At 33.3% G+C, this 111,301-nt stretch overlaps 2 protein-coding genes across 4 annotated transcripts; one reads left to right on the forward strand and one right to left on the reverse strand.

Annotated features, from left to right (window-relative positions):
• Positions 1–20,893: 20,893 nt before the first annotated feature.
• LOC124361833 (UPF0047 protein YjbQ) lies at positions 20,894–63,218 on the reverse strand. 3 transcript variants are annotated; one of them, XM_046815831.1, is made up of 7 exons: positions 63,149–63,218; positions 56,283–56,478; positions 40,383–40,437; positions 34,966–35,005; positions 31,466–31,507; positions 30,159–30,287; positions 20,894–21,985 (listed from the first exon to the last, which is right to left on the reverse strand). In XM_046815831.1, exons 2-7 carry the CDS (start codon positions 56,440–56,442, stop codon positions 21,899–21,901), a joined length of 513 nt encoding a protein of 170 aa, XP_046671787.1. In that variant the 5' UTR covers positions 56,443–56,478; positions 63,149–63,218; the 3' UTR covers positions 20,894–21,898. The 3 variants fall into 3 exon arrangements, with proteins under 3 accessions (XP_046671787.1, XP_046671786.1, XP_046671788.1); XM_046815830.1 differs by lacking the exon at positions 63,149–63,218 and having other exon boundaries at positions 56,283–56,677; XM_046815832.1 differs by lacking the exons at positions 20,894–21,985; positions 63,149–63,218 and adding an exon at positions 22,002–22,127 and having other exon boundaries at positions 56,283–56,686.
• LOC124361832 (probable ubiquitin carboxyl-terminal hydrolase MINDY-4) lies at positions 58,111–105,761 on the forward strand. The gene is made up of 7 exons (XM_046815829.1): positions 58,111–58,273; positions 86,138–87,159; positions 88,262–88,452; positions 93,486–93,686; positions 96,194–96,404; positions 98,753–98,933; positions 101,126–105,761. Exons 1-7 carry the CDS (start codon positions 58,207–58,209, stop codon positions 101,242–101,244), a joined length of 1,992 nt encoding a protein of 663 aa, XP_046671785.1. The 5' UTR covers positions 58,111–58,206; the 3' UTR covers positions 101,245–105,761.
• Positions 105,762–111,301: the final 5,540 nt, after the last annotated feature.

Here is a 111,301-nt window from a genome sequence, read left to right on the forward strand (position 1 = left end):
TGAAATTAAAAGACAGAAAAAATTATTCAATGAGAAATATATTACCAATTCAAAAAATAAATGTAAAGCTGCTTGGAAAATAATTAATACAGAAAAAAAGGTTGAAGAAAAAAATCATGAAACTTTTATTGGTTCTAGGACTTTTAATAACTTCTTTACACTTTCACCTTCTAATATAATTAATACTTCTGACCAGCAGAATGATAATAACCTTGCTCTTGAATATTTAGAAAAGTACATAAGAAATAAGGGTGTATTAAAAAATGATTTTAAATGGAAAAATATTGAAAGAAATGATGTTTTATATTGTACATCTAGGTTGAGTACCTCAAAAAGTGAAGATTATTATGGTTTTTCCAATGCAATTATGAAAGACATCATTGACATAATATTAGAGCCAGTTACTTATTTATTTAACAAGATGCTAGACCAAGCAACATTTCCTCAAGCATTAAAAGTAACAAAAGTAGTGCCAATTTTTAAAAAAGGAGATAGGACTGACCCCTCTAGCTATCGACCAATCTCATTAGTTCCTATTCTTAGTAAAATATTTGAGTTTTGTATCAAAGAACAATTGTATAACTTTTTTGTTGTAAATAATCTTTTTTGTCCGGACCAATTTGGTTTTCTCCCAAGTTTAAACAGAGTAAAAGCTTTTGAAACTGTAACAGAACAGATTATTCTGAATTTTGAAAACAAAATGATGATATCTACTACCTTAATTTTAAGTAAAGCTTTTGATTGTATTCCTCATGACCTGCTTGTAAAAAAGCTACATTTTTATGGCATAAAAAATAATGAATTAAGTTTATTTTCATCATATTTACAAAATAGAAGGCAGATGGTTTAACAAAATAAAGATGTATCTGGTTTCCAAAATGTTTTACAAGGAGTACCACAAGGCTCAGTACTTGGTCCTTTTCTGTTTATAGTAACAATAAATGATTTTTCATTTAATATGCCTTGTAGGTCTGTTCTATATGCAGATGATACAACTATTTTAAATAGCAATAAACATCTGGAAACTTTAATTTTAGAACAGGAGCAGGCAATGACTGAAGCTATTAAGTGGTTTAAAGCCAACCTTCTGGTGGTAAATAATAGTAAAACAGAAAATTTAGTTTTTACTCTTGATGGAAACTGTGTCCTTGATGGTAAGTACACAGAACCTATTAGGCTATTAGGAATATACATGGATAATCGGTTGAATTGGGATGCACATGTAAGTTTTCTTTGTAAAAAATTAGCTAGGGTTACATACCTTATCAGGAAACTAAAGTATAGTATCAGTAGTGAAATGTTAATCACAGCATATTATGCCTTTTTCCATTCCCAGCTCAGATATGTGTAACACTTTGGGGGAATAGTACTAGTGCTAAAACTGCTTTCATTTGGCAAAAGAAAGTAATTAGAATTATTGCAAATGTTGGCAATAGAGTTTCTTGTGTCCCAATTTTTAAAAAATTTAGAATTATGACCCTCCCATCCCTGTATATTTATTGTACTTTACTTAGTATCAAAGAACAATTAGACAGTTTTATTAGTAGACAAGAAATATACTCCTACTGTACAAGAAAAAAATATATGCTTGAACAGATGAATGTTCGATTGGAGAAAACCAAAGGCACTTTTATCTATATGAAGATTAAAATTTTTAATAAACTTCCTGAAAAACATGGAATGTGTCCATTAGTAGATTTAAAAGTGTTGTGAGTAATTGGCTTGTTGATAATACATTTTATTCTTTAAATGACTACTTAACCTGTGATATTGGTACTTTAATTTTTTAATAGTTATGTTTTTGTTAATAGTTATATCTATTGTTATTTATTTATTGTTGTTAAACCTATTTTATTGTAAATTTCTATTTGTTGCATTTTTATCTATTTATTGTTACTTTTTATTTGTTTTATTGTTATATATTTATTGTTTTTATTTACTATTTAATTTATTGTATATATAATGTTTTAGATATGTTTTATATTTAACGAGATGCTGCTAAAACCATTTTTACTTTTATTTTCTTTTTAATGACCAAATTGTGGCGTTATTCACATCTACCATGTACATATAACATTTACTTTGATTTACTGTCTAATCATTACACTTGTATTATGGGATTTTAAAGGTGTGATAGGAGTAGGCCTTTTAGATATAAGAAAAAGTGACGTTGTCCATTGCATTGTCAAGTGCTTAAAGACAATAAAGATTTCTCGATTCTTGATTGGTTCTTACATAAACATTTTCAGGGGATGTGTTGCCAATTCTCCACCTATCTCTCTCCCTTAACACAATTATCTAAACAAATTCCTCTACTTATCTTAATACTTTCCACATGTTCATTACCAGCAGTTGAACAATTCCAAATTCAAAATAGGCAAACCACACTTAATGGCAACCAAGAGTGATAATGGAATATTAGTTTGTTTCAGATGTGGTGAATGCAAGACTAATAAGTGTGGTTAACGAATGGAAAGAATAGGAGGAAGAGAAATATTCACAGATTTTGCTAATGAAGGAAAGAAAACATTCCTTAGAGCATGATCTCATCAAAACAGGAGTGAATAACAATTCCTAGATTATAGCCAAGTTTTTCATCTATGATACTAGTAAACAATGCAAGACTGTAGCAAAGTTAACTTACAATGTATTTCAGTTAGAATTAGAAAGCTTCCACAGAATTATTTTGGAAAACATGTATACCTATTTATAAGGATATTATTCCTTTTTATTAGAGACAAATGAAGCAATTGGCATAATTGCCCTTCTATGATTCAAAAAGAAGCTCACTAAACAGATTTTAAAAGAAAAAGTGAGAATAGAATTATGTTATCAGTATAAATATAAATTTAGCTGAAAAAAATAGTATTGAATGAATTATTGTTGTAGCTTTCTTACCTTAGAATATGACAAAACACATTTTTTGTTAGGGCTCTACATACATACAAGTTTTTTGACCCATCAAGGATAGATATGAAAGGACTAGTCAGAAATGTATTGGACTAGCTTCAACAGTCTGTGTATTTGGGCCATACAGAATCAATATACAATTATCTAATTTTCCAGTCACTTAGATGAATGAATATAAATGGACAAAAGAATGGAAACTGCAAAGAACTAATTTGTGAATTTTCTATTCGTCCATCTTCCTCACAGTGGGATGGACGAATTGTCACCTTACACATGCAGCTGAAGCAGTTATTGGTCATCTTACTCCAATAGTTAGTGAAATTCATCCAGTTGCCTTGAAGAACCTTAGTTGTGATTTTTTCTTCAGTAGTGTGAGAACAACTAATCAAAACTTTGATTACCACATTCTGCACTGAGTAGGTTTACTGTGCAAGATAAAAAGATGCTGTGATATTTCTTCAAATTTGAAAACCTTGGTCTATTCCCAAAAGGAGACCATCAAACTTTTTTTATGCGACCTAGTACAGTAGTTCAAAAGGAGAAAGGTTTTAAAGATTTTTATTAAATGTGAGAACTTTTCTATCATCTAAAACTAGCTATGGAAATGATGAAAGAAGTTCAAACTTGGTACAAAAATAGATCTTTTAAATACTTTCAATAAATTTGGTATGCTAATTATTTCCATTATTGTTGTGATTTAAACTATTTAAAAAATTCAAAACTCTATTTATGAATCTAGAAAAAAAAAACTGTTCTGGAATGCTTATAATTTTCTATGTTGTATGATATAAACATTTTCTTGTACATCAAACAGTTTTTGTGATATTGCATAAATTGAGAATATATGAGAATATATTAATAATATTTCAGCTATAAATCTACCTACTTCTTTAGACTGAGTCAAAAAGATTATTTAGGTTTGAAAACAGCTCAATTTCATCTTTAGAATTGTCAGTCCCAGAACAGAATATTTCATAAAGGTAATAGTGCCTCCGCAAACGTTTTTACACTATTATTCTGGGTTACTTGATACTTGGTAGCTCCGTTGATGACCAGCAAAACCGGATTGACTGCGTCATTTTACAAAAACTATATACAAATTAAATTCACAAAACTATATACAAATCACAATGGCGGTGGATGCAGAAAAAAACCCACTGTCTAATTCTTTTAGGGAATAGATTGGCCTCTCCACCAGACAGCCCCTCAGATGTTTCTTGAACTTCCCAAGCTCAAGATTTCCGCACGTACTCCGGCAGGGTGTTACAGGTAAAGAGCTGAAGTAGGGAAGCTCCTCTGAGTCACAGCGAGCCTACATCAAGGCACATCCAGTTGGCAGGCTCCACGAGTGCGGTGATCATGGACCTGGCTCCTTCTGTCAAATTAATCTATGTTGTCCCGTATGTAAAGGAGGGAGTCAAGGACATACTGGCCATGCACTGTGAGAATTCCCAGATGCTTAAAGATGGGCCTACAGTGATCCAGGCGGCCAGCACTGGCTATCACCCTAACAGCCTTTTTTGAAGCAGCAGGATGTCGCCGCTAGCAGAAGAATGCCCCCAAAGGAGGAGTCCATAGATTATAAGACTGTGGAAAAGGGAGTGGTATGCCATAAGTAAAAACTCCTCAGTCACATTGTATCTCAGTTTGCGGATCAGGCAGACCACTCTAGACAGTCTTGAGCATACCTTGGAGACATGAGCATTCCAACTTAGTCTAGAATCTAGCCAGAACCCCAGCAGCTTTACAGCCCCCCCTCCCGTCTGCCCAACAGCTCCGCGCTTCAGGCTGCAAAGAAGGGTTTGAGTTTTATCTTCGTTTAATTTTAACTTAATGTCTGCAATCCAAGTCTTGGCAGTATGTAGCAATTCGTCAGCCTCCCTAAGTACCACCTTAGGGTCACTAGCTCTTGAGATCAGGGTAGTATCATCTGCAAATATAAATATACATCCGTTTAAATACAGGTAATTTACCAGGATTAGGAACAATAAGGGCCCCAGAACGGAACCCTGTGGTGCCCCGTGCTTCAATTCCCTTGCCACCGAGCAAGCACCAACAAGAGAGCCGATCTGGGATCTGTTTGTGAGGTAGCTGGTAATAGTACTCAAAACTAAATCTTGGACCCCAAGTGAGTTTAACTTCGCAAAGAGGATATCATGAGGCACAATGTTGAACGCCTTGCTGAAGTCACAATGGGGGGATGTAGTTTCGTTGGCCTCGAAAGCATCTGAAATTCTTTCCACAAGAGAGAGTAGGGCAGTTGTTTGGAGCGGCCTCTATGGAAACCATGCTGGGCATCTAGAAGAAGGTTATTTGCTTCCAAAAAGGAGGTGAGCTGATATTTCATTACAGTCTCAATTACCTTAGACATTGTTGGAAGAATCGAGATTGGTCGATAGTTGCACATCTGAGCCGCACAGCCTTTCTTGTAGATTGCCACTGTTCTAGACACCTTCAGTTTATCCGGAAACATTCCGTGCTTAAGACAACCGTTTATTACCTGTGAAAGTGGCCTAGCATTAATGTCAATGACTCCCTTTAGAATTCAGCAGGATACGTCATAAACATCTTGGATCCTAGAATTCTTGAATCTTGAGACAATTTTAAACAATCTGACAGGGGCTTACCACATTCCAGTCGACAAGTCTTGGGCTGTCTGGATGATGATGCACTGTGACGACCACTGAGTTGGAAGGAACCACTGGAAGATTTGAAATTATTTTCCTCCACTGAGTCAACAAGAAAAGTTATTAAAATCATCTGGCCCATATTCAGGTAAATCTACAGGTTTCTTGGTACGATGTATATTGATGTCCCAAGCGGCTTTACAAATGTTAGGGGATGACTTTATCAACTTGACATCGTGCTTCTTTTTAGCCTCACTCACCCTTTTTCTATACAGCCCATTAACTCTTATGTAAGTTCTACAATACTTGTCAGCCTCGTTAGGTACCTTGGCAGATTTATAGAGGTCATATAGAAGTACTACATAGGACTTTAGCCTATGGAGCTCATCATCATACCAAGACCTGTCTCTAAAAACATTTGTATTCCCCACTTTGGACATTTTTGGCCTATTTGTAGTTGAGAGAGGATAAACCAAATCAAACTTAAAAACAAAGGATTCTATTAGAGAATCAAAAACAGCCACTGGTGTGTTACCTGCAATCACTTCGTCCCAATCCACAGATTCTAGCTCCCTACGAAAAAGTGGCAGAAGTTCATCTTTGACTACTCTTTTACTGAAACTGTACTTGACATGCCAAGAAGGTGAAGGTGGTGTACTTACCAGGCAATTTTCAATTTTCATTGCGACAGCTTCATGATCTGCGACCATGGGATTGACCACTCCAACAGTATAATTCCACAAATCCAGATCCATTACAATGGTGTCCAGACAAGCAGATCCTCTCGTAGACAGTCTGTTTGTTACAAATAACCCGAAGCTCCGGAAGAAATTGGTAAAACTTTCTTCTTCCTTGGAAGAACGTTAAAGTCTCCACAAAAAATCAACCTTAAGTTCGGTCTAGGCCGAATGAGGTAGCCCAGGCAACCCTCAAGCTGATCAAAGAAATCATTCAGGTCGCCATCAGAAGGGCAGTACACAGACACAACAACCAAGGACTAATCCGTCAACTCAATGGTCGAGAGTTCAATCAAAAACCCAAAAGTTGTACGATGATGGAACATGTCTCATTTTAAAGATTAATAGGCAACCAAATACTTGGTTTTTCTTGTAAAATTTAAAACGCATTTAAACAATGAAATCAAACAAATAAAAAAAAATTATTCTCAACAACTGATAAAAATATTCAAAATACTAAAAAGCATTTAGATGCATATTGATTGAATCTTAAAAATATGATATCTTTCATAATTCTACAACTGAAATTAAGGTTGTCAAAGCATTATAGGTTTAATGTTGTTCTTGTAGAGCTAAAATCAAGATGGCCATCAGTACAGCCAGCTCTTAAGATTGACATATTTGCCGTTTACTCGTTAATAATCTCTAGGAAACTACTTGCTACAATTTTTTCATGATCCTCTAAAGATTTACTACCAATTGTAATGTAAATAATAAAATTTGATGACTGCAAGAATAAAGTATTAACAGGCTAACTGCTCTGTTCTTGAAGTTAAGTGATACTTTATAAAAAATTTTGGAGGGAGGAGGGATTTATGAAAAACACGTTACTTGCGTTCCTCATTTACAACAAAAGTCTATCAACAATTACAAGACGAACCCCTGAAGAATCAATGTCAAAGAAAATATGACTGAAAGAAATGTTCAATACAGAACAGAAGTAACTAGAAAAGTAATGAGCACTGCTGCTACAGGAGTGTTAGGCTGCTGTGGTACTAATCCATGGGAGAGGAAAATTCTTCCTTCAAAAATAATGGTAGCACATTGTTTATATTTTTCAGCCAACACACATGCAAATTTGCTGGTGTTTCTTAAGCAACATTTGTCCTTCTTCAAAGATCTACTGACTTGTAAGTGTACTTGCCACTAAATACCTTTCTCATCTGTATCTGGGCTTGGTGGAGGTACTCTTACAGTGGAATAGACTTCACCATTTGTTATAGTCTTTTTTATTCAAAACTGTACTTTCCTCCTGTAACTACACTAATAACCTGTTGGTTTTTTTTTTTTGTTCACTAAGGACAAGAAGCTTACAAATTGCACCTAGTCCTATAAAGGCCTTTGCGCTGCTTCCAGAGTGACAGGATATTTTGGATGGGTAAGGTTGTGGGTAGGGACCGCCATCAATCAAGATCCATGAGGAAGAATTAGGGCACTAATCTCAAATCATGTCCCCTCGGAAGAAGGGAAAGCCAGCACTGAACCAACCTCTCCAGTCAAAGCAGGCAGGGGTGGGCACACCCTTATGTTGAGGCTGACAAGAACCTTATGTTGAGGTTAGGGAATGAACCCCACCAACTCCAACAGTCATTTCCTGTAGTAGACTAAACCTATCCAATTGCCCTTACATCCCAAAATCTCGACGTTTGCGGTTAATGATGTGCCCCTCCTGGATATCCATAAGGTTGCCCAGATTTAAGTGACACATCGGTTTTTTATGTACCCAGTAGTAGATTCAACTGGAAGAAATAAACCCGCCAGAAGTGATACCTGCTGGGTTCAATCTGTTGGTTAGTAGGACTATTGTTATTGCTAAAAAGTCTAATTCTTTTCAGTCTGAAGCATTTCCCCATCTACATCACTTCCGTGACAGTGAAGCATTGCATAATTTTTTTCATTCTTTGGGAAGCAAACGTAATTAATTTGCACCAGTATTCTTGTAATGGTGGTTGTGCTAAGGATGTTACTGTTCTAACTGGTTTTTCATCAGAAGTATGTTCTAAATTACTTCAGCTCTCATTGGAACCATGAGCCACTTCGCCATTACTGTCGTCTCGGCACATTTTCAAGAGCCAAACAGCTTCTTCGAACACTATTTTCTGTACTATTAATCTCACCGCACATATTTTAAACTGAAATAACTCACCACTAAAAATTAAAACTGGTACATGTTTTAAGTACTGTTTTAATTACGAGCACAAATCTTTAGCAGATGGATTTGTTTTCTATAACTCAATCTCCTTATAAAAGCTTTTGTCTGAGTCATTTAATGATATCACTTCAAACAATAACTCAGTATATTTGACTGATATCACTCTTGTGCACCGAACGTTTTCAATGAAAAAGAGGGGACAAAATCAAAAACACTTTGTAATAAAAAAGTATTTATAGCAACAAAATATTTATAATAAAATCACAAAAAAGACTATAATAATTAATTATAAATGTTAATTAATTGATGATGACAATAAAAAATGTGTTGCCTAGAACGAGCTTATTGTGCCATGTGTTATTTATTCTACACTTTAACAATCTACAGGCCCTGGCTCCCTGCAGTGGCTATGACAATCCCGTACAACATTTCAACATCGTAACAACAATTTACATCAGATAAGTAATTAAACAGTAACTGTACAAAATGTACAAGAGTTGAGAGTGGTGGCTCGGTATCAAGGCAATATGGGAACAGAACTCGACACTACAAGCAACCCCCCACCCGACTCACTAGTACACAATTTTGATTTCATATAGCAAGCGACATGAAAATTGTTATAAACTATGCTAGTTCATTTATACAGAGATCGTCGATACAGCTTCGTGTACTAGACTAGTGTTTGACTAATCGAATTAAAATCATTAGGCACACACTACATTTCACGAGATTAATCTAGCGCCGAAAGGTGAAATGATCTAAGTGCGTTGCGATGTGGTGCAACGCGATCGGTAGAAAATCAATTGACATAATCGTGACATGTAATTAACGAGAACAAATTTTCATAGTTTTAACTTTATAAACATTTGAAACAACTTTTCAATCATTATATTCGAGTAAATAAAAATTATTCACAGGGCAGAGATGAACAGAAATCAGCTTTGGAGCCTAACAACATTTGCTTCACAATACGAACACTATGTTTTAACACAGCATTTCAAAGAGTTCTTAAATCAAATTTCTACGAATGATCTCGCAGTTTCGTTCATAGTGTGTTGCGATAGTCATGGTATAAGATAAAATAGACACCACTGACCACAATAGCATGACCATTACAAAGCGGTTTAGAATTAGCCAATCCAACAGTTGTAGTTAATACTAGTACTACAACTAACAAACTTGAGAAAAGCGGGCCACCTTAAATAAATCCCCCTAATCACTTAAGTTGTAACATAACTCTTTACACTTCTACTTAATTTATGCATTAATACAATACATTATGTTAAAGTTAAAAAATGATAATGGACTTATTGACCTTATTTTAAAATTATAATTAACAGAACTCAATACGATCCAAGATAAAAAGTTTAAATGAAATTGTTATATGACACAAATTAAATATGTAAATATCCAATTACCACTAACATGTATTAAAAACAAATTGTTGGTAATAATCTGATAAAACCGACATACATTTTCAAGTTATAATGCTGCATTACCTCTTTAATTGTTACAAATAAAGCAAAAAAACTGTATAAAAACATATCCAAAAGAATAATCTCACATTGCCAATCACACAACTATTTCATTTATTTAGACTAATTCATATTCTCTCATTTATACAGTCAATTACTATTCCATTTGTTCAAGGAATTTGTAATCCTTCAAATGAGAATTACTTGGGAATGTATTACATATTCCAAATTGACTGGTAACAAAAATATTTAAACATAACAAAAAAATTGACAGTCTTAAATAATAATGTTGGTACTGGATTGGAATCTGTTTATTTCTAAATACAGTAAGTTTCATTAAACCGTATGAGATCATCAAAATTATAAATGTTATTTAAAACTAGTGTTCACAGTAAGGTATAAGCGATGGCATAAAATGAACTATAGTATGAGACATATCAATGCAAGCCTGGGTTGTGGCACGGTGTTTCCAGCTGCAACGGAAGATTAACTAGTGATGGGATAATAATCGACTGATCTTTAGATTTTTTCAAAATCGCTTGTATCACTTGTTTGGCTTTGACTGTTCCCATCACTAAGAATAATGAAAGAACATGCGTTAAATTAATACATGTTCATACTACAACAAAGAACGTGAGCAAAAAACAATAATAAAATAAAAACATGAAGAATAATCGAATGTAAACAACCAGAACAAAAATCAGCTGATAAGACAATGCAGCAATGCCTCACGATGAGGGGGGAAGTGGGGTGTAGTAACTGCCTACGACCAGGTTTGCAATGTCTCGTACTATAATAAGGTATGTACCACACTTCAAAAACACAAAGAAACCTATCCAAATGTATGATGTAAAATTATTAATTTAGCAAAATATATTGTTGGGACCTAACATGTTAAATTGAATAGAAAGGATGAGTGCATGTTAGTTACTCATTTTCATATATGAATGTTTTCAAATACAACTATTAAACTTGAAGTCACCATTATTTTTGTTCATCTTGGTAGGTTTGTTAATTTACTGAAAATGTTATAAATGTTTTATAGATGACCTCTGAACAACCATGTCTTGCAAGTAGAGCGAGTGTTAGAAGTGGTTCAGAATCCACCATCTAGCACTTGGCTTCTCAGACCTAACTTCACCTGAGAATATTGCTTCAAGAGATTTAAAGAAAAATTGGAATATTCTAAACCGTATTGTTTGGAACTCATTCGACGAGTCCAAATTTTACTCAAAGAACGGAAATAAGCAAATAAAAATGATAGCTTAGATGAGTGTTGTAAAGCTCTTTCTCGTTCTATTATATTTGTTGTGAATGTAGAGTTTAACTCTATGTCAGGTTCCGCTAAGTGCAGCTAACATCTGATACTATTACAGACCTGACTCCTGGAGTCCATGTCTGTAAGATTTAGCAAGACCAAAACAGGAATATTGGAATTGCTACTTAGTACTCATCATGATTTTAGTACATTCTCTCGCACTCAGTATCCTTGAACGCACCAACATAACCAGCGTACTAATCAATCAACAACATAAACGTTCAAAACGTAATCTCAGCATCACAATGAATTCTAAGTTGTTTACGACTGCATTGTTTCAACATCAGAGACACCTAGCCTACAAAACATATCTGTCTGTTCTTTGTTTAAAGTCTGTTATTGACGATGGAAAGTTTGGAAGGATAACAGGATTTCGGACATTTGCCATCGTTACAGGTTATAAAAGGTTATATCTGTCTGGTTTACCCAGTAGCCATCCAGTACAATAGGTTATCCCCCTTCTCGGTGCCCTGGTGATGTTGTTTGAGTTAAAGGATACTGAAATCATGCCAGGTACTTTACTGTATTGGTCTTGCTGGATATCTTCAGACAAATATGGACTCCACATTCCAGGAGTCAGGTCTGCAATAGTTTCAAATTTCAGTTGCTGCACCAAGAGGAAGGTGAAATGAAGCTAAACTAATCATTCACATTGAATCAACCCTTCCCACTATAGCTGAGTTATGTGCTATTATGTTTGTTCTTTCTCTCATAGATTAAATAACAACAATAAGTACTATTATGGTCATTATTATGTATCTTAGTTTACAAACTTAAAATTATGTTATACAAGAGACAGATGCTAGACTAGAGAGTGCAAACTGTTAATATGTTTTCTCATCTTCTACAACTGTTTACTCTCAATAATGTTTTTGAGCAATTTGTTTAAAACCTCACCAAGACCAACCAATGCAAGACTTATTAATGGGGACAGGATTAATGGAACATACTGTATCAGAGAACTCGTACATAGTATAACAGACAATATACACAAAATGAGGTTATTGGACAAAAACACATGCAATAACAACTTATCATAACTTTAAATTATGATGCTCAAAGAATTTTGCAAAACATCAATAAACTTTGTACACAAATACATGAAAAATTTGTATCTAAGTACACACCGTTCAACGCTGTCAAAAGCATTAAAAATATGTCAATAATGTACGTAATAAAGTTTTCAAAAAATGCTTAATTTGCTCCCACAATACTAGAGATTTACTGTATATTCTAAATCAGAGGAACTAAGTGGCCCAATTCCACATACGTGCATGAATCATCAAATACAAAAGCTTAGGTTGGTAGTGTAACCTCCAAGCTAGACAATACTGGGTCAGAAATTTCACGCTTTCTCCAACGGGCTTGTTCCCTTGGAAAGTAAGATGGAATGTTGAATGTCTCTTGCACCCTTTCAATAAACTATATCGGCAAAATTTATTTACAACAGAACAAGGTCACCTTGCAAATGTTCTCACAACGAAGTCATATCTATAAGGAAGAAAAAATAAAGTACATAACACAATTGTTTTATATTCAGAAAAGGTTAGGATTCCTGCATTATATAATCCTAGAATACTATAACCTCACCAATAGCCAACAGAGTATTTTCTACCTAACCCTTAAGTTAGTGTATCGACTATATTTTATAAATACTTGAAATCATAAATTTGTTTTTTTTTAATATTTATTTACAACTAATAGCCATATTATAAATAGTTCTTCCTTCTTTTGTGAATAGTAAAAAATGACCTGACTAACAAATTTGTAATGAATTGTTCATTTCAACTGATGTTTAGATCAGTCAAATTAAGACTTTTTAATCAGCAGATTAGATGCACTCAAGCTCCATTATACAAATTGATCAGCATCTGAGATTTAATCTACCCTATATGTTACTAAAAGTAGAACAATTTCAACATATTGCTGCCATTGTCTCAATCATGCTTTTTCTTTCTCAGCAATGGGCTTGGGTACTACACTTGGTACTTACTTTTTATTGCCTAACAATGCATACTTTTTATTTCAAGTATTCATTATTTCTTTATGAGCTGATAAATAAATTAATAGGATTATGTTCTTTAGAGTTCTTCTTATGAAACTCTTATTAATAGATTTAGTCATGTGTTTTATGTCACACAACTGTTTTCCTCAGTCCACTTATCTAATCCAATGCCCTTAGTGTAATGGTAATGAATGAAATTGCATTCAGACATTTGACTATTATCTGTGGCAACATTATTTTTAACAGTTAGCAGAATTATTAGTTTTTTATAGAACCTATTGTTATTGAATTTTGCGCTATGTAGTAGATGCCGGTAATCAAGAACAGCTGTTTCTGATTAGCTACAAAGGTAAGAGAGGGTGAGTGGTCATCAAGTTTCGGCACAGACTTGTCTATACTTCCACTCTAATTGGAGAACCGATGGTTTAGCAGACTAAAATGTTAGACTTTGGGCCTGATTTTACAGTTTGTGCATGTTCCAGCCTGTGAGCGATGCACTTTTTACCTGCACCGACTTATTCTTTTTGATAAGATCACACAGTCCAGTGGTCCATGAACAAAAAAAGGCTACAATAGGGATAGGCCTCTCATTAAAAAATGTTGAATGCATCACCTTCATGGTCCCAAATGATGTGAGAGCTATCTGTAAAATTTCAAGAAGTTAGAAAGATTATCTGATATCAGTTTTGGTACTTGAAATGATATAAAACTCTCTGGTTTTCAGACGGCATTTATTCTACTGAGAGAGAGGCAAATAGGATCCATATATCCTTACCTAGCATTTAACCTATTACAAGTGCCTCAAAGTTTCAGCGAAATGAATACTCCCAATATTTGCTATTTGATCCCACAGGAGGGAGGAACGAGGCATTTGCTATGGTCTTACTGACAAATTGTGAATTCAGCGAGGTTTTCTTGAACTTTTCCAACTATTTTGATACGCTCTCCTAATCCCAGTTCTGTATTGTTGTAAGAGATGTTTAAAGGTATCAGTCTTGTTGGCACGTTTTGTGTGTGTTGATAATCAAATTTGTAAACAATCTATAAAGCGATGACCAAATTTAGTTTCAGTCCAATGTTCCATAAATAGCAGCCTAGTGTACAGGGAGTTAACATAGTCTCTTATACCTTGTAAGGCAGTTAATATATTAATCTCTGGATACCAGATGGTAATGATTGTGCTCTTTAGAGGCTATAGCTTCTCACATTACAACCTAGCATTCAGAGGGTGAAGGTGGCATCCTGTAGTTTGTAAGGAGTTACCATTTTTTTCTCTGGATACGACTAGTCTAGATGTTCCACAAATTATAGTCTAGCATTTAGAGAGTTAACATGACTCTTATAGCTTGTATGGTATTGACTTGTCAACCTTTGGATACCAAACGGAAATGATTCTGCTCTTGAGGGACTAGTCTAGAGGTTCCACAAATTACAACCTAGCATTCAAAGGGTGGAAATTATAATTGTAATTACTTGTTAAGGACACGTCAGCACCTTATTAAAATTGTGCCTTTGTCTCAGTCCATGTGATAGCTCTTAACAGAAACGTCCTAGAGACTTGAACATTGGTACATTAGTTCCTCTTAGTCCAAAGAACTGTAACAATTTTGGGGTCAAAAGGTCAAAATTAAAGGTAGGTCTTATGGATAACCATGATAGCAGAATAAACGAACTTTTAAATAAATTGAGTACAATTACACGAGATTTTATTATATGACATAATAACACATATGATGACGTTCTTTGTTGGAATGGTAAGACTTTGTATAATATTTAGTTTTATATACATATCCAATTAGCTGCATTTACTGGTTGTACATAGATAGCTGATTGCAAAAATTGGATGCCTGTCCTCATGTTTCTGATTGGTTAGAAGTCACGCTATGTCTTGAGCGCATTAGCCAGGGCTTTTCTAGGTAAAAGTGTGTAATGTCGCTTCTCTTCAGTCGAGCACATTGTTCTTTGCTGTTGGAGTTTTTCGTAAGACTGGTATCTTATGAGGTGTGTGGTTTTTGTGCCCCTCGCACTGCCACAGTTCACATCTGCTTATAACTTTCATACCGCGAAACCGTCTTTTGGGTACCAAAACCCTCCACTTTAACCCCCCTCTAAACTGCCAAGTGACTCTGTGGTGTCTACTGTGACTGTTCTCCGTCTAATCTCAAGTGCCCAGGCATTGTAAAGACCCTATGACAATCCTTTCGTTGGGAGGAGGAAACTCCAGTGTTGTAATGTGAAACAGATAAAGACAATTCCAGTGAATTTGGCAGTCTCATAATATGTGAATCTTTATCCTCCTGATTTTGTATACCTTATCGCTTCTACCCACAAATTGTCTTTAATCTAGACTTGTTTATATTATTATGTCCAGGGCAGCTCGAAGTCTAGTCTGTCAGTTAACCATATCTTAATTTACCTCTTACTGTTAATTTGGCCCTTTACCTGATTTAACTCTGCACCTTTATTGATTTCACTTATGTAACCATTCATCCGACATGGAGAACCAACTTTCGTTACATTCTTTCGAGTCCTTCAAATCACCGTTGTATCAGTTTGTTATTATTTATTCTATTACGGTAATAATTTTTATGCACTCATAAATTAAATATTTTCCAAGTCATTTTAACTATAAAATTTATCCTTTTTCAGAAAAAAATAAATATACAGAACAGTTTAAAATTCTTACAAAACACTAAATTTTCTTGGAAAAAATGTCATGGTACGATTTTGAAATTATTTTTGAACGTTAAAAGAATCTCATCTCATTGTAAGAAATTAAATTGAATATTTCATTGTTACTTCATTTAAACAAATAGTAATATCCATAATAAAGCAGGAAATCTACAAAAGTTTAAATAGAATTTTACAGCTGTTTTAGGAGTGACATGAAATAAGCTTCTGAAAAAATACCTTTCAATCTAAAATTGCAAATAAAAAAGAAAACTACAACAAAAATACTCCATTATTATCGAAGAGGTGCAAGAAACATGACAACATTGCTAGCCTACCACTTGGTATAAAGCTAATCCCTCAGTAGAGGTACTTTATTTTATTAGTACTGTACTATACATTGTCATTACTCTTAATCATTACAATATTATTAATATTCTTAATATATATAACCATATCTTAGATATAATACATACTATAATATATTTTATACTTGAGATGAACCGTTTGTCACAAACAAACAAACACTGTATGTACATGTACATAGTAGTTGTGCAGTGGCAGTGGTGGGGGCACAGACGCCCCTCAGCCCCCGACTTCGATACACAAACACCTGATTGTCTCTCCTAGTGGAAATAATAATGTGTATAACAAACTAAAACTGGTTAGTTTCAGTTTTGATCGTACTATTTTGAATTTTGATTCATTACCATTGTCATTATTGTCAGTGTATTTGTTAGAATTATCGAATGTGATCTACTATGAGTGAATTTGGAAAATGGATTCTTCAAGAATGTAAAAAGAATTCGTTCAATTATTTTACACACTATGGAATACTGCAAACCCGGTGAATTGAATATGTGTTGAAATTTACTAAAATAGTAGTGAACAGACTTTGTTATTCTATTCCTAAGACATCCGTACTCTTATTTAATCTGTTTTATAAACCTGATACCTAAAAGTATTTATTACTGCTGTGTTCAGTCAGTGCATAGAACACTTGGAGATATATTGCTCAACTAAAGTTTGTACTTTGCTTTGTAAGGCTTACAAAATATGATTGTAAATATAACTGTGTGTCTTAGGACAGAAAAATGATAGAGGTTGTCGCATGGTGTCGTGATTTGCAGTTTTCCATCGTGTTACTGAAATACTGAAGAACCTAAATACGGAGCTGGTCAACAAAAACTAATATGTGAATCGAAATCGGGCTGGACTCATAGCAAATATTTTTACACATTTTAAGACAAGAAAGTGTTAAATAAAAATTCTAGTTGCGTTTTCATTGTCAAAGTCGACAACTACTGTGCGGCATATTTCACACTATAACGACATCACGATTGGCCGGATTTCTACCTTTGTCGTTCCCATTTCAATCTAAGACAATCTACAGTTATGTATAAAGATATTAATAGAAAAGAATTTCATATTATAATCAACTGTAAGCTCGCATTTCGGACAAAATCGAAGTTTCCTGGTAACCAAAGTGATGAGGAAGTGGTGAGAAGTGGGGCACTGTACACAATCATCGGGGCAAGCGTACAAGCGAAACTTCTTACTGTACAGGCTAGAACTGGCTCAGTTAGTCGCGACACGCCTTTCTCGGGAATCAAACTTGGCAGTGAAGCAGACCTACTAGAACCACATAAAACTGTGGGACCTTGCGTCTTTACACCAGCTCACTACAACATTTACTGATTCCATAAGGAAGACAAAATACCCAACAATTATTGATTACTTATTAGTGTTGAATATTTTTTATTACTTATTAGACTCATTTAGTGGAAATTTAAATGGATAACAAGTTTTCATTTGATCAGTTTTCTAGTGTAATCACTGAATTTCAAACATGCACATTGCTTCTGAATTTATTTATGCATATAATGTCTTTTAAGAGTGAACAAAGTTATAAAAACTACACAAAAATGCAAGAAATATTAAAATTAGTACTGAAGAGAAAATACTTAATTTTTAAAACCGTTTGATGCCAAAATGATACAATTTGAATCAATAATCTTATTAATTTTTTTTTTTTAATTACCTAGGAACACTTAATTAAACAAGAATTACAATGTACTGTTATGGATCTTTGAAAATATAACAATAACACAGGATTTTAAACACTTTCCAACTGATATTTGTTTTTTATATAACATCTAAAAAAATAAACAAATTCGCTGATCTCAAATTTAGTATTTCTTAACAACATTAAAACAGATTCAAGATCTGTCAAGGAAGAAAGGGTAGAGTGGTTCTACAAAAGATTATAATTTGCAAAATATACTGCATTTATATTATTCTCCCAGCTTAGCCACCTTGGTCTAAATTGTTTAAAAGTAATGACAAAAATTGTTAGTGGATATTGGAAGTTTCAGATTTAAATTAAAGCAACAAATTTAATTATAATTCAATTAATATGATGAAGTATGTTAGAATGAAATTAGGTATTATTTAAATACCTAAATAATAATCCGCATGGTCCACAAAACTATTCGTATTGATAGTGGCTTATAATAATATTATTTGTATAAATTTAATGAAAGATAATCTATATCCGATGAAATCCACATAGTCATGTTATGTTGAAACTTGACCGTTCTTTGTTTATTCTCATGTAGTTCTTATCAAATTGGTTGTTTCTTTTTGTGATGTGGTAATGATTTTATAGTAATTAATATAAACACAATGCAACAACCTAAAAATGATTTACGTCTGAGATAACATAAATTGTTATAAAACAATTATACAAATTACAAAACAATTATACTAATTTTTCTCTTTCTGTCTTACTCACAGAATCATCAAAAACAGTTTATTTTTCTATTTTAGGTTGAATACTATTTTTTTAAATAAAGAAACTACAGCGCTCTGGGCCAGTATAACTGAAAACCAATGTTTTATAACCACCTGAAAGAACTAGAAACGTGTTTTCAAAAAATATTGTTTTTTGAGAGTATTCCATCTATATCGACATCCTCATGACATTTTCTCTCCATTTAGATTATAATCCACCCAGTGCTTTAAGAGGGGAGGGGAACACTTTTCCTTTCCTTGAGGCCTTAATATCTTGGGATATCTGTTAAATGGAAAAAAATTGCTAATCAAATAGAAAATATGAGAGAGTTGTTAATTATAAGTTAAGAGTTTTATTAGATAGATAAGAATGTGATACGGTATACTAAATATTGAATCAGTATTTTCAGTCTGTGAATAATTTAAAAAGGCCACAGATAGCATGGACATTGAAAAGTATTATGTCAATCAATTTTGCGCAAAATTAAATTTGAACATTTAGATAAAAAATATATTTAACGAAAAGAAATTATTATTTAATTTAATGTCCCCATTTTTACTTACAAAACAGTTATTGATTGAATTACAGGTCTATTTTAAAATAACTATCAGCTCAATCTATTGTTTTGCCAGTTTTTAACTTACGTACTACCACCAACTTTACAATGTAGTACTTTATTGATAGATCTGATTATATAAAAAATCAATGTACCTTAATACTGAAGTTTCTTTCAGTTAAGAAGTCATATTTTCCCTTCTACTTATTTTTAATATCTCGAAACATATAAATATATTTTAAACAGTAATTTTAATTGTTAACTACAAGTAGCAATTAAAAACGATTTTATTAGTTTTGTTTAAGCAATTAAAATGTGTAATTTTAATTACATATTTTATTGGCAGGCTCCCATTTTTATACTTTTAATTGAATTGAAGACAAAAAATAAAAATTTTTTAAACAAAACTATCAGAAAAATACAATATAAATAAAAACTAAAATCTATTAAATCTATTGATCACAAAAGAATATAATCAATTATTAAAAATGAGGTTAAGAATAAGAATAGACGTTACAAATACAAAAATATATAAAGTTAAACTGGTAACTACCAAAATATATGCATTACAAAACCATTTTGATCAAAAATACAAGAAATCTTGGAACATTTTTTAACAATAAAACCGACATACATATTTGCGTACCAATATCTAAACGGTCTGACCTCATCAATATCATTACTCAACACAACAGTAGACATGTGAAATATTATCGAATGGGAAATGGCTGATGGATGGTAGTGAACAATGCATTTCGGCTTAAGTAAAAATAACAGGCAAATCTTTGTCAAATACAAAACAATCAATAACAAAATACATGGCAAGCTAAAATCTTTCTCACGTTTACAATGTAGAGGAAAAAAGTGTTATGTAACTTTCCACCAATTCCAGTTGTGTATTATTTAATCAAATCTCATTTACTTGGTTTGAATACACTTCATAGTAAAATTATGAGTAAGGTGGAATTTGTTCCAAGTGATACGTAAGTGTTACATAGCTTGATCAAGCCAATTTTTTTTTTCATTATTTAATTTCTTTGAGCGAGCTAACCCTATTAGGTGCTATTATTAACTCTAATAGTACCTATTATTCATGGATCACATGACATTTTAAATTTGAGTTCTTCTTTTCAGAAAACAAAAAACTCGTGACGATTTCAAAGATAAAAAGCGCAGTGAGACTGTGACTGGATCAGCATTATTGTAATGAGAGATTTTGCCAGTTCTTGTCCAGTTCTAATCGGGTGAGTCATCATTAATATCATCTTGTGAAAAAACGCTTTGTTCCTACCAAGTTTACTGCTCAAGAGTAAAGTCAATAGCACAAACCAACAAACACTATGATAAATGAGTTAAACAGCAACATTTTACAGCTTTGCTAACAGAATGTTCATGACATAGATGATACATTACAATGAGACTTGTTTACTATGATAATGGATTACTTGGATTGACAGTCTTGTCTGTAAAAAACATCATGTTCGAAATATTTTAATTATGTGTTTTGTAAACATCAATGTCAGTTTAATGTTCCTTCCACATGCAACAGAGGCTTGTTTGTCTTTTTACAAATCTTGTTCAAGTACAGATTTTGAATTGGCTTCTGGATGTCTCAAGAGAAATATCAGTATAAAAGTACAATATCCTCAGAAGTTTGGTAACAACTTTATTGACAGCCTTAGAATATAATTCCATCGATTTAACATGCTCAAGATCATTACTAAAAATTGCAAAAATTTAATTTTTGTCGCTTAAGTTCAAACATTTTCTTATACAAAATGATACACTATATATTTTCATACAACGTATTAGTGAGAAAGTAAAATTATTAATATTTAGCTATATGCCAAAACTAATATTTTTGGCCCACAGTTTAGGAAATATTAACACTTTTATACGACTACCAGGGCTGTAGAAAAGAACTATATTGGCTTAATACAGCAACTGTTGTGAAAGCAAACTGTTATAAATCAACAGTACAGAACTAAATAAAATAATAACATGTTACATACCTATTTACAATTTACAAACCAATCAATCATACATACATTATTTTACAAGTAGTTACAAAAAATATAATTATTGTCAGCAATCCACTACATTTGTCAGAGAACACAGGAATGTAAATAGTTAAAATGAGGTTTAAAATAAGAATATAAAAGGAAAATAATCAATATCAATGTTTCAGGTAACTACAATTTGTTGTAAGCACAGTAATAAAAAGAATATCAGTCTATAGAAATAATGCACTATTGGAATCCAAAAGCCATTTACCATATTCGCTTGATATACAAAGGCAACAAGTAATAAATACAATTTACAAATGATACAATTTAAAACAACTATAACAATTAATCGTCTTGGTACTCACTGAGGGACTTTCATTCAGAGTTTGTGCGATACTTTCCATATACTCACAGCTGAACATTTTTACACTCAGGTAATAGATGAACAGGGTAAAGCCAAAGCGCAAAGCTGTTATTTCATAAAATATAATTTGTTATTTCCATCGCTATAAAATACTTATATTATCCAAAAGTGAGTACGCCCTTATCGGCAATGATCCTATTATCTAACCTTATATTAAAAACTTGATTCAAACCGAGCTGTCTGTATGTACAGTGAGGGATGTGACGGTGACGGTAGGATGGACATTAACTGCTGGTCGAGGCCATGGGCGACACGGGACTCAGAGGTGACCGCGACGAGTCCCGCAGACACCCGTTGATTGTTACTACCACCTGAAATCACAACAGATATTCAGTGAGGGGTGTGACAGTGACAGTACGATGGACATTAACTGCTGGTCAATGCCATGGGCGACACGGGACTCAGAGGTGACCGCGACGAGTCCCACAGACACCCGTTGATTGTTACTACCACCTGAAATCAGAACAGATATACAATGAGGGATGTGACGGTGACGGTAGGATGGACATTAACTGCTGGTCGAGGCCATGGGTGACACGGGACTCAGAGGTGACCACAAGTCCCGCAGACACCCGTTGATTGTTATTACCATTTGAAATCACAACAGATATACAGTGAGGGGTGTGACAGTGACGGTACGATGGACATTAACTGCTGGTCAAGGCCATGGGCGACACGGGACTCAGAGGTGACCGCAACAAGTCCCGCAGACACCCGTTGATTGTTATTACCATTTGAAATCACAACAGACATACAGTGAGGGGTGTGACAGTGACGGTAGGATGGACAAGGCCTGGGCGAAGCAGGACTTAGAAATAGCTGCGATAAGTCTTGCAGAAACCCATTGATTGTTACCAACATTTGAAATTACACCTATTTTTATGAATGAAATTGTTATACAATATTGTACTATTAAAGCATAGGTAGGCTACATATATTGAGGAGACTTTGGAAAACTGTATTACTCAGGTAATCAAGATCATCGATGATTAATTTTAATACATATAATACCAAGCAATACACCTAGTACAGTGCATCTGATTATCAATGCTTCATGCTACATAAAACTTACAGCTTGTATTTTTAAACAGAATACTCCATCATTTGATTAGTAATTGACAATTATCAGTTGAACACTGAGATGATTGTCATTAATAACAAGCTATGTTTCTTGCCTGTACAGTCTTATGCACCATTGCTTTCAACACACATGTGATTATGAGTTTATTAATTATCTTTAGGATGCAACTGTTATTATAGATGTTACTGTATGGACTGGTAGTTTAGTGCATGGTTGTACATTGTTTGTACTGTAATTAATGAATGTTATAAGTGTTTCACCATGATTGATTTACCCGGAATGATGACATTACCATATAATGTTTAATGTGTGGTAAGTATCACACTATTATTACATTATGAAAAAATATTAGCAAAATACGACATGAAATATTTTGGGTGAAATCAGCAGAAATAAAACCACGTCACATGTGAGAAAAACAAACGGCTAATCATATACTGATGAATCTCCTTTTCTGCTGAATCAGATTATGGGAGAAAAAAATAGAAATAGTTGCTAGCTGATAAGAGCGATAAAATGTATCCCAAACGCATTGCGGACAGAGGGGATATATTTAAATCAGAACTTATATTTTAAATCAAGCTCTTCCAAAAATAGCGGAAATTTGCAAGGTAAAAAATAAAAATATAATAATTTTTCATCCGCCATGTGGTCCAATGTATGCATTTTTCAACATGATAGTGCAAAAGGGAAAGAACTATAAAACTGATGAAACTAATAACAACATCTAACATGTTGAGACATTGTAATAAGTTGATGGTTTTTTATACCTTGACATAGTTTGTTTTTTTATACCTTTTATGTCTCATATATAAACTTCATGCAAATAAAATTTATTTTAATATCTATAATAAACAAAAAAAACTAGTAATAATTACGGACATAATTAAAGTGGTGAAATGTGTCTGATACTTGTTATTTTAATTATTATATAATACCAATTATGCCCAGTAACAAATGACAGGATAGGTTATTGACGGACTACTGTTTAATTTATGAATTAATGACTTCCTTATCGATCCGAGGTGGAATATAAAATGATTCTTCTTCCAGATTGCAGCAAGCACATTCCCGTAAATGAAATATTGTAATTAAGGGGCGAATCTCTTCTACCTTTAGTCCTCAAAGTTTTTGGGACTAAAAAAGGGAGATTTCTTTTCCTGTGATCCAAATGGAAGCAAATTTTTACTAAGCATGAGCTTGTCTACACCTCTTAGTTGTTCAGGACTGATTGAGTTTAACCCTCTAACTTAGAAACTGTTATATTACGGCAGTAAGGCCACTCATGTTCTAGCCCTGCCGTATTTGCGTTCTGAAGCAGACGTTTCAGAAATCTGTTATTATTTGTGTATTTTCGATGTTTCTGTTTAAAACCGAATATCAATCGATGGTAGATCGAGCTATCGATTGAGGTATATTATTACTCAATAAATCAAACTTTATTCCTCTTTGTATGATTAGAAGAAACGTCTTGTGCGAGCAACTGTTTTGACTGAGACGCAGCCGACTGTCTTATTAATTATGTCTGCTGTCGTTGTGTTTTGGTATCTGTCTAATTGATTTATTTTTATTTTATGTTTTGTTTCGGTTATTAATAATATGGCTGATGAAGTCACACTTAATTTTAAGAACAAATTAAGGGGTTTGAAAAAACTATAAGCTGAATTGGAACCGGCATTCTTATCAGGCTTGTTCAAGGTTAATTTTTTTAATACAAACAATAATAAGCAAGTATTATATAGTTTTCCTGAAAACAATGATATATAATAAGTCATATATTGATTGAATTTCAGTGTTGTAAAGCAATTGTACAAAAATTCTGAAAATACAATATTAGTGGATTTTGCGCTAAAGTTAAAAAATTTAAAATAAGCCACTAAAACTATATATGTTTTTGCTAAAGATAAAATCGTGTTTCTTTTGTATGTTTTGGATCTCCTAAGGCTCTCTTTCATCAGCTGGCCCTGTAATAGAGAAAGGTAATAATGATTGGAGGTGCCCCCACAGAGGATTCGGATACTTCCCCTGAATTCACCCACACCTGATCCCGTTTCATGTCTTAGCACCTCTGGATAGATACGGATATCTGAACATTCACAACAAAGATCATCCCGATGTTAATTGAAGAGTCCAAACAGACAAGGTGAATGAAGAGATTTGTGCTTAAGAAAGCCTAAAATAACTATGAATTCTATAAGAGTTCAGATTTATGGCAAAGGAAGAAGCGATGGCACATAGAAAAGCACTTGTCTTTAAATTTACTATGTTAATGAGATTTTTCCTGATCATTCTGTTAATGTAATCAGAAATAACCGTTGCAAAATTTTTTTTATTCCTAAAAAAGTTTCATTTGGTCCTGACAGTCATCCATCTGTATTATTTTACTGGTAGTCGAGGATCTCCGTAAGTTTTTGTATCAGCACCTCCAGGAAGTGAATGTAATCTATTTGTTAGTGGTTGATGACTTGTTAGCTCTGTTGAAAACGTCCCACTTCTAATATTGTTTTCTTGTCAACGTTGTGTTGGATTCATGTTATATTTCTATGTGTGGCATAGTAATATGAAAATGTGTGTCAGTTTTCACTGATTATACTTGGTAGTTAAGAATAACTAAATGGGTTTCATAACTACTAAGCCATGAGCATAGTTGGATGGTGTTTGAAATGGCAAATGAGAGTTGTAACTTACTCTAACAATGCAATTGAACTTATTGTGACCACATTAGATTTCTTGATGTGTATATGACATGATACAACTGTATGACTTGTATATTGCATTGTATACAATAAGTACAGTTGCTCAGTTTGTATAAGAGAAGTGAATTGGTCTGTAGAGGTAAGGACCTGTGTGGCAATGAAACTCAGGTAATACCTATAAACTATTGAGTGGTATCCATTCCGCAAAGGTAGCTAAATAATGAGATAACATTTCCTTACATATGATAGTGTTTCTTTATGTAAAATACTGAGATCAGCAAATTGTATTCTCTTTGTGTAAGATTACTCTGATCTGATGTGGTTACCTCAGAGAGCAGAATTTTCTGTGAGTTTGGTCCTTACAGCTCAAGGAGCTTGAGAGCATCATAGGTTCTCCAAAGCAGCAATACTGACTTCAACAAGTGGAACAAGGACCATTTGTGAGGGTATGATAAGGGCTGAGCGGGACCAGATAGTATAATCACCCATCCCATGTGTGAGAATTGAGTGACAGAGGGTAAAAAGTGTCCTTTTAAGGTTATATTGCAATGAGATTTTACTTAACATCCACTTGTAACTAAATTAACTATAGAAAAGAATTGGTAGAAAAGAACCATTCATCTCTATAGCCATACAATACTAGAATTAAGACTGTTTAACATTTTATCACACTACTGAGTAAAATAATGTTCAGTGTAATCAGTTAATTGTAAGTATTTTGACTTGTTTAATGAGTCACATTATGAATTTGTCAATTTTTATCTAAATAATACAACAATAAAATATTTGAATTTGAATATCAGAATCAAAACATTCAGGATGTCTCTATACATGAAAGGAACAAACTAGATTCAAAGATTCACTGATGGGGCAGATTTCATTATTCAGTGCCATGAACTGAACTTGAACTGTTATCATAGAGGGAAAGAATAAAGGAACTACTTTGGATCAAAAATACATTTCTTAACATTTTAGTTTAGATACCGCTATGGGTGGAATGTAAATTGTGACAATTGTAGGCTTTGCAGACATATATGGGACTTTTCATTCATTTATGGAATTTTGTATAGAACTATCTTTTGGATAGGGCAGTGTTTACAGTAGTTAGTAGATAATATAACTGGGAAAGAATCAAAAGTATTGATGTATAAATCTTATTTCCAACCAATTTTATTATATGGAGCAGAGACGTGGACGTGGACTAAAAATGATTTAAGCAGATTGCAAGCTGCAGAAATGAGATTTTTAAGAGGGATAGAGAAGACTACAAGAAGAGATAGAATAAGGAACGAAATAACCAGAGAAAGATTGAAGGTAGTTTCACTGCAAGAGACAATGGAAGGAAGAAGAATACAGTGGATGGGGCATGTGAAGAGGATGGGAGATAATAGAATGCCTAGAATAGCACTGGAGAAGGAGGAAGGAGGAAGAAGACCAAGAGGAAGACCGAGAGGAAGATGGGAGGACCAAGTGTGGAAAGACATAGAGAGAAGGGGACTACAGAAAATACAGGTGGAGGAAGAGGAGACCTGGAATGATAGACAAAAGTGGAGGAGGCTGTGTACGACGACCCGTGATAACGGAAACGTCTGATGATGATGATGATGATGAGTAGATAATATTGCTGGAGTCGTAGCAAGGTATCTAGTATTCTAGAGAGGTGATAGACCAAGAAAGCAAAAGCTAGATTTTGAATGGTAGAAGTTTTGGAGAAGTCAAGGCAAAGATTTGTTCTCTGATGTATTGAAGGATTTGTTAATGTCAAGTAACTTGAGATAGACCAAAATTCTGAGAAGGTTTATGAGTTTAGAAAGATAATGTCAGTAAGGTTTATAGGAATATTTTTTTATATTAAGGAGGTGATGAAATTAAAACCTTCTTTTAGAATATGGTTGAGGCTAGATAGGACAGTGATGTAGATGGTTACGAGTTACGGTGGATATGTTCTCAGTTATTACTGTTTGATGATTTGCACCGGACTGGCATAGGTTTTGTTTCTGACAATATTTTTTTCTGACAGTTTTGTTTCTGACTCAGTCGTAGGTGGTTGGTGGACAAATGCAGACATATTGTGACCTGTATTCTGTAGTTCAGTTTTAATGATTAGTGTTGTGTATAGTTTTTTTTATTAAGTGCATGTTTTAGAGTTAGTGAAGTTGACACACAACATGGTGGTTGTGATTCCTGACTTAGGCGTGCCACAACGCTTTGGTATGATTTGTTTATTTTAACCTAGTTTGTAATTATGTATTAGTTTAGTTATTTACCTGAAGAAGAGATCAGATTGCAGATCTCGAAACGTAGTGTTACTGATTTTCTGTTTCACTGAACAATGGCAAATGTCCGGAAAAATCCTGTTTCCTTTTCACAATCCTTCCATCGTCAAAAATAAATTTCAAACAAAGAATTGGTGGTTTAACACCTTTACTCCTGGTCTATACTTAGTGAAAATAAGTATTCTCATAAGACAACAAATGCACTAGGGTGTCTATCACAATCATTTACTAGTTGATCAGTATGAGAAATGGGGATGTCCTAGATCTGAAAGTAGCTTTAACGAGAGTGATTTGATGTCAGTGACTTTTTGAACTAACACATTTTTTTATAAATACAAATTTTATTTTTTAATATAATCAATCACCTTTTAGCTTGATACATTTTTAGTCCAGCATTTTTATAATTTTTGTATTCTCTCCAAATAATAGGTTTTCTCAAGGCTCTCAAAATAGGAGTTTGTTTCAGTAACAACTTCTACATTTAATCCAAATCTCCTACCGCCCCGCCATTTTTTTAGGTTTGGTAACAGGAAATAGTCGCAGAGGACTGGATCTAGAGAATATGCTCGATGGGGTAGCAGTTCGTAGCCCAATTCATGGAGTTTTGCCATTGTGACTAGACAAGTGTGCAATGTCTTGATGGAACATCACTTTCTTCTTATCCATATGCAGCCATTTTTGCTTCAAATCAATGTTGAATCTGTCCTAAAGCTATGAATAATATTTGCCAGTAATCATTTTACTCTTCTCAACGTAATCAATGCGAATGACACTCCGTGCATCCTAAAAACCTGTGGCTATGACCTTGTTGACTGACATACTCACCCTGGCCTTTTTGTGGTTCACATTCACCCCAAGCAACCCACTGTGTCTCTGACAAGTTGTGATGGATCCATGTTTCGTTCACAATTATAAAACGGCACCAAAACTCGTCCGGTTTACGGGCTGAACATCGCTAAACACTCTTTTGAAGTGGTCACACGGTTACGCTTATGGTCGAGTGTGAGCAATCGCGACACCCTTCATGCAGAGTTTTTTCATGTCCAAATATTCATGTAAAATGTTATGTACCTATTCAGTTGTGATACCTTCAGCATGAGCCAACTCACGCACTTTCGTTCTACAATCGTCCAATATCCCTCCATGGATTTTACTGGTGATTTCTGGAGTGATCACTTATTTTGGGCAACCTGAAACGTTCGGCATCACTAGTGCTGGTACGACTACAACGGAACTCTGTAAACCACTTCTTAACCATTGAAATCAATGGTGCCGGAGTTCCCGTAGTATTTATGAAGTCTTTCCTTGGTCTCAGTGATGGACTTTTTACGTATAAAGTAATGCTTATTCAGCACACGAAATTCGCTTTTTCCATTTTCATGAAAATTTTAAGAGGTTGCCTGTTTTGAACGGCTATCAAACAGCAACTGCACGATGCAGCTTACTCAAAATTAGAAAGTTGGCCACTGCTGGATTACAGCTGACTGCAGTACTGTTGCATTTAAAGTTATGGGAAATTGAAAAAGTCACTGACATCAAACCGCCCTATTACTAGAACTTAATAAAGCTTTCCTTCAACAATGAATTACACATAATAGGCAAGCAAGGAATTGGTAAATTTGGAATTGGCAGTCTGCTGATAATCAAGAAAGTGTTAAATGGCTACCAAACTTCGGGTGTCAGTTATACTCATGGTAACCAAAAGGAATTAAGGAAGAGTAGAGACTGAGGAAATTGCCATGGTCCAGGGATGGCAGCTATTTCATTAAGGGTTGGAGTTTTTCAACTACTAAATGAGAAAAATGTTCAGTTACACTTCTTACTAGACACTATGGTCCAAGGGAGGAGAGGTTCCTTCATTGACTTTTTAAAATTGTAAAACAGGAGAAGTAAGGATTTAAGTGAATTAAAATTGAAGTGGTTAGATGGCGATGGTTATTGGTGGAAATTGTTTCAAAAGGCTATGCATTTATCTGTTCGATCAGTAGTAAAGTGTTTTGTAAGTGGATAAATCTGTAAGTTGCCACAAGGACCTCGCTAACATAATAAAACCAGACTTTGACAATGGTTGTGGAACCTTGTCAGTGGTAACGTTTTTTTTTTTTTTTTTTTTTTTAGGATTGGTAGAGGACATATTGAGAGTTAAAAGTTTGGAGCTAGTTAGAAGAAGAATATAATAATCATAAATCAACAAGACCTTTTAATAATGAATAAAGCAACACCAGGACCAGGAATCCACAATAACACCTTTACTACAGAATCCAAAATACCTCAATTGCTCTTGAAATCCAGTGGCTAAACTGCATAGTCAGAAATACCTGAATTTTACAAATACATTCGAAAGTTAACCTACATCTCACTCACACGAAAAACAATCTGTCTACGTCAGGATTGTATTAGATGCTACAGTTAATTATAATGTGCTGCATACCTTACGTGAACCTGCCTGGTCCCGATGTTCACACAGCCAGATTCCTTGCCATGTTCCTAGGTTGAGCTTTCCGTCTGTTATAGGAATGGTCAACGATGACCCTAAGAAACATGCCTTCACATGTGCAGGCTGGAAACATTCGTTATATAAATACCACAGTCATATCTCATAAATACCATAGTCATATCTCTGTTCAAATACATAACTTACAACATCAATCATAATAATAAAGGGAGCTTGATTATCGAGCTAGTATTTTTGTGATTACTACATTATTCTGGCAGCACAACCTGATTTATCTTCTTTACACATAATTTTCAGTGCTGCTAACCTATAACATTGCCCAAAAAGAATGTCCCACATTTAAAAACTTTTACAACATCATTCCAATAAAAACTATAGCATTTAGAAGACTATTCAATTCAAGATAAGATACATTTCAAAATCGTTGATATTATGTACTATGCTTGCTGCCATCTTGATTGTTGCTCCACAAGAACGATGTTAAACTTTTATACAACATTTTTAGTATAATTATGAGAAATGTCTCATTTTAAATATATGATTAATACATACAAAAACACTTTTTAGTTATTTCTATATTTTTATTGGTTAAGAAAAATATCTCAAATTATTTTTATTTCACTATATAAATACTAAAAAAATATACTACTTAACAAAAGAACTAAAAACCATTTGGAAATATTAACTATATCTTCAAAATGAGACATTTCTCATAACAATATGATGAAAAATAAGAGCGTAAAATTGCATGTTAACATTGTTCTTATGGGGGAAAAGTAAGACAGTTATATTATAGCCAACTATTAAGTGATCAGATATAAATTTAAAGTATTTGGATATGACTTAAAGTACAAATACCAGACATTTAATTTCTTGGATGAATATTTCCGCTGAATTTCGGATTACAATTCATTGACCGTCACAACTGCTCATTAGAAACTGAGATAAAGGAATGTAGAATAAATTTCGTGTTTAGACTCTATCTTAATGAAATAAGAGTATTTAAAGATATTAACCTAATATGTAAAATGTAGCAGTTTTGCAGACAAAGGCTTAGATAAGGATATAAAACTATCATTGTGATCAATAAAGATTGTAAAGCAACAGTTTTAGTCTTAGTTGTGCAGTCCGTATCTCAAATCTATGTGGATTGTTGGCATTAAAAAATAACCATTGTGGTGAATCTTCACAAAGCCATGAAGTCACAGTTTTTCTGTAAACTTTAAACCTTAAATGCCACAAGTGCTTGCATTAAGATCAATAGGAAAATGTATTTTACTCACCATATCATCAGGACCTTCACATGAATGTCTATAATTTAAACCCTGAAAAAAAGAAAAAGTATAGTAATTATAGCAGTTTATAGGCCACACAAAGAAAGATAAGTTTACAAAAACTGTATACATCTAAGTATGCTATAAATCACCTATTTAAACCTATTTTCGTATATTTACATAATCAAATGAATATCAAAGTCAGACAGTTTAAACATTGACCACAATTAATCCTTTAGGGTCAGTCAGCATATGTTGACTGTGTCATTTTTCTGAGGACATTCACTTACTGAGAAGACAATGACAATAACTATTATTTTATGATTTAATAGTACTTAACTACGTATTTAATTCTATTGCTGTCATATGTATGGAAAATAAATAAAACAAATAAATACATGTGGTTAAAAAATGGCTGCACTATTGTTAACAACGGATCGCAGTGAATGGCATAGCCTGTTTCATGAACATCACCATGTTACGACCACTTAATTTTCAGAAGTTTTTGCTAACATTCAGAAATGTTTCCCCAACATTCAGAAATATTTTTCCCAAATTTCATGTGGTTCAGTTCAGGAAATTGTTGAGCAGAAGCTTAGTTACAAAAATGTTGTAAGAGGTCGGTTCTAAAATTCCTTACAGAAGACCACAAAGAACAAAGGCTTGCTGAATAGAAAATCTTTTTTGAAGATTACAATAAACATGGTAATGAACTTCTAAATTGTGTTACTACTGGTGATGAAACATGTTAATTGTGAGACAAAAAGGCATCTATGGAATGGAAAAACATGTATTCTCCCAAAAAAACTAATAAAATGTCTCCAAACTCTGTCAGCCCAGGAGATTATAGCAACTGTTTTCTGGGACAATGAGGACACGATTCTGGTTGATTTCCTTCAAAGAGGTTAGAAAAATAAAGCAAAAAGGTACTGTGAAACACTGCAGAAACTACAGTGGGCAATACAAAACAAGCATCCAGGAAAACTGTTATTTTTTCCACAACAATGAACGTTCGCACACAGCCGCTATAAGGCTAGTTGTGTTTCTGAGTCTCTACTTGGGTGATTCCATAACCATGTAAGTCACTCTGACTTGGATTTTAAAACAACAGTATCTGAACTGTGACCCTTCAAATATTAGAATCTACATGCACTCATTGAATACTTACAATGTTTACTACATTTTCTTGTTACATATTTCGGATTGGTTATCCCTTTCTTTCCCTTCTTTCTAAGAGTAGTATGTGATTTGTAATTTAAGCAATAGTTTTGCTACATAAATGTAAGTTTTAAAATATTTTTATTTGTAAAAAAGCCATTTATTTTTAAAGGTTGTTTGCTGTAAATTTTAATATGTTATAATAACGTTAACCCAGGAACTGGTTTGTATTTTAGCCTAACTGGCACAGCTTTATAACCCATTGCTCAGAGTTAAACAAAACATTAACCGCAAAATCAATTACTACTCAAAACATAAGGTGTTGTATATCATTTTATTCAAAAGAAAATACAGATTATTATATCAAAACATAAGGTGTTGTATATCATTTTATTAAAAAAAAATACAGATTATCATAAAGGAAATAATAACTGGGTTTATTTTTACATTCATGGAAGTATCATTCTCCGAAATTGAAACTTTTATTCTCTTCCGCCCATAGAAATCACTAATCACCTTCAATTACAAAATCAAAAAATACTAAATATTTGGGTTGTTAAGCTGATCGAGAAAGTGTCTATTCATAATACAGAATGAAAACAATGAAAAACAAGACACACCATAATCTAGTTGACTTGAACAGCAACAGCTGTCAAAAATGCAAAGCACGTCAGACATCTTTAGCTTTTAGTGGCCAATAAAATATATAAATAAATGTTATATGTATTAAAGTGGGTATATTACAATAAAGCACAGACTCAAAGTTAAAATGATATGGTTTTTATTATGATTTAAATGAAGATTGTTTGAAAGATAACGTAATTAGCAGACAATGTCTAATGCACTGCAAATTCGAATCTGCCCGTTCTTGACGGGAAAAAATGCCTTGCCAATTATGACTTTGCCAGTTCTAGGGTTAGATTTTTATATCGTAATTTTTTAAAATTTGTTTTTACTATTATCTCCCCCAAACAAAGATAGAGCTATTTTGTTATGGTCCGTATTTGTGCCTTAATACAAGTCACCCTAAAAGCGGTCCTGTTAAATGCACTATTATATCAATAGAAATTACAGTATGAACTTCAACAGTAACAATGACACTTGGATAGTTAAACAACTAATAACAATGCTTACTCTGGTATGCACTGCAAATAGCAAAATAACTATCATTTAGTTCCCTGTCTGGTTGAGAGGACCAAGTTTGCTCTTTCCAGGAACCCTTGGGAAAGTGTATACAAATATAATGAATTTTGAAACTATGCAATACAGTGAGCAGACAAATGGTAAATGGCCAACCAAGGTGACACACAAGATGTTACGATAATCCTCTGTTCTGTCATAGATAACTGCCATAGCCAATCCTGGTGGTACCATCAACGTAGCACACAATCATATATGTGACTAATCAAATGCTAACACCTACAGAGAAATGACAAACTTGTTCCAATCATTCTGTTTCTAAATTGTTTCCACTTAAATTGTTTTATCTTAAATACCTCAAAAATCGTACATTCTCATAAAGCAAATACCAAAAAGCATAATTTTACATTATTTTCTATCATCAGATGTACCTCAAAATTATGCAAATTGCACTCTAAGCAATCAATAAAATGTACAATTTTTATTGGCATTTCTTTTTGTTTGACAGTTGTCCATAAGCCAGTGACGTAGTTGTTGGACTTGAACTCTAACTTGAACTGAACTTGAATTTTGACCACAGGTGTCAAGCACTAGAACTCACCCCTAGAGTAAATACTTATTTCACACATTACTCCCACAACAGAAATCCAATTTGTATTTAAATCACTATTTTTGATTATATCAAAAAAGGTTTAAAAGTTAGTATTATATACAACTACGAAAGAGAGTAGGCTATACCATTATTAGGTCACAGTAACTTTAGTAGGGTTTCATTTCAATGTGCGATGAATGAAACATAGATTATATTTAAACTAATTACACAAGTTTCAAAAACTAGTCGCAGAACCATTTTATAAAATGTTGAATGTACCCTTGTATTGATAAAATATACAATATATTAATTAAACCATTATGGCTATTGGCATAATGAATTATTTTACTCTTAAGAGAAAATTATAAGATGAAGATTCTTTTATGCTTATTTCCATATAACAAAATTATTGTGTCTTTGTCTAATCTGTGTATAGTGGCACATGTTATATGTACACAAAGAGCCCTTAACATGAGGCTGATATTAGTATGCCCCTTGATCATTTCATTACTGTAATGAGTCATGTCACCCTTTTGGAGCATTAAGGCAACAACAATATCACAATAACCTTAGCCTATGCGTACAGTATACAATATACAACTAAACGTGCAATACGTACCTCAGGCACTATTTTATTTAACATCATCTCCATATCATCCCTGAAAAATTAAAAGCATTTTAAAAATTAAACAAGGCCCAACATAATTTAGTAAAAACTTATATTGTACATGATATTTCAATAAATGTAATCACAGCCATCACCGAAAGCCTTGAGCTATCTATCTCTGAGAGACATAAACTATGACTTTATTGCATGCAATAGCATGGTATTTGCAATAGTTTAGCTTAGGGCAATTTGTGCTGTCTATAAAGATATTTTTAATCTCCCCGGAAAACATATTCCTGCCCATTACAATAACACTGTAACAAGAACATTTCAAAACTACTGAAATATGTATCCAATTTAATATGAAAACTGGACCTTTTATCAAAATTTTGGCCAAAATGTTGTCTAAGTAAACGCCATGGAGAACAACGGAAATCATACATTATGCCTACATCTACATTTATTAACCCTAGGACCAAATTAGTTAAACAGATAATCAGGACCCACTCCTGTCAGTTTCAATGTCTTCAAGTTGGTAAATAACTGATCATTTCATGTAAGAAAATTCTATTAAACATTAGCATGTCCCTTAAGCTTAATCATTCAGAGATGTACTAAAATCTGTTTTGAGAATGTTATATTCACTTTTCAAATGTGATGTTCTTAAACGTGAACATTTCAATCTTTTTACTTCATATATTTGCTTCTCACAGAAATATGTAATAAAAGAGCTTTATAAACATTATTTCCACTCTTTCTCAACTACTAGCAAGTCTTAAGTAACTCAAACGAATATCTGATGTATGAAATAAAAATTAAGATGCTTAAAAATAAGTTTTTATTTGGTTTTTATAAAGATTTTATGTGCACTTAAAAGCACTTTCTCTAAAATAATACAATTCCAAGATTAAATAAAATAAGAATAAATCACCTTTAGAAGACTTTTACAGTTTTTTATTTGTACTATGTACATTTAAAATTCAAAGAATGCATCTTCAGGCACTACTGTACATGGAGGTAAATAAAATGAAAGTAAACAAATAATTGAAACCAAGTTGTTACTACCTTGGTGGCTAAATGTACTTAGATTATATGTGATTGATTTATGTTGTTTAAAAGTTTATCAAATGAAAATTTTTTTGTTAAAACATCTTTGTCATTACATATATTAGGATTAATTTTGGCATTTTTGTACATTTCAAATTACTCTAAAGTAAACTAAAAAGTTATTTATTTTCCTTACTTGTACTAAAACTTTTTGAGACTACACTACTAATATGAAATTAAATGTCGCATAGTAGTTATTATCATGCTGTAAAAGAACAATACGAAACGGGCCTAAAACTTTCGGCTGTTATGTAGTTTAAATTTTACGTTTATAACACAGTAGAGTGCTGATAGTCCAAATCAACGGAGACTGGCAGCCATCCAAATAATCAAATGCACTCTCAAGGTAACCTTTTAATCCGCGTTGGATTACAAGCATCACTCGTGTGGCCGTGTGAGGACTAAAATTCGACTAACAAGACCTACTTGTGCTACAGCTTCACAGCTCTGTTAATCCACATAATTTTGAAATATAAGATTGTTCAAACTTTCACTCTTTGTATATTTATGCATACAGGTGATAAGTTGCAACACTTTGGCTTTATTTTTGTAGGTATAATAATAAAAAGTTTCCTTCATACATTTTTCACATCCTGATAAAATATAATCGCCCATATTATACAACAGACTATAACAGTTTTTTGTAAATTCTATTATAACTATGATCCACTTAAGTTGGAATATTTTGTTTATACGGATTGGCAATAAATACTTTGCCGCTAAAAATTCACCTTTGTCGTTGCGTGAAATGAAAATTTATTTTCATTCGACAAATACATAACATATATGTTTTATATAGATAGTTTTCTACCAAACATTGTGGTAAAAGAACAATTTTTTTGTCTAAGAAACGTTTTCATTTTAAATAGCAATTTAACTAATTACTGACAAATTCACTTATTAGTTTCTGTGGCCAACCCCTTTATTCCTTCCCTCTATAGACATTAATGTAGCGTTAAATTATACAGTGAAACATCTACAACTTATATAAAATTGATGAATGAAACCGTATATTCGACAAAATACAATGAACAATCAAGTCACCAGCATTACAGATTGAATTGAACGTCCTTGTCTACAAATAGTAATAGCATGCTGTCCAGTCGGCTGTCTAGTATGTAAGGGAGAGTTTTTTATGTCCTCTCCTCCCCCCCACCCACCCATTGTTCTCACCCATTGAACATATCTCACCTAGCACGATGAGATAGTTTTTATAAAATCTATTTGTTCCATTCTTCCTACACGATCAATTTTGGATGATACTCTTAAAACCATTCATGGTTCAATCACTTTCTTTCATGTTCTTTTGTCAGTTTCATTATTAAATGGAATAAAACACCCAACAGAAATAGTAATTTTACTGTAAGTAATTCTGAGTCAACTCACTGTTGATTTTGACGGGAAAGTGATATTATCTAATTAATGGTATCCATTAACGATTGTAAAGAAAACCTGAGCTTTTGCTTAATTTCAATGTTTGCAAATCAAGTAATAAATTTGATTAATAATTATTTTTTAAGTCAAGAAAACCATTTTTTATTTAAACTCAATTAATTTTCATGCTAATGCTTTTACCAGGGGTGAATTTAAAGATTTATTCAAGAACTTCAAAAATATGTAATATGAGGTTTTTTAGAAAAACTTTTAATTTTTCCACTAAATGACATTGATTGTTTTGATTTTAGCAATCTTGAAAATCAACTTCAACTACAAAGAGTTATAACTCAGGTTATATTCCACCTATAAAAATTAAAAAAGGGATATCTTTGTCATTTAATTATTTTTATTTTTGCTTCCTACAATTTTTTAATAAAACTTGTACTTTTTTATATATGTGCGCAAAAAATTGCTAAAAACATGCATTTTTGGGCTAAAACCAACCACTTTTTTGAAGTGCCAATATCTAAGACAGTATTGACTGCACAAACAATTTGTTGCTTATCAAACTGGTTGTTTAACACGCTTTTTAAATCTCACATATTTAACTTTGAAATTTGTCTGATCGCAATCCGGGTTATTGACTCTTAAATAATTGACATCAGGACAACCAATGCTGAAAATAAAAATTGCCATATTTTACATTTTCTTCACTTTTTGCATATTTTCCTAGCCTTACAAGAGACTGTAATAGAAAAGCACTTTAATATTAACTTATAACATTTTCGTAAGTATTGCGTTTCATTAAGACGCATGTTATGTTTGCTACGAAATGGTTTAAAAATCTTTTAACCTAAGTGCAAAAATCTACAAGAACTTGTAATACTTTTGTTAGGATATCACAAAATCATAACATTAAAAAATCAATATTAGGATCCTGCATTAAACCTATAAGTACTCTTATGACGATAGTTTTAACCTTTGTTCATCACCATTTGCGAGAAACTAAGATTGCAATAACATATTATGAAATCTTAGGTAAACACTGCATGTTGAAGCTTGAAATATATTTATGGTGTAAGTATAGTGTAGAGTTTCATTTATAGATAAGAATTTTATACTATACCTGAGTATACTAAATATTGAATCAGTATTTTCAAAGTCGGTCAATAATTTAAAAAGGCCATAGACAGCATGGACATTCAAAATGACTACGTAGATAAATTTTGCAAAAAATAATATATTAACAATTTAGATACATACACTTTTTTACATACTTAAATTATTAATCATCTTAATGTCTCCATTTTTACTTACAAGACAGTTATTGATTAAATTAAAGGTCTCTTAAGAAATAAGTATTAGATCAATCTATTTTTTTTGCTAGTTTTTAAATTAGCACAAATTACTGGTACTAAGGCAAAAGTTACCTATAACTTCATATGAAATTTTACCTACTAATGCAAAGCACACTTTTTTGGCAGATGAAGGAATATACCAATAACGTGTAGTCTGTTTCTTAGCTTTAATGTTGTAACTGAAATTAACCCTTTTAGTGCCAGACAAAAAATCAAGTTGCTCTGAGAAATGCCAGTGATTTTTCACATAATACTACTGAAGGATGCCAGGCCTATTTCAGCCGTTTTGCAGTGTTTTACTAAAAAAATTTAAAAAATTACAAATATTGAGATATTTTCCTAATATTTTCATTGTTTTGCAGTAAAATAAATTCCCTTATAAAAAACTATAAAGCAAATTATATTTCTAAATGTAATTAACTTAAAAAATTTAAAAAAGTAGACATTTTATTTACAGTTTTTATATTTTTCCAGTTTCACATGAAAAATAGTACTTTAAAAAAATTATTTCACTATAACACATACTATCACTTGAAAGAGGAATTAAAACTAAATACGCACATAAAAAGTTTTGATTAATATTTCAAAAACCAAAAAAATCATGTTAATTTTTTTAGAAAGTTACATTTTCACTTTTTTGTGTTGTTTACACTATTTAGCTTCTTTATAAAGCTTATAATATTTTCCACTATGAAACCATTAAAAACTGTCTGAAACTACTTTCTACTTAAAAATAATGTACACTTTGTAAAAAAAAAAAAAAATATATATATATATCATCAAAAATATCATCAACTGAGCTTTCAGCAGACTCGTCACTCAAAGCACCATCACTCAAATCATCTGATTCTAATACGGCAAGAACTGTATTCTCGCTAAGTGGAGATCGCGAGCGTTTCATTTTATTGAAGTTTACTCTTTATGTTAGTAAAACATTGTTAGTAAACTATTTATCAACAAACAAACACTGTGGAAGCAGCAACACAAACAACCAAACACAGAGGTTAGACGTGAACTATCAGCTGACAAAACTTTGTCTGACGCAACAAACACGGCCATTTCTATAATGGCTAAACACCTGACTAACCTTACGATATTACTATTATTATTTTTTTAATGTAGATTGGTTCATTCTGATTGTTTGTATACCAACAAATTTATAAACAAGTTAAAAAATGATTGCGGTATGACTTTTACTACTCCGAACGTCCGTATATACAGACGTCGGCATTCTTCGGTAGTTATTCAAACGTTCGTATATACGGACGTTGGCACTAAAAGGGTTAAGCTTCAACAAAACAACATGCTTGAAGGAATATTAATTTCATGAGGAATCCCAATATTACTTCTTGACTTACTATGTTTTTAAAATGAGAACGTATTAAGTAAATGTTCCTTCTTTGTTTTCAGTTTTGATAATTCTGGGTCATTATAAATAAGGAACATTAGGAATTCGCCACCACCATGTCAATGACGGCAAATCTCCGTTTCTTCTTTTTAGTCATAAATTTGTTCCTAAATCAGCTGATATAGTTTGACCTAACTTACTCACAGAGTTATAAAATATTAACTATTATGTTTACTCACCTAACATCTGGGTCCCAACTTTCATTTAGTGCTAAACTTGCTGAGGTGTGAAGTACTGAAACATACATGAAACAAAATAAATACTTCAAAACCAAACACAATATTACATCAGACACAGTACTTAAACAATTATTGTTACAAGACTAAAACTTTACTTCATTTCCTGAACTATTTATAAAGATACTAAAGATTGTACGCTTTTCATAAGCTTTGCCTGTGTATGAGCACAAGTGGTTCAAGTGAATTATATTTCCAATGCTCATGTAGAGTTTGCCTTGTTGCCACGATCATGAAAATCTCTCAAAAGTGTATGTTTAAAGCCATTGTACACGTACATGTACTTTATTAGAAAGTGGTCTAACACCCAAGCTTTAAGTTCAACCAGAAATTAATTTTAAAGATAAATATACATCATAACTTAGCACCTTCAAATAGTGTTTGGCTATTTAATATACATAACTGTCTCGTTTTTAATGTGCAGGCACTTTGAAAACTTCTATCTTGTGCAGCGTCGCCTGGTGGCAAGTTATGTCAATGGGCATAGCATATATGGGCATAGCATATAAACCTTCTCCATGAAAAAATATATATACATTCAAATTTTCATCATGGTCGGTAAAATAGTTTCTGCGTCTATCATGTCATATATATAAACATCCCAAACATTATTTTTAATATATGTGTTATAGATTCAAATACGCAGATTAGGTACTTACCAAAAATCAAAGTGAAAATGTCTAACAATATTCAATGCATATTCAACACACAAGAGATCATGCTTTAACCAAACTTCATTGAACCAAAACCACTGATCTGACATTAGACTCAGCTGTTCTGGTGGTCCTCTTGATTGCAGTGCCACAAGAACAATTTTAAACCTCGGAATGTATGTTTACAAATTTCTTTATAGTACTAAAATTATGGAAGATATGTCATAAAAAAGAAATCACTAATATACATCAAGTGCATTTTTAGTTTTTCTCAATATTTTAATGGTTATTCAGAAAAAAAAAACACAAAATTTGTTGTACTTCATCATTTAAATATTACACAAGTATAAAGTTTAAAAGAAAAACTAGGAGTTTGGGTATACAGGGTGATTCAAAAACTAAACGGCAATCTCTCGAGAGCTTATTCTATAGCTAAAAAACAAGTAAAAAAGTTCATATAACCAATATGCCCAGAAACGCTTCGTTAGCGAGTTACGCCTAGCGAAAGATTTCGCCCGGATTTCAGAAACCCTTGGTGAAGTCAGGCCGTATAAAAATGGTTAAAGGTAGTTACCAAAGATACAAAATACGATTGTTTTTTATGTTTTTATATCTGACAAATTTATTAAAATTCGTCCCCCCAGAGCTGTAAATGCAATACTTTCAGAGATATCTTACGTAAAACACAAGAATTGGTGCAAAGAAATAACACATTTTTGTGTTTAACGTAGCTTTATTTAAAAATAAAACAGGCGCAAAAAAATGCATATTCTTATCTGCATAAAATTATTAACTAATGTTTAGGTTGTGAGTAACAGCTGATCATTTATTCAACACTTTTTATCGTCATATTTTCTTTGCAAAGGTTGGCAATATCAGCTGATCAACAATTAAGTTCATGAAGTTAATATTTGAATAACCTTTATGGAGGTTTTTGTATTGTGGCGTGTGAAGATTGTATTTTGTGAGATCCTATGATTATTTGGAAATATTTTATAACAGTGTATAAAATATTTTATTAAATATTTATTTTTAAAATATTTTATTAAATATTTTTATAAAAGTGTATGTAATTATCTTAGTAAATAATGGCAGATAATGTAAATGGTATGTATTCGTTTGAAGAGTATACGGACATGATACTGATTTACGGCAAAGTTAACAAGAATGGTTTTAGCTGCAGTTCAGGAATATCGTGATACTTTTCCACATCGAAGAACACCTGATCGCAAAACATTTGAAAGCTGTGGAGAGACGACTTAGAGAAAACTGGTTAGCTTTAAACCGAAGCGAATAGATACTGGTCGTCAACGTAGCGCAAGGAACTATAATAATGAACAAGCAATAATAAATGCTGTAGAATTATCACCAACCACAAGCAACAGACGATTATCACGTCAGTTAAATATTTGCCAGTCAAGCGTTATGGCGGACACTTCATGAAGCACAGTTGTACCCATTCCATATAACACGTGTTCAAGACTTATTACCGCAAGATCTTAATAAACGGAAGATGTTCTGCTGCCGCTGGTTAAGAAGAAATTGTTTACGACATCAGTATTTTTCTTCGGCGTTTATTCTCGTTACTGATGAATCCTGTTTTACTAGAAATGGAATTGTAAATTTTCGTAATAACCCATAATTTGGGCGTACGATCAACCACATGAAACTGCGAGACGAGGCATTTTCAACATACATTTTCAGTCAATGTAATGGCTTGGTGTTCTGGGTGATAATTTGATTGGTCCATTTTTCCTCCCTAATCGTCTTAATGGAGTAGCGTACTTAAATTTTTTTAAGAACAAACCTGCCTACCCTCTTGGGAAGATATTCCTGTTCAAAACAGAATAAATGCATGGTTTATTGCACGACGGAGCACCTCCACCATTTTTCTAATGATGTGAAAAACTTTTTTTAAATGATACATACGGTAGACATGGATTGGTCGAAATGGACCAGTAAAATGGCCACCACGTTCTCCTGACCTACACGCCAGCAGACTTTTTCTTATGGGGTTGGATGAAGTCAATTGTTTATTCAAAACGGATTAACACCATAGAGGAGTTTACGTAATCGCATTACAGAGGCGGCAGAAAAGAAGAAGAAAGGAGAAACTATCAAGAATGCTCCAAACGTTATGAAACGCGCTAGAAAAGAGTGGATTCGTCGTGCGAAAACGTGCATTGCTAACAAACGGAGGACACTTTGAGCAAACTATTATAGGTGATTATTACAGTTTTTATAAAGGTAAATACATTTTTATGTTAATGTTCAGTCTAGAATAAATGATCAGCTGTTACTCACAACCTAAACATTAGTTAATATTTTATGCAGATAAGAATATGCATTTTTGTGCGTCTGTTTTATTTTTAAATAAAGCTAAAATTTCAATACTATTATTAATTTTTTCCCTAAGTAATTCACATGAATCTTTTCAGAATTAAATGTTCTACAAATCTGTCATGAAAAAAAAATGACCTTTATTTAACATTTATGGAAGGTAATCTTACGTTAAACACAAAAATGTGTTATTTCTTTGCACCAATTCTTGTGTTTTACGTAAGATATCTCTGAAAGTATTGCATTTACAGCTCTGGGACGAATTTTAATAAATTTGTCAGATATAAAAACATAAAAAAACAATCGTATTTGTATCTTTGTAACTACCTTTACCATTTTTTATACGGGGGGGGGCCTGACTTCACCAAGGGTTCTGAAATCCGGCGCGAAATCTTTCGTAGGCGTAACTCGCCTAACGAAGCGTTTCCGGGCATATGGTTATATGAACTTTTTTACTTGTTTTTAGCTATAGAATAAGCTCCCGAGAGATTTGCCGTTTTTAGTTTTGAATCACCCTGTATATTAATACATTTTTTAAATCAGACACCTTCCAAAACGCTATGATCAAAAATAAAGGTGTACAAGTGCATGAGGTTTAACATTGATCTTATGGGTAAAAACTCAAGACCATTCCACTACAGCCGGGTTTTAAGTTAGGTTCAAAAAGCAGCTATAAAGCTCTCAATTACATATACTAAATTAATGTTATTCCAGTTAAAACAGAAATTAGGATATCTAGGATCAGTTTAATGTGATATTCAAAGTACATACCTGTAGGTACTTGCCGGTTTGAGAATGACATTAACAATCAACTGTCACATTAGCTGTGGCCTAAACAATGTCTACGCTTACATTAAAAACATAAAACCAATATTTAAAACGTTTATTGTTTTGTGAGCGAGGTTATCTTCTTCAGACACATCACAAAAGTAAATACAAAAAGTAAATTTTAATTTTTACTAATAGTTAAACATATGTGATTTAATATTAATTTGTCCTGTGTGGCGTAGTGTGTAAATACAATTAAATTATTACTGGTATTATACTATATAAATTTTGAATGTTATTTTTGTAATCTTCGTTTAAGTAACATTGAATTTTGTATTGGTCCATCTTCTTGATTTAATAAATCTTCTGTGTTTGATTGATTAATGTAATATGACTCCCATGCATTTAAATATATTGGAGTGTTAACATGTTTTGATAGTTTTAGGTTTTTCTGTGATATTGTGTGTCCATTACAGTATTGATACAGTGGTGTGCGACGGCCAATTTTTCTTTTCTGTTGAATTTAATGTGGGAGCAATGTTCTTTATATCGTGTATGAATTTTTCTTCTTGTTTGTCCAATGTATTATTTGTTGCAGTCATCACATTTAATTTGGTATATACCTGATTTATTAATAATTTCTTCGTCATCTTTTGGATTTTTTCAATTTATTCTTCAAGTGACTTGTTGTTTTATATCTGACGTTTTTATTTGTATGTTTTTTTAATGACTTTTGTACATCTTTTGATATATTTGTCCATGTAGTGCTAATCCAATTTGTGTTTGTGTCTTTAATAGGTAAAAGTGTTGTCTTTGACTTTTTGTCATGTTTCTTTTTAGCTTTTTTAAATATATGTTCAACTAAATCTGTTTTATATCCATTAAAAACGGCAACATCTTTTATATACTGAAGTTCTTTTTTTAAATTTTTCTTGTGATAGAGGAGTGTTTAATAATCTATATATCAATGGAAGTCTTAGATATTGGTTTTATGTTTTTAATGTAAGTTAACAGTAACCAATATAAGCTCCATCTACAGCAATGTCTACGCTGTCAATATATACTCTATATAAAACTTTCTTGTAGTATTCATATTATCTGGCAGATCTTACCCATAGCTTCAATCTATACATAGAGTATAAAAAGTTGGTAAGGGAAATTTTTTTAATCTGTCTCTTTTGGCTCGTTGCAATTTATATTTTTGGACTGAGTACGATTAGTTTTGTTTGCAGCTAACTAAAAAGTGCAGTTCCTAATAAAAAATAGAATTGACCCATGAACACTTTCAAGCAATTGGAAGTTTGATATAACTTTCAACGTGGATTATCACAAGAGTGCAATGAACTTAATACATTATATATAGCAATGAAACCCCATCATACATTACTGTAAAACAGTTCACACATGGCCGATGAAGGGTGAAATCCGTGAAGGCTGTACAAAATCTGTTATGCCTGGAAAACATCAATGCTGTGCTTGAACTCATTAAACAAGATTGTGATGTGATAAAATGTGAGATTGAGGCATCTTTGAGCATTAGTATGACTAGAATCAACAAGATACTACATAGTCATATTTCCATAAAAATATCTGTTCCCGTGGGATCCCACATATGAGTAACCTGACCAAAGCTCGAAAGAAGACTCACGTCACTGGTTCATTGAAATATTGAAAATATTTGCTAGAGGTGCATCAAAAGCTGTGTATAAAATCTGCAGGTAATGAATCATGGATTTAAGGATATGAGACCAAATCAAAACATCAATCGTTCAACTGTGTGGGTCTTTAAAGACGAGCCAAATCCATCAAAAGTTGTTCATACATTGAACAAAGTGGTTGCCTGTTTTTTCGGCATTACTGGTCATGTGGCAACAGTGGCATTAGAGCAACGTAAGATGTTCAACTCTGAATGGTACACAACAATTTTTTTGCCAGAAGTCATTGGAGAAAATTGGAAAACTTCAAAAAACAGATGAATTATTTTTTTCATCATGACAATACAAGCTCTCACATTGCTGTTAAAACAATTGAATTTTTAACTAGCCAGAGAATCGAGTTGATGGACCATCCGCCATACAGCCATGATTTGGCACCAAATGACTACTTTTTGTTCCCGCACATCAAAAACAAAATGCATGGTTAACGATTTTCAACACCAGAAGAAGAAGTACTTTTTGCGTTTAAAATGCATATTTTGGAGCTGTCTCAGTCAGAGTGGAAAAAAGTACTTTGAAAATTGGTTCAAACACATGGAAAAGTATATAAATTTTAATGAAGAATATTTTGAAAAACAATAAAACTAGATTCGATCATATATACTTGTTTGTTTCATTGTTGGGCCAGAAATGTAAGTATCAACCCTTGTACATGGTATATAAAGAATACTGTCACTTCAATGAAAAAAAAAATATTAATATTAATTCAATACTTTTTTTTTTACAGCGAAGTATACTTAAAATTTAGTAATTTTCAAGGTACCATTGCCATATTTTAGCAGTCCATGTTTGTATTAGCAGTGGAGCAATTCATACATACACATTTCACATCAAGGTTTGTCATTCGTGCGTAATTCAAAAAACATAATTAAAAGCATTTTCAACTTTTAGATTTTTATCGCTTTAGGATACTCAAAATCAGATTCCACATTTAGTTTTTATACTAAGATGATTAGTTTTACTATATAATACTTATTTTTATTTAAAATTAAAACCTTTCTTCGTGTTGTTATATTGCTAAAACATACAACGCTCCAGACAAATTTAGTCAATATTCTTGAGCTCAGTGAACATTAAGCTACTTAGATATAAGTCTGCACTAATTCAATAGTTTAGGTACATGAACACTTATAGAGTGCTACTTTTAGTATTTAAATTTCATAGTATCAGATAGAAAAAATTAAAATGTTGACAAAAATAAAAAATGAATTGTATGACGAAACACCCACAGCCCAGAAGAGCCTTCCAAGGCCCCAGTATATGGCCAGTACACTACTCACATGGTCCAGTTCACAGATTATTACAACAATCTTAAATATAAATATGATTTATTTCCCTGTATTAAATACATATGTTTTAAATATTAATTTTTTTTCATTATTCACTTGAATGGCTACCAACTATAATGTAGGCTCTACCTGCGTGTTTTGAAATAATTAAACAGTAAAAAACAGGCACAGTTAATAATTCATGGAAGTGTTGCTGGTCAATTATCATAAATCATAAAAGTTTATGCATAGTTGTTACTTACCACCAGTGATAAGTTAAAAACTTAGAATTTGTTATACATTTTCTCAAATTTAAAACATTTTTATAGGTAAATTTATAGATTTTTAAATTTTACTTATAAATCTTACAGTATAGTTACAATACAAGGTAATTGCTTATATTGCTTAGAATTACCCAATACAAATATTAATTAGTTACCCAGGAAAACACACGTAATAATAGTTTTATTATAATAAATGTTGAGGTAAAAATATGTAACACTATCTTTGGTGGCCACTATTCAAAGCCTTGTTTTTGGTCAGTTTGCAGTTATTCTATTATAAATATATTTTATAGTTCTAATTTATTATTTCTTTTAGAAATGTAAATAAAAATTTTACATTCCATACAATGTCTCACAACTTCTCACTTATAAGTTTTCTAAGGAACCAGAGACCTTGTTTCAGCTTTTCAACCATTTTTTTTATTTTATGCAAAGTAAAAAACATATGTATTTAACAAATATGCCTTTGAATAAAAACAACATGCCTCAAAGCTTGAAGTTTAAAGAAACCTCGGTAAATCAATCAAAATATGCCTGGCAGCAAGGAAAAGCTGCATGCCCTGTTCTACATACCAAATATACAATTTATTTTCCATTTATTCTAAACTGATAATTTTGCCATTAAATACGTAATAATTTTGTAAATTCTTCAAATTTCAGTATATTTTTCGGTACTTCTTTATCTAAGAAAATATTTCATCTCTGAAGTGAGCCAAATGGGTAAAAATAATTAATTACTACAATATAACTAATTTATATTAATATAACTCCAGTCAAATGTTACATTCCTGAGTTTATATTCTTTACACTGAGAGTCAAGTGTGTGAACTTATACAACAATAATATTTGGCTTCCAATATCTACCCATTTGGTTACTATAAACTAAATGAAACAGCAGAACAAACACAGGGCATTTAAGGACTTAAAACAGGTAGTTGATATTTTTACTCTACCAGAAACATAGACCAAAACAATTTGCAAAAAGGAAACAAACAGGAATAGAAAGCAATGAGTAGAAGGGTGTTAGTACCAAAAAACTGAATCGTTTAAACTTAAACACTTCTCATAATTATGTGGGAGGGAAGAGCAAACTACTTGATCCTGTGCAGAACTTATATCCGTACAGAATTGCTGAACAGCCTAATGGGTTAGTACACAGTGATATCCATCCATCCTCTGGTTGAAACAGCTTGTATGGATAATGGTATCACTCATGATTATGTGAGATGGATGACAATCTACTTGATCCTGCACATAACTCATATCCGTACAAAATTGCTAAACAGCCTATCTAGTGGGAGAGTACAAACTGATATCCGTCCATCCTCTGGTTGAAACAGCTGGTATGGATAATGGTATCACATAATTATGTGTGATGAATGACAAACTACTTGATCCTGAACATAACTCATATCTGTACAGAATTGCTAAACAGTTTATCTAATGAGAGGGTACAATCTGATATCCGTCCATCTTCTGGTTGAAACAGCTGATATGGATAATGGTATCACTCATAGTTATGTGTGATGGATGACAAACTACTTGATCCTGAACATAACTCATATCTGTACAGAATTGCTAAACAGTTTATCTAATGAGAGGGTACAATCTGATATCCGTCCATCTTCTGGTTGAAACAGCTGATATGGATAATGGTATCACTCATAGTTATGTGTGATGGATGACAAACTACTTGATCCTGAACATAACTCATATCTGTACAGAATTGCTAAACAGTTTATCTAATGAGAGGGTACAATCTGATATCCGTCCATCTTCTGATTGAAACAGCTGATATGGATAATGGTATCACTCATAGTTATGTGTGATGGATGACAAACTACTTGATCCTGAACATAACTCATATCTGTACAGAATTGCTAAACAGTTTATCTAATGAGAGGGTACAATCTGATATCCGTCCATCTTCTGGTTGAAACAGCTGATATGGATAATGGTATCACTCATAGTTATGTGTGATGGATGACAAACTACTTGATCCTGCAAATGACTCATATCCGTGCAGAAATGCTAAGCAGCCTATCTAATGGGAGAGTACAAACTGATATCCGTCCATCCTCTGGTTGATACAGCTTGTGTGGATAATGGTATCACTCATAACTATGGTCAGGATGGACAAACTACTTGATCCTGCACTGAACCTATATCCGAAAAGTACTGTTGAACAGCGTATCTAATAGGAGATTACATATTAATATCCATTCATCCTCTAATTAAAACAACATGTAATGGTTTAATATGAATGTGCAGTATCTCTTCCTGAATAACTAAGAACCAGTAGCACAATTGGTTGTGCACTGGACGCCTCCTTCTTTGTTGTGCTGTTTATTATCTTTTTTTGTGAGGATTAGATTTTTAAATGCATAAAATGATCATAGTGTAAAGTTTAGCCTATGATATTAAAAAGACTGTATTTCCACATTGTTCGAAACTGATACAAATACAATCAATGTTTAAAAGCTGATTCTTACATCTGTAAAACAATTAACTAAAACTTCAGTTTTGGTAATCAGGACTAGATTTGCATCTGGGCTAGTTAAGAGATATCCCAGGGTGGTAGATTTTGGGGGGTGGAGGCAACAAACTGTGGGGAAGAACCATCAAAATTGTACACAAACTGAAAATAACGCTCAAAGAAAGTGAACCTTTATAACATACTGGAATAGACTTAGATACTCAAAAACAGATTCTACTACAATCATTGCTGAGGTACGATAATATTAAACAATATTAGCAGCCTACTACCTCTACAATTCACTACACATTATGCAATTGTCACAGATTTTAGAATTTTGTCAAATGTTACAATGGTTTCATTGTACGCAGTGTCCTTAATGCCTTCATTTCAACTATGCTAGAATTCTGGTTATTTTATATGTAATTATGTGTTTCATACATATAAACCATAATAGAACATAATACAAATAGTATTGTTTGTTTAACTGGGTTGATTGTAATAATTGGATTTTTCACCCTGTGCATTCCAATGTTGTTTAATTTTTATGTAACGTTTAACTAAATAAAAATGTATTTATTTTCAATAAGCAGTAGTTCATCACTGAATTAAGTTTATTCTTCGCATTACTTGTATAATAATGGAAAATTTTACACTTTTCATCGTTTTTATCGATTTGTATTGTTTTTACGCTGATTATTCAGCTGGTACAACTGCTCAGATGAGCGTAATGATTGTGTGTTGCCGCGTTTCGACACCTAGAAGCATCGGTCCACTAGGACGTATACATAAGTCTTACATAAGTTATTTTATGTAATAATTGCTGGATATATTTTACATTTGGAACATAATATATGAACTGTTCACGTTCAACAGTACATTGCATCTCATGTAGCTTCAGAGAAGAAATCAGTGGTAACTTTTTTAAAAAAGATTAGACAGAACATTCTTATAGAGATTGTGCAGCTGAAAACCTATGAGGTAATAACAATCCTACTTGATAATTAGTAGACAGAGCTACCATCCTAAATCCTATACTAATATTGTAATCCATTTGAATCTTAAAAATTCAAGGAATGAGATTAATTTGAAATTTGAATAAATTAAAAATGGTACCAAAGTGTTGACAATGTCAAATTTAAGTATTTACTACCTGATGATAGGCTAATTAGTATTGCTTGGATATCAATATCTGATGAAATGTAGGAAAATATTTAAGTAGCACTAGTGACTTGTATTTGTATAACTGTGTTTAAAACCAGTGAGATGGATCAAAATTCATTAAGATGTTTCCTGCCCACATAAAATAATTATTTTAAATCAATGATTTGACAAAAGACTCAAAAATTGAGACTTCTCCAGTAATTCTATGACTAAAATTAAGCTTGGAAAAGGTTTAAAGCTTAACACTTATAAAGCCAAAATAAAGATGACCACTAGAATAAATGCTCTCAATTCATTATCAGATTATACATGCCAACATTGGAGGGACCAAAATGGATACTAAAGATAGGTATTAAAGACTTTTTTGACATGTAAAATTTATAAAAAAACCTAATAAAAAATAATTATGTGGACAGTTTTGTGGATTGTATTCATGTTTTCAAAAGGTATAAAAGTTCAGTTTCGATGATTTTCCACCTCGAGCAAGTTTTTGGCTCTTAGTCTCCAATATATTAATAAATAGGTTTTAAAACTCCTCTTAGACATGTAACTCTTTTTTCCAATAAAAACACTGACTTCTATATAAAAAAAGTCCAACTCTGCCAAATGGGATTTGGAGGGGGGAGGGGGAGCGGCTCAAAATGTTTAATGGTAAAAAATGTGTATGCAAAAACTTGTTGAATTTAGTGAAATATATTCAAAAACCAGTGCTAGTAGTGATTGTTCCTTACCATAAAGATGAATTATATTATAATGCCTCTACTTCATAAACAAAAAGTAGAAAGTTTACTTAGAAATAATAGAGGGCACTACACTGGTCATGTGCTATATGGGTAACCTTTGGAGCCTTAAGTGTGTACCAATCTTGCCTGGGGGCATCACCTCATTAAGAAGTTTCAGGTCTCCATGTTGGAGGTTGCCAAGAAAAAGCCAAATCGAAAATAATACATCCTTTTAGACTATTTTTGTATGTGACTTTGATTCGGGGATAGATCCTTCCAATGCTGTGTACCTCCAAAACAAAATACCCTACAAAACTACAACATGCTTTATTGGCTGAATATTCACCGAAGCCTCTCCTGCAAGTTACTGATAAACGAAGTCTGATTTTTGTTGACTATGCACATGATAAATGTTGAATGTGTTAACCTAGAGGTTTCAAATTTCGAGTAAACTCTAACTCAAGTACCTCTCTCTACATCACTATTGAAAATGGTAAACATCGATTATAATTGGGAGTCCAGATTTCTGTTAGTCAAAATATGACCCTTGCTTACACTAATCACATGACATTTTTCAGTAACTTAACTTATAAACACATGTGGTGAAGTTAGCCTACTTTGTTGGATTAGTTGGTGTTACACAAAGCTTGAACTTCTTAGCTTAACCTGCAATCTGAATGGAACTGGTTATCTGTTGATAGTAGAAGGTTAAAAATCTTGAAGCCCTTCACCTGATTGGATTCTGATCGGTTAATACCATATTTTACTAATTAATGTAATTTATTCCTAAATCAATTTTACATCTATTAGTGTTTGACAGTATAAGAGTCTCAAACGCACTTACCTATCAATAAAGTGGTACAGTTAACATTATTAAAGTATCTACGAAAAATAGTGTATCTAGAAAGTAATGTAAATAAGTAGTGTAATGTAAGTAACCTTAATGTTACGTCTATTAGTAATAATAATAGCTTCAGTCCTGAGAGGACTTTTTTACTGTGGGCATTAATAGTACACAATATCTCGCTAGGTCATGTGATTTAACCCTTCGGTACTCTTCTTGGCTGTTACTAGTTATAGGCTTCAGGGTCTCACTTGACAGAATCATGGATGTTGGTACAGTAGAGATTAATTACATGTATCTCGCTAGAATATGATTTTAACCCTTATTACTATACCTGTTTCTAGAAACTCAAACCTCACAAGGATGTGGTAGGTTTACAGTAAGGGTTAATAGGCAATAGTATACAATATATCACTAGGTATTGACATTTAACCTTTTAGTGGACCTGTTAAGTAATAACGGTTTTTAAACCCTAGCCTGACAGGATGTCAGTACTGTAAATGTTAATATAGTACGTATACAGTATCTCACTGTGATGTAATTTAGTTCCCTTTTACTGTGTCTGTTACTTACTAGTAATAATAGTGTTTAAGCTCTAATCTGACAGGATATTGGTACTTTTCAGGGTTAATATAGTATACAGTATCTCACTAACAGATGTTAATTGGTTCCGTTTTAGTGCACCAGTTACGAGTAATAACAGTATTTAAGCCCTAGCCTGACGGGATGTTGGTATACTGTAAGTGTTAATATAGTATACAGTTGTAAGTGTTAATATAGTATACAGTATCTCAATACGTGATGTTAATTAGGTAGTTCCCTTTTAGTACACCTTTTACTAATAATAATAGCTTTTAAGCTCTCATCTGACAGGATGTTGGTACTTTTAAGGGTTAATATATTATACATATCTCACTAGGTATCTCATTTTTAAACCCATTTAGTACACATGTTACTAGTAATAAGTTAGTTTTTAAGCTCCCACCTGATATGTTGTTGGTAACATTATAAATGTATTGGTGACAGTCTGTCAATCTTATATACTATCATTTTTTTATCATATTACCTAAGCAAACTCAAAATGTGAAAATATGTTTGATCTTCAAAACTAAGTTATAAAAACTACTAGCAACATTACTTATCAATCCTTTGACTATTCTACTTAATTAAGTAGGTACTCACAAATGGGAGTTTTCCCTGAATAATGCTTATTTTCCTAATACGATACTAAATCTTTGGAAAAGGGAACGGTAATATGCTCAAATGCTATCGGCCCATAGCTATGTGCCCATCCTTAGAGAAATTATAGAATCGTGCTTAATACAGTACAAGTAAGTTAAGTACTTTTGTGCTAATCACTTACTGTACAACTATCAATATGGGTTTCGTCCCAAATACACTGTTAGATATTGAAGGCATTGTAAATTATATAATTAATACTTTTGAAAATAGACATACATAATTGTAGCTCAAATTTGAATAACCTGCCAAAGGCATTTGAATGTATAATATCCTTTGATATGTTGCATGATAGACTATGATGTCCTTTTATGGTGTTAGAAATAAGGAGTTGAACTTAATCAAATCTTATTTGTCTGGCCGGAAACAAAGTCAGTACTTACGTATTAACGCCACCGCATCAAAAATTTAATACCAAAAAACTATTAAAAAGATAATGGCCTCCAGATAATACCAAAGAACCATTATTAAATTTCTACATTTACAAACATAGCTGAACTATAAAAACTATAACTTCAAATACTGTACTGACGTTAATCGGTTTGACATTTTGATTTGTATTATTCAATAATTTATATAATGTATTAACGCCACTGTGCTGCAGCACAAATTCTGCCAATGCCAATCTAGGAGGACAGCTAGATATCATTTGGAATCTTATTTATCAGAATTCATATGGCAACAGCATCAGTTGAAAGTAAAATAAAGACAGTGTTGAATCATCTTGAATTCTTTATCGGTCCATTTTCCATCTAAATCCTAATAAATACTTCACTTTTAAATAATTTTTATTATTGGATTTCTAGTGTTTCAATGTTAAAAGTAAAAGTAATTTTAAATTTTGTTACTAAAAATTAAGGTTTTGATTGTCTGCATTTGATAATCATTTAATTTTTGCTTCTCTGGCGTTAATACATAAGCACCACGGAGTCTTTTAAATAACAGTAGTTCTACCAAGTAGTTCTTGGTTATGTACCACAAGGCTCTGTCAATGGATTCTTTCTGTAATTGGTCTATGTTAATAATATGTATTGGAATGTTCAATGTTTTTAATAAGCAGCCACCAACGCAATCAAATCATCGATATTCATCATTACCTCAGCTACTGAAACCAAAATGTCAAACCAAATTACGTTATAGGTATTTCAAATGACAGTAAAGTTCAGCTGTTTTAAAATCTAAAATTATAATAATTTATTAATGAATACAACAAACTATCAAGGCTATGTGTACTTATAAAATGTAACAAACAAAATAGAATAGCAGTTAGTTGCTTTTTACCACTTTGAAGGATAAACCTGACTGACAGCTTGTGACAAATAACACATATAACCATTGTAGGCTACTTGTGGCCATCACTCAAATACCATACAAGTTATTTAACTAAATGCTTCAATAAATTTAGAACAATTTTACTATCCTTCAATACAGTAAAAAGAACTGGCAATAATTCATGGTAAGTAATTATAATTATAAAACTTTTGTATTCAATGGTTTGGGCATTTCTAATAGCTAACTTGGTGCCATTATTAGTTACCAATTATAGTAAAATTGAATTATTTTACTCTTAGTGATATTCCTGTTACCTGTAATACAAGTGCAATGAAGTAAGAAGAGTTTACATTAGATAAATGCTTAAATGCTAATAACTCCATGTCTTAAATGTATGTAAGAAACTTTTCTGTATTGTAATTCTATTTAGAAAGCTTAATTTATTGATAGTTCAACAAGCTCAGATAATTGTGTGTTATGGTCTTTTCCATTCCCTGATTAGCTATGCAATACATGTTTTTGAATATGGAATATGCCTTTTATTACACTGCAGCCTCTGTAAGATATAAATTAGATAACCACTTCATAGAAATGTTATTTAAAAATTAACCACCGGTAATAATCTAACTTTTATCAATTAAATTTGGTAAATAAAACCTTAACTGGTATAATCAACAACAAAAGTCTAATCCAGGCTCATGGCACATGATAATAGCCTTAACTCAAAAATAGGAATAGCCTAGTGTAGCCTAAATAACACATAATGTTTACTAGTGTTATAATGCACTAAATAACTTGGTTCTATAGTTTAAAATTTGTTTTTGTTTACCAAATAGACCTACATCATTATAATCTGAATAGTCTAGTTTAAAGATTAAAATTTCTGGCAGCCTATCATTGACCCTGAAGAAATGTATAAGTTTACTTGAGATTATAGAATACCTTAAGATTTTTTTTGACTTGTAGTGTGTAAATATATATCATATGTAATTAACTAGAGGTACTTCATGCTCAAAACAATAAAACTAGATTTTTGTTACTATTTCTAACCAAACCCATCTGATAACCTAGGCTTGGTACTGAGCCTAGTTTACTTACTCTGTACATGAAACAGTCCGACAGAAAATTGACATATTTCTGGCATTTGCCTAAGAATTTCTTCAGTAACTAAATGCACTCCTCTATGTTGTGGTCTCAGATTCATTTTGCGTTGAAACCATGCTGAACCTATTTGGATTCCCCTGTTCGACGAAGCCATGATGTTCACACTGCACAATCGGGGCCGTGTTACAGACTACAAACACACCCACCACAAAAAATGCTATAAGTATATCACTTTATAGAAACCCATGTTTCTAGTTACCATATCTATTATCGTTAGTAACACCACACAAAAGGGAGGAAAAATATACAATTTTAATGACTACTGACTTTTCACCACTGACCACACCGTGGAAATAGCACCAACTTCCGATGAGATCCGCCAGTCAGCAGTGATATCGTTGCCATCAATAAAACAGATGACTGGCGGGATTCGGGCCAAAATTTGAATAATTTAAAGTTCTAAGGTCAATTGAACTTAATTAAGTAGTTAATATAATTTTAATGCCTTCATAAATTTTTGTATATATTTTTAGATAGTATCCTTAAACTAGGACGTCTGATTAAATTAATTCATTGTCTATTCCAGCATACTTTTAAATTGATCAATAAAGTGAAAGGAAAACCACTCCGTACCTAGTACACAACTTACCAGCAATGGTGGACCTACTCCAAACTGTACTTGTGCAGAACTTGGGATCTTCGTTAGTTAGAGAATATCTATTTAGAACTGTAAGTACAATCATTCAAAATAGTTTTTTCGCCTTTTGCGCTGTTTTAATTTAAACAGAAAAATACAAATAGTAGTAATAAAATACGAGGAACATTAGCTTGCATTATATTACTATGACCTTGTTTAGGGATTGAAATGCACGCTGAAATGTATGGATGATGAACTTCCACGATCTCCAGAAAGCTTCAACAACAGAATTTTACTAGCACGTGAATTAAATATCGAACACCTTCTACAGGAATACAAACAAATTAATTGTCCAGCGAAATCTGTGCTAGAAATAATGTTGTGCGTATTTTTAAAGAAAAGAGAAGTTTTCGTGCCTGAAATAGCCAAGAAGCACATGCCTTACAATTCGTTAGACAATTGGTCCAAGATCTGTCAAGCTGTGAGTCGATCATCGAGAACGTCTGTACAGAGAAGTCAAATGGTCAACATCGATCGCATGCAGTGGTTTTACAGACAACTGTCTGATAGAGGTGTCAAAATTGACTTTCAGACGCTTGTGCTCATCTATTGTGATTGTTTTGGAAACGAACTGCATTCCTATTCAGATGAAGACACCACCGAAGGGCAGGACTGTCAATTTTCTCGAAAGTCTACAGGTAAATTAAAACGTCATTTCCTAATAGATTAACAACTTTGTAGCAATAATAATATAACATAATTCATTATTATAGTTTTAATTATTCGTCTCAAATCAAATTTAAAGTTGATGCATTAAATTAACATGCATACCAAAAGTTTTAAATGCTAGAGATGATCAAATTTAGTTTTTGTGTTTTACATCAAGGAAACAATATTTCTGTCGTTAGTTAAACTATGATATTTTATCTGATAGTAGAATTGTAAAAATATGATATAAAAGCCAAAGGCAGCAGCATTGAAGGAGAAGTTAATTGCATCAGAGTTTATTATTGCCAATTTATCGTCGGTGGGATATTGGAGTGGCAGTGGCGGGGCGTGAAGTGGGGAGTGGAATGATAAGACGGGGTGGATCGGCGCGGCGTGGTGTGGCGCGGATGTGAATGGGGTTATCTGCAATCCCCCGCCCCCGCCCCCCGCCAACACCCCCTGTCCCACCGTACTCGGCAGGAATCGATCAAGGAGCGAGCGCACACCAGGGCACCGCACTCCTGTTGTCCTCTGTGTTTTATCAGTTCAAGTGCCGTAGCCACTTTATCTGTGATGCATCCTTTCCATCGGAAGCACACGAACGGGGGGACCATTCAAGGACACAGGACTCACAATCAAGGTATGCCAAGGTCATGTTTTTCTGGATACGACTTTGCTTGCATAATACACTATGTTTCATCTCTATATATTTTCGTTCAGTTATACATATAGAGTCAAGTCAAAATATTTATAAAACATATATAAACAAAAGCTGACTTGTAACTTATGCGTAATCAGGACTGATGTTTGTATTAAAACAGCAGCAACAGTCTCGTAGTTAAACAAGCATATGCTTGTTATGCAAAGTAATCTGGAGCGGAATATGAAATAATAATATGCATACCAGTAATGATTTGTGCATATTTTCATGAATATAATATTGATTTCGTACCGTACTATTTAATGTAGTTGGAAAGCTAACGTTTTTATAAATATTCGTAGTTATTGAAATTCCGTTGTTTTTATGAATCAACTTTAAAAACGAATAATACATTTAATTTATTATTAATTACACTATTCTCCTGAATAACGAAATAAATAAAATTTCACATAATCGCATGCTTAGGGCAGTTAAAATACATTCGTTAAATTAAAATATTGTGTAATTTTTATCGTATAACTCCTCCAAGTCCTTATGAGGAGAGAGTGAGCTATCTGCAACTCAGAAACACATACTGAAAAATATCTTGCAAAAAATTATATAAATGAAAATGTATAATAAAGCTAGAAAGCAAATCTGCTCATTTCATTCACCAACCGAATCAAAGGGGCCTACGGGATAGATTTCCTAGTAATGGAAATTTTTCCTGATTTTGTAAAACATCACATGTTATATATATCCACGGTAATTAAAAACATAAGTTTGTATAACATAGTGGTCAAATATTGGTATGGTATGGGTTGCAAATTATTTTTTAATAGCCTGATAAATCCTAATAAAACATATTTCCCTTATGAAAGGAGTTACTAAGACTAAGGCAACTTTAATGCACGTCCAAATATATTGATATGCATTGTATTATTTATAGAGTGGGAATAAATTATTCCTCCAGCTTTTAATCGAAATAACATTAAAGGGCAGCTCAAAGTTTTCGTATAGCAACCCCAACCTTATAATCTCTTACACCAGTGAAAAAAAACCTCAAAGTTCAATGCTGCTACAAGATGTGTATCTTGATCTTCTAAACAATAATAAATTAAGTAGTATTAAAATTTGAATGTTATACTATCAGAAATAATCGCTACGCATTGGTATGCAAAATTGCTCAAAAGAATTTGCCTACACATTATTAATAAATTATCCTCCATGGATGAAACTTATTATTTAAATCTAGCGTTAAGAACAAGCATAATCTTATTGTTACGATGACTGAGTAAATTACGTACTTTGAGGTAGCGGTGGATCTCGGCTTCTATCCTTTAATCTCTAGGGCAAAAGGAGTTATCTAAACCTAAAATGGTGTTATGTTTGGCTTCTGAAGTGACAGGATATTCGTGGTGGCGAGAAAAACTGGGAGCGGAACTGCTTCCTGGTGAGATCTCGTATAGTATCATAAAGGGGGAGGAAAACTGGGAGCGGAACTGCCTCCTAGTGAGATCTCGTATAGTATCATGAATTGGGGGAACTCTGGGAGCGGAACTGCCTCCTAGTGAGATCTCGTATAGTATCATTAAGGGGAGGAACTCTGGGAGCAGAACTGCCTCCTAGTGAGATCTCGTATAGTATCATGAATTGGAGGAACTCTGGGAGCGGAACTGCCTCCTAGTGATATCTCGTATAGTATCATGAAGGGGAGGAAAACTGGGAGCGGAACTGCCTCCTAGTGATATTTCGTATAGTATCATGATGGGGGGGGGAACTGGGAGCGGAACTGCCTCCTAGTGAGATCTCGTATAGTATCATGAATGGGAGGAAAACTGGGAGCGGAACTGCCTCCTGGTGAGATTTCGTATAGTATCATGAAGGGGAGGAAAACTGGGAGCGGAACTGCCTCCTAGTGAGATCTCGTATAGTATCATGAATTGGAGGAACTCTGGGAGCGGAACTGCCTCCTAGTGAGATCTCGTGTAGTATCATGAAGGGGAGGAAAACTGGGAGCGGAACTGCCTCCTAGTGAGATCTCGTATAGTATCATGAGGGAGGAAAACTGGGAGCGGAAATGCCTCCTAGTGAGATCTCGTACATTATAATGAAGGGGAGGAAAACTGGGAGCGGAACTGCTTCCGAGTAAGATCTCGTATAGTATCATGAAGGGGAGGAATAACGCTCTCGATTGTATCATCTTGGAAGAAGGGAAAGATATCTATGTTCCAGGCTATACTGGTCAAAGTGGGCAGGGAAAGAGTCTCCTTTACGTTTAGGCTTCCTAAAGCCTTCAGCACTAAAGAACCCCGCCCTCTACAATCATCATCTTCCCCAGAAAGTTACGCCTATCCATCAAGTAATCCCTTAAAATGTCAACAGTTTGATTCGCTAATAAAGATTACACCGTAGGAAGATGCCTTGTGCTGCAAAGATTTCAACTTGACACTCTAAATTTTAAATCTGACAGTATTTAATGATTTGATTTAGTTAACTGTAGATTATGATTCAACTAACATTGTGTATAATTCGTATAAGAGATTTCAACCAGGGTTTCGATCTGATGAAAATCTTTAAACATTGTATACATGGGAGGTCACAAAAATTCAATGTTAACATTTTCATATCTGTACACACAACTACCCACCCAAGTTACAATTATGGTATAGGACTTGTTACCGTAAGTATATATTGCAACTTAATAACTTCAAGTTATATTGTTTCGAGTGTTTGAAGGGAATTTGGTATATTTATCTTTTCCTAAAGTTAAGGTGATGGTGTAGGGAACTTATGAAAAAAGCTAAACAGTATTTGGATACGTGTTAATCGTATCTTTGAAATATAAAACCTTCTGAGTATAAAGTTTCCATCGTTTATAAGGGTTCAAAATTTAGATTGCCCCCGGTTCGTAGGGTTTGCTTATAGAAGGGAGGCAATATTTAAAGGTGTTGTATTTTCTGATTTCAGAATATTATTTCGTTACACTATTCCAATTCGATGTAGAATGTGAGAGTTGATTTTTGTACTTTTACCAAAGTATACGAAAGTTAGTGCATTTGGTATCATCATCCGATTTGGTCCTGTAAACAGTGAAGCAGGGGCAGGAACAGGATAATTAGATTTTTAAGTCTTTACTATAACAATTTTTAGTCTATACACTTAAATCTTGCAAATCCTAAGAGGTGTGCTTGGCCTGCGATAGAGTTATCCAATTCAAACACGGATTGAAATATATATCAGGTGTATACGATTGTTTTATATTTTAAAAGCTGGCGGCCTCATGCTCTTTTACGATCTTATTTTTGTCGTAGATTTATGAGATCTCTCATTTTAAAGATTGAACTAACGCGCATCCAAACGTTTTTTTATAGTTTTATTTTTCAAATTATTTTTGAACGTTATTTAGAAAAATATTGTACTTAGTTTACTTCATCGTTCTAATATTCACAAACTATACACTTTACAAAACTAAAAAAGCGTTTCGATGTGTATTAGTTATACCTTTAGAATGAGACCTTCCATAACCGTACGATCAAAATTAAGGGTGTTTAAGAACTTAGCCAGGAAACAAAATGGGGGGGGGGGGTACAGACAACTGATATTTTCCCATAGTGGACAAAGAGTAAGGCCCTACTTTGTTCCTTAAAAAGTTCTTGACCCATTTCTTTGTTGAGAACCATCTTTGAGCAGTACATGTCAGTAATACTGAATTATTTAAATAATAATAACCGTTTACTAAAAAAGTATTTGGCAAAATTGAAAATTTGGGGGGGGACGGACCTCTTGGATCCTCTCGTTGGCTCCGCCCTTGAGGGTGTTGAAGTTTTTGATCATTTTGATCACAAATTAATCATATTTTTATTATTTATATGCACTTTTGGATAGGCGGACTTGTTTTGACTACTCATAAAATTTTCTACTTTTATCTTTGAAAAATTGTTGTAATTTTTATATACAATTGTTTAATATATTTTTACTATTTTTGCCTTTTCAAAATGAGTCAGATTTAAATTTAAACTTACATTAATTGTATTTGGCTCGAGACAGGGCCGTACTCTGCTGTGGCGGGCCCCAGAAAAGATATTAATATAAGACACCGCTTTAACAACCCCCCCCCCCCCCCAACTTATCCCATTGACAACATCTTATTATTTTGTTAATGATGGTAATGTTAGTAGTAAGTTACAGTTATTAGATTGACCTACTCGTCCGTCGACAAAGTCCCTTCAAATAGAAGTGTGGCAAGGCCCGAGCAGGCCCCCTGAGGGCCTGGGCCCCGGTTAAATTGTCCGAAAAACCGGTCTGAGTATGGGCCTGGCTCTAGATGTTTATATATAAGGGTTTCAAGTGAAAAATGAAGGCTTACATTGTATTACAGTGGTGGATGGTTATAAGAGTGCACATACTTTTTTATAAAATTGTTGTTTTGGGTTATCAAATTTAATCTTTAACATTCCGATGGATAAAAGGTAAAATTGGAAAACTAATTTGTGTGTTTTCATCACAATAGACAAAAGATTGCATTTTTATTTTGGTTCGTGTTTATTACAACACATCGTTTTTAATTACACACATTTTAAATTGCTATTATACTGTCAGAGTGGAAATTATCTTGTTATAAAATTAAGGAATATTTATTTTATTTGAATTTTCACCAAAGAAATCTCGCATCCAGTGGTGACAACAGAGGGAATATTAAATTACCTCCATTATTAAATCTGATAAAATAACTTGGATTTGTATAAACAAAATTTGACTAATTTTCTTCTGAGAAATTACACGTAAATACCGGTATAGCTAACAGGTAGTTTGTTTTGTATTTTTAAAATAGTTTATCTAATTTCTAACACATTTGTTCACATATGTACTTACATAATATTAAAGCAATTTCGTATGAATACGTGGCGTTACTTACAATACAATATCTAGGAGAAAGTAATAGGTTCGCCAGTTACAAGCCTTATCAGCGCTATTGATTTGATAACTTATGCCCTGAAGTTATATAAGAACGTATCACGATCCGGCTGCACTACAAGCTATCGCTAGCCTCTATAGTTCTTAATATAGTTAAGAACTATGTTAAATCTTAAACAGATAAATCTTAAAGTTTACTGGGTGCTTCTTTCTAAATGTAGTCTATCGTTAACATGCATTCAAAGGCTTTTAAACCATGTGTTAGTAGTTGCTGTTGTACAGTTTTAAATAATGATAGATAACAAGATAATAACTAATAAGTAAAGAACTTCCATGGCTACCAGGATGAGACAGCCTTTGACTCCTAAATGATTAGTCAACTCGCTAAATCACCAACAGTGGTTTTTGGCCATGGAACAGTTCTTTTTTAGTTCTCTTTAAAGCCTCAGCTCTTGGCTATGCTGGCTTGTTTTTGGTCACAGTGTCTGTTATTCCTATCTTGGTTGGACCTCCCCGGGATTTGAACTCGTGATCTTTCAGTTAGAGAGCCGTGACTGTATCCACTAGTCTACGGAGGAGGACTAACAGTTTCTTTTTCTAAAAAAATTACGAGCATATTAAAATAATTAGCACTCGCTCGCTTACCTATGTCGGATATTAATTTTAAACATTCAACCTATGGGGTTATGCCAAATTGGGAGAGAAAACGGGGACATTCCACGTATTCTGAGGGAATTCCCGGAATTTTGACACGCCCAAATTTGAACCTGTCACTCCAGCCCTGGAGGAATGATCTCTTATGTGAAAGCTTATTACAAACGATACCGTTGGTCATATCAGTGATTCAATTTACTAACAATATGAAGGCAGTTAAATTGACGCTACAGTTTACCGCATGTGTTGTGGTATGTAACCACTTCACGGAAGTGGTGGGCATCACATTTACAGCTCCACTAGTATGGAGGATACAGTTTCATTTATGTGGGAAAACACGCAAAACGTAGGCAAAACGGGTTTGAACGGAGAGGGCCTTACCTTACAGGGAAATACTGATTTGTCAGAGCTTAAATGTCAAGTGAAAATTAAATTTTTCATAAACTGCTAAATTAACTCATTGACAACCTTGAATTGATTAGTGATACGAAATTCCAAGTACCTTTACAAGACCAGATCGCTGGACCTATTCAGTAGACTTCATCATGCCATAAATTGGGGTTTTCACAATTTTAAGATTCTGCCACTCTATTGCTCTGTCAAGTGGATTTTTTATGACCACGTCAACCTAGTCAGAACATGTTCGCTTGTTTGTGTTGGAACCAGTGATTCTGTCTTCCTTGTCTGATCGATCTTCTGTAGGACATGTAATTTATTATTTTTATGTAGGATGATTTATTTATTACAATTTTATCTTCGTATTTTTTAATATTTATTTTAAATAATGGTTTGCCGTTGAAAGATAAAACAATATCGTAATAAATCGAGGAACCAGTTTTTCTTTATACTCTACTGTCTACAATACACTATGGAGTTTCCAAAATCCGTCCAGTAGGCCTATTTAAAAATAAACATGTTCCTCCATAGTTTCTCATTTATGGAATAATGCGACTTGTTAAAATAGTGGATTCCAAAAAGATTTGTTTTTGTTTTTTTTGTTTTTATTTAAAAAGGAGAAGCCAATTCCCTTTTATGCCTTATTCTGCCCGTCCTCATGGTCCATATATATATATATATATATATATATATATATATATATATATATTTATTTATTTATATATTTATATATATATGATTTATTTTCTTCCTTCCACGTTTTATATTTGAAGGTCTTTTACATGTAGATTTAGGCCTACAGAGGAAGTTTTTCCATCCTTCGTGATTTTGACAGGAGAAGATAGAAGGTTGGTTGTTGAAGAAGATGGATTTCACCTAAAATATATACATGAAGTATGTATGCTTGGGCAAAAGGACTAAGCAATATTTTTTCCCGATTTGTTCAGTATGAATTGTCTGTGTTTAATGAGATCTTTCAATGTGCAAGGAAATCCTCTATTTAGAATGAAGATAGCTATTGACCACTCACTTTCTTAATAGTTAAAACACAAATTCAAAGATGGCGCTGTGTGCCTCAAGTACTGGCCCTCTGGGTGTCAAGGGCCTAAGATTAGCTGAGTGGCGCTACTAGTGAACACATCGCGTGCCACTGTTGTCAGCGCTATACTGTATCTCAAGATATACGTGATATTGTTACAATATCATTACGTATAATTTATTTACTGGATGTAATCTATTCAAATGAGTGAAAAGTATTTACTCTGCGTTATGTTGTTGCCTTTATGCGTCATCCCCACTCTTTTCACGAGTGATCATTAAGATTGCAATGGTCTCTCTTTAAGTTTGTTCTGCCCGTTCTCAATGATTTATAATATTTATTTTCAGAATAAATACCAAGTTGTGTTCAATCAAATTTAAAGAAAATTAAGTTTTTATCAATAACTTTAAAAAGTCGGTAAAGTTCAGTTTATTTGATGTTTCTTTTTCAATTTAAATTAAGATTGGGGGCAATTGTGTTTGAATATTTATTTAAAAGATCTAACTGGCGGGCAGTATCTAACATAACCTTTAAAGCAGTACAATAGTGTCATCCACATATATGTGGTAAAACAGTATTTTATTCCTGTGTTTATTCCGATCCGACATTATGTATTCGTGTTCTGTATGATTGAAATATAAATTTGATAAAAAGCCAGATAACGGGGAGCCCATCGCCAATCCTTCACGTTGCGTGTAAAATTTACCATTAGACTAAAAATAGTTTTGTTTCAGAACCTCTTTCAGGCCTTTCAAATGTTATGTCTCTCGTACTATTTATTTATTCATTGTGTTTGTACTTTTCGTAAATTTAAACTATTACAACTCCAGATGGATAATGCTCGTGTCTGAACTGTTTGAAGAAGATACGTAGTTATTGTTATTAGTCATGATGTTCTAATCCATATAGCCCTTAACAACCAAAACATCAAAGACTATTGCGCCAACCTGACGTCACGGACAAAGCAGTTACTATCTGCAAAACGGCCGAGCTGTCGTCAATGCAAATGGAGGGTACCCAGATAGCACATGCAAGCACAAGCAAATTCGCCAAACCAAAAGTTTCGCCGAGTGGTTAAGCTCAAGTTTATGATCTGTAATTCTGTTTAAATTAACTCATTTTACTATGCACATGTTTAAAAAGTATTGAATCTATGTTATGCTTGTTGCCTTCAGCATCATCTTCACTAATTTTTGATCGTGGATTTGAATTGTAATGGCCTCTCTTGAAATTTGTTCTGTTCATTCTGAATGGTTTATAATTTTGTGCTTTCAGAATAATAATAACAAGTTGTGTACAAATTCTAAATACATTATTGAAAACACATGGTAACATATGTACGATCGATCAAATTTAAATAAAATTGAACTTTGATCAATAACTTTTAAGAGTTAGTTCATTATAAGTGTTTAATATTTAGGAAGTTGCATCTGCTTATCATGTACTGAAAAAGCTTTCACTGAAAAATCCAATATTCAGATTAAGCATAAGGTATTGATTTCTTAAAAATGAATAATAATGACATGGAACTCCTGTGAGTAAAAAACGCATAAGTGTATCAAATCCAAAAGTAAAGAGTGAGTAATACAGTTAATAATTAGCCATAATTTTTAACATTTTACTTTACAAAAGCCATAAAACATTTCTTGTTTAAATTTAAATCTTATTGCCCATTGTTTCAAAAATGTATTAAAATTGTTATAATATATTAATAAGAATATTAACTCTATTTACTAAGATTCCAAGTTAGCTCTTTCAATTCAAAGTCTAAAACGGATTTAATTATTTCTTAATTTATTTTATCCTAAACGAACTATATTACTGAAAACCAATTTGTGAACACTTCAGGAATATGTTTCCACATAGCCTGTTTAATTACTAAAATATCAATAAATATGATTTATATATATATATAATATATATATATATATATATATATAATTATCATATGTTGGTTTGCTTATTAAACGCGTATGTGACAGATACGGCCAAATACAAAATAATTGAATCGGAAAAAGTAGGCGCTCTGTGGTGTAATGGTACCACATTCACCCGGCAAGTGAGAGATCCGGGTTCGACTCCCGACGGAGCAAGTACTTTTTTGTGATTCAATGTTTATTGAAATTAAATAATACTATTCCCATTTATACAATTTAATATCAATAAAAGTCGTTTGAAAGATATTTGGTCTTCCGATCATATGTTAGTTTGCTTTTTTAAACGCATATGTGACAGATACGGCCAAATACAAAATAATTGAATCGGAAAAAGTAAGCGCTCTGCGGTGTAATGGTAGCACATTCACCCGGCAAGTGAGAGATCCGGGTTCGACTCCCGGCAGTACTTTTTGCGATTCAAAGTTTATTGAAATATATATATCTGAGTTTACTAAGGTATAACCTTGCCGTATGGTATAGAGAACGTAATTCTCTAAAATTAAATTAATGTAACTCGCCAACAGTCGGCGCTGCAAAAGATAAGTTTTAAAATCGCCTGCACATTATAAATTGCAATGACGAGATAGTTACGTACATTAAATAGCCAAACAATATTTGAAGGCGCTAAGTTTTGACGTATATTTGTCTTTTAAATAATGTTTTTTTTTTAACTTAAAGCTTGAGTGTTAGACCACTTTATAACAAAAGTACATGTACGTGTACAATGGCTACAAACGTACAGTTTTGACAGATTTTCTTGATCTTGGCAACAAGACAAACTTTACATCGGCGCTGGAAATATAATTCATATACGGGCGAAGCTGACGAAAAGCGTGCGAAGCCGCGGGAAACAGCTAGTAGGTAAATAAAAATATTATGAGAGGAAATGTGACATTGATGTAAGTCAGCAACATAAACTGTCAACGGGTTACCACTTAACCAATCAAGCTTGTAAAAATATTTTTAACCATAAGTTCAAGAGATCTTTTTTCGGTTCTAGCTGAGTTAGAAAAAAAGTATAACCTTGCCGTAAGGTCTTTCAATAGCATGATGCCTTCCATTAAACATACCAGATTCTCAAAAGTCGTTCCTCCATTTGTAGTAAGTACTTCTCCCGTTTTAAGTACCAAGCTCACTGGGTAAGCAAGTATATAATCAACCAAGGTATTAAACAATCCTGACAGACAGGATCTTCTTGTATAATTCAACTTATACAAGAACATTTTAGGAGGAAACTGTGTTGTTGTTAACTCAGAATGTCTACGAACATTGTTTAACGAAATATTGTTTCTGTACCAAGTGTGTGTCACCTGAATAAATAAGAAACGGCGAGAATCCCGTTGGGGAAACAGTGGATCTCAGTAAGGTCACTCGCGTTGGTGTTCCTTCAAAAAAGCTATACCGTGTAAAACAAAGGTAACAAAACCGTATTTCACTTTGCCATTTCGATTACCAAATCCGTCCTAAATTAATTCTTCTTGAATTATTTAATCGGGTATGGCAGTATCTCAAAGTATTAATTGGTAATTGGCAAATCCAAATATTTTTCTGTTTTTGTTAATGCATTTTCAATATGACAATTTGAACATTTTTACGTTACAATGTTGTTTTTTCTGTTTTATGTAATTCTATTCATCTTTATTCTTGGTATTGTGGATTGCTACATCAACGACCACCAGTTTGCAGTAGCAATCAAGGAGCTTCATCTGCTAAGCTCTAGGATTACGTCAATAGACCTACTACATAAACTTTACCGAAATTCGTTTTGTTTGTTTTTTACCAGCATGATAGAAATCCACAAAAAAATTATTTTCTGTGTCCAGTAGGGTTAACCTTAGAAACCTTAATAGATTCCCTAATTCAAATAATAATGACCTTAGGTCTCAAAAGCAAGATGTCATCCCAAAGGGTTCCGGCCAGGGGTCCGCAAGGGAGTCCCACACTCCGTGCGCAAATGCATTCCCCTTACGTAAAAAAAAATAAATAAAAAAAGGTCTCAAAAACATTATTGCCCGGAGATTATCCAAATTACTTCTGTAGGCAACTCTATATGAATGGAAAACGAAATGTGCAACAGGGGTAATAATACATGCAAAGTAATTTCTATGAAATTTGTTAATATAGATATTTGGAGACAATTAAGCCTAGCTTTAAACATAAATTCTAGAAAATTTTATACTCTACCCTTTGTTAATATTACCAATATCATTTGAAAGAAAAGTAATTCATTATTTATAGCTTTCCGCTAATTAAAGTTTTGATAAAACTATCTTTGTGATGTTCGTATACTATTTTTGACTCGTTAGCAGTAGTAGTAGTAGTAGTAATAGACACGTTGCTTCCTTTTTAGACACCAGACTATAAAACTTCACACAGAGCTAATCGTTATACACTATATTATCAAGAGCGTAGCCAGTAAGGGGTCCAAGGGGTCTGGATACCCCCAAAATTTTCAAACTTTTCAATTACTCTTTTAGTAAACGAATACTATTATTTAAATAACTCAGTATTACTGATATGTACTGCTGAAAGATCGTTCTAAACAAAGTAACGTGTCGAGAATGATTTAAGGAACAAAATACTTTCTGTTCACTACGAGAGAATATCAGTTGTCTGGACCCCCTCCAAAACTTTTCCTGGCTACGTTCTTAGATATTACAGTGAAAAAGTTTGAATGTTTCAAACACCTACGCTTTGTTTTTTGTAGAATTTTATTTTAAAAGTACATATTTGGTTTATGTTTATCAGCTGAATACACTTTCCAAAAAAAAAACTAAATTGGGAACTCTATAACAAATAAAGAAAGTATTATATTTACAATCATAATTTTTGTAAAATGGTGAGTGCAAATAGTGTAAATAATTTAACCGTCAACTTTCCTTAAAGCTGTAAAAATATTCCAATTCTTTTTTTGTAAAATGTTGTGAAAATAACAATGAAATTTAATTGAACTTTAAACTTCTATAAATAACAAAGTACAGGATAACTAATATTTGATAACAAACCTGTAGATCAAATAACATTAATGAGACGAACCACTTACGTTTCTAATTTAAAAATTTTTTTAGATTGGACATCAATCTTATTATTAGAAGTATCATGTTATAAGAAATATACTTGAGTATAAATATGTAGAATCGAAAATAGAATATTTCAGTTTTCACAATTCTTGAATTTACTTTCTCACATAGATCAAGTTCAATACTTGCCCCAAACTTACACCACAGAACAAGGAAAATATATGCCGAGTGCACCCAAAAATCAGAGATCGCTGCAAGAAGTTTCAGAGAAAATTGCACAGACGGACACAAAGAACGCGGCGGCATCTCGAGGTCGCACACAAATCAAGTAGGAGCACATCGTCTCGGACTCGAGCCTGGTGAGTCTACAATTACATGGCTCGTTGGTCTTGTAGATTAATACCATACCCCACGCGGAGGGGGGGAGTCAGTATCATTGTACACCGCTATATTATACATTCTCCTTGCAGTTGGCCTTGCTGATTAATACCTTGCTTGGGGTAAGTTGGCAGCATTGTGTAGTATGACTTTATTCTGGCAGTTGACCTAGATCATTGTATCCTGCGCGAAGTGTCCATCTAAACATTGTGACATTCTTTATACGACAGTTTATCTTTAATACCTTCCAAATACTCAGGCGAGGGATTCTTCAGAATGGTACACTACGACAGAACGATACCGATACAGTTGGCCTTTCTGATCAATACCTTTCTTGAGTAGAGTTGGCAGCATTGTGCAGTTTGACTTACATGTGGCAGTTGACTTAGACGATTCTATCATGCACGAAGTGAATTGTCATCATAAATGCTGTGGCATAATTGTGATCAGGTCGGTCTTCAATTCCTTCTGATTACTACAGGTGGGTTACTGAGTTGTCTGAAATGTATATTGTTATGCGACAGAACGGTGCCCATACAGTTGCCCTTGTTGATCAATCCCTTTCTTGAGTAGAGTTGGCAGCATTGTGCAGTGTGACTTACATCTGGCAGTTGACTTAGACGAGTCTATCATGCACGAAGTGAATTGTCATAATAAATGCTGTGGCATAATTTTGATCAGGTCGGTCTTCAATTCCTTCTGATTACTACAGGTGGGTTAGTGAGTTGTCTGCAATGTATATTGTTATACAACAGAATGGTGCCCATACAGTTGCCCTTGTTGATCAATCCCTTTCTTGAGTAGAGTTGGCTGCATTGTGCAGTGTGACTTACATCTGGCAGTTGACAGACGATTCTATCATGCACGAAGTGAATTGTCATCATAAATGCTGTGGCATAATTTTGATCAGGTCGGTCTTCAATTCCTTCTGATTACTACAGGTGGGTTAGTGAGTTGTCTGCAATGTATATTGTTATACGACAGAATGGTGCCCATACCCAGTTGCCCTTGTTGATCAATCCCTTTCTTGAGTAGAGTTGGCTGCATTGTGCAGTGTGACTTACATCTGGCAGTTGACAGACGATTCTATCATGCACGAAGTGAATTGTCATCATAAATGCTGTGGTAATTGTAATCAGGTCGGTCTTCAATTCCTTCTGATTACTACAGGTGGGTTAGTGAGTTGTCTGCAATGTATATTGTTATACAACAGAATGGTGCCCATACAGTTGCCCTTGTTGATCAATCCCTTTCTTGAGTAGAGTTGGCTGCATTGTGCAGTGTGACTTACATCTGACAGTTGACAGACGATTCTATCATGCACGAAGTGAATTGTCATCATAAATGCTGTGGCATAAGTTGTAATCAGGTCGGTCTTCAATTCCTTCTGATTACTTACAGGTGGGTTAGTGAGTTATCTGCAATGATATTGTATCGACAGAATGGTGCCCATACAGTTGCCCTTGTTGTCAATCCCTTTCTTGAGTAGAGTTGGCTGCATTGTGCAGTGTGACTTACATCTGGCAGTTGACAGACGATTCTATCATGACGAAGTGAATTGTCATCATAAAAAATTGTAATCAGGTCGGTCTCTAATATGATTACTACAGGTGGGTTAGTGAGTTGTCTCAATGTATATTGTTATACGACAGAATGGTGCCCATACAATTTGCCCTTGTTGATCAATTTGGAGTAGAGTTGGCTGCATTGTGCAGTGTGACTTACATCTGGCAGTTGACAGACGATTCACACATGCACGAAGTGAATTGTCATCATAAATGCTGTGGCATAATTTTGATCAGGTCGGTCTTCAATTCCTTCTGATTACTACAGGTGGGTTAGTGAGTTGTCTGCAATGTATATTGTTGTCTGTAAACCATATTGACAGTATGGTACCCTTACCCATGTCCTTATTGATTTATTCCATAATTGGGATAAGTCAACAGCATTGTAGTACTATGACTCTCTTCTGCAAGTAGAACTAGATGGTTGTATCCTGCACCAATTAATTGTCTTTATATAACATTTTAACATTCTTTGTACGACGGTTTGCCTTCAATGCCTTCTTAATACTCAGTTGAGTGAGTTGCCAGACATGTAGGTATACAATGACAGGTTACAGTTGGACTTGTGAATAATTCCTTGCGTTGGGAAAGTCCGTACATTGTGTATTATGACTTCTGGTAGGTGACATAGGTTATTGAGTTTATTGTATCAATGATTTAGTGTCGTGTACGTGTATCACTTTTGAGGTATATAAATAGAAGATATTATAAATATATCATTCAAAAAAGTACGATTATGTGCATTTGGAATATGCTGTCTGTTTTAGTATTGTATCTCTTGAAGGATTGCTCGTGTATCGCGAGTGCTCGAACGTGAGGCCCGCTGATAATTATTTAGTTTACAATATATTTACTAAACCAATGGTTTCGGTTAGTTTATTAATTATGCGTATACAGCTGGCAAAAAAGTTTCATTAATTTTAAGGCGCATTTCAATGATATTTTTACTTATTCTTGTAGTTGTGTTTTAATTGGTTGTCCGTTAATTTAATTTAATAACGTATATAATACATACAGAATGAACTGAATAAATCTTTAATAACAAATCAATTTTTAAACTTTTTGTTAATGTTTCCTATTGCTGATCTTTCAATTTTTCTTAATCCGCTTATGAAGAATTTAAGTATTACGTCAAAACTATGATAGCAACGATAAACAGTGTAATATAAACGTTTAAGTTTATTGACTGAAACACATAGAAATTTATCAATTTTAATCAGCCTCAAACCAACAATTTACATTTTAAATTTGATATTTCTCTTTTAGACTTCCTGTAGACACCAGGAAAATTCTGCAAAACTACTACTTATAATTTTTTACCTCATTTTTATGAGAACACAATTTAGTATTTTTTGGATTTTTTAGCAGAGCCCGATCTCCTTTTAAGCGTTTTCTACCCGCTCATGTGCTACTGGCCTGTATCAAACAATAAGAGGGAGAGTCGTTACAGTACAGCGTCGATGGTACTGATAAAAAGTGCTACAGTCACTACAGGATTTGAATTTGCGCTATTTCTAAGTTAGATCTAAAGTTCTACATTTTAGACCGCTCGACTGTCGGCTTTCCCGAAGCATACTTACCCAAACTGTGTTAATCTTATTGGTATTAAATGATGATTAAGCAATGCCATCTCATCATTATAAGTCTATTGTCACCATTGTGGCCAGGCCTGGATCAGGGATCTTAGGAAGCTAAAGAGTGCACACGTGGTATACAAGTTTTAAATATAATTAAAATGCCTTTATTTGGCATGTCTGTGTACTACTATTTGAACTTTAAATAAATATTTATTTTAAAATAAATAAATAATAAATAAAAATGTCCTTATTAAGAGCGTTTCGCGCTATACCAAAAAATAGATAGGAACACAGTGGCCTATATCTTGCCGACATTGCTTCCTTTTGGGAGGCAGAAAACAAGAACCCACCACCATAATGACGTGTAATTTTCACAGTAAGTCAAATGAAGTCTGTTCTTAAAATAGTAGCTTTTTTCGTCATCAGTAGGATAAACTGTTAAAAAATAATGGCCTCCAGATAGTACAAAAAAATGTGCATAAAATCCCAAATGAGTATGAATTAATTGCAAAACTAAGTGTAACTTACTGTGGCTAGCGTAATGAAAACTCATATATTCTATTTTATTCAAATTTTATTGTATATCTGTGTGTAATTTGTAGATTATCAATTATGCTCAAACGTTCATATACACGGTTTAAATTTTAATAAATCTATTCCAAAATCTCTCAGTCGTTTTGTAACGGTTTTGAAAAATGAAGAATGTTTGTGAAAAAAATTATTTTTCTTTAGACTTCCTGTAACCATAGTATTATTATAGCTATTATGGTTATTGTTGTATTCTGCAAAACTACCCCTGGAGAAAGGTAAAGTTATAATTCTTTCCTCAATTTATTTCGAAATCTCTCTCAGTCGTTACGTGACAGGACAAGTTTTGAAAAATGGAGAGTATTTGAAAAAATGATGTACTGACCAAGTTTTATATGTAAATGGAATGTTCTCGGGGTTATTTACAACCCCGCGCGTGTTTACTTTTGTTATTAGTTGGGCGAGTGTTTATTTCCGAGTTTCCGTGTTGCCGCACTACTTGGGTGTGGCCGCGAGTGTCATGCGAGGGTGCCGGACGTTCATAGAGAACAAACACCACAATTATCACGCTATAAATTTGTTCACGTTCCGTATGAGAGGTGTCGTGACGGAAAAATTACTTTGCACTTTCAAAGTGATGACTGGTTACCGGAAGTGTAACATTTTGCACTAAGTAAAGGTAATGTAATACTGTGTCACAAATGCTGTGTAGCGTATACACATGACTGAGTATCGAGGGGTCAGACAGAACTGACTGTACCTTTTTTTTCGATTAGTGGAAATTGGTGATCAATAGGTCGAACTGTTCTATTGCCATGCTCATGAACTGTGGAATGTTTTAGGTCACACCTATGAAATGAACAAAAATAATTACGAGAATGACTGGCAGTGGTGGTTGCATGTACTGATTGACCTATCTTCTGACAAAACTGACTGTACTTTTTTCTCGCATCAGTAAAAAATTGGTGACCGATACGTTAAAATGTTCTTTTTTCATGCTTTTTTGATGTTTCAGGTTAACCCATGAAATGAACACAAAAGTGATGAGACTGACTGGCAGTGGTGTTTGCATATACTGACTGACCTAACTTGTAACAAAACTGGCTGTACCTTTTTCTCAGATTAGTGGAAATCGATTATCGATAGATCAAACTATTGTATTTTTCAGGCTCATGAACTGTGGAATTTTTCAGGTCACAACCATGAAATGAACACAAAAAGTGACGAGACTGACTGGCAGTGGTGGTTGCATGTACTGCCTGATCTAACTTCTAACAAAACTGACTGTAAATTTACTGCCCTTTGACCTTTTGACCCATAAAGCAATTGATTTCTTCCTTGCCCCAAGAGGAACCTATGTGCCAAGTTTCAAGTTTCTAGTACCTTTCTATCTATATTTATCGCACTTACGAGAAGATAGACAAGGACACGATTTAAAAAAAGATATGATGGAACCGTAATAATACGCGTTATTGCTAATTTTTTGTCATTAATAATGGAGATTGGTAGCCCTGATTCTTCTTCCTCTCTCCTCCATAAGACTGATTACACACACAGCAGTTAACGAGAGTAATTACCATGTACTTAATCCGGAACGTGACTCAAGAGTTTGTGGGTTTCGTTATGAAAATCTGGAGGGGCGCACCTGATCTTCCTCTAAATAAAGAATATATTCCCATGTTCTTGAAATGTATACCCAATTAACTTTATGTTTTAATGTTATATTAACATTCTCGTTCACTGTACGAAATAATTAAATACAAATTATTTTGAATCTGTATATCCATGTCGGCAGGAATTCGTTGATAAAGCTAAAAAGAATGATCATTACTATAGCCTTTATTTCTCTAACACCGTCGTGCATTCCTAAATCAGACTCCTATTCGTCGTTTTCCTATTGTAGTATTAGGGAGTTTACTGTGGAAAATTAAGCTATAGCTCCCCAGGCAGAAACTATTAAATTATCGAAATATCCTAATTGCTATTCTGACTATGCAATAGTTTACAAAGGGCATCCAACCTTAAATACCGAATCATTTACTGCCGTTTACAATGTTGGCAAGAATTGCTGGACAATGTTGTTTGTTTTTCATGGTTTGCTTACAGATGCTTATTAAGATGTAATAGAAATAGTAGGGAATTCTGGTAAGTTTGTAACCAAACCCAAATATAAATGTCTAATGTTAAATATTTGAACTTTTACAGTGCATATATGATTGCAGGAAGTGGCCTCTTGTTATTTTTGTTCACTTAAGTAAATGAAATGGTCTAAATAAAATATTATTAAGGAAAAATAAATAAAAAACATATTATTCTCTCTAGTTAGTATCCATATTGATAGTGTAAACATCTCATATCCGTATCTTCTACAGATTTTTTTTTTTTTTTTTTTGGGGGGGGGAGGGCTGATTACAAGATGCCATTAAGTGATATTTTACAAGCCCACTATCTCTCGTTGTACGCACATAGTTTCTCCTCGTTGAATAATAAAAAATTTAATGTTATGGCAAAGGACCTTCCTGTCTTTGGCAGAAAATGAGTTATCTGAATGGCTTTAACTTAACAGTTTGGCCTGAAATGTTTGATTGGATCCCTGACGCCACGAATCTTTGAAAGAATAAAAACCAATGTTGTAGTTTTTTTGTTTTATAGACGTATAAATTGAAGTTTTATCAATTATTATGACAAATGTAATATTTATTTTCCTGAATACCATTGGTGGTACTTATGGCTTGTGGCTGCAACTCAGTCTTATAGAAATTGTATAATTGTTATAAAACTAATCCATGAATTGGACTGAGGCCCTTTTTCTTTCCGGGCATTCATTTATAATTTCATCTTTAAGCTGCTTTCACCTCCTGTCACATATTATTGGGGAAGGACAACGTGTGGATACGCGTAATTTGAGGATTATTTCAATTAGGGATTTGAGGATAGTCCATGATTGAGGTTCCTATCTTTTATGTCTACTGTTTCCTGGAGGAGTCAACTGTCGTGTACTCTAATACACTTGATGACTCAGCTTTGCTTTTTTTAAATTTTGCTAAATTATTTAAGATTTTTTCCATAATAAGCAGCAGTAAAAGTTTTTCCTCATAAAATTTACTTTATTAGCAAAATAAAGAAATAAGAAAGCTTATTAATTACAAAATTGATACAAAAACAATACAAAATTATTATTGGAATATAAAATTAAACATAGAATTTCTTTGAAAATAAAGTCCTACTTCACTGCAAAGGTTATGGAAAAGTAAATTTGCCGTTCGCTGCTCACTTTATAGAGTAAAAAAAAACATTCTCTGGGCAGAAATGCAGACTGCATACATTTCCCTGTTGCACACCTGTATATTTGAAGAGCATTGTTAACTAATGTCGTATATAATCATTATTGTTGATACCTGCCATAATATTATAACATGAAGTTTAATCTGACTCATTCAGTAACACTAGCAAACGAACACTTAATTTATAACACACCTTACACAATCAGATGCTAACCATATGATTATAACAGCTTATTAAAATATTACCAGGCATGCCAGTGAAACAAAAAGGTGCTTTGTTAAGGCAAAGGAAGGGTAATTTTGATTATATATAATCGATTTGGAATATGCTTGCAAAAAATCATGATAAATAGATAGTTTTGGGATTTACTATATAAAAAATGAAGAAACTGTAAACTTGAATGGTCTGTTTAGTAACTCAACTAATAACATGAACATAATACTTTCACATTTCTGTTCGATTAGCAAACAAATATTTACAATACAGCGCTTGCCCCTCTTCACAAACTGTTGCAGAAGAACCACAGATTCTATTGGGCCTATGAATATGAGAAGAGTTTTCAAAGAATCAAATTGTTCATGATATATATCTATTGTAAAATGGTGTAATCCGTTGGGAAATAAATAAATAAATGATGATCAACTAGACCACTTCAAATTTGATCTACCCTTGGGTCTCGCAGGGGAAGCTTCTCCAGTTGGGTTAAGAGCATTGCAGCCGCACAGATATCAGGATGGGTTAGAAAGCCATATCGCTTTCGCTTATAGGATTTTAAACACAGTGTGAAATCGATATAGTCAAATCAACAGAGTTCAAGAGAAAACTTATCAGAATTCATTTTTATTTCAACCCTTTATTGAGAAAATGTGAGTACCACTTATGTTACTCATGGTCTCCTTTTGAATACGGTTCAGTACCACATAATGAAGGTGAATTGGAGCTAAACTCAACACTCAAATTGAATAAACCCTTTCTACCCTGGCTGCGTTAAGTGTGGAAAAACTCGGTTGCTCCACCGTAGTTAGAGATCGTGTCAGAGACATCAGAGACAATGCATTCAATTTTGCACCTGATGAGACAACGAGACCCACACTGCATCTACTTATACGTGTCTCTGATAGCGAAACGATGTAAAGGTCGTGTTTAGCTTCTTCGTCACTGATTTTCTTTGTATCTCTTCAGACGAACATGACTCCAGATTCCAGGAGTCAAGACTGAGACAGCGTTAAATACCAGACGATACAATGAAAGGAAGGGAACTGGAGCTAAACTCAACATTTAAACTATATTGGTATTGGAACAGGAGTCATAACCTGTTCAATGTTCAATAAAAAAATTCCAATGAAAACTGAAGATTTTTATAAAGAATTAAAATTAAAGAAAACATTATTAAATACATAGCCCAAAATAATGGATAAAAACCGAGCATGATTGATGTATTATCGAAGAACTACACAAAGAAAGAAAATAAGAAGAAAGAAGAAAGAGATATCAAATACATTCAATCAGACTACCTTGGTAAACGTTGTCACAAAATTAACAAATCATTTTATAAACAAGGATATCAATTGGCTTTTAAAACCTCGAACAACGTCGGACTTTTAATAAAAAACAAAAGCAATTCAACAAACCAAAATCAAAATTCAATATTCAACAATAGTGGAGTATAAAAATTTAATTGCAACGATTGTCAATCCCACTATATTGGACAAACCGGCCGATTCCTTCAAAATTAGATTTAATGAACACATAAAAGCATTGAAAACATCATCGAATTCAAAATATGCAGACCATTTAAATAACACCGGCCATACATACACTAACATCGAAAACAATCTTAAAATTTTACACACAAGCAAAAAAGTCGCTTATTATCTAATTTAGAACATTTTGAAATTTACAAAAGTGCCAAAATTAATCATAATATATTATTAAATGACAAAGATTTTCTAACAAAAAATTTATTATTCGATAGACTTTTAAACAATATACATTGATCACGCATAGAATTATATACAACAAACTTAGCCACCAAGGTAGTGAAAAAATACATGAAAATTTGGTTTTAATTATTTATTTTCATAATTAACTTAACCTTAGTACCTGAAGATGAAATCCCAGATTTCGAAATGTACATAGTATGAAAATAACAGTTTAAAAAAGTGTTAAAAGGTTTATACATATTTCCAATACCGTGTGACCCACCCGTGTGGGTCAAAAACACTGTGTGGCAGCCAACCTGTTTTATTTATTTATTTTTTTTTTTCAAAAAGCTTTTAAAATGTTTAAACAGGTTAAAGCACTATCCTAACCGCTTGAGGTTGCACCAACTTAAGCGTACTATACATGCAAATTTTGCGAATAACCTGACACACCTCAAAACACTTATTAGCGTAGTTACATATTGTTACTCACATGAGACATAGTTTTATACAGCCTGACGGAAGACAGCAAAGCGTGTAGCCTTACTTGTTGAGTAAATAAATAATTAACCGAATCTATTCTTATCGAGGCGAAGATTGCGGGAATCAATATGTCGGGTCAGCCCCCAACAACCTTCGCTCTCTACTTGTACTGGATCTAGATTATGATCGATAACACCTAGAACGTGTATTGAAAGAATACTTATCACCACAGTAACAGTCAATGAGGCCTTTATTACTAACACTTTATTAATTCTTAAAAATAAACATGACTTATCGTAAATGTCTACATTAGTAAACAGTAATTGTACACATTCTTGTTACCTCTTTACATCGCCTTCGTCAGTAATTAACTTCAAACAATTAATTAGTTATAAAATATAAATAGTAAAATTGAGATTTTGTAAATAAATATTACTATTTTACAAATATGGAATTCAATTTTCTAGTGGCTTTATATGAAAAAAATATTTTTACATTCCTAAACTTACGTAAATTACTTAATACTGTTGATATTTAAAAATTATTTGATATTTTTCGAAATGTAATCACTCTTAATATAATATTAATATTAAAATTAAAGTCTTCGTTATTAATTAATTAACTATTGCCATTAATTGAAATGTATCTACAAATTAACAAATAAGTAATTAATGTTATATAAAAATAATTATAAACAATGTTTTATAATTTTAGTAAATTATATTATTTACCTACGATTTAATTAACTTTTAATACTTATTTCACACTTCAAAAGGAGTAGTAGTAAAATATTTGATATAAATAAATGTTTATTACTATTAAAATTTCAGTTTGTATGATGAATAGCTTGTGCTATGATTGTGTTCTAAATACACATATTATTGAACGTGTAATAAAAGAAAAATCAAATTGTTAATTTATATTATTATGAAAGATTGCCTAGGAGAATTCAGTTTTACCCACTTTCACAAGAAAAGTTACAATAACTTATTAACTCATTAAGTAAAATAGTGCTTGCATTGTGTTTTCTCGACAAAATTCTATATTCATAATATTCAATATTCTATAATATTTTGTTCAATTTGACAACACCAGTCAAACAGATGAATTGTAAGAATGTCAATTAATCTTTGTTTGAAACGTGAGTCTATCATTTAGAGTTTTTCTTCATAAATCGTATTAATCATAATGAACCTCTTCATATTCAAGAATGAGGATAGAAGCAGACCGTATGAACTCGCATAATCAGGTATTAATTTCAAAAAAGAGTTAACAGTGAAGATAACTCATTTTATCAGCTGATGTTTTAATTAATGTAAAACAATTAGCTATAATAAATGTATACGATTTTATACTTTACCGTTTTTTTAATAGCTGTTAGCGTGATTAACGTTGCTATACTGGTTTCACATTTTTATTGAACGCTATAAGTGTTGCGGGGTATTATAACATGCATTTGGAAATTAATTGCTCAGGAGAATATGGTGTTTAGATTTAAACATACGTCATAACTCGTAGATATTTTTACCATTCAAATAAGGGAGCTCTAAACTTTATATTTCGCAAAATTGTTTATCTAAACAATATTATGACTGTAGGAAATAATATGCTACAATTCTTTTCCTCAGAACTTAGGAATATGCTAAACAATCGATCCGCTGAACGGAAACCTGGAGAAAGAAATATTGCGTTATTATTTGTTCCAGTGTGAATTAATTTGTGACTAGTCTAATGGTTTATTTACAAGAACTCTCTATAAACCCTCACAAACTTCATTTTCTAGTCTTTATTTGCCTTCCAGGAAATTATCAAGATGGGATTACAGTGGCTTATTCGAGTCCAAAAGTAGATACGGCATAATGTTTTTGGGTTTTTGTAATGCCAATTTGTTCAATAGAGTCTCCTGTCTCCAAAAGAGAGCTCTGAGAATAGTTTTAGGATTGGACCAACGGAAAAATTATAGGCAGTTCTTCAGATCACGTGGTACTCTAACATTGGCAGGCCTTTTAATTTACCAATCCATGTTATACATTTTTCAAAACAGAAGTAATTTTGATATTTTGGATCACTTTTACAATACAAGACACAAGCAAAACCTTGTATTCAATAAATTCAGACTGTTCCTGTTCAAAAATTATAGAATTTTTAACTTTGGTCCAACATTATTTAATTCTCTTCCTCTGTATATTAAAAATAAAAATATTTTAAGATCATTTGTAGTTCATTTAAAGAGCCACTTTGCCGGTAGAGCTTTATATAGTATACAAGAGGACATCGGATAGATCCTGATGTGATGCAGCAGGTCCAATCGCATTCTTAGGTTGCTTATTAGTTAATATTATTATTTGTTGTTGCTTTTTCTGTTGTGTTATACCATATACTCGCACATTATTGTGTTATTTTACGTTTTAGGTATTTTATTTAATAGTTTTAAGTTTATTACTATGTTAACTTATTATTAAATTATATGTATTAACTTGTACAAAAAACCGAATGTTCAACAATGAGAATAAAGATTCAATTCAATTCAAAGGCCCATCGTGAAATAGTCAAAATGCATATGCTGTGCGTCTAAGGAAAATTTATTGTGTGCAACTATCTGTTGTCCGAAAAAGGTTTTGGAATTAGGCTACTTGAAGGAAAGTCACAATATATATGTGTGTACAAAGTCATAAGTGGTGGGTGGTCTGCCAGGCATACGAACCAATAATCACGCTTAATTTCTTCATTTCCATTACTATAAGAAAATATTTTCTTTATAACTTATACTAAAATTCTGGTCATAACAAATATCACCTAAACTAATTTGGCTTTTATAAACATGATTTGATTCATATAACTTTCTAATTATAGTGGCCTGCAATCATTTGACATTTTAATGAGGATGTAGTCTCAATGTTCTGTGACCTTACCAAAGGCTTTGAATCTGTGTCGAACACAAACGTCTTGACAAATAAGCCTACTCTGATAAACAAAATAGAGCATAGAAATTGGATTTTTTTTCCTTGGAGAACACATTGCAAAATAAATATTTGATGTAAAGCTCAAAATTGCATTTCTCACCTTGGAAACGTAATATATGCCGAGTAGTTTACGGTTAATTTTTGGGACATCTCCGTGACTTCCCTTATGACCTTTCATCTGTTAGCACTTTCTTGTTTTTCGATCACACTACTCTCGTTATATAAAAATAAATTTACAGAGATCTTCAATATCCTTTAAATGTAAAAATGGTATAGGTAATAAAATGGTTACGCATTATGGTGTTAGTAATTAGGAATTGCGGTTGGACCCCGGTAGTTCACACACACACACACACACACACACACACACACACACACACACACACACACACACACACACACACACACACACACACACACACACACACACACACACACACACACACACACACACACACACACACACACACACACACACACACACACACACACACACACACACACTCACACACACACACACACACACACACACACACACAACCTGCAGGGGAGATGACCGGCTGTTAGTCACCTAGAGCATTCTTCAATCAAATCCAGACTTTTTCTATTTGTAATTTTATTTTAAAAATGATTAATATAATATATACGAGATAAACATCATAACAAGTAAAATTATGCAAAAAAAATATAATACACTGAAATTGTCACAGAATATTGCACAGAAAACAGCACGTGCTGGTGACGGGCTGGCTCCAACACTGCGCTCGTGAGTGTGGGAGTGCGTGCGTCCGAGGAAACAACCTCGCTCTTCATCCGAAATCCCGAATATGCTAATACTGCAGTTCGGCTTTTACTGCAGTTAAGTTGGCAACTACTGTATTTTATGATACGTGTCAACTCTATACCTTATCTACAGTGATATAAATGCAATTTTCTTCGATGCAGTGGTTCACATAGACATAAGATAGTGGTTGGAAAAGAAATAGGGTAGGCATTTCTCTGCAAAAATCAGTGTCATCATTATTATTTCATGATACCGTTACAGTTGTTTGTACATGTAATATGTTTATGTACACCCCACATGATTCTTTGGGACTATGCCGTTGGGAAACTAAGATATCTCAACCAATGTTTATAAAAATCCAAGTAATCCACAGCCAAATAAAATTCTTGGAAATTGTGTTTAAGATACAACCACGACATTTTTGTGAAACATGTTTGAAGTTTTACAGAATTCTTTCACTTTGTTCTTTGTAAAAATTCATCACTATCATATGATATCTTAATTTTTTGGGATATGACTAAAATTAAACTGTTTTGAAACAATTGTAAGTATTTTATTCATGGTTTGAAGTTGTATAAGGAAATGTAATTCTATCCAGCCCGAGGCAATACATTGCTCTTCGCAACGTGCTGAAAGTTGAAGATTCTTTAAAAGTACTTAGAGCGCTCTTAAAATGCCTCTTACATAGCAAACGTATTATTCACTTAGTGTATATTGAATGTGTGACTAATTATAACAGTAAACATATTTAATGTAGTATTAAAATGCTTACAATAAATACTTCAAAGTTTACATGGACTTGATCTTCTAGTAGTAAACTTTGTGAAATAAAAATAAGTGAATAGATTAGGTTCCTTTTAAGTTGACCAGATTTCTTACAGTATGTAATGTACTGACAAAATAAGATATATTTTACAGAATAAACTTATGGCCTTAAACTGATTTTGGAGTGAGACAACGTCAACACGTAATTTGCAGAATTTTTATGAGAGAAACCTCTTCCAATGCTAAGAAGAAAGGGTTGCCTGTCAAAGCTGATTATCATTGCTTTTACAATCAGTCAAATAACGATAAAATGTTAGTTTTCTTGAGAAGAGAGAAAGGTTGCAACATTTCCTAAAATCTATGCACCGGCGTATTATGTACATGCATTAATACATAATATGCATTATATTAAAATCAAAATTATCAGTACGAATACAGTTTGAATACGCTACATAAAGACAGTGTATTGTAACAGGTTTTGCTAACGTTAAAATTTAAAGTCTAAATCTCATTTTCGAAATGTCCAGAATGCGAAAATGAAGACAATACAAAAAAGATATTTTTATATCACCCGGTAGAAAAAATAGGAATTTTGTCAGCATCATAAGTGATATGATTCAATGACGGTCATTAAAATCCCATGGTTGGAAATGCACCATCATAAAACTCATTCTTGTCCATGTAGAAATGAAGTGTTGTGCTAAATTTAAAGATGAAATGTTTCTTGAGTTATCTAGCGGACATGGAACCTACACATGTCACATGTTAAGATGTCATAAGATTCTCCTTAGTTTGTTTAACAAATTATTTACTCCGCGATTTTCTTGTTGTCATCTTGAGTACCCATGAGGCAAATGTAAAAAAGGTTTATTACCGATCAGCCAAATCCCATGGGATGACATGTTCCACCACCATTCTTAATGCTGCCTTTATAGAAATTAGGCTTCATGCAAACATATAATACCATACGTAAATTCTTTCTCGAGTTATCGTGCTGAAAGAATCAACTTTTACCAGTCTCCTCAGGTCATAGGTGTTAACGCTCGGCCAAGTCTAGTTACATAAATAACATCTGAAAAGTAAAATATTCCACAATAAATGTTTGTTTATCAAAAATAAATACAAAGACACAGGTCTTTTTGGTAATAAAAAGTACCATATGGCTGTAATCCCTTCCAATACATACAAAAATATTTTGGAAGAGGGTTAAACAATACAAATATTATAATCGGATTAAACTATTTAATGATATATTTAAGAATATTGCCTTAGTGGTATACATGGATTTCATATTATTTCTTCAGTCTTTTCAGAAATAATTTATAAGGTAGTAGAAATATTATTTAATGGACACATTTGGGACTAATATTTTTGCATCACTTCTTAAATGTTAATAGCCAAGTAGAGTTGAAATGTCATGAATAAACTGTTTACTAGCCATATGGAGCTACGTTTTCTTTCTTGTCGATTAGTGTTCTGACCTTTACATCGGAATTTTGTGTACAGTATAAAACGTTCTATCTTCAGTCTAATATACTTCAACAATGTCCTGAGTGAATAAAACCGACACCGTAGTGCGACCACACATATTTGACCTGCTAATAAAGTTCTTAAGCCATTAGAGACCCTAAAATTACAATTTCTGTTCCAGGCAGATTCAGAAATGCAGACAGAGACGAAAATGGTGACTACAAAGACCCAAGAGAAGAGTACAATGAAACCTTACAAGTGGCTATGGAATACAACCGGACTCACCCGAAAAAATATCCTCCTATATTATCAAAAAATGCCCTCAAGGACAAGGAGAATGTACTTTTGGACTCTATAAAAGCATTTAGATCTCATACAGCGTACGATAATAGAACTAGACTGGGACCAGATAAAGAAAATACGTTCCAAAACTTGAAACGGTCGAGGAGTACAAGTGCAATGGAACAAGCCTCATCACTGCCTTCAAGTGCTTCTCATTCGACCCTTTCAGAACCAATTTCTGATTCGCCCCTTAAAACGAAGTCCAACTCCATTAGTTTGCCCCATAACCAAAGTGAAGTGGCAAAGACACCAGAAGCAGAGGGTGGCACCAATCCTGACAATTTGCCAAACTTCTTAAGTAGCAGCCCAACCAGAAATGAAGAATGTAATAGTACCTTAGTAGAAAATTTAGAAACAAGCAGATCTTTTGATACAAGTAGCCATGAAATAGAAGAGTCTAGTGATAGTAATGAATTGTTAGATCTCGATAGCAATGGAATTTGTGATAATTTTATTACTGCAACTAGTGAAATATTAGGCAAAAATTTCGACCAATCAAGTACAAATTCACAGAGTAGTAAAACAGTGATGATTAATAATTTAGATAGTGTCACTAGTAGATCTAATAAAGACAAAGAAAGCAAAAGCTCTCTTACTGAGGACCAGGAAAAGCTATTGTTGTCATTAAAGCAGAGAATAAAAACAAACCCAATTGATAAAGACGAGGGATTAGAAGACTGTGATGATGGAAGTCAGGGCCTTGAGGAGGTTGAATTTATTCCTTTAAGATTATCAAGTGCAGTTGCGTTGAAGAAGTTGATTTTGGGATCGGCCATCAGATCGTTTAATCTTCAGTGGATGGGTCAGAGTTTTGTGTGGAGTTCGAATCCGAAACTGCGCTATGGATTTTCCCAAAATAAGGTCAGTATATAAATTACACGGAAGCAATTCAGTTTTCTAGATCTAAATAAATAAGGTACCAAGTCATATTCATTCATATTTATTTTCTTTTTTATGTGTAATCAACTACCCAGCATGATACTAAAGAATAAAGTATCATACCTTCTTACAAGAAAAAACATTTGTATATACAAGAAAGCCTTAAACTTCACCAAATTTATATATTCAGAATAGTAAATAAAAACAAAATTCATTGCATGGCGTATTATTAATACTCGTATTCTAATGAGTATGTAAGTTATGTATGTGTAACACTTAATGAGTATTTATTACATATATTTATTTACAATAGTAATTATTTGTGTGACGCTTTATGTCAAATTAGACCAAAGAAGAGTTTTGTAGCAAGGGATACATTTGTATTTCTACCATTAAATAGAGAAAAAGTAGTATTATGTTTGAAATTGTCGGATCATTTACAACAGTTTTGATTCATATTGAGGTTTTTATTTCTTACGGGGTTTAAACACGATGACCTTAAAAAATGTCAGTGTTCAATTATACAACAAAAATAAAAGTTTACACACATAATTCATGTAATAATTGCAAGGTCATTAGCCAATCTCATTGATTAAAAATGTTTTAATGGCCACACATTTAGCTTACATTAAAGCTAAATGTTTGGATATTAAAAAGTATACAATTATTTTTATACATTGTTAATTCAATAAAAATTTTTGAAACGATATGGCTAAAATAAGCTAAATGTTTTTAACACTTGGGATATTTACAAATTTGTCGAAACACATATTTCAATACCTTATAAGGTTTGGAGATGGCTTCTTCTCGTCCATTACTGTCCATTTCCACTTATTATTTATACTTGACTCCATTAAATATGTTTGAATGATTAGTAAATTTTGCTGGTGTTGCCCTAAGAGAATTGACTACTTTATTTTTTATCAAAATTGTACATAGTAAAAAGAAATTTTTCATGTTTCGCTTCATGGGTTAAACTGAAACAATTCATAAAAATATATAAGCTCTATTAAAAACTGATTAAGCCGGCTGTGAAATAAACAATGTCAAGTCCTTTTATTTGTAAAACGTATATATGTCACAGGGAGGAGCCTGTGGTGTCTTAGCGTCAGTCCAAGGGTTCGTCTTGAAATCTTTACTCTTTCACCCAAATCTAGCGACGAGTGAGTTGAATCCCTTTCGTCCCACGAGACAAGAAGTGCGGCGAGCTTTAGTACAGGCTCTAACAGAGATCCTCTGGAGAGCAGGAGACTGCAGGCAGGCGGCCATTGTCAGGTTTGATTGTTTGATCTTTGTAAACTTTGCACGTGTATTATTTACTTTGTGATCTCCAAGAGTACTAGTGTGTAATTGTCTCTAAGATTATTCACTTATGTGAAATACCTCTTATGAGGTGGTGCGAATTGATTTTTCTTGTACCATAGTCATAATTTTAGTTACGTCGGTATTTCTACAATTTTAGTAATTTCTCTTACGACACAAATATATTGTAACATATTTTTATGTCTCCTACACAATTCATAAGCATTCCATATCTATGAGTTTGCAGCAATTTTGTAGTCGGACCTAAAAATAAATGGTTGAAGATAAGAATGTTATTCCAACAGCAGTGGCGTAGCGAAGGGGGGGGGTCCAGGGGGTCCGGACCCCCCCCGAAATTTTAAGACATATTAAAAAATAAAGCATGGAGCAGGAGAAAAAAAGGAGAGTTGTCATTACTCGTCTACAAACATTAAATTGATTGATTTAATTGATTAAAGTGACCGTTGTTAAAAATATAATTGTCCTTTCGTTTAAATCATAAAGTATCAAACGATACTTTTGGGCTCGGCCTTTCGGATAGTGTAGTGTAATCACGGTATTTCTATAGGGCGCGGTCACGTGACGTCGCAAAGTAACCTGAACCGTAACACGGCGAACAGTTTAAGTTAGCGACCACTTCGTTCAAATTCGTCTTGAGGACGTAAAATGACTGCTTAGAATTAAGTTACGACGTTGATTTTAGGTGTCATTAAACTTTAGACGTGTATATAATTATCGAAATAAATATAAAAACCACTTTCGGTCGGAAAATACACTTGAAAAACTTTACTGGTTAGAACTTCAACTAATTTGGACTTCAGTGATTGAGGTAAATGTGGTGTTTTCGACTGAGTTAGGACGACGATTTTTGTTATCATTAAACTTTACACTGTATCTACATAATTATCGAGAAAAAATTCACTTCCGGTCGGTAAATACCGAAGAAAAGCTCTCTACAGATTCAAGTTTTGACGATTTGGGAATTCACTGGTTGAGTGGTTGAGGTAAAAGTGGTACTTATAATTATTATGAGGACGTTTATTTTAGGTAATAATTCAACGTCGACTAGTACATATATAATTATCGAGAAACAAAACAATAAAATCACTTCCGGTCGGATAATACACAGGAAAATACTCTACTGATAAGAAGTTCCGACTACTTTGGATTTCACTGACTGAGGTATTATTTCATTTTCCTTAGTATATTCCGATGGGAAGTGATTTTTTTTCTCGATAATTATATATTTATTAGTTGGCGTTGAATTCATACCAAAAATTAATGTCCTAACATAATTATAAGTACCACTTTACCTCAACCACTCAACCAGTGAAATCCAAAATCGTCAAAACCTGAATCTGTAGAGAGTTTTTCTTCGGTATTTACCGACCGAAAGTGATTTTTTTTTCTCGGTAATTGTATAGGTAGTCGAGTACAGTTTAATGATAACAAAAATCGTCGTCCTAACTCAATCAAAAATACCACGTTTACCTCAATAACTGAAGTCTGCAATAGTTGAAGTTCTAATCATTAGAGTTTTTCAGGTGTATTTTATTTCCGACCGAAAGTGATTTTTTTCCCGATAATTATATACTCGTCCACAGTGTAATGATACAAAAAATCGTCATTATAACTCATTCATAAATACCTAAATCAGTGAAATCCAAAGTAGCCGAACTTCTAATCAGTAAAGTTTTTCCGGTGCATTTTCCGACCGTTAGTTTGATCTGTACCCGAGCAACGCTCGAAAATTGCCCTCCTTTTCTAAAGGGTTTTCGGCCGTCAGTGGCCCAATGTCCCCGAAGGGGTATTTCATTTTCTCCACAGAAAATAGTTGTGTCAATTATACGCTTGAGTGAACCTCTGTTTTGTTCTTTTTCTTTCTTATCCAGTGAATCCAACATCACTTTGGTGCCAGAATTGAACTTCGTAAAGTTTCTGTAGCTGTACAAGAAGATTTTTGTGGTACTAGAGTTGCTGTGAGAGTTGAATTTGCCTATTACACCTTTCCACTTTCTATAAGGCGTAGTTACTAAAGCTCCATATTTTTGGTATTTACCTTTTACCAGTGAACTCATTGGCAAATAACACACAAAACGTCCCCCGGATCCCCCGGTTTCGGACCCAAATTTTCGGACCCCCCCCCCCCCGAACGAAATTTCTGGCTACGCTACTGTCCAACAGTTATGACATTTATAATCCATATCTTATACAAATATACCATATGTTATATGCAGTTATGACGTCAAAGAGTGATATTTCTTTCAATGATTTATGACTTAAGGAAAATTATTTTTGAGTGCAATGTAATAATATGAGGAAATCACATGCTTTTATTAACATGAAAAATATATATTGTAAATAAAAAATTGTTTCCTTTGTAATAATTCTTTATATATATATATATATATATATATATATATATATATATATATATATATATATATTGAAAAAAGTGTATTCTTATCTTGAGCAGTTTTCCTTTAGACCAAAAAAATGGTACCCTCAAATATGACTTTAAATGCATTAAAGTACTTAGATATTTTCTTCTCATCAGGAAAGGTATTATAAAGGACTGTGAGTAAAGACTTGTCAAATCCCTAACACTTTTCCCAAATAGGTACTGGTTGCGCCACCTAAGTCAAAATTAATGACTGTCAATACTGATCAAATAAATCTAGGCGTTATTATTAGTGTATTTTTATTCGTTCCATCTAATCTAATTTCTCCATGAAAGAATCCGTAAAATCCCATACAGAATCATATTTTTATAACAGGACTACTTGACTCAAAGTTTCTTTTAAAATAGTGATAAAGGAATAATTTATAAATACTATGTACTGACACGTGACACTATATTCGAAGCAAACTTTTATTTATATTTTTAACCCCAACATTTGTCTGTCCGGGTCTCTAATTTATTTCAAAATGAAGTAGGTTTAACTGAACGTCCACGTTATGTATCATGTTAAAATGTGAATGATCGGATAAAGCACCTTCTGGACGCTACATCCCAACCTAACACTGAAGGAAAAACCCTTTTTGACAGATTTTCGATTTGAGTGCTTAGTCGAATACAATGCTTTCTCTATGCGGAATGGAAATAAATAAATCCTCTGCTCCTTTTTACCTTTTAAATAGTAGAAATAAAGCAACAAGGTTAATAAAATGTTCGTTAGACGACTTACAGTTTTGTAAATTTTTTATAGTTTTTGCTGTTTTTTCAGTTGAAGGGTAGATCCCAGTTCAAAAATCTTCGCAGACCCCACAAATAACGCATTAAGTAAAAGAAAAATCACACTCTCTAGTTAATATCGTTATATTATTTAAGTAAACCATGATAACGTGATTGATAATAGTTGATAATATGAAAATGAAGTATTGTAGGCCAAATATATATATTTATTCTTTCCCAAAGTATTAAGTTAATCAAAACTAAACAAACTTGGGATGCATAAGGTTGAACGTCTTCATGTTGTTTTGATGTATACTTTGAACCATCCTCTGTTCCCAAAGTTGGTGTTATTAGGCGAAAGGATATTGAATATATTCTAAGTACCTTTATAAAACAGTTTTATCTTTTCACAACACCATTATGTTCGTATTTAATGCTTTTATATTCTATAATTTGCGTACAACAAACTTTGAGAACTTATTAAAATAAACAAAACATTATCAATATGTATCATACAGTTTAGTTTTATCAGTATCACTTCTTGAAGTGAACAGTTCAAATTTTAGAAATCACTATTAGGAGTAGGTATATTTAACGTTTGACATGCCAAACTCTTTCGTCACCGAAGCAAATGCTAATGTACCGTAGCGCTTACGGCATGGCTTCCTCTTGGGAACGCTTTCTGCAGCACTTCAAAAGAAAGCCTTTGACGCCTTAAGAGGACTTCTACTCTGACTTGCTCCATCGTAAAGGTCAATATCTATGCCATATTATATTTGACCTGCTTTCTTTATCTTCATAATCATCACCGTATGTCAATCATAGATCATTTTCCTCCATTTTTCAGTGAAGTCAGGTGAGATTTTACCGAAGGCTTTTATAATTATCGCCTGCTTTGCCATTGCTAAGGTGAAGAAGGTGTAGTTAGTGTTGTCATGATTAGAGTTCGGTCAAACGTGTAATCCTTGTATTTATCATGCCGGTAAAGAACTGTGGTCAGGAAAACATCCATCTTCATATTCCCCGCTACAGCCCCATCTCTAATCTAATAACAATCAGCTTTCCTCTACGCTGCGGTTATCTTGTGATTGTGGCATTGTTCCCGCAGTGCGTTCGTCAGAATCTCGCACCCGTGCTGTGAAATACATAAGTATCCTCTGCTACTCGCTACAGGTCGCCAATGTTTTTCATTAGACGGCTCAAAGATTTATTGATTCTTACCTCTTCGCGGGGTTCTTATATGCACAACCTTGGAAGGCAACAACAAGATAATGGAAAAGCTTAACTCACTGTGAAATACGTGTAACACCAATCTTTGCGGTTTTCATACTAGCCCCTGACTACTACGAGTCTCTAATGACTCGTAACTTGCGAAGGATTGGGTGCAATTGTCTGCCTTTTTGAATTTGTCATAACTTTTGCTGAATTAATAATATTATTTTCTTAGAAATAATCCAACAGTGGCTGAGATCAAGTATTACATTCTCATAACCTGTAGAATACAGTTCTTTGCATTAAATATAGAACGCATTATTCACAATCAAAGCGATGTATTCATTATCGTAATGGTAAGGGTGCGGATCTCTAACGCAGAGGTCATGGGTTCGATTCTCGGATAGTACATACAAATTTGAAAATGGATGATTTTTCCCGCAAAAAAATTTAGTATAATAAATTAAAATGCCACTGATATAATATGTAATCATCTTAAAAAGTATGATAAGAAGATACCAGTTAAAAATAATTCGATTTCAGTAGATCTTTGCGGCTGATTAGGAAAATGTCAGTAAGAATGTTGAATGTATTAATTTATTTGTATGTATTATTGCAGGAGTGATCAAGAAAGTCATTTGGAAGAGTGCTTGGTATATCGACCAGATGGACTTACAGAAGTTTTATCCTGGAGAAAATTCCTGAGAGAAAAGGATCTACATGAGGCTGTAGAAAAACACTTGGATGAGTTTATTTCCCCACACGGAAAAGGATGCCTGCGCTTTGTTATCTCAGTAATACTGTCTCGAGGAATCCAGAGGTAATATAAAAAATTATGTTGTACATAAAGTTCTTTACTTCACTGGTTAAAATAAGCTTTAATCATATAAAAATAATATAATATGCATATATAACATATATTTATTATATATTGTGTGTGTATATATATATATATATATATATATATATATATATATATATATTGTATATATGTGTGTACCAACTGAGGAGTTTTTTATGTATGAAAATTTTTGCCCCCCACCCCCCACAAATGAGTTACTTTGGGAGTACGTCAAAATTTAAAATAGGAACCTCTAGCAAGTGATGCATCATTTTAAACGTATTACACAAAGAAGAAGAACGGGAATTAAAGGTCTGCAATGTACTCTATTAAGTTTTTGCATCAAATCAAAGTTTGGGTTGTTTTATAAAACCCCATTACAATATAAAAATTGAATGTCAAAGTGACTGTGTTACCTTTACAGTTTGTAATCGTTAACGTGGTGTGTTACATTTACTTTATACTGCCAAGTGAAGAGTTAAGTAATTTTACGATATAATTAACTCTTCCAGTAGATTTAGATTAGCTTTGTACGTTTACTAAACGAAATCACTTTATAATTGTTATCAATGAATGTGGTTAATACTCCAGCAGAGGTTGTGAACAAGTTTCAAAGTTCTTTTCTATTTTATAAGCAAGTAAATATTTCTCACTCTTCCACGTGGAGGGTAATAAAACATCGTGTCTTAACAAGTATTATTTGTATGGAGAAAATGTGTGAATACGCGTATAAAGATATTACTCCCAATTAGAAGGGAAACTGCAAGTTTATGTATAATAGTGTTAACATTTGAGAGATCCATCCATGAAATTATAAGCATTTTTAGATAAGGAGATACTTGAAATAATAAGTAAATCGTCAGACTGTAATCTCAGTTACTCGACTTGTTACACAAGCAATTTTTAATTTTTATATAACCTCAAGGAAACAGTACGGTTTTCAACTGTGATAAACCTCACAAACCTAAAATACTGAGAGCTTCTAGCCTCCCAAAATTGGTAACGCAGTTTTTATTAAAACTTTCAATGATATTACATTCCTTAAAACTTTGTAATACAGGTTCTATTAGATCAAGAATAAAAATACATTGAATTAAAGCAGATTTCAGTATGAATACAAATGATAAAGGGGTTTACTCTTCCAACCCTTTAGTTCTTGCCAATATCATTAGTGCTAGGTAATTCTGAAGTTTACATAAATCGTTACGTTTGCTTTCAAATAGTTATCTTTCAATATTGTAATCTTGATTGCATTATTTTAACTTAAATCAAAGTAATAATAAACTTATCACAGGAAAAAATAAAACATCAACAAACATTTAACAAATATTTTAATTAATAGTACTTGTTTGAAGAAAATAATTGATGTTGTAATAGAAAATATAAAGGCAATTAAGAAAGGGAAAGAATCTATTGATAAAATATAATGAAATGTTTATATTTTGAGCAGCACTGGTGTTAAGGGAAGTACTAGGGCTTTTATTTATGACTAATGTTATGATACATGATATATCACTACATCCTAGAGAATTAATTGTGGAAGTTAACATAGGGGTATTAAATAGTTTCGTAATTATAGCTAAATCGCGTGATTATGGCTACTTCACGTGATTATCACTAAATCAAGTGATTTGTGGCTAGATCGCGTGATTATCTCTAAAATACGTGAATATCGCTAAATAGCGTGATTATGGCTAAATCACGCGATAATCGCTAAATAACTTGCTTATGGCTGCAACAAGAGATTATCGCTAAATCACATTGTTATGCCTAAGTCAATAACGAGACAGACACCCCTTAATGTCAAGCGTGATTATTATTTTACATATATTTAAATATGACAATCACGAGACAAGCAAGACCAGGGACGGAGTTAAGGGAGGGGGGGGGTTGGAGGGAACGGCCGCTCCTCTATAATTGTGTAACATCGCGACTGGGTGGCCACCCAACCGGGAAAGCCGGATGTAAGCCGGGAATCTGTTGTGGAATCGGGAAAATCTAAAAACCAATACTTCTGTCTTAAAGAGTTGATAAAACCTAGAAATTATTTGTACAGCCTTTTAAACCCAGTATTGATTGATCCCGTATTTTGCGCAGTTTGATTGTGAATGAATATACATCGTGAGGGCGATGGTGTTGTTACAGCGCAGCGCCTGGTTGCTACGGATGGGCCAAGGGATCTGAGCGCGCGGCCGAGGCTGTACTACTAGCCATCCACGAAACATTGACCTTACCTACGCGCTTTAATCCTGTGATTGGTGTTAAAGAATTGAACTATCGGAACACCTTTTATTTGAGTATATCCACAAGAAAATTTAATAAATCAGTAAATATTCCAATTCTTGCCATAGGAGTGTTTGAAGAAACATTGAAAAATGGATTTACGATTATGTTTGAAAAGGGCTGTGGTACCTTTTTTAGGCCCAATAAACCTTTTGCTTCTAAAATCTTACATATTAAAAGCACTAGCAATGTCTCTGTTGCAGCGTCATTGCGGACATGGATGACGAAACATCGCCTCTGATAGGCCCGAGTGGCACCTGCTCTGTGGAACTGGTGAACCTGCTCCTTACAGGCCAAGCTGTGTCCAACGTGTTTGATAACGACCTGCAGCTCGACTCCTGCCTATTACGAGGCGTTTCGAAACGAGCGGAAATAGGTTTTTTGTCCATCTTTGAACACTTTAATTCATGTCAGGTAAATGTTTGTGTCTTAATAATTCAAAGTAAATGCTATAACCTATATTATAATTGATATAATAGTAATCGCAGGTGCTTTCTTGACATTCTGGTGGAGGATAAAAGTATCGTTTTAAACAAATAGGGTAAAGTTTTCAAAATGTTTCTAAAATGGTACTTAATTATAACAGTTTACTTTTGTATGTAGTATATATCCCTGGTAAAATCATCATTAATAAAATTATGTAAAGTACGAATTTCCAAATAAAACTATCCCCAACATCATTTAAAACAGGCTATTTTAGCTTATCGGCCAATAAAAAGGTAAATTGATGTTATAGTACACAATATCTAGCGTTTGTAAACCTAAGCATACTTCAGAATGTATTGCCTCAGAAAGCCTCTAGACATAACCTCTAAGAAGCCATTGCTTTGCCTTATGGTTACGGTGTATTAGACTTGCTCATCCTATGTTCTAATAGGATTTAAGTATCAAACAGCTTTATTCATTAATAGTCTTTTCCCCTGAGAGAACTAGTTTGTAATATCTGAATGTGTTTCAACTAAACTTCTATCTGTACCTGTTTTTATTCAAATTTAGAGTTAGCATTTTATAGACTATAGTCATTGGTAACTTCCAGCTCTGCTTATGAGAACTAGCTTATAATATAAGTATCTGTTTGTACTTAAACTATTAGAACTTGCATCTTCTAGGCTGTAGTTATTGGTAACTTCCAGCTCTGCTTATGAGAACTAGCTTATAATATCAGTTTCTGTTTGTACTTAAACTATTAGAACTTGCATCTTCTAGGCTGTAGTTGTTGGTAACTTCCAGCTCTGCTTATGAGAACTAGCTTATAATATCAGTTTCTGTTTGTACTTAAACTATTAGAACTTGCATCTTCTAGGCTGTAGTTGTTGGTAACTTCCATCTCTGCTTATGAGAACTAGCTTATAATATCAGTTTCTGTTTGTACTTAAACTATTAGAACTTGCATCTTCTAGGCTGTAGTTGTTGGTAACTTCCAGCTCTGCTTATGAGAACTAGCTTATAATATCAGTTTCTGTTTGTACTTAAACTATTAGAACTTGCATCTTCTAGGCTGTAGTTATTGGTAACTTCCAGCTCTGCTTATGAGAACTAGCTTATAATATCAGTTTCTGTTTGTACTTAAACTATTAGAACTTGCATCTTCTAGGCTGTAGTTATTGGTAAACTTCCAGCTCTGCTTATGAGAACTAGCTTATAATATCAGTTTCTGTTTGTACTTAAACTCTTAGAGCTTGCATCCTCTAGGCTGTAGTTATTGGTACCTTCTAGCTCTGCCCGAGAGAACTAGCTTGCAATATCAGTATATGTTTCTACCTAAACTCTTAGAGCTTGCATCCTCTAGGCTGTAGTTATTGGTAACTTCTAGCTCTGCCCGAGAGAACTAGCTTGTAATATCAGTATGTGTTTCTACCTAAACTCTTAGAGCTTGCATCCTCTAGGCTGTAGTCATTGGTAACTTCCAGCTCTCCCTGACAAAACTAGCTTGTAATATCAGTATCTGTTTCTACTTAAACTATTAGAGCTTGCATCCTCTAGGCTGTAGTTATTGGTAACTTCTAGCTCTGGCCGAGAGAACTAGCTTGTAATATCAGTATCTGTTTCTACTTAAACTCTTAGAGCTTGCATCCTCTAAGCTGTAGTTATTGGTAACTTCCAGCTCTCCCTCACAAAAGTAGGTTGTAATATCTGAATGTGTTTGACTAAACCTTAGAGCTAGCATCTTATAGTTTCTGGTCATTGGTAACTTCCAGCTCTCCCTGAGGAAACTAGTTTGTAATATACGTTTCTGTTTCTAATAAAACTCTTAGAGGTAGTATCTTCTATATTGTAGTCATTGGTAATTTCGAACTCCCTGAGAAAAATGGATTATAATATCTGTAAATGTTTCTACTAGACCTCTTAGTGCTAGTAGAATTCATATTTAGTGTAAATTCAGTGCCAGCATCTTATATCTCCTAGTCATTAGTACCTTCTAGCTCTTCCTGAGAGAACTAGCTGGTATACGTTTCTACTAAACCTCTTAGAGGTAGCATCTTCTAGATTGTAGTCATTGGTAATTTCGAGCTATCACTGAGAAAAATAACTTGTAATATCAGTATCTGTTTCTACCTGTAGGAGCTAGAACCCTTTAACTTCCAGTAAGTAACGCGTTCCAGCTTGTGGAAGCTCTCGGAGCCTAGGAGGTATTGAGGTCAGAAAGTTCATTTGAGAATCTGGAACTAGATCCAAGACTCTGAAGTAGTAAAAGTTGTTATTAATACTTGGAATCGAGTTTAAATTACTTTACATTGCACAATGCTCTACTACTTTTTCAGGTAGGATCAAACTTGAAGACGCCCCGATATCCAATTTGGTTGGTAAACAGTGACAATCACTACAGTGTTGTGTTTTCCCCCTGCAAGCAGCTAGTGAGTGACTGGCGTGCTGAGAGACAATTCCATCTGTACCATTATGACGGATTGGGGGGCCAGGCTGAGGAGACAGTCCTCAGTGTAGGTGAGATCACTAGAATAGTCACTGTAATGTTTGTGCACCCATACCAACAACTGGAGAGTGACTGTCTCACTGAGGGAATATTCCCTATATAACAATAACTATAACAATACGAGGGACCGGTATGTCACAATGAGGATACAATCGAGGGGGTAAGTAAAGATACTATAATAATAAATATAGTGTTGTGGGTACCCATGCAAGCAACAGATAAGTGAGTGGCGCTCTGAAAAAAACCCATCTGTAACACTACGACGGATTGGTAGATTAGACTGAGGATACAATCGAGAGGGTAAGTAAAGATACTATAATAATAAATATAGTGTTGTGGGTACCCATGCAAGCAACAGATAAGTGAGTGGCGCTCTGAAAAAAACCCATCTGTAACACTACGACGGATTGGTAGATTAGACTGAGGATACAATCGAGAGGGTAAGTAAAGATACTATAATAATAAATATAGTGTTGTGGGTAACCAGGCAAGCAACAGATAACTGACTGGCGCTCTGAAAAAACCCCATCTGTAACACTACGACGGATTGGTAGATGAGACTGAGGATACAATCGAGAGGGTAAGTAAAGATACTATAATAATAAATATAGTGTTGTGGGTACCCAGGCAAGCAACAGATAACTGACTGGCGCTCTGAAGAAAAATTCATCTGTAACACTACGCTGGATTGGTAGATTCAGACTGAGGATACAGTCGTGAGTGTAAGAAAGAATACTAAAATAATTAGTATAACGCTGTGTGTACCCATGTAGGGAACTCATAAATGACTGGAGCCTTAAGAAAATCCCATCTGTAACACTACGCTGGATTGGTAGATTATACTGAGGATACAATCGTGAGTGTAGGTAAGAATATTAAAATAAATAGTATAACGCTGTGTGTACCCATGTAGGGAACTCATAAGTGACTGGAGCCTGAAGTAAACCTCATCTGTAACACTACGCTGGATTGGTAGATTAGACTGAGGATACAATCGTGAGTGTAGGTAAGGATACTAAAATAATTAGTATAACGCTGTGTGTACCCATGTAGGGAACTCATAAATGACTGGAGCACTTAAGAAAATCCCACCTGTAACACTACGCTGGATTGGTAGATTATACAGAGGAATACAATCGTGAGTGTAGGTAAGGATATTAAAATAAATAGTATAACGCTGTGTGTACCCATGTAGGGAACTCATAAGTGACTGGAGCACTTAAGAAAATCCCACCTGTAACACTACGCTGGATTGGTAGATTATACAGAGAATACAATCGTGAGTGTAGGTAAGGATATTAAAATAAATAGTATAACGCTGTGTGTACCCATGTAGGGAACTCATAAGTGACTGGAGCCTGAAGTAAACCTCATTTGTAACACTACGCTGGAATGGTAGATCAGACTGAGAATTCAAACGTGAGTGTGTCAGAATACTATAATAATAAATATAATGTTGTGTGTGTACCCATGCCACTCATAAGTGACTGCCGCACTGAAAACTCCCATCTGTAACACTACAATGAATTGGTAAGTCAGACTCGTTTTATAATTTTGATAATTACTGTGATGTTAGTAATAATATAAGACTAGAGTCTATATAGTGTACATGTAATACCTATAGCTTCTTGTTTCTATTGACTCTTAATAGAAAAACTTGAGCCTTGAGTCAAACGTCTTGAGTTATAAGGGGTTACAAATAATATCGAGTCACTTTTTCTGTTGACTTGCAGAAGTAAATATCTTTCTGTTGCCATTTTGTACTGTTGTTCTCCGAAGAAATAGTAGTATTTAATACAAACATGATAAGGTATAGATGGTAACTGATAACATTTATATCCCCTTCTTTCTGTTGACCTTAAACAACCAAACAGATCTCTGAAAGTACAGATTCTTGAAGTAGTATTTTCTTTCTTCCTAGATCTTGCCGTATATTAAGTTCAGTAGAATCTCGTATTCATCTATTTCATGTTTAAATTTGGCATACATGTTTGCATTTAATTCAATTCTGTCTAAAACATTACTTACAATTATACTATTTGGCTATCCATCCCTTGATAAAGATTATCGTACATGTTACCTAATTTCAAACATACGCCTTGATATTTGTAAGAGGCCTAATTCAATTGATTGTGGCTGTTCTGATTAAAAATTGTTTTCGTTTGACTGTCATTAGATGTATTTAACATCTATTCTTTTTCAGATACAACCGGATTCTCAGCAAAGGAGGAAAGCAAAAGAGATGAAGTACCTTCACTAGAACTCTGCATAAAAACAAAATGGAAAGATGCAGTGGTTCATTGGAACTCAAATTTCTCGTAAATTTCTCGAAGTACAAGCTTATAAATGATACACATTTTATTTAGCTGTACACTGCAAAAAGTATTTTAATTTATTATTTAAGTGTAGTTTTTAAGCGTACCACAATCTAGTTTACTAATTTAGCTCAAAATAATTTAAAATTGAAATTAGTGTTTATAATCGTTGAAATATTTTATAATAAAAGATTGTAAGTTTTCTACTAAATTAAATTTAGAAGATACTTTTAGTTTTCATAACAAGGAAAATATGTTAGTAGAATTTATTTTATTTGAAGCAGGCGTACAAAGAAATATAGTTTAGGTTAAGTTGTTGATCTCAAGTAATGTACAATGTTGTACAAACCAATAAAACCACAGAAAATTTTAAACACAGAAGTCTCAGTGGAACACAGTTACAGCGCTCCCCTACGGCCAGACCTAGGACTACAATTGACGGGATATAACGAACTCCGAAGTGCCGAGCGTTGTGCTGCGGGTGAGACCTTGTTCGTAATATCTGGAAGTGGTGCTATAATCGTAATATAGACTATTACAGCTATTATATACAGCTGGAATGTAATTGGAGGTATTATTACAGAAGGCCATTGTTCATGTTCAAGTGCCTCCACACTGGGAAAACAGCTACGAACATGTTCGCCAAACATACTATTATTCATCAAACTAAATGTTTTGTAAACAAATGTTTTCCGAGCATTTATTTAGATTTTTATCAAACAAATTATGGTTTTCGCTGTGAATTCAATTTTGCGTTGTCATTGAACATGGATGTTGGTGTGCGTCGGTCACTTTGTTGTACTGTTATCAGGCTGCACAGTTGGTAGCAAAGTCAGTTATTAAGAAGACCAATATAGTATTGCAATTTAAAAACAAAATAGGAATTTTCGAGAATCCATAAGTGCGAAGAATTGACTGAGTGGTAGTTACATTGAGACTTTTGAATAACGTTTATATTGAGACTTTTGAATAGCAGTTGCATTGAAACTTTCGACTAACAGTTACATTGAGACTTGACTAGCAGTTACATTGAAACTTTCACTAACAGTTACATTGAGACTTTTGGCTAGCAGCTATATTGAGACTTTTAACTAGCAGTTACATTGAAACTTTCGACTAACAGTTACATTGAGACTTTTGGCTAGCAGCTATATTGAGACTTTTGACTAGCAACTATATTGAGACTTTTGACTAGCAGCTATATTGAGACTTTTGAACTAGCAGTTACATTGAGACTTTTGACTAGCAGTTACATTGAGACTTTTGACTAGCAGCTATATTGAGACTTTTGACTAGCATTTACACTAACGGTTACATTGAAACTTTTGGCGAGTTTTTACTCTTATCATTCCCTAATATTTTTTCCCAAAATCTCACTATAAACACAAAATCTTGGCAAGAAACGGACTGCAATGGATTCTCCAGAGGGCTGTTTCACAGAACTAAACAAAGGTTTGCCTATAGAACGAACTGTTTGGCCAAACAAAAATGGCGGCGCACTACCTCCACTGATATTTCAAGAATGTTGGTCAAAGCGTTGACACTTACCGAACACCATACATTCGCCGGCGAAAATTGAAATGAACACTGAAAGTGTTCGACGAAGAATGGTCATCCAGTGTGGGCACCTTTCGATTACGGAATTTAAGTGTCCATCTTATTTCTTGTATTCTTCCCAACCTAGTAAATACTAGTACCTTCATGTGCAATGCTAACTAACTAGTAAGGTTATACTTGCCGTAACTGGCTTTGCGATGTTACGCGATCGGCGCCTGTAGGAGCACTTCTGATTCGAATACATGATATTTCTGGAGTCATTTTTGAGTTTGTCTTGTTACCCGGATCAAGACACCATATACGTGGGTGCAAAAAGCCTACTTCGTTCAAAAGGCGTCTACTTCAGGATTTAAAGATCTACTTCCGGTCAAAGGGATAGAGAAAGATAGACGTCAAACCATTCTTGAGACAATCACAGACGTAACCATTCTAAAAAATTTGATCCACTTTTTCTGAAAACTCTATATCATGAGTTGAACTCTTTATTGAGTTCTTTCTATTAATATAGTGTACCTAGAATTTAAAAGTGATCACTCTACTCCCTCCCCACGGTATATGAGGTTATATAATTGTTCTCCCTCCCCCAATCTTGGATACCACTGGTCACAGGTTTAGATTTTGGTATTATAGGAACCTGAGTTAGTTTATTCGGACCTGCGAATAAAAACCGGGTCATCAAAAATATATTTGGGTGTATAAAGCTGTTTTTGTAGGCCAACAAAAAGATTTCAGTTGTATTCTAATATTCTCAATATTAGGGTTATTTGGGCTTATTTTGTTTCAATTAAACCCACTCTACTGCATTTAGTGCCAACTAAGCCCTGGGAAAAGAGTATAATTGACCTCCCCCACCTACCACCCCATTCGATTGAATACTGTTTTAAAGTATCCTTATAATAACTGTCTGTTGATATTTTAAAGTTATATATCTAAAATTGTATGTTACCTAAGACTTACACAAGCCCAAAAATAGAATTTAAATGGTTTTTGTAAATATAAACATAAGAAATATTTATATCACACATGTAAAACTGCATGCTCTTGAAACACACTGCAGTTTATAATGAGTATTTTTCAATAAAGTTATAAACTTCAATTTATGAATTTATTTTATTGTTTTACTCATTACATAGGATAACAAGAACTTTATGTGATTTACTATACTCATGTTCTTGTACTTCGGCATAAATAATAATTCCGGTAATTGTATTCATGTAAACAAGTAAACAAATGACTGAAGTGTTTGTTACCTAAAACGAGTGCTGTGTGATTGTATATTTTTGTTAGTTATTTATTATCTCTTTTAAACTTCGTATAGCATTCTTGTTAAGCAACAATTAAAACTTTTAGTGATATATCTTTTTTAGTAACTCGAAACAAACTTATGCCTGTTGGAAAATTTACACACGCATGTATAACTGTGACGAAACTAATTTACTCTTTATTTTATTATTACCAAACTTCTCCAACGCGTGTGAGTTATATATTATAATGAGGTATATTATTTAATAATTGCTAAATTCTTTGTTACAATATTAAACTTTAAATATGAGTTTTTCGTAAAAGTAAATTTTAAAAAATCTATAACTAATGGTTATGATCTAAAATTTACTTTTTTATCGCTTATTAGATTCTTGAATAGCACATAATGTATATTTATAAAACGTCTATTAAAGATTGAATTTATATTCTGTGTGAAAGAAATAAAACGATATTTGCTATACAGATTATTCTACTAATTGAATTCAGAATGCAAGACTAATTTTGAATTATATTTAGATAAGCTTAGTTTTTTTGTTTAAACTTATAAAATTAAAACAAATGAGTTCATTAATAGTGTTTTAAAACAACAAAACTATTGTACCTTTGGTCCAAAATTGTTTTAATTGCTTTAACGATTTAAGACTTTTTACTACAAGCAAAGTACCATGTCAGTTACATCGTAGGGGCGCAGTTGTACCATTCTGTGCCACTTTTTATTTTACAAATGTCTTTGTATTATTAATTTGTTTAATCCAATGTAAGTCCTTGTGTACCTTCCAAGGCTGCTTTCATCGTACGGTACACGTTCTGTCGTCCTCTGTTACACTATACTATATAGCCCCCATCTAATTACTACTTTATAATACGTATTTAATTGCAGTAATAAACATTGCAGTAGCAAACGTAACTAACAACTAAAACCATTCTGTGAAACAAATCCATTATTCTTCAATCTAATTATATTTCAAAATCCCCAGTTGTACTAAACCCCATATCACCCCCATCTTGATACAACCCTTTCCTGTTCTAGCTCTTAATGCAATGTGTGCGATATATAAATTACTTATATTTAAATGTATCTTAGACAAAATAACTGTAATGAGTGTAACAGGTTGATTGCACTCAAAGTGTTTTGAGATTTATCACGAGTTGAGCGGGATCTTAACACGTGTTTTAAATTATCGTCGTGTTTTTTACTATATAAACCATATAAAATAAGATGTATATATTTAACCCTATAGTGGCTAACAGCTGCATCTACTTAATAAGTTACCAGTAATAAATTACCAATGGTTATAACTCCAATGATAGTAAGTAGGTTTATAAAGTACAGTACCTGTATAATTAAGAAATCCATTAAGATTGAAAATTATAACTGTATATCGTCGATGTTCGTGGTTTGTGTTCATATTTTATATGATTTTAAATGCAGATGTATTTTATTTTTGTATATTCAATGTCTATATTTACGGTGTGACAGAGTGTTAAAAAATGTTTTTTAATATAATAGTATATTTTAACTATAAGAGAATTATATTATACTATTGATGTTACTAATATTATAACCAATGAAAGCTATAACTAAAATACTACATAGTTATTGAATGTTATTAAAGTGTACAGAGGAATCGTTTTATGTGATTTATTATTTTATTGTCATGTAATAAATTTATTTGTGTCCCTCATTCTCCCTTTCTCAGCACTATTTCCAATATTGGGTAATAGTCTGGATTATACAACCTTCTGGAGATAAACTTTCCTATGATAAAAGTTGAAATTTCTCGATGTATGTTCCATCTAGCGGATAACGGCAGAAATACTCGCCATCAATGAACTGTGAGCAGCGCCGAGCGGAGTGTAATGGAACTAAATCAGCGCGCGCAACTTACAGTCTACCGACTGAGTATATAAATAAATTACATAATTTTGACAAACTGTGTTTTCAGTAAGTTATTAAAACCATGTAGCTTCAACATACACTTATGGGAGCTTACATTAACACAATTGCATAACTTTTCTGTAATTGCAATCCGCTGATCAACAAACTAGCTGCATTTAGAACCTTGTCTGATACAAGAAGAACATATTAACTGCAGCAGAAGGTTGTATCATCCAGGGTAAGCAACCACCATAAAATCAACCAAATAACAGCAATAAAACCATCTATAAGCCAAAACTAAAGTTTTAAATGCGTTTAGTTAGCATATTATAGATTTATGTTCCTCACCCATACTTACCTGTACGTCATAAGTAGGATATAATACTGCAGTGGTCCAAAACTTAAGTATTTGTTTTCAGTGGAAATGCCCATTTCAAAAACGCACAAGTAAAATTATAATTTCACAAAATTGTCCATGTTTTTATAACTATTGACTGGTTGGCCGCAGTCAAATTTAAACTTAATTCGACTAGCAGGAATAGTTCAAAAGACCTGGACAAGATCTGTTAGTTTTTAAGTTATATTTTAATTATAACTACGCTTTAGTTGGAAAATCAAAATTTCATTACATTATTCGTGTTTTTTCTTCTGCGAAGAATGACAACATAAAAGTATAGTTTATTTCTCAGAATAGAAATACATACATTTATAAAACCACAAAACAAGTAAACACACAAAGCATTTGGATTAGACAACCATACACTTTTTAAATTTTATAATTGTTCAATTTGGATTCCATTAAGAAATTTTACGTCTGGGAGTTTTACAAATGAAATGCTACAAAAGCCAATCCTATATGCTTATGTCACACAGTCATTCAGTAATCACTATTGTGAATAATACACGAATTTTACATTATACTGATGGCGAGAAAAAAGAAGAGACCTGGATTCTGGCCTATCTGAAAATTGTAGGCGCTAATACTAGTATGTTGCCGCGCCTTGTTTCGTAATTCCATTATTGTTTCACTGTTTTGATTGATTTGCGGCCTAATTGTTATGTTTTATAAGATAATTTAAATGACGGTACTGTTTTGATCAATTAAAATTGAGCAAAATTTATGTTACCTTACTGACTAACACAATATTGAATATACAGTAAACAAAAAACCTCTTACGCAAAAAAATAGGAACATTTGTAATTGGATAAAAAACATTTGCTTCAACAGCTTTACAAATACCACGTCAAAAGAAAATTATTACATTTTGCTAAAGTTGTAAATTGTTGAATATGAAACCGAGAGAACACAGTTTAATCCTCCAATGGCAAGCATGTTCGGAAGATAACATAAAAAACTTACTGTTAGGAATGTTGAAATTAACAACCCATTATTTTACATTTAAAATTAAACAAGTGTGTTCACATTCATTTAGAAAACATTTTGTTCTCTGTGCTTGTATCAGTGTCCATCGGCAATGGTACTGCTAATTCTTCATCAGACTCAGGGTCACTAGGGTCATCCGAACTGTCAGAGCTGGAACTATCATCGTCATCTGCTAGGATAAACAATTCGCAGGGTTGGCTGTGGGGCGAAGCGCCTGAAATTACCGCGCGGCAACACACTAGTACACAGCTGTGCGCCGGCACGGGCCAGGTCTCTTCTTTTCTCTCGCCACCAGTAGTTGAGGTTTAAATAGTAACGTATTTAATATTTCAGCTCTTTATCTGATTTTATCTTTGTGGGAAGGTCTTTTTATTAAGAAAATAAAAATTACAATCTATGTTTAAAACGTAAAAAGATTATCCCTTATCATGCTGTTATAAATCAATGTCCAAATTGTGGGGGTATTTGTCAAAAATAGTGCAATTTAAAATGGTGTGTAGCTATGGTGAGAAAGATTGATTCAATGCGAATAATATATTTCACCTCCCCATAGAGCAGCATCTGAAGTCTGACAGTGGTACTAATTGACTCCTGGAATATGGAGTCTAAGTCTATGTGAAGCTATCAATAAAAGGTCGGTGATGAAGACGTTCAAAGCGATCTCTTTGCTTAGACACCTAGGCTTCAAAGGGGCTCTCAGTATGGTTACCCAGCAGCTATCCATTGTAACCTAGATGGAGACGTTAAATCTTAATGCATCATTTTACTCAGACACATAAAACACTTTTCTTCTATATCAAACTACAGTTTAGATGAGTTATGATAACCGAGTATTAACATAATTAGTGATCAAGTAACAATAACTATTAATCAAGTAACTATTTAAAGTAAAGTTTAAATTATCCCAATGTTGTCATATTACCATATCACGTTTCAATATGAAGGATGGTGAAATTTTTTAAAGTCTTTTACCGTAAAAACTAATAAGATTAGATTATGACATTTGGATACCTATATCATAAAAGTGGATTTTGTACACGTTCATACCATCATTCCACCTTTTGTATGTGCCAAATTGTATAATGAGTTTTAAAATATACATCGCAGACAAAAATATATAAAAAATGATCAACAAATTTACTTTTTAAAAGCAGTGTTTTAAAACAATTATTTAAGAGCGCTTCAACGGGTATTTTTTTAACCCATGCTACAATTTGTAGATAGGCTTTCTTATATAAAAATCAAGATTCTACCTACAACAAAACTGTATTTATCACTGTTCCCAGTTTATATAAAACTATAATTTTCGATAAACGGCCTTTAAATTTATAATGAAATTTAAAAAAAAATGCAACACTTATTTTATTTCGAAATACATTACCGTATAACATGTTATTTCTTGTACGAGTATATATCGTATATCTAAATGTTCATGAAGTGACGTCAAACAAATTTATACCAGAAAAGATGGAAAATATTATAGTTTTTCATTTTTTCAGTGGGCTATGTTGGGTCCTTTGATTAAATATTAGAATAATTTAATGATATATTATATAGTCTTTAATAGAGTGAAACCTTTTACCTACAGAGCTGCAGGTATAATTCGTGGTATGAATTATACCAGTACATTAATTATTATTTATCAAGGAATTAACTTTATTCAAGTAGTTAAGGGAATGTTATGATAATCAGTTCCATAACTAGTTATGGTTAGTTATCTCTTCCTGACTATTTTAATTCCATTTCCATTTTAATTTTTTCTAAGAATAATTTCTTTCCTTCTTATCTCACTTTCGATCAGTTTGTATTGTTGACAACGTCACAATATATTCAGTTCCAATGTGTAATTCTTTTTTAAAGCACCGTAAAAAGCCATCAGTCCCGAAAGAAAAACAACGATATTACACGTTGTTATTTATGTAAAGTTGTTTTTGTTTATAAACAACGACAAATTATTAAATTTTAACGCCAATGACGCATATAACTTGGCACGATTTCGTGATACGTGTGATGGTATGATCACGAAAACCGTGAAGAACCTGAGTCATGTCCCTTTATTTTATTATCTAAAGTTGTATAAAAGTGGGATCATAACGCTTTTTTATATCACTTCTCCTAGTTTCCCAAATCATGTCGGGTTTAAGAATATCTTTGCTCTGCGTCATCGCCCTAATTTGTTATCAGGTAATTTGAAATCAAAAATATTTTTATCTATGAGATAAACTGATTTATTTTAGTATAATCATGGTTTAATTCAGTATATTATTTTTGTTTCTAAGAAAAGTTTCCAAGTTCCTTGAGACATATTATTATTTAACAAATTTATAATTTATCGATATGATTTACGGGTGTATGTACCTACGTCTAAAACTTTTTTATCCGAAGTGATTGTTATAGCACATAATATTTTATGTAGTTGAAACATGTCTTTAAAAACATGTTTCCGTCCCTTACCAAAAATTTTATATATCGTTACAATTGTAAATAGTTTTGAGTGCTATTTGTAGTTCTGGCTTATGTTTTTTTTTCTCTTAGGACAAGAAGCTTAGAAAATTGCACCTAGTCCTATAAGGATCTTTGCGCTGCTCCCGGAGTGATACGAGATTCTGGATGGGTAACGTTGGTGGTACAGGCCGCCTCTTGTCAAGTTTAGTGAGGAAAAGTTTAAGGGTCTAATCTCAAATCATGTCCCCTCTGAAGAAGTAGAAGTCAGCTCTGAAACAGCCTCTTAGGTCAAAGAAGGCAGGGGGTGGCACACCCTTATGTTTAGGATGGCAAGCAAGACTATTTGACTCTTAGAGAACAAACCCACCAACTCCAACAGTCATATCCCGCAGTAGACTAGACCTATCGAATTATCCTTGCGCCCCAAAATCTCGCTCGTCATTTTCTGTTAGTGATGTGCCGCTCCTGGACATCCATAAGGTTGCCCATATTTAAGTAACACATCGGTATTTCCTGTGCCTAGTGGCAGGTTCAACTGGAAGGTATAAACCATCCAGAAGTGAACCCTCCTGAGGAATTTGCTTATGTTACAGAGAGGTATTTTTATTTAGAAAAGGAAGGGATATGGTTCAAAGATAAGGCAATTTTATAGTCACCCCCTCTGATCTCAGGGATGATTGTGCATATTTACTGTTCCATGCAATGGTTCAAGATGACGCTCACAAGGATGATAGGAACTCCCGGCAATATCCATTTGGGTTGTTCTTTCAATGACTGTCACTTATTGACTCAGATATACACAAGGTCTCTAATTAAACCAATAAGACTGGTTCCATAACATGTCTTATTTACAGTATATTTATATATTAACTCTATCTCCTTTAATAGTTTCCTTTGAAAGCTACGCACCGCTTCATTCGCTTTCCCCACTTCTCGAAGCGTTGCTGAATGTCCGAAACTGGAATGTCCTTCAGTTAGTCGGTCACATTTTATTTTATTTTTTTATTGCTCCAAAATGATTCTCTTTTAGTTGGCTTTTTAGCTTAGAGAACAGGAAAAAGTGGCCAATAGAGAGTACAGTGTGGCAAGGTGCATTGCCATGATGCAGCAAACGTATTGATTTAAAGTGTCCTGCAAGGTAAAAACTTGTAATGGACAATTCCATTGGAATCAAACAAAGAAGTCAGCAAGGTTTACATTTTGGATTTGCTCATTCTTGCCTTTTTCGGATAAAGGTGAATTGGAAGTTAGTCATTCTTTACTCTGCGTTTTGTTTCTGGGTCGTACTAAAAATCAAAGATTCGATACCAAAGGAGACGCGTTTTAGAAAATCATCATCTCTTTCAACAAATTGAAAGATCTTCGTGAATTAAAAGATCTCGACAAACTTCCATTATTCTGTCGACTTTCTCATTTTTAGAACGAACAAAAAACTTGTTTTGCTACAAGTTTGGTTACAGCTTTCATGGTAATAATAGACTAATAAATTAATACTCAATGTTGATCAGCCTTTTGGCCAAACACATGACTACTTGT

This window comes from Homalodisca vitripennis, chromosome 5, assembly GCF_021130785.1.
Source record: "Homalodisca vitripennis isolate AUS2020 chromosome 5, UT_GWSS_2.1, whole genome shotgun sequence".
Taxonomy (NCBI): domain Eukaryota; kingdom Metazoa; phylum Arthropoda; class Insecta; order Hemiptera; family Cicadellidae; genus Homalodisca; species Homalodisca vitripennis.

Excerpts from the sequence above, each read along its gene's own strand:
- LOC124361833 (XM_046815831.1), bottom strand. The coding sequence starts at position 56,442 with ATGGCTTCGTCGAACAGGGGAATCCAAATAGGTTCAGCATGGTTTCAA. Across the intron at positions 40,438-56,282 it reads CGGACTGTTTCATGTACAGA|TACTTCACACCTCAGCAAGT; the intron begins GTAAGTAAACTA and ends TGTATGTTTCAG. Across the intron at positions 30,288-31,465 it reads GTGAAGGTCCTGATGATATG|CCTGCACATGTGAAGGCATG; the intron begins GTGAGTAAAATA and ends GAATGTTTCCAG.
- LOC124361832 (XM_046815829.1), top strand. The coding sequence starts at position 58,207 with ATGCATCCTTTCCATCGGAAGCACACGAACGGGGGGACCATTCAAGGA. Across the intron at positions 58,274-86,137 it reads ACACAGGACTCACAATCAAG|GCAGATTCAGAAATGCAGAC; the intron begins GTATGCCAAGGT and ends TTTCTGTTCCAG. Across the intron at positions 96,405-98,752 it reads AACACTTTAATTCATGTCAG|GTAGGATCAAACTTGAAGAC; the intron begins GTAAATGTTTGT and ends CTACTTTTTCAG.